Genomic DNA, 144179 nt, shown 5'->3' on the forward strand with positions numbered 1-144179 from the left:
GGGTGACTGTCTGCAAGTAGTTTTGCCTCTTTAATCTTACATAAATAAATATAAATGCTTCGTGTGTGAATAGTTATAGATTGCACTGGCTGCAGCCATACATTGATCATCGAAACCGAATAGAATTTGGCTATGCCAGTACTTGACTTTTACAGCTTGACAATATTTAAGGGATGAGGTGCCAATCCGATCTGCATCATGATATCCTATGCTACATGATACTTGGCATCTCCTCTTAGGTTCTAGCTCAAAGTGTAGTCGGTCATCTATGTCCCGAAATGAATTCATTACTATATTTTAATTGTAATGAATGATGCAGACACTATGATACCTGGAGGCTTTCTAATATGTTTCTTTTCTTTTCTTTCTTTCTTTTCTTTGCTCTCTTTCCTTTCTTTGCTCTCTTTGCTTTCAGATTCCTATTAGAAAAGGAAGTAAAATGTCAAAAACAAAAGTGGCTCTCAAGAACATGTGGTGGTTCTAGCACAATACGTATTCACGAATATATTTGGAAAGGGAGCACTACTCACACTTCTCTGGTGCTAGATTTGAGTCATTTTGAGGGACAGAGTCATGCTGACAGATAGAACCAAGTTGAGGGATAGAGTCATATTGAGGGACAGAGTCATGCTGAGGGTTAGAGTTAGGTTAAGGGAAAGAGACATGTTGAGGTATCGAGCCTTGTTGAGGCATGGATTCAAGTTGAGGGATAAAGTCATGCTGAGGATAGAGTCAATTTGAGGGAAAGAGACATGTTGAGGGATAGAGCCTTGTTGAGGCATGGATTCAAGTTGAGGGATAGAGTCATGCTGATGGATAGAGTCGAGTTGAGGGATATAGTCAAGTTGAGGGATAGAGTCATGTTGAGGGATAGAGTCAAGTTGAGGGATAGAGTCATTCTGAGGGATAGAGTCATTCTGAGGGATAGAGTCAAGTTGAGGGAAAGAGCCATGTTGAGGGAAAGAGCCATGTTGAGAGATAAAGTCATGTTGAGGGACAGAGTCATGCTGAGGGATGGAGTCAAAGTCATATTGAGGGATAGAGTCAAGTTGAGGGATAGAATCAAGTTGAGGGATAAAGTCATGTTGAGGGATATAGTCAAGTTGAGGGATAGAGTCATGTTGAAGGATAGAGTCAAGTTGAGGGACAGAGTAATTCTGAGGGATAGAGTCATTCTGAGGGATATAGTCATTCTGAGGGATAGAGACATGTTGAGGGATAGAGCCTTGTTGAGACATGGAGTTAGGTTGAGGGATAGAGTCATGCTGAGGGATAGAGTCAAGTTGAGGGATAGAGTCATGTTGAGATAGAGTCAAGTTGAGGGATAAAGTCATGTTGAGGGACAGAGTCATGCTGAGGGATGGAGTCAAAGTCATATTGAGGGATAGAGTCAAGTTGAGGGATAGAATCAAGTTGAGGGATAAAGTCATGTTGAGGGATATAGTCAAGTTGAGGGATAGAGTCATGTTGAGGGATAGAGTCAAGTTGAGGGATAGAGTCATTCTGAGGGATAGAGTCATTCTGAGGGATAGAGTCAAGTTGAGGGAAAGAGCCATGTTGAGGGAAAGAGCCATGTTGAGGGATAAAGTCATGTTGAAGGACAGAGTCATGCTGAGAGATGGAGTCAAAATCATATTGAGGGATAGAGTCATGTTGAGGGATTGAGTCAAGTTGAGGGATAGAGTCATGCTGAGGGATAGAGTCGAGTTGAGGGATATAGTCAAGTTGAGGGATAGAGTCATGTTGAGATAGATTCAAGTTGAGGGATAGAGTCATTCTGAGGGATAGAGTCATTCTGACGGACAAGTTGAGGGAAAGAGCCATGTTGAGGGATAAAGTCATGTATAGGGACAGAGTCATGCTGAGGGATGGAGTCAAAGTCATATTGAGGGATAGAGTCAAGTTGAGGGACAGTGTTATGCTGAGGGATACAGACAAGTTGCGGAATATAGTCAAGTTGAGGGATAGAGCAGAGGTTGAGGAATAAAGTCAAGTTAAGGGATAGAGTCATGTTGAGGGATAGAGTCAAGTTGAGGGATAAAGTCAAGTTGAGGGATAGAGAAAAGCTGAGGAATAGAGCCATGTTGAGAGACAGAGTCAAGTTGAGGGATAGAGTTGTATTGAGGGACAAAGTCATGCTGAGGGTTAGAAAGAAGTTGAGCGATAGAGCCATGCTGAGGCATGGAGTCAAGTTGAGGGATATAGTCAAACATATACGTATGATATCATATATATATACAGTATATTACCCCAGGACAAATTGCAGGATGAAGGTAGGGCATCATTTATTTATTCCACTAAAGTTCCCACTGGAGTTTTATGTTATTGCAGATCCCCAAGGCACCCGTATTAAATACATCACAAATTGCTAAAGCCAGTAAAGGAAAAATAAAATTTTTAGACACAAAAATACAGGAAATGTCTCAGAAAACACAACTTACCTTGCTCTTTCCCTTTTCTGTAACACAAATAAAACCATAGAACAGTGAGTTATGTTATTATTGGAATCATTAAATAGATGTTCCAGGCACCGAATTTGCTTTAATTCCCTGGAAAGCATGCTGTATACATTTATATATAAATTCCTTTATATGAGCTGAAGGACAAGGCCAGAGATGGATAAAAGGAAAGTCTAATTCAATGGGGTCAGAACTGGAGGTAGGCGGGATGGAGGGCTGCAACAGAAGGGGAGTGATTGTCAGGGATGGAGACAGACAGAAAGCAGTAAGTGGAATTTGGGGGTCTGGTGGGCCGAAAGGCAAGGGTTCGTCTAGCCACCAACGGGGGTTGTTTTGGTGGTTGAGTTCAGCTCCATGGTAAAAACCTCTCATCTGAATTCACCCCCCGGGAAAGACTTTCCCTGTAAACAAAAATGGTGCTGTAGGCATGGTATTTATTTGGGCCACTGTCAAAATATACCTTACTAGAGACAATAGCTGAAGAGCAATAAGTTGATATTGTCTCCAGGCCACCAATAAATGCAACCTTACTCTTATTCTGCTGTGTGATTCCCCCCCTGGTGGGGTCCCTAGGAACTTATGGGGCCCTACGCAAGGGTCTAGAAACGTTTGTGCCTTATTTAGCTCCAGAAGAATAATACAAGGCCCCACTGTATACTGTGTTACACCTGCTTGACTGACTGTAATGAGGAGAGAGAGAGAGAGAGAGAGAGAGAGAGAGAGAGAGAGAGAGAGAGAGAGAGAGAGAGAGAGAGAGAGAGAGAGAGAGCATATTGTTTAAAGATGTACATTTTTGACAACTTGCTGAAAAACAAATCCTGGCGGATTTGTAAGAAAAATTAGATTTTGATTTAAATGTGAAATAAAATGCACCTGAAAAATGATTAATATGATCATGTTCCTTTTTCTTTTCTTTAGATTCCTGTGAAGGAAAGTAAAATAAATGTACATCATGTACAAGTAGTATGAGATTAGTTCTTCTAGTTAAATCTGAAAGCCCAGACTTAAAGTGATACTGACACTAAAATTTTTATTTTCAAAATATTAATCTACATTAAAAGTTGCCTATGAGTCATGCTGATTGTTTTTCGGCTGATTGTTCTGATTTTGTAAGTAATTGCTAATTGAAGTTCCTAAACCTGACTATTTTGCCAACCTGACTGGCTCTTCTCAGCCTGTCAGTTGCACAAATATGAGAGCCCCCTCCTAGAGGAACACGGGGGTAAGAAAGGTAACATAAAAGCATTACACAAATACTTTTATGGCAAAATTATGAATAGCATTCAAAAATAAAATGAGAAATACAAGAAAAGAGTATTTTCTGGTGTCAGTAGCTCTTTAAGATTAGTTAGTATGAGATTTGCTTTTCTACATACCCCTGAAAGCCCAGGTAGAAGGTCAATTAGTATGACAAAAAAACCCTCCTTAAAGGTTAATTATTATGAAATCTGTTGCCCTTGTTCCTGAGCAATAGTTGAAGTATAATCCACTCAAGGCTGAGACATGCCAAGAGGTCAGAGACTACTCACCCTAGAATTTAAGTTGTCTCTGTTTTACCAAACTGCCAATTTTCATGAATTATGTTTCAATAATTTCATTTTATGGAAAGAAAAATGAGATTTAATTACAGTAATAGGCTGCTCAATCATGCACAGCAAATATGAATATGGGTCTACTACATACACAAATAGGTCCATAGCCCTAAAATATAAATTTTTCCCAACCAATAACCCCTCCTGGTTTGTAGAGGAGTCCCTGGTGGGACCAAGCCTAAAATCCATTACTTGGTTTTACTGAGACCTTATCGTCAGAGTGAATGTGCCTCAAACCCTGTACAGAACAGGTTTCATTGATTTGTTTGATGACACGCCATCAAGGACACTGTAAGTACTAGTTAAGTGGTAGGAGTCGGCAGTCCATAGCATATTTAGCTAACCTATCTACTCAGTCAGCAAAAGGGTCTACAACAGCGATCCCCAACCAGTGGCTCTTGGCCGCATTGGATCGTGCTCCCAGTGGTCTCAAAGTAGGTGCTTATTTTTGAATTCCTGGCTTGGTGGCAAGTTTTGGTTGCATAAAAAACAAGTTTATGGCCAAACAGAGACCCCTGTATGCTGCCAACCCTCATAGAGCAACTAAATAGCCAATCATATCCTTTATTTGGTACCCCTGAGGAACTTTTTTTCATGCCTGTGTTGCTCCCCAACTGTTTTTGAATGTGGCTCGTGGGTAAAAAAAGTTTGGGGACCTCTGGTCTACAGGGTGAGGCCTGAAGTATCTCCATACTTTATCCCTACCCAAATGTATACTAGGTAGGAAAAGGATAGGGCAATGGTTTTCTCCACGTATGACTCACTGGCATGTGCAGAAGTCAAGGCTTTATCATTCCCTATCTTTCCACCACCACTGACTGAGAAAATGTGAGCCTGGACAGCTTATTGGATAAACTAAGATAAGATAAGGAAAACCTTATTCATTGGCAGTAGCTCCGAGAATATAACCTACCTTGCTGTGTGCATGTTCTGTAACAAAGATAATACACAGATTATGATGAGGTTGTATCCAATACTTGCATCATTACTTAGTACAGTCATTTCAGGGTTTACATATCATAAAAAGGAAGAGGGATTTTGTCCATTGGGGATGAGGAATTGAAACTCAGCTTCTCACTTATGCAGATGGGCAGAATGAAATATAATGTGAATAATAAGGTTCCCATAAATGATCAATGAACCGGTTAAGTGCACAATAAAAGATATACTTTTGTGGGTCTGTATTAACTATATTAAATATGCAGCTCCATCCTACAGCCTCTTCACGACACCTTAATTGCTACAGATCAGTTCAGATTCCAAACCACTCTACAGGTCAAATAATAAAGAATTTAGGAAATCTTACCCTTGCCTTCCACACTTTTCTCACTTTTCTAAAAGGGAAGGAAGAAAAACTAGGTTGTATGTATACAAACAAATTCCACATTTGATTAGAAGGGATGAAATAGGCACCTCCCATGGGATTTTTATTTCATGAATTTAAAAAGAGTTGCTTTAATCGATATCGTGAAACGTACCTTACCCCAATGAAATACTGTAACAAAAACAAACAGAAACATAATAGTGAGACGAGGAATGATCTCCATTACAGGGTGACTGTCTGCAAGTAGTTTTGCCTTTTTAATCTTACATAAATAAATATAAATGCTTCATGTGTGACTAGTTATAGATTGCACTGGCTGCCGCCATACATCGATCATCAAAACCGAATAGAATTTGGCTATGCCAGTACTTGACTTTTATAGCTTGACAACATTTAAGGGATGAGTTGCCAATCCGATCTGCATCATGATATCCTATGCTACATGATACTTGGCATCTCCTCTTCTAGCTCAAAGTGTAGTCACCTATGTCCCGAAATGAATTCATTACTATATTCTAATTGGCTTGATGCAGACACTATGATACCTGGAGGCTTTTTACCATGTTTCTTTTCTTTGCTCTCTTTCCTTTTTTTGTTCTCTTTGCTTTCAGATTCCTATTAGAAAAGGAAGTAAAATGTCAAAAACAGAAGTGTTTCTCAAGAACATGTGGTGGTTCTAGCACAATAAGTATTCACTTGGAAAGGGAACACTACTCACTCTTCTCTGGTGCTGGTTTTCACGGTGGTGCTATTCCTAGACGCACGGCCATGTCATCGCATAGCAGAATCACAAATGGATAAAGCACTCTACCATTTCTTGCTGTGCAATGAATCCTTTATTGAGCCAGGTTTACCACACAGTTGCAGAACAATGTTTCGAAGGGGTCTACACCTCCCTTTGTAAGGTTAGCCAAAACAACCCTTAAATTTACCCCATAACCCCACCTTCATCATCATCATGAGTGTGTGAGTGTGGTGATTATCCAAATATTTATGACAAAGTCCAATCATAGTCCATTTTCCTTATATAGTGTTATAGTACAACAATTTAGTGTACTCAATATTTAATTATCAATTACAAAATTACGTGTATCTATTCCCCATCCGATTATCATTGAATAAAATACAAAACTTCAGTTAATTATAAAAAAAGCATAGGTTAATTTTAAGAATCAGTTAATTTTAAGAAAACGCACTACCATTACAAAAAGAAACTTGCATTGTTCATTAAGGCCTCTTGGATACACTGTTTCCAGCCTCCATATCCAGAAGCTTTCCCTTTGTAGCAATAGTTTTTGTTTCATATTTTCATTTTTTGCCACCACTAATTCCAAAATGTGCCAGCTAATTTGACTAACCGTGGGTCTCAATTCAAAAAAATATTTCATCAATATTGTCTCTTTTTTATACCTTTTACTTCCTTCTGTTTCCTTCACACTTTTTTGTTCTTGTTGGTTTATAACTTTTGATTGTGCTCAAATTTTTATTTAGTCTAGTTTGTCCCACATATGCTAGCGCACAAGGGCATTTAAGGCAGAAAATGACATTATCCGTGTTACAAGTAGGAAAATCATGTAGTGGGATTTTAGTTCCTTGATGTGGGTATATGCAATAATCGCTTGGTGTTATACCCGTACAATGGCCACAGTTCATACATCCTTTTGCTGATTATTTTTCTTACATTCTCTTTGGTGTCTGCTCCCATTACTTTCCCCCCTATGTTTTTCCCTTTTCTAGAACAGAACCAGGGTCGATTTTTAAACGTTTTACCATACACCTTATCTTTTTGTAACAATGGCCAGTACTTTTTGATTATTTTCTTCAAGAAATATGTATGTTGTCTGAATGTTGTGACACAAGGGATACTTTGTTCCACCATATCTTTTGGTTTTGATTGGCATACCTCCTTTCTATCTTTCTGTGCTACTTCACTTTTGTGTTTCAACAGATCTTTTCTCTGGTCCCCTTCTTCTATAAATTTGTCAATTATGATGTTGGCCTGTTCACTATATAATTCATTACTAGATGTTATGCGTCTCCCCCCTGTTAGTTGACTTTTATGGAGGCCTTTGGTGACACCTTGTAAATGATGTATCAAATGTATCAAAAATGACAGTGTTTATACAATCCTAATGTCTCAATTGTACCCTAACCTTTTAGTTTGTAAACCCTATTGTACTCTGTAATCCTTGTCTGTTATCCACCATTTATTCCCTGTTTGCTATAACTGCAGTAAAGCACTGCGTATCTTGACAGCGCTATATAAATAAATGATGATGATGATGATGATGATGATGATGAAATGATGAAAGGCTGGCACATACTGGGCCGCACTCCAAAAGTCCATGTGCTCAAGCCCCAGAAAGTTAGATGTAGTAAAAAACTCGTTTATTATAGCAAGAACATCACAGCAAGAGGCCTTACACGTTTCGTGCCTTAGGGGCCTTAGCCTTCTTAGCCTATGACTAAGTGCCCCTAAGGCACGAAACACGTAAGGTCTCTTGCTGTGATGTTTTTGCTATAATAAGCAAACTCCAGGTAGTTCACAGGCACCATCTTCTTCCACTCTATTTTCTTCCTGCTTTGACCGGCGTTTTGGCGCATGCGCAGTAGGAGCATTTCGCCGGTACAGATATACTGCGCATGCGCCAAAAGTCACAAAGTTTTCGTGACTTTTGGCGCATGCGCAGTAGATCGTACCGGCGAAATACTCCTACTGCACATGCACCGGTCAAAGCAGGAAGAAGATCGCGTGGAAGAAGATGGCGTTGGTGAACTCCGTAGACTGGACCTGCGCAGAGGGGTAAGTAACAAGTTAGGGGCATTTGCCCAGCGGGACGGGTAGGCCAGGGAGGAGGAGGGAGGGTGGGCAACACACGGAGGGGGGGAGGGTTTTTGCGCCGACTAGGTTTCCTCTCCCATAGACTTCATTTTATCCAAATAATCCAAATTTTTAAAAATGATTTCCTTTTTCTCTGTAATAATAAAACAGTAGCTTGTACTTGATCCCAACTAAGATATAGTTAATCCTTATTGGAAACAACACCAGCCTATTGGGTTTATTTAATGTTTAAATTAATTTCTAGTAGACTTAAGGCATGAAGACCCAAATTACAGAAAGATCCGTTATCCGGAAAACCCCAGGTCCCGAGCATTCTGGATAACAGGTCCCATACCTGTACTACCTGAATTACAAGAAATACCCCAAAACGCTTCCTATTGGGAGACAAGGAAAGGTCATGTAACAGTAGAAAAAAAGGGCCTTGCACATGCACAATGTATCCCTCTTTAAAGGGGTGGTTCATCTTTAAGTTAACTTTGAGGGGCCGATTCACTAACTTCGAGTGAAGGATTCGAAGTAAAAAAAACTTCGAATTTTTGTGCTCCTCGACTATCGAATTGGCGTAAATTCGCCTGAGTAGAATGATTGGAATAGATCGAGCGCAAAAACGCTGCGACTATTCGCCATTCGATAGTCTAAGTACTGGATCGAGCGCAAAAACGCTGCGACTATTCGCCCATTCCATAGTCGAAGTACTGTCTCTTTTAAAAATACTTTGACTACCTACTTCGCCACCTAAAACCTACCGAATTGCTTTAAAAGCCTATGGGAAAGTCCCATAGACTTGTTTTCCAAGTTTTTGATCGAATAAAAAGGCATTCGATCGAATGAAAATCCTTCGAGCGAATATTCGATCGAGCGCCTTTTCGCCTGGCGAATAGTAGCCAATTCGACTATTTGCCAGCGCGTAAATTCGCCCGAATTGCCTATTCGATTCTATTCCCCAGTCGAATTTCGAGGGATTTAACCCCTCGAAATTCGACCCTTGATGAATTTGCCCCTTAGTATGTTATAGAATGGACAATTGTAAGCAACTTTTCAGTTGGTCTTCATTGTTTATATTTTATAGTGCTTGAATTATTTGCCCTTTTCATCTGAGCTTTCAAATGGGGGTCAATGACCCCCTTCCAAAAATAAATGCTCTGTAAGGCTACAAATGTATTGTTAGTGCTACTTTCTATTCAGTCCCTCTTCTGTTCATATTCCAGTCTCTTATCCAAATCAATGCATGGTTGCTAGGGTAATTTGGACCCTAGAAACCAGATTGCTGAAACTGCAAACTGGAGAGCTGCTGAATAAAAAGCTAAATAACTCAAAACCCACAAATAATAAAAAATGAAGCAATTGCAATGATCTCAGAATATTACTGTCTACATCATACTAAAAGTTAACTCAAAGGTGAACAACCCCTTTAAGGGTAAGGACACATGAGGAGATTCGGGGAGATTTTGTCGCCTGGTGACTAATCGCCTTGTCTTCTGAGCGACTATCTCCCCGAACTGCCTCAGCGTGTTTTCCCATAGGCTATAATGAAAAGTCGCCTGCGCTAAAGCACAGGCGGCGATGCGTTTTACATAGTTGCCCCAAGTTGCCAAGTTGCCTGCCCTAAGAGAGTAAGCAATTCTATAGTGAGAGGAGTTGATGCCTGGTGTCAGTAGGAATGTGGCCAGGACTAGGTATAGATACAATTAAAGGAGAACTAAAGCCTAAAAATGAGCATGGCTAAAATTGCTTTCATTTATATACTGAACTTACTTTAGGCTCAGCAGCTCTATAACTAGAATGATCCAGGCCTTCAAAAGTTGCCCCCAGCAGCTCCCCATCTTGGATCTTGTTAGGCATCTTCTGTGTGCCAGTGGCACTGCACATGCTCAGTGGGCTCTGGGCTGCTGTTGGGAAGCTGAGCTTAGGGAGCATATGAAAGTGAGGTTCATCTGCCATAGAAGCTGATGCTACAGGGCTGATTATTATAGCTGATTATTACATTCTGCAGACAGCACTAGTTTCTGAGCTGTCATGTACAGGGCCATGAGGCAAGGTGAGAATCTTGCCTCAGGCGGCACAGAGTGGCCAGTTACCAGGGGCAGCAAAAAGCCTGGTCATGTAATGTTTTTATGTGTTTTATTTTATACAGTATAGTGTGAGTGGGTCCCTAAGCTCAGTAAATGACAGCTGCACAGAGCATGTGCAGTGAATCAGCAGAAAAGAAGATGGGGAGCTACAGGGGCATCTTTGGAGACACAGATTTTCCCTGCTGAAGGGCTGTGGGGGTCTTGGAATTAGTACAAAGAGGGTGTGACCTGCTTAAAATGGGTGCCATCAATAAAGATATGGGGTGGGAACAGGGAGTGACCTGGGTTGTTATGATGGGGCCAGGATTTTTCATGGTGGCAAACAGGCCCTCGATATGCTGAAGACTCATGGGAAATATCAGATAAAATGCAAGATTATTCCCAACGAAGCGCTATAAATAAACAGCAATTATAAGGATAGCAGAAACATTACAGACCAGCTTTACATATCTCACTTGTCAGTACTGCATAATCTCACATGAATAAATATAATTCCTGAATTATGAATAATAACCCTCTGCTATTTATATCTCTGATAAAGGTCTCTCAGCTCTGGCTGTGTTATACGGCGCGTTATTTCTGCCAGCAGGTTCTGTTATAAAGACATCTTTTTCAGTTTTCACATTCGAATCTTATTTTTATCAATGGGAAATGTGATTTCATTGTTTTTCAAAGGCTGAGGTGAGATACTAATGAAATGGGATACTCACCTATGAAGGCTTAATTGTAATAAGCTTGACATATTTTTCACATAAATCCACATTTATATGATCGCAGAAGGTAGGTAGGTAGAAGTGTATCTGAATTTTTTTGCAAAAATGATTTCCCTGTACTAAGCACAACTCAGCCCCCTAAGTTTGCTCACAGTAATATAACAACCCATCTCTGGGCCCGGGTGCAGGCCATACAGCCAGACCCCCAACCCCAAACTCCTCCTGACATGCTCTCCATGGCCTGGGTGCAATTACACCCCCACTCCCCATAGCCTGTAATGAGAGATCCCATAAAACTAAGGCAGCATAGGTATTCCATTATACTAAGCACAATTCAGCAGGAACAGCCCCTAAATTTGCTCATAGACTGTACAGAGAAATCCCATAAAACTATGACAGCATAGGTGTTTCCCTGTACTAAGCAGAATTCAGCAGGAACAGCCCCCTAAGTTTGCTCATAGTCTGTACAGAGAGATCCCATAAAACTATGGCAGCATAGGTATTCTTCTGTACTAAGTACAATTCAGCAGGAACAACCCCTTAAGTTTGCTCATAGTCTGTACAGAGAGATACCATAAAACTACGGCAGCATAGGCATGGGCGTCCACAGAGGGGGGCAAGAGGGGGCAGTGCCCCCCCCTGGGACTGTGCACAAGTTTCCACCTGTTCATGCATTGGCCCCAGCTTACTGTGGTTTCTGTCGCGATCCCTCGAAGATTTTTCTTCTGTGCAGCAGAGTTTTCTTTTAGCTCCTTCCCTAGCTGCTCGCTCCCCCCTCCCTTGTCACGGTGCTGCCGGATGGTATTACTTCAGCTGTGACAGAGAGAGCAGCCAGGGAGCATCTGATTGGCCAGTAGCACAGATTGCAGCGCGGGAGAAAACGAAGGAAGGAAAGCCCTATCTATTGCAGTCTGCAGCCTTGTACTTGTAAGTTCTGGGGGTATTTATACAATTACTTGCCCCTGTGCCATCTGTTTGTGTGTTCTGCTGGTATTTATGTATGTACTTGCCCCTGTACCATCTGTTTGTGAGTTCTGGGGGTATTTATACATGTACTTGCCCCTGTACCATCTGTTTGTGAGTTCTGGGGGTATTTATGCATGTACTTGCCCCTGTGCCATCTGTTTGTGAGTTCTGGGGGTATTTATACATGTACTTGCCCCTGTGCCATCTGTTTGTGAGTTCTGGGGGTATTTATACATGTACGTGCCCCTGTGCCATCTGTTTGTGAGTTCTGGGGGTATTTATACATGTACTTGCCCCTGTGCCATCTGTTTGTAAGTTCTGGGGGTATTTATACATGTACGTGCCCCTGTGCCATCTGTTTGTGAGTTCTGGGGGTATTTATACATGTACTTGCCCCTGTGCCATCTGTTTGTAAGTTCTGGGGGTATTTATACATGTACGTGCCCCTGTGCCATCTGTTTGTGAGTTCTGGGAGTATTTATACATGAACTTGCCACTTTGCCATCTTTGTGTGAACTAGGGTTGCCACTTGTCAGACAACCGGTATTTTGAAGGGTTGCCCGGGTCAAAACTTCCTGGATGGTTTTTCAAATTAGGGAAACTGCTTGATTGACCCGGCGATCGGCTGATCGCCGTTGCATAGCTCCACCCCCTGATGGCAGTGACACACCCACCTATCTCACAGGCCCGCCCACAGATGCCTCCTTGCCCCACCCTGGAAAATTTTCTGCGGACACCCATGAGCATAGGTATTCCCTGTACTAAGCACAATTCAGCAGGAACAGCCCCTAAGTTTGCTCATAGCCTATACAGAAAGATCCCATAGAGCTATTATGATAAGCATGATTTAGCAGTATGACTGAAAGACTTACCTTGGTATTTACCTTTCCTGTAAAAAACAAATGAACAAATATGTGAAACAGCGAGATGGTTGCTGTGAGTTGCTAATCCAGGGCAAAAGTTGCCTCTTTCAAATCATAACCCTGATAATCACATTGAAAGAACCATGAGGTTGCAACCTACCGGTAATATATATTTATATAGATAAATAGATAGATAGTTAGTGCTTCTTTGCCAATATCAAGCAATCTTGGAAATGGCTAATTATAAATTTCCATCAGAGTCAGGATTGTCAGAGTAATAAATGATATCCCATTATATCTTAATTTGACCCTGTTATATATATATATATATATATATATATACATACATATCCCATTATATGCCATTATATGTCATTATGGCCTCTACTCTAATTTTTCCTGTCATAACCAGCAGGGCACTGATTTTCAGTAGAGACCTAGGGGGGAAGTCGACCTGAGAAACAGACGGGTGTTTGGAAACCAGAATGAAGCTTTGTTGCAACACGAAAAAGAAAGGCAGGCACTGGCATAGGAAGAGTTAACTGAAGTAAGGACTTGTACTGAAGCACAAGCAGGTAACAAGGCAAGGCTGAGGAGGATAACTACTGGCACAAGCGGGTTAATAGCAGTGGGGTAACTAGATGTTATTGGGCCCCACAGCAAATTACCTGCCAGCTTTCCTTTCTTCTCCTCGCTTCTGTCTTTGTTTTTCTGGTGTTTAGATTCCTATAAGAAAGGAAATAAATATATGAATCATATACAAAAAGGAGCCCTGTCAATAAAGAGAAATAGCTGCTTTATATGAGGGTGGTGGGGCTACAGTTACAGTGACACCCATATAACCCACAATGCTTGGCCTGGTAATGGGTGCAAGAGACGTGAATCCTGCAACATGGGAACCTGACTTCATACATGACGCACACACAGGTTTATGGGGGGCATGTGTCTACAGGCAATGAACATACAAGCAGAGGGAGAAGAATGCGTGTTACTTCACTGTTAGAATAGGAGGTTTTGCTCAATTGTATTAGTTCCACTTGGATATTCACTGGATAAGTGAAGTCAAGCTGCTCCATCCAGATAGAGAACCTTGACTGTTTATGTGCCCTGTTCCTATGCATGGTCAATCATGGTCAGATTCCCTCTAAGTCTTGGTCATTGTGTGCCATTCCAAAAAAAACCCTCAATACTTGAAAGACTAAGTACAACACTTATTAGGGGGAACAGTGGTCACGGGGAGATGAACTTGGTCACAAGTGGCAATCTAGTTCCTATCATTGATCTCCATGGACTAAGGAACCTCATGGAACAAAGTTTGATGGGGCTCAGACCACTGGAGAGAGCTGGGAAATTCCTGCCAGTCCTGTTCCAGGCAGTCTCCAACCCAACCATGAGAAGAGAGCTCAGCACCCTTTAGTGGAAAGAAACACAATGGTGCCCCTACCTTGTTTTTCTTGTCTCCTGTTAAAACACAAGAAAGAGAGAAAAGAGAGAGCAATAGAGTGATATAATCATTGCTGCAGGGGTCACAATCTGAAACCAGGGCAATTATTTCCTTTATGTAACTGGCTGCCTTATAGTGTGAGACAGAGAGAGCTGATAATGGGCTCAAAGTGAATCTGTCACTAGAATAAGATAAATCCATTACTGCTTCCCTCTAAATACTGTCCCAGGTTGCTAATAGCCGTCTGATGCTGCTGCATGGTTCTGTGACTGCCCCAGGCCAGGGCGTTGCGGAACTTTCATTTAAAGTAGCTGAATGGAGAGAAGCTGGAGGGGCCTGACAGCATCCAGCAAAGGGACTTTACAATGATTAAAGGGTAAGTATAACCTGTTGGGGTAGGGGGAGACAGCATCAGTGGGGGGGGGGGCTTTTGGCAGGGGACATAAAATACACATAATAAATTCTATTGTGGAGAAGTATTTAGATATCATTACTATACACAACACCAGGAATGCCCCAGGAAAGCTATAGGAAGGCAACCTGTTTATGGCAACCCTTGCACTTATCTATAAAAGCAGTTCTTTTTTCATGCCCCTGATTTATCTTAGTCATGCCCAGTGACATCCCTTATCCACCTGAGGCCCCCTCCCTCTGTCTGGTAAGACCCATCCCTTTTGCCATCCCTTAATCCTAATAAATGGGAGGTGTTTGTGTAGATACTGACAGTTTTTGTAGAGGAACACAAAGTTGAGCCAAGGGCAGTGTAATAAAATGCAATCAACCCCCTAGATGGGGCTAGACTATATGGAAGAGACAAATCAAGACCTAAAGGGGCCCTAGGCGAGGTAGTGATTTAAACTGCCCTTATTTCTAGGGGGGTTCTTTTGCACCCCTTAGAGCTCTTGAAATTCCCTCCAGGGTTTCTGTCCAAGGATCTTAGGACATATTATAGTCTTGCTTAGGGTTACCACCTTGTTCTAGGGGTGGGGGCAATTGACATTGGGGAGAGATGTTGACATTTAGGAATGGGTGATGCTGTCAGGCCGCTGGGCTATGACATAGTATGCAGCGATTGGCTGGATTCTACTTCAATCAGGGCAGGGCAGAGTCCAGATTTCAAACTTTGGAAACCCGGATATGCAGTTTTGAACTTGGCAATCCATGTAAAAACCAAACTGTGGTTCAAACCAGGACAGGTGGCAACCCTTGTCTTGTTACGGCACCACCAGCCCTGAAGCCCAGGGTATACTCTCCCCTCGGCCTCTACTGCTGCTGTGACTGTCCTTGCTGCACCCATGGGGCCCCAGGAATGAGTTTAGGGATCCTGATGTATAATCTGGCATGGACGGATGGTATATTTAGCTACCAGGAGTGAGGAGGTGCTGGGGACTTCAATATAGGGTAACTTGTGTGTGAGAAGAACCTGGAAGGAGCTACAGTATGTGAGAAGCACCTGGTGACCAGTTCCTCCTGGGCTGGGAGAGTGTAACATTTCTGCAAATTCAATGCCAGGCCATAACCCTCTTGGTAACACAGCTATATAACATTTATGGCTAAAAAGCATTTTTAGTGACATTTTTAAGTTGCCTTGTAATATACAATATAGCTAAACTACATCTCCACTGCAGCCTCGGAGCCTCTATTGTTGGAAACCGGTGACACCTTGTGGCGAGTTCATCACCTGTGAAATAGATTTGCACTCAAGGAATGGAATTCAGCAGATTCCAAAAGCAGCAAAAAACCCCTGTTAGTCATTTTCTATTCCCTGCATTATAATTGTATCCAAGTTATATCCCACACCAATCATGATAGGAGAAAGAGTATAGATGAATGCCATCAGTAAATGGTGGGAGCAGGCCCTTCCTCTAAATACAGAGTAGAGTTGATGGTCCTCCAAAGGAAATTCATGGCCGTCCAGACTGCTCATGGGCTCCAAACTGGCCAAACATGGCAAATTCTCTCTTTATGCAATAGGCGGCCATTCTGAAAAGCTATTGTAGATACCATCTCTGCTCAGTTACTCACCATTTTTGTCATTATCTTTGCGACCCTGTAGATCAGACATGAGAAATAACTTAAAAGTAGGAAATATTTGATATTTTTGCATCTACCTACTTATAATAAGTGATGTGAGGGTCGGTCTATAACTAATGGGACACTCAAGATGGGTCGGGTAGGTTGGCACTGTTCCCGCCACTGGGTGATGGGTGGGTAGTGGGCCTGACTCTCCGCCAGTCTTGCTTTTTAATCTTCCCCGCTCTATTCCAACCCCTTTTCCTGACATCCACAACTTTGTGCTGCTGTTATTGAAAAAGTCACAGGCACCCTGCCCCATACGGTGACATTTGAGATGGGCAGGTGGCAGGTTGGTCTGTGGTTGGTGAGGGCTGGTTGGGGTATTTTTGACTTTAGAATGAAGCATTTTTCAGGATCAAGAGAAACACTGGCAATAGTAGTAATGTCAGTATAATATCCCTTTAAAACACTTCTCCAGCCCTTAGCAACCTGTTCCCTGGCCTTAGATTCAGTACATCAATTTAGAGATCAGTTTAAGGAGTAAAACATGCAAACATGCAGATAGATAAGGCTCTCTAATTCATTGTAAAAAAATTATTCAACTTAAAATTTACAATATATATATATATATATATATATATATATATATATATATATATATATATATATATATATATATATATATATATATATATATATATATATATATATAAAGCCCCATTGAGAAAGAAAGAAAGAAAGATATATATATATATATGTATGTATATATATATATGTATATATATGTGTATATATATATATATATATATATATATATATATATATATATATATATATATATATATACACAAGAACTTTGGGGGACGTAAAAATTAGATAATGTTTTATTAACAAAAGACTAACGTTTCGGCCTCAAAGAGAATATATATATATATATATATATATATATATATATATATATTTATTTATTGTAAATTTTAAGTTGAATAATTTTTTTTACAATGAATTTTAGGGAGCCTTATCTATCTGCATGTTTGCATTTACTTCTATTTGTGGGAGCTGCCATACTAGTATCTCTAATAAATAAAATCTCATCCAGACACACAACAGTGTAAGAGCAACTTTCAATGTATTAAGGCCCCTGATAAATGGTCAAATTTCCATAAAGCATTAATAGGATGAGGATCTGTATAATAATAATGATAATAAGTCAATGTCCTTTAAAGATACAGTACCAAACCAAATTTTCCAAAGTTGGTTCCTGGGGAAAGAACACATCATAGATAAAAATCATTCTTTGTTGCAAACACAACAACCCTGGTAAATGCTGCCAATAAAAGCTTTCAACTCGACCCCTCTGGACCTTGTATGGGGCCCTCAAGTCCCCCCAATATCTGTGTGAATATGGGGCAGATATCTATCAGGCGAGTTTAAAGGATCCCATCAAGGGAAGAACCAGCTTAGAACTTGCATATGATCTTCACCCAGTGGGTCTACCAAGGACCCCAATGAAAATGATTTACTGATAAGCGGCCAATAACTTTTATCACATGGCCACATATTTGATCTTTACCACCCCCCCCCCCATAATGGGAACTACTGGAGATTCCTTCTGTATATTGATTCTCACCTGTTCCAATGTTGCGGTTTCCACTTTTGAAAGGCTGAAATTAAAAGGGAAATATTTCACTTTTTTTAAATATAAATTTTAGACATGCTATGCAATAGAAAGGCCTGTTATACAGAAGAACTAAGATACCAAGCACATATTTCATATCAATATAAACATTTTAGTACTGTACCGATTCTTGTGCAGGAAGTTCTTCACTCTCTGGGGGATAAAAAATTCCAAATTAGACTTTATGCTGCACATAATAATAACTGTGTGTGATCCAGAGTATGATAACAATATGATATTGTTAATGTTTCCTTTAGTAGGATAGCAGGTATAGTAGGGAGAGATGGTGCCTATAGTAGCTGTGGGTATAATAGTCTCTGGGAAGGGAGTGTGACTGTGGGATAGGAGGTATAGTAGGGAGAGATGGTGCCTATAGTAACAGTAGGATAATAGTCTCTGGGAAGGGAGTGTGACTGTGGGATAGCAGGTATAGTAGGGAGAGATGGTGTCTATAGTAACAGTGGGATAATAGTCTCAGGGAAGGGAGTGTGACTGTGGGATAGCAGATATAGTAGGGAGAGATGGTGCCTATAGTAACAGTGGGATAATAGTCTCTGGGAAGGGAGTGTGACTGTGGGATAGCAGGTATAGTAGGGAGAGATTGTGCCTATAGTAACAGTGGGATAATAGTCTCTGGGAAGGGAGTGTGACGGAGGGATAGCAGGTATAGTAGGGAGAGATGGTGCCTATAGTAGCTGTGGGTATAATAGTCTCTGGTAAGGGACTATGGCTGTGGGATAGCAGGTAGAGTAGGGAGAGATGGTGCCTATAGTAACAGTGGGGTAATAGTCTCTGGGAAGGGAGTGTGACTGAGGGATAGCAAGTATAGTAGGGAGAGATGGCGCCTATAGTAACAGTGGATAATAGTCTCTGGGAAGGGAGTGTGACTGTGGGATAGCAGGTATAGTAGGGAGAGATGGTGCCTATAGTAACAGTGGGATAATAGTCTCTGGGAAGGGAGTGTGACTGAGGGATAGCAGGTATAGTAGGGAGAGATGGTGCCTATAGTAACAGTGGGATAATAGTCTCTGGGAAGGGAGTGTGACTGAGGGATAGCAGGTATAGTAGGGAGAGATGGTGCCTATAGTAGCAGTGGGTAAATAGGATAGCAGGTATAGTAGGGAAAGATGGTGCCTATAGTAACAGTGGGATAATAGTCTCTGGGAAGGGAGTGTGACTGTGGGATAGCAGGTATAGCAGGGAGAGATGGTGCCTATAGTAACTGTTGGATAATAGTCTCTGGGAAAGGAGTGTCACTGTGGGATAGCAGGTATAGTAGGGAGAGATGGTGCCTATAGTAACAGTGGATAATAGTCTCTGGGAAGGGAGTGTGACTGTGGGAGAGCAGGTATAGTAGGGAGAGATGGTGCCTATAGTAACAGTGGGATAATAGTCTCTGGGAAGGGAGTGTGACTGTGGGATAGCAGGTATAGTAGGGAGAGATTGTGCCTATAGTAACAGTGGGATAATAGTCTCTGGGAAGGGAGTGTGACGGAGGGATAGCAGGTATAGTAGGGAGAGATGGTGCCTATAGTAGCTGTGGGTATAATAGTCTCTGGTAAGGGACTATGGCTGTGGGATAGCAGGTAGAGTAGGGAGAGATGGTGCCTATAGTAACAGTGGGGTAATAGTCTCTGGGAAGGGAGTGTGACTGAGGGATAGCAAGTATAGTAGGGAGAGATGGCGCCTATAGTAACAGTGGATAATAGTCTCTGGGAAGGGAGTGTGACTGTGGGATAGCAGGTATAGTAGGGAGAGATGGTGCCTATAGTAACAGTGGGATAATAGTCTCTGGGAAGGGAGTGTGACTGAGGGATAGCAGGTATAGTAGGGAGAGATGGTGCCTATAGTAACAGTGGGATAATAGTCTCTGGGAAGGGAGTGTGACTGAGGGATAGTAGGTATAGTAGGGAGAGATGGTGCCTATAGTAGCAGTGGGTAAATAGGATAGCAGGTATAGTAGGGAAAGATGGTGCCTATAGTAACAGTGGGATAATAGTCTCTGGGAAGGGAGTGTGACTGTGGGATAGCAGGTATAGCAGGGAGAGATGGTGCCTATAGTAACTGTTGGATAATAGTCTCTGGGAAAGGAGTGTCACTGTGGGATAGCAGGTATAGTAGGGAGAGATGGTGCCTATAGTAACAGTGGATAATAGTCTCTGGGAAGGGAGTGTGACTGTGGGAGAGCAGGTATAGTAGGGAGAGATGGTGCCTATAGTAACAGTGGGATAATAGTCTCTGGGAAGGGAGTGTGACTGTGGGATAGCAGGTATAGTAGGGAGAGATGGTGCCTATAGTAACAGTGGATAATAGTCTCTGGGAAGGGAGTGTGACTGTGGGAGAGCAGGTATAGTAGGGAGAGATGGTGCCTATAGTAACAGTGGGATAATAGTCTCTGGGAAGGGAGTGTGACTGTGGGATAGCAGGTATAGTAGGGAGAGATGGTGCCTATAGTAACAGTGGGATAATAGTCTCTGGGAAGGGAGTGTGACTATGGGATAGCAGATATAGTAGGGAGAGATGGTGCCTATAGTAGCAGTGGGATAAAATTCTCTGGGAAAGACCTGCAGCTATCAGAGAGTGCATATAGTTTGGTGTTAGGGTACCAGTAGTAGTTTATCCAAGTACTATGGTTGTAATAGTAATATATACGGTACTATACTGTGTGTGTGTATATATATATATATATATATATATATATATATATATATATATATTTATTAATAGGAAATATGGTGAAATTAGGGCATTAGAGTAAGCTGGACATGTTGCCCCTCAGTCAAGATTTGGGGTACTGGGAGTTTTAGAAGGGTAGATGAAAGTCCGTACACATCTTAACATCCCATCATACCACTTCACATGGCCCTATAAGCCAAAAGATGATGGCTAACTGTGTTATATTAGCTGTTTTATTTGGAGCGTACCAAACTGCCCAACCATGAGTATAAACCAGACTTATTCCTAATCAACAGCCTCTCATACTGGATGATAAATTCCATCTCACCTTCTTCGCTTTCTTCTGAGGCCTGTAGATAGATAGAATGGAAATGTATTTTAAAAATACATTTCTGCAATTCCTAGTGGCCTGAGGCTGTCCTTTTTAGAACAGACTAAATGGGAGCAGCTATGTGGTCCTTCTTTCCACTTTCCACCCATTCCAACTTTATCTGGCAAGAAACAATAGATGGAAATTGGATAATGAAGGTATACATCATAGAGAATGTTTTTCCTATCACCAACATACTTCAGTTTAAGTTACAAGTTCTGTAACCATAGTGCCGTTATCATCTGTTTTCCCCAATATGGAGAAGTTTCTGTTTTCTCATTGACAACATTAATCATCCAAAAGTATATGGATGTTTGATTATATTCCATATTAAATTCCAATGCATAAAGATAACCAGTGTGACCTTGGAAATTCTTGAAATTCCTCCACACTATAAAGATGTCATCGACATAGCACTAACAGGTGGAACCACATTGAGACATCTAGGAGGAACTGGTGCACATTTCCTCCAAATAAGTTGTCATATGATGGGGCTGTGGGTCTAATGATGATATCCCAGCTCTAATAAAAATTCAACAGGTGTTTAAAGCCTATCAGATCTTGGAAAGTGTTCAACTGGAGCTGTCAAAAGAAGACATTCCAATAAACAATGGTATTCCAGTGGAGCAAATTGCCAAACCAATGTAAAAATATAGCTAGTATCCTCCACAAATATCAGTAATATTATGTTTACCAAGGCAACGTGCCATGTAGACAAAATTGGCCAACGAAGAAATGGACTTCTACCAAACAGTAGACCAAAATAGCTCCTGTGAGTTTACTACACATGCAATGAATCAAGGTCTTCCTTGGGTTCAAGACAAACAGGGTGAGTTCTTTGTCGATGATTTGAAACCGTGCCCAAATCTTAACGAGGAGCCTATCACTTGTTTTAATGTATACTGCTAATGACGGGCATTTGAACATTAAATTGAATGGAAGGCTCCTTCGTCATGTTTTGGACGCTTCACCATTGGCCCCATGTGCCACAAGCCTTAGTATCCCACTCATTCAAATCCTAATGACACATGACTTTCAAGCATTAACATTAGATTATGCAAATATGTAGATATTGTGCTGAATGTGCAAATTAGTGTTTAGAACCGTATTATTATATCCAGGTATTAGCTACAAATTGAGAACAAAATTCAGTACCAGTTTAGATGGTGCTTTAGCCACTGGAGAAAGAAAACAAAATAAAACCCCAAATCAGACATTTCCTGATGAGTAAAATGTGTAACAAGTTGACAAAGAACAATAAGCAGTATATAAGCATCATGGGAGTCATAGTTCCTCAACTTCTCAGGGTAGTTCTAACTCATATACCTGTGAGCCACATTCAATTGTAAAAAGAGTTAGGGAGCAACAAGCATGAAAAATAATCATCGGCAGTGCAAAGTAAGGGCTGTGATTGGCCATTTGGTAGCTCTTATATGGACTGGCAGTCTACAGGAGGCTCTGCCTCCAAGCCAAGAATTCAAAAATAAGCACCTGCTTTGAGGCCACTGGGAGAAACATCCAAGGGGTTGGTGAGCAACATGTTGCTCATGGGCCACTGGTGGGGATCAGTGCTCTAGATCATCAATAAGGGACAAGGCTTCCTACACATGGTTTAACTGCTCTACTAGGTTAGCTCTCTCTACGTAGATCTGAATACCAGTGGCCCATATAGTCTACCCAACCAATCAAGTCTTCCATAGATTACTCTAAACTGCATAAAGGCTTTCAAAGCTTGGCATCCAATGTAACATATTGACCCCTAGAAACACAATTAACTCTCCAAGCCAGTTTATGCATTCTAAACATTGCAGTTTCTGCGGATTTTAATGAAGGCATGAGAGGGCCAACATGAATTAATTCCCCTGGGGGTATTATACATGAAGTTGGCACTACATTTACCCTGCTGTGTGTTCTGGGGCATTAAACATGGAATTTGGACTGTATTTATCCTGCTATGTGTCCTGGGGAATTATACATGGAATTCACACTATAATTATCCTGCCATGTGTTCTGGGGTATTATTATACATGATATTGGCACTGTATCTATCCTGCCATGTGTTCTGGGGGTATTATACATGGAATCGGCAAGGTATTTATTCTTCTTCCTGTTCTGGGGTATTATACATAGAAATTGGCACTGTATTTATCCTGCCATGTGTTCTGGGGTATTATACATGAAATTCGCACTGAATTTATCAGGCCATATTTTCTGGGGTATTATACATGGAATTGGCACTGTATTTATCCTGCCATGTGTTCTGAGGTTTTATACATAGAAATTGGCACTGAATTTTAGGGATGTAGCGAACGTCGGAAAAAAAGTTCGCGAACATATTCGCGAACTTGCGCAAAAACGCGAGCGGTTCGCGAACGGTTCGCGAACCCCATAGACTTCAATGGGAAGGCGAACTTTAACATCTAAAAAAAAAATTTCTGGCCAGAAAAATGATTTTAAAGTTGTTTAAAGGGTGCAACGACCTGGACAGTGGCATGCCAGAGGGGGATCAAGGGCAAAAATGTATCTGAAAAATCTGCCTGTGTGTGCTTGGAAGAGATAGTGTAGGGGGAGAGCTGTTAGTGATTTCAGGGACAGATGATAGTAAGTTTGCTGGCTAGTAATCTGCTTGATACTGCTCTGTATTGGAGGGACAGAAGTCTGCAGGGATTTGAGGGACATTTTAGCTTAGGTAGCTTTGCTGGCTAGTAATCTACTGTTCTCTTTAAACAACTGCCATACGTTGACCTTGTAGGCATTGTTTGCCCAGTTTTTTTGGACGCAGCCACTGAAGCACAGTTGCCAGAAAAAATATGCCATATAAATGCTGAAAATAGTCATTTTTCGCCATACGTTGACCTTGTAGACATTGTTTGCCCAGTTTTTTTGGTTGCAGCCACTGAAGCACAGTTGCCAGAAAAAATATGCCATATAAATGCTGAAAATAGTCATTTTTCGCCATAACGTTGACCTTGTAGACATTGTTTGCCCAGTTTTTTTGGTTGCAGCCACTGAAGCACAGTTGCCAGAAAAAATATGCCATATAAATGCTGAAAATAGTCATTTTTTGCCATATACGTTGAGTCAACGTATGGCAAAAAATGACTATTTTCAGCATTTATATGGCATATTTTTTCTGGCCTCTGTGCTTCAGTGGCTGCGGCCAAAAAAACTGGGCAAACAATGCCTACAAGGTCAACGTCGTTGACCTTGTAGGCATTGTTTGCCCAGTTTTTTTGGCCGCAGCCACTGAAGCACAGAGGCCAGAAAAAATATGCCATATAAATGCTGAAAATAGTCATTTTTTGCCAGTTCAAGAAACTCATGGGAAAATAACTCCTCTGACCCCAGTGAAGAAGGGGCACCGGTGGTGGAGGAAGTGTTACGTGGGGTGGCCATAGCAGTGGAGGATGAGGAGGATGTTGTGGTAAAGTTAGAAACGGTAGAGGATGGGGTGTGCTGTGTAAGCCAGTCAACTACCTCTTCAGCATTTTGGGAGTTCAGGGTCATTGGCTTTTTAAAACTGGGCAATTTGCTAGGGCCACAGGATTGCATAGCAGCACGGCCCCTAGCACGGCCTCTGCGTGGCGGCCTGCCTTTGCCTGGCATTATTTTTTAAAAAACAACAACAACAACAAAAACTCAGTTGGTTTTTCTGGAAACGATAATACACACAGCTAGATGGCGGGTTGAAGAAAACAGTGTGCAAATAATGCCTACAAGGTCAACGTATACACTACTACAGCGGTGGATACGGATTACGTAAAATATATTATGGCTGCTTGAAAAAAGTCACTCCGGTGTTTTTTCTGGAGACGGTAATATTATGGATATTTAGACAGAATGTGAACAAGGTCACACAGCTAGATGGCGGGTTGAAGAAAACAGTGTGCAAATAATGCCTACAAGGTCAATGTATACACTACTACAGCGGTGGATACGGATTACGTAAAATATATTATGGCTGCTTGAAAAAAGTCACTCCGGTGTTTTTTCTGGAGACGGTAATATTATGGATATTTAGACAGAATGTGAACAAGGTCACACAGCTAGATGGCGGGTTGAAGAAAACACTGTGCAAATAATGCCTACAAGGTCAACGTATACACTACTACAGCGGTGGATACGGATTACGTAAAATATATTATGGCTGCTTGAAAAAAGTCACTCCGGTGTTTTTTCTGGAGACGGTAATATTATGGATATTTAGACAGAATGTGAACAAGGTCACACAGCTAGATGGCGGGTTGAAGAAAACACTGTGCAAATAATGCCTACAAGGTCAACGTATACACTACTACAGCGGTGGATACGGATTACGTAAAATATATGAATGCTGCTTGAAAAAAGTCACTCCGGTGTTTTTTCTGGAGACGGTAATATTATGGATATTTAGACAGAATGTGAACAAGGTCACACAGCTAGATGGCGGGTTGAAGAAAACAGTGTGCAAATAATGCCTACAGGGCAAATAATGCCTAAAAGGTCAACTTATACACTACTACAGCGGTAGTAAAATAAAAAAAAGTAAAATAAAAAAAAAATGAATATTAAAAAAAAAAATTAAAGTTGGTGCTGCTGAACTACTAGGAGCAGCAGATTAGCACACCAGTCCCACTCCCCAACACTGCTAGACTAATAGCACTGGGCTCTTATAGTAGTAGTAGTAGTAAAACAACAAAAAAATAAATAAAAGCAGTCCTTACAAGGACTACTGTTATTGCAGCAGTCAGCAGATGAGATCAGAAGCAGGACAGCTGCCCACTGCAGCTACATACAGAGCACTGCAGTAGAAGGTAGATTACTAGCCAGCAAAGCTACCTAAGCTAAAATGTCCCTCAAACCCCTGCAGACTTCTGTCCCTCCAATAACAGAGCAGTATCAAAACGATTACTAGCCAGCAAACTTTCAACTGTCCCTGAAATCACTAACAGGCAGCAGCTCTCTCCCTACACTATCTCTTCAGCACACACAGGCAGAGTGAAAAAACGCTGCAGGGCTTCGGTTTTTATAGGGAAGGGGAGTGGTCCAGGGGAGAGCTTCCTGATTGGCTGCCATGTACCTGCTGGTCTGGGGTGAGAGGGCAAAAAAAAGCGCCAACAATGGCGAACCCAAAATGGCGAACGTCGCGCGACGTTCGCGAACTTCCGGCGAGCGCGAACACCCGATGTTCGCGCGAACAAGTTCGCCGGCGAACAGTTCGCGACATCTCTACTGAATTTATCCTGTTGTGTGTTCTTTGGTATTATACATGGAATTTACACTGCATTTATACTGCCATGTGTTCTGTGGTATTATACATGGAATTTACACTGCATTTATTCTGCCATGTGTTCTGGGGTATTATACATGGAATTGGCACTGTATTTATCCTGCCATGTGTTCTATGGTTATTATAGAAAAAATTGACACTGCAGTTATACTACTAGAGTTGAGGGCTCCAGGAATGACGGGACCATATATAATAGTACCCCCAGAAATTACTTAGTGCTAACAGGCTGTGTGTATATAGAGGTACTGTATATTAAAATGGGCAGCATACAATAATTAACTTCATTGTACAGCTTCTCACCTTTCTTCTTCGCCTTTTTAAGGGCAGCAGCGGCAATATCCTAAAAATTGAAGAAGGTGCAGATATTTTCATGAAACAAGTATTTAAAAAATATATTCTGTTGTAACACTGGGGAAATCAATGAGAAAACATAGCAACTCGTATTCCCGTGATCTTTAGCGTTTGGCCCTCGTTCCATGTTTTGAAGGGGCAATCTCATCCAGTTATCTCATCTCTGTGTGGCTTCCTATGGCCTGATATAGTAGTTCCAACATCATTTGGACCCAATTAAAAAGAATTTAATTGAGATTTATCGCAGTAGTTTTATTATAATCAATATACTTCTACCTTTGGAGTATCTCCTGAAAGAAAATAACAAAGCACAGCATTAGCAATCATGTGTGCTACCTCATTACAGCAATAACAAAAATGTATTTGTAGAAGAACCTATTTCACTTTATAAAGTAGATGTCTGAGTACATGGAAGAAAGACTCAGTTCCTACCTGGCCTCTAACCCACTCTGCTTCTTTGTTTCCTACCTGTGTCATTGCTGTTGATGGGTAGTTGCCATTTAATGGCAGGCAGCCTAAGTAGGGGCAGGCTTTTATTCAGATGGCAGAAACATACCAGTAGAACAAATGCCATGGGTCTACAAGGAAGCAATGAATGGAGCATTGTACATTTCTTAAAAGGCAAATGAAGATGTAATTTGCTCTTAAAGATAGTGTACCTGTCACAATAAGGTCTTCCTTTAATTGCTTGATTAGATACTATTGGTCAAGTTCGGACTAGGCTGCCAAGGAACCAGGAGAAATCCCAGTAGGCCCCACCAAGCCTGGCTTGTTGCCCGCCCAAGATCCAAGGGAAGGTAGAGCAGTATGTCAGATGTCTATGCCAGAGGGATGCCATGGTGGTGGTGGGGGGCTTGGGTGGTGGGGACTGCTATTGGTGAATACAGACACTATGGTGGCCCTGGCACACAAACATAAATTAAAGGAAGTATGTTGAATTTCAATGTGTTCTTGTGTTTTGGTTCTGTATGTTATTTTAGAGAAAAGACTTTGTGGGCTATGGCAAATGGAATACATTTTACTCCAGAGAGCCCTACTGACCCCAGGATGTACTTTAGGTTACTGTTCCTTTAAGACACCCTGCTCTTTCATAAATTAACAATTTAAAATTTCCTCTTGCTTGCCTTGAGTTGGATGAATATTTTATCAGTATTTGTCACAGTAGAAACACATTGTACCGAAATGTTGGCCCATACTCAACATCTTCATTGTTTTTCTGCCACAATCAAATAGTAGAGTAGAATATAGAAAATACAGTATATTTGTCTTTGAGGGACTTACCATCCTTTTCCAAGCGCTGAAAAAATATTGAGAAACAGTCATCACTAAATCATGACCTCAGAAACATTCTCAAATAGTAACCAGTGTATCAAATGAAGGGAACCTTACCCTTGCAGGTGCACAATAGGACAAATCCAAGGCAAGCATGCAGAAAAGGCAAAAAATTAGAGCCCACTTCATTTCTAAGGGAAAGGGAGCAGAGACACAGAGAGGAAAATCCAGGTTGAAAAGTGAGATAGTCACCTGAACTAAAGCTTTTTATATAGTCCTATGCTGGATCCAGGGTGCCTGGTGTCATAATTGGAGGAGCTCTTGGAGGTGGTTCTCTTCTTACAGTTCTGTGCCAGATCACTGGATTACAAATTTATAGTCACTTAGCCAAGGTTCTCCTCTTGTCTTCTGTCTTTTAGAAAGTGCTTCCTGGTGTTTCTGCAAACGTCATCTGGTTTCTAAGAGAGATGGATAGTCAGACACAAGAAGGTGAAGTCCAGTTTCACCAATGATTTCAGCATCACCGGTTTTCATCCATAATTTCCTCAACTAAAGGAATAGACGTCAACCCAGCTTTGCCAAACTAGAGGGCCACCACCATCTGACAAGATCTCCATAGACATCTTTGAATTAAGTCATCATTATTATTTTACTATAATACGGCTACCCAAATTACATCTAACCTATCATATGCATTGATTTCCGAAGATATGAATTCACACAAAGGAGAAGCCTTCTTGCATGATTCTGCTCAGCCATTCTCCATAGATAACTCCAAAACGGGCCACTGATGTCCACTAGAAGTGGTGTTTCATTGAAACCTACAGGGACTGCATGCCAGCAACATTTCTGAATACAGATAAGCAGAAGCTTTAGGCCAAATCCAATCCAGTAAGATGGTTTACCACCTCAAGACTCCATGGAAGTTTAAAGGATATCTGAAATTTAATTAGGAAATACATATTTCTTATCTAATAAAAATAGCTTGGAATTTTTCTAGATTGATCCTTGGCTTGGGATTGCTCTGTGTACCATAGTCATAAAAATGTAGACATTCTCTGGCTCTGTATTTGAACTAGCATATCGCTGGCCAGGTCTTCCATAAAATTACCTATGGACATTGACAGCAGCAACCCCAATATGTGACCAATAGGGGGGTTCTGCAGTTATGGCAAATACTTCAGTTATGGAATGCAATATGGTAGCTCACTTATATGCATTCTTGGGGCCCCCATAAGCCACATAAACCCCTTTACTACAAAATGATCTTTCTCCATGTTACATGTACAGTGCCTAAACAGACAAACACAGGTTAGTCTGACACTTTCATTAAATCACTTCTACAAATACAAAGTATTCCAAAGACAAATTGTTCTAGATTGAGACATTGTGTTCCACCAGCGCTTGTGTCACGGTAACCTAAAGAAAAAGCGTCAGCTTCTCTTAACAATAACTTAACCAGACTTGTCTTGTTCTTTCCATCGCATGAGCAGGAGAGCTTATAGCGAGCAAATGGCAGCAATTAATGTGATAGCATCTACACAACAATAAGGCAGCCTCGGCAATGCCAAATTTATTTTTCTTTGAATAAAAATTGGGATCCATCAAAAGCATATTTGCGAACTTGCATCCAACCAAGAAAGCAACGTTAGAATTGGGCATGGGACAGGCTGATGACCCTTGCATTAAGCTCATTTCACATGTCTAGAGTTCAGCATTACACTCATTATATGTTTGTGTTCATCCCCCTCTGGCTTCAAGCTCTCTGCATCATTACCCAGCATTCTCATTATAAGCAAATATACACTCATTAAACGGCGCCACATGCTCATTATAGGCAAGCGTTCGTCATTATAAAAGCAGCATGTTCGCTTTACATAGAACTGTATAGATCAAAGCAAGGTGCTGGGCTGCTGTTTTGATATAGTTTGACCAATGTTAGGGGCTGCCCATACCCCACAACCCCCCCCCCCCACCATGAACCTTGTCAGTGGAGTAACTAGAGATTACTGGGTCCCACAGAAAATTAATTTTAAGATTACCAACATATCAAGAGGTTGTCCTGTTTTGCCAATAAATGTTGAAATTGCTCATTATTTGGGCCTCATGGGCCCCCCTATGCCTTCTGTGCACCCCTGCAGCCACAAGGTCTGCTTCTTCTATAGTTACTCCCCTGTACCTTGTATTTTACCCTAGGGGCTGCAATCTAGGGGAAGTTCAGGGGAAGTGCCCAAGGTTTTAGGCAGGGAGAAGGTTGGCGGGCCCGACGTGGGTCAGGGCCAAGGTCTATTCCCTGTGTCCTGCTGTCTCCTGACACTGCACTCAGAGAGAAACTCATCTTTCTATTCAGGCCTCTTCTGCTCATATTCCAGTCTTTTATTCATATCAGTAAATGGTTGGTAGGGTAATTTGGACCCTAGCAACCCAGTTGCTGAAATTGCAGATTGGAGAGCTCCTGAATAAAAAGCTAAAAACTCTAAACCAGAAATAATAAAAAATGAACCCCTCACTCTCTACGTCAATGGTCCCCAACCAGTAGCTCACAAGCAACATGTTGCTCACCAACCCCTTGGATGTTGCTCCCAGTGGCCACAAAGCAGGTGATTATTTTTGAATTACTGGCTTGGAGACAAGTTTTAGTAGCATAAAATCCAGCTATACTTCCAAGCAGAGTCTCCTGTAGGCTACCAGTACATATAGAGGCTACCAAACAGCCAATCACAGCCCTTATTTGACTTTTTCATGCTTGTGTTGCTCTCCAACTCTTTTTACATTTAAATGTGGCTCAAGAGTAAAAAAGGTTGGGGACCCCTGCTCTACGTCATGCTAAAAGTTGACTCATAGGTGAATAACTCCCTAGGCAGACATATAAAGCTGGGACCTGTAGTTTAGCAAAACTTTAGCAACAGAACAGAGAAGCAACAGCGTTTAGCTCCCCATAAACTTCTGAAGCACTAAAACCAGACGTTATCTCCATTGGCAGTGCAGTGGATGTTGTTGCTTAGTTACATCTTGTTCACACAAAAAAACACACAAAACAGCAGGTTTTTAATGTCTGGGAACATGATATTTTTAGATCGCTGGATCCCATCATCAGTTACATTCTGTAACATGGAAGTGGCATTATTTAGCCAACTGTTCTTTGCATCTTTTTCGTTAACAAAATATGCTCCACTTATCGTTTAAAGTCACACACACGTTTCCAGGGGTGCAAAGGAACAGCATTTATTTCTCCCAAGGAACAGGTTAATAAAGTTTGGGAGAGGATTCAGGATCAGAGCATGGCACAACTCGCACTTCCTGGTTTATGTTCCATCTTAATATTTATAGCTCTGTTGATTGTGATGACAGCAGTAAAGAGTGACTGAAGTTTATCAGAGCACAAGTCACATGACTGGGGGCAGCTGGGAAACTGGCAATATGTCTAGCCCCATGTCAGATTTCAAAATTAAACTTAAAAAAATCGGTTTACTCTCGGTGTGGGATTTCGGTGCAGAATTCTGCTGGAGCAGCACTATTAACTGATGCGTTTCGGGAAAAAAAACATTTTTCCCATGAGAGTATCCCTTTAAACATTGCTCCTCCTAAGATTGGGCATTCTCTGCTGCATACGGTTCAAAGTACAGGGCAACAACGTTGGATGCACCCAGCAACATGCAAACTCCACCATGATAAAGCAATGCTGCCTATATTTTTGCATTGCTCAGCACATGCTATTTTGCAGACACCTGGTGTCATACTGGAATTGTAGCAAACAATGCAGCACTGTGGGGTTTCGAACCCTGTGCTGATTTCCTGATGATTTGATTTAAAAAAAAAAAAAAAAAAAAAAGAGATATAGTATATATATTGCTCTTATGCGTGATCCTTTCTTCTCTTTAGGGTTACATTGACTCGCTTTGTTTGCCCGGTACATTAATGCCATTTAGGAGACATGCCTACTGTTCTTCATTCGCACACATTGCAACGTTCACATATATTCAGAGATATTAAATCATTTGCAGGCTCATGAAGCCCTGTGATCCCTGCTGAGTGGCTCGGTGATCAACATAAATAATTCTTATTGTCTGGGCAGCACTGGCAAAGAAAGGTTAAATCTGGGATGAAGTTACACTATACTTCCAGTTTCTTGTGTATTAGCAGAAAGCTATTTTTGTTCGAATTTATTTCCTGAGTCTCTGCCCCCTGTCCAGTCATTCTTTACTGCAGCCGGGAGATATTTTAGCTAAATAATCGAGTGGAGTAGAGATATATAGTGAATAAAGTACCCCCTCTTTAAATTATAAGGATATATTATAAGTTACCAGTTTCATGACCATATAAAAACACGAGGCCGGAGGTCATGGAACTCCAAGGTAACTTCTAATATCCTCATATTTTGCAACTGGAGGTACTTTATTTATTATACTACACAAGTTTCAGTGAGTCATGTGACAGTTATAAACTCACCGTTTATAACTGATGACATCAGAACTCACCATTTATAAAGATATAATTTATAAGATATTCATGGCTTTTGTGTATTATATAGATATATATGTGCAGTTTGGCCCTTGGTGATGTCAGAGGGTGTCAAATACCGAACCGAATTTGCATATGCAAATTAGGAATGGGAAGTGGAAAACATTTACTTCCTTGTTTTGTGACAAAGTCATGCAATTTCTCTCCCGCCCATAATTTGCATATACAAATTAGGATTCAGTGCGGCCGGACAGAAGGATTCGGCCGAATCCTGCTGAAAAAGTCCGAATCCTGAATTCGGTGCATCCCTAATTCAAATCAATGCACGGTTACTAGGATAATTTAGACTCCAGCAACCAGATGGCTGAAATTGCAAACTGGCGAGCTGCTGAATAAAAAACGAAGTAAATCATAAAAAATGAAACCCAATAACAAATGGTCTCAGGATATCCCTCTTTGCATCATACTAAGTGTAAAGGTAACTCCTTTAATCATGATGAGGGTATGGCCTCACTAAATGATTCCCCTGGGTGCCAGTTCTTTGCCTTATATGGAGCAACTTTACCTTCCCACCAGCAGTGTAGGAGTTAACAGTCAGTGACAGGGAACATACCAGCACTGAATGGGTTACCAGGGACAGTCAGTAAGGGCCACTCCATAACCAGCCAGCACTGAGAGGGTTACTGGGGCTGCTGGGAAAGTTGCCCCGGGAGCAGACGCCCTAAAAGCAGCTCTGGGCACGTCCTTCTCCTGACCGGCAGCGCAAGGGTTATTAGCGCCAGGGGCAGCCGGCAGTGCAAGAGTTAAGAGTCACTCCCCGGCCGGTGCTCGGGGGTCCGGCTCTGCCCCGCACTCCGGTCGTTCCGTCATTTCCTGTGGAAGAAGATGGAGCTCGGAGCTGCCAGGAGGAGCAGCAGCGGCGGCGGGGAAAGGAGTCGGAGGAGTCGGTGGCCCTAAGCGCGACCCCTCGCCCCCCGCAACCGGACCCCCTACATGTTCTCCGCCAGCCAAAGGAGGTAAGTCCGGCACGGCGAGCCCAGGGGCAGTGTCCTGCAGGGCGGCTGCGTGGCAAGGGGTGGGGGGGGGAGAAGGAAGCTCCGAAAGGGGACGCCGATGTATTTAGGGGGACCCGGGGTATTTGGGGGTTCCCTCTGACTGACAGTGTATACAGGGACGCCCAGGAGCGCGCACTAGATCCTTCATAGCTGCGCGCACCCGCTACAACTCTTATTTCTCTCCGGGGCTAGCCAGTTTAGCGGCAAAACTACAAGTTCCAGCATTCATCCGTCCCTTCTGCTGGGCAGGATCTGCCAAAGCGCTACCGGCAGCGGCACGCCGGGACTTGTAGTCTTTTAACAGCTGGAGCGCGTCAGGATGCCTAGTTCCTGCTTTACTTCATAACCACGCCTCATTCTAAAGACTGTCAGGCTTTCGGGCCAATAGGATGCCCGGGTGCTGCCAAAAGTCCTCTTACTGCGAGGGTGGGATTTAAAGTAGAGGAAGGGGCGTGACTTGTATGACCAGGTGATTTTATGAGGGTGCAACAAGAGGAAGCTGATTAGTGAGAGGTTCTGTGGGGTCAGGGGGACTCTACAGCAACAACAGTTAGACACATATACATTTCTGCTGGCTAGGCTGCGCAGGGACAATTGCTTTAGTTAGCTCTCTCTGACTTGTGGTAATAGGGGATTCTGGGAAATGTAGGCAAGTTGTATTTTGGAAAGGTTTAATCTGTAAATCATAGACATGCTAAATAAGTGGTTGGAGGCTGTTGGCAGGGGTGTAGCTGTAGACCCAGCGACTGCCGCCTTATCCAGGAGCTGCAGGGGGTCAGCGACCCTCAAGTTTCAGTATAAGTTTGTGAAAAATATGTTACATGAGAAGGGCCCTGAACAGATGTTGCAGTGAGGATATGGTTGCCACCTGGCCAGTATTTCACCGGCCTGGCTGGTAAAAATGATGGTTGATCCCAATGTTATTAATAGGGAAAAAAGATAAATATGTAGGAAGGCCGGAATTTTTTTTTCCAGAAAAGGTGGCAACCCTAAGTGAGGGCCAATACTTTATAATTAGGCTACTAGAGCCTGGCTATTGGATGCCTAACACCCCATCATTCAGGCATCATGTGATTGGGGGTACTAGGGGTGGCAGTGGGGGGAGTAGTTCCATTGGATATTCAGGGGTACCGCTTTTAAAGGGGTTGTTCATCTTTGAGTTAACTTTGAGTTAACTGTTAGTATGATGTAGAGAGTGATATTCCGAGACAATTTGCAATTGGTTTTAATTTTTTTATTATCTGTGGTTTTTGAGTTATTTATCTATTTATCCAGCAGTTCTCCAGTTTGTACTTTCTGGAATCTGGTTGCCTCGGTCCTAATTACCCTAGCAACAACACACTGATTTGGCTAAGAGACTGGAATAGGAGAGGCCTGAATAGAACGATGATTAATACAAAGTAGTAATAATACTTTTGTAGGCTTACAAAGCATTTTTATTTATTAGATAGGGTAAGTGAAAACTGAAGAGTCAGAAGAAGAAGGCACATCATTCAAATACGATAAAAAATGAAGTCCAATTGGATTTGGCCATTCTATAACGTAAAAATCATTAGCTTAAAGGTGACCCACCCACTGGGAGAAAAGGAACCCCCCAAATGCAGGGGTGCCAAGCTGAGCATAAATGAGATGATTGGCTGTTGCAGTAGGCATTGCAGCATATGGTGAAGGAAGGGTGGAAAGACGAGTAATAAAAATTAGCAATAATAATAAACGTGTAGCCTTACAGGGCTTTTTATTTATTTATTTATTTTTTTATTAGATGGGGGTTGGTGACACCCATTTGAAAGCCGAAGAAAGAGTTGAAAGAAAAGAGGCAAATAATTCAAAAAATATTTTGAAAAAATAAAGACCAATTGAAAAGTTGCTTAGAATTATCCATAACTCCTAAAAGGTGATGGCTCGCCCCTTTAAGTTAGCAGGGCCCCAATTATGATCCTACTAGGAGCATGTGGGAGTTTTTACAGGAGTAACCTGCTGGGATGGAATGCAGACATGGGAGAAAAAATAACAAGTTGTCTGTATAGACTATTTTCCTAAAGCTATACAGTACTGTATGGCAGCTCCCAACCATATAATTGTGTATACAGGAGGTCATAGCCTTTTGCACAGTCTTTAGAAACCAGTATGGTAGCTCCCACCTATATGGATGTGTATACAGGAGGTTATAGCCTTCTGCGTGGTCGATAGGAAACAGTGTGGCAGCTCCCAGCCATATGGATGAATATAATATGGCAAAGGGAAACATTGCCGCTAGTGATGGGTGAATCTGATCCGTTTCACCGAAAATTCATCAAACAGCGAAAAATATGCCAAATGCGTTAAAGTCTATTGGTGACTAATTTCTTTTTTGACACACAACAATTATTTTCACCCTTTGGAGTCTATGGGCGTCTTTTTTGCAGCGAAACCTGGAGAAGAATTTTGCTTGTCACTAATTCGCTACTGCTACTATACAACCCTCCTAATCGGAGAAGCTCACCCTTAGATTGAAATTTAAAGGAGAATTAAACCCTAAATAGACCCCCCTCCCCCCCAGCCTAGCTTCTACCCCTAGCGCTTTACTTACCCCTCCGTGCAGATTCTGTCCAGTGGAGTTCATTGCGGCCATCTTCTTCTCTTCGGTAATCTTCAGAATGAGACTGGTGTAGCGGCGCATGCGCAGTTGGAGCAATTTTCTGTATTCCGACAACTGCGCATGCGCTGAAACTCCCGAAAATTGCTGAAGCGCTGGTCTCATTCCGAAGATTACCAAAGCAGCTGAAGATGGGGCCCGTGAACTCTGCTGGACAAAATCTGCACGGAGGGGTAAGCAAAGACTTGGGGACATTTGTCCGGGGTAGCAGCTAGGCTCGGGGGGGGGGGGGCGAGGGGGATCTATGTAGAGTAGGGTTTTTTTTAACTGTAGGGTTTAGTTCTCCTTTAAGTCCTGTTTATCTTACAAAACAACTGCCTGTTGCCAGGGAGTCTAGCTTCGCAACAAGGCATAGTTAAATTCCACGTTCTGGAATCAAGTCCTAAAAAGTGATTTTGAGTGTCTCTTTGCCTTTTATTTCAGGAGGTACTTTATGCAGGCAGTCGTAGCACCCAAGCAGAGGATTAACTGTATTCAATAAATAAACTACGTGGGGCCCACAGGGGTTCATGAGTCACCAATTATGAACAGAAACAAATCCTCTTACAGATTTTGCAAGGCGTTGGACTACTAAGTGTTTTCCTGTGACTAGTTAAACCCCCTTGAGAGATTCCCCCCCCCAGCTTTGCTGATATATATATATATATATATATATATATATATATATATATATATATATATAGATATATATATATAGATATATAGATATATAGATATATATATATATATATATGGCAAAAAAGAACCGCACTCACAGGACTTTAGAAGGTGCAAAATCAAAAGATGATGTTTATTTCAACGTTTCGGCTAATCACTTAACGGCTTAAGTAATTAGCCGAAACGTTGAAATAAACATCATCTTTTTATTTTGCACCTTCTAAAGTCCTGTGAGTGAGGTTCTTTTTTGCCTTATCTATGATTTACTATAACCAGCACCTAGGCAGAAACATTTGTCATGTGTGCACCAGGGTTTGGACTTGTTTGAAAAATAAAGACATTTTTGGTTCACTAACCAAGGTGTGCGGGTCCTCTTGAACTATATATATATATATATATATATATATATATATATATATATATATATATATATATATATATATATATCTCTATATATATATCTATCTCTATATATCTCTATATATCTCTATATATATATATATATATATCTCTATATATATATATATATATATATATATATCTCTCTCTCTCTCTCTCTCTCTCTCTCTCTCTCTCTCTCTCTCTCTATATATATATATATATATATATATATATATATATATATATATATATATATATAAACAGGAACTGATGCTTGGTGTGACAGTGCCCGGAAGTTGAGTGTTTAATACACAAAACTCTTGCTGTAGTTACATGTGATGCATCCTGTGTTGGTGGGCTCCTCCCAATATATATATATATATATACGGGGCCCCACAGTATTTCCTCATGGTACGTGGGACCCGGCTGGTGGAGAGGCTGATGAGAGGAGAGCACAGAAGCTCTGGCAGACGTAGGTTTAGTGAGTATATGGAATAAGGTAGAGGTATGTTGTCATTTGAGCATCATAGGAGAGAAAGAAAAACTTCCCTGCAGTGAGCACCAAACATTTGTTTTTTTGGTGTGCTATTAATGTGGACATGGTTTTCAAGTCAAGTCAATCAAGTCAAGTGACAGTGTAACATGTAGTGTTAAATAAACACTTATTTTGCAGCAACCCACTGGGTGTGGTTTAAAGTGGGTGTGGTCTAAATAGGGAGTGGCTAATACTGGATTCCATTATTGGCCCTCCACCATGTAGACCAGAAAAATTCCAGGCCCTCGGTAGCACAGAAGTTGGACAGCACTGGTCTAAGGGAATCAGTATGGCACCTCCTCCCATATGTATAAATACAAATATACAGAAAAGGGATTATGATTATGTGAGCATACAAAGAAGCACAATTTCTTAATGGTTTCAGTAAAGTGAAGATTTCATTACACAGTGGCCCAGGCATTGAGTAAAAGATTGACACAAGCTTGCAGAGTGACCCCAGCAATAGGAGCCAATATGGCAACTCCCTTTGATATGTGTAAATAGTAGGCAGAGATGAAATGCTCTGATACACTCGGCTCCCTCACTATATCCTCCCTGTGGGAAGCAGTACAGCAGCTCCCGCTCGTGTCTTTAAATGCAGATATGCTGAGGAGAGCTTTCTCCATGCAATAATTTGTTTTCTCATTCTTACTGGGCAGCCAGAAACACAGTACATTGGTATAGCAAAGTGTATTTAGATTTTGTTTGATGCAGGGTGCACCAGATTTGTGTTTTTATTTTTAGGTCAAAGAATATAAATTGCAAAAAAAACTGTGACACTTTCTCAGTAGCTGCAAAGCTAAACAAATAGGGTTTTTTGCCTTCCTCTGGATCAACTAGCAGTTCGGCAGGTTTTATATAGACTTAAAAGGTTAAATTTGATGGATGCGGGTCTTTTTTTTTTTTTTAACCTAACGTACTATGTAAGTGCCTTTTTTTCAACCAAACTTACTATGTAAACATTGTGTGCAGGGGCAATGGCATTCTAGGTCTCAGCATGAAGACACAGTCTCTGATTGGCTGATTCTGAAAATAGCTGAGCTGCAAAGGCTGCTGGGAAAAGCAATACATCAAGGTTCGCAGGCCTTGTGTATTATAAGAGATAATGTACCCCCTACTGTAAATGATAAGGATATTCGAAGTCACCGAGGGGTTCTGTGACCATATAAAGGCACAAGGCTGCAGGCTGAGTTATACAGGGAACTCTGAGTATCACTCATGTATTATAAGGGATAATGTACCCCCTACTGTAAATGATAAGGATATTGGAAGTCGCTGAGGGTTCTGTGACCATATAAAGGCACAAGGCTGCAGGCTGAGTTATACAGGGAACACTGAGTATCACTTATGTATTATAAGGGATAATGTACCCCCTACTGTAAATGATAAGGATATTAGAAGTCACAGAGGGGTTCTGTGACCATATAAAGGCACAAGGCTGCAGGCTGAGTTATACAGGGAACTCTGAGTATCACTCATGTATTATAAGGGATAATGTACCCCCTACTGTAAATGATAAGGATATTGGAAGTCGCTGAGGGTTCTGTGGCCATATAAAGGCACACGACTTGCAGAAGAGTTGCATGACCACAAAACTTTTCTACAGGGTATTGAACATATGTTTCTATGTGAAACATGTGACAAGTGCAGAGTATGACTTATGGCACAGTTGCACCCTGTTCATAAGGATATTTATGGCTTTTATGTGTTTTATGAAAATAACTGCTTCCATTATTATTGCCAAAGTTGCTATCAGCATATTTGATTGAATATTCTGACCCTTTGCGATAAGAATGTATCCACTTACTGATTCAGCCCTTGAAAGGACTAAGTGTAAGTGGATACATAGCAGATCCTTGGGTAGGCCTTTGGTATTACCCTATAATTTAATAGGGTTGGCACCTAAAATCCGCCTGTATATATCCAGCGGCAGTCATAGTGGAGAGGATGAGTGTGCCTATCATTCAGTCTCCACTTTAAAGCCATGAGTTTTCACCTACAAATAATTGACTACCAATGATTTCCTGAAAGATGGGAAGTTATTGTTAGGTGGTGGCAGAGAGCCTCTTCCTCTAGGTATATTTATTCCCAGTGCAGCCCTTAGAAAGATGACACAACTAGGGACGTTCACTATATAGGAAGGCAATACAACTCTAAGGGTCCAACACTATGAGCCTTTATTAATTTTGTTTACAGTGAAACACAAAAGAGATGGGGTTTGGAAAGGTAATTCCATGCACAAATCCTGAAAATGCACTGGGCATAATCAGTGGCACCTTTAAGAACTTAAAAAGACAATATTTGGATTATAATCAGGTGATTCTCACCTGTGATGGGTTGCAGGTAGCTGCCATGGAAGGAGGCCACATTTGACCTGAATTAGTTGTCTGTGTGTACCACCATGGAGCATCAAGAGAAAAGCAAAGAAATAAGGAGGTGGACCGAAATGATGGACAATGTCATGGCTTCAAGTCTCCAGAGACCTTAACTGTCATACTTCTGTCCTCTGCAATGTTCTCAAGAAGTTTGAGGCTCATGGCGCAGTACCTAATCGCCTTGAATGTGGAGGCTAGAGAAAACTTGATGAAGGATTGCTGAGAAGGATTTGTGGTGAAGCCAAGCCGATTCCAGCTGCTCTTCTTTTCACAGAAAAAAAAGAAACAGCATCCCTACAGTCGACCATATAGGAGGTTCATTGATGTTTAAGGGTTTCCTTGTAGCTGGGCGCTTAAGTCTTCATGAAATCAGAATATTACTGAGGTATTCTGGAGCATTGAAGCTGGGACTCTATCATAGATCATGGGTCTCCCAACGGGCAATGACCCAAGGCACCCAGGACTGGTTAAAGACAAAACACAAGACCGTTCTGGTGACCAACAATGAGCCACGATCTAAATCCCATTGGACACTTGGGGAGAGCTGTGGAAACTACAGTGGGGAGAAGACATCGCTCAAAACTGAGAGTTTGTCGAGGAAGAGTCCAAAGTGTCAGTAGAAAGCTCATTCATGGGGCCCTTGGTGTCCCTCCTTCTTTCCAAAGGATGTGCTGACGATTATTAACTGTAGGGTGCCAATAATTGTGTCATTTGTAAGAGATCTGAAAGGATATGTTATGTTCTAGATGGAATAACAAAGTTCTGTGCTGTAACAAGGAACTAGGGAAACTTCATTTTGTCAACTTCAATTTACGCAACTGTAGAGTAGATTGGTTGCGTAAGTGGCACAGCTGTATATTATAGGCCACCGTAGGGCTCGCAGGGAGTTGTATCTTAAGAAACAATAAACATCCACCGATTTAAATCCCTTTCTCTAGATTAAATCCTGAAGATGCACCGGTTTTAAGTTTGTTTGTCACTTAGCCTAAGATGGCACTAAGCTAAGAGAGCTCCCGGCCATGGGAAGGCAAGTCTGAATCTGTTAGTGAGACGACGAGACAGTGAAACATTCGCATTCCTGCGCTTTGAGAAAACCAGAAACAGGCCGAGCCACTACTTGTCACATTCCAAAACTTAGCTGTAACCCCCTCCACGTTACCTTGTCTTCTGTCTCCAAACCTGTGCCTGTAGAATGTTGTATATGGGATACTTATGCTTTAATAAGTGCATAGCTTATGACAACCTACAGAACTACAGCTCCCAGAATCCCTTCCATACCTCATGGGAAACTCTGGGTTTCCACCTCTGACAGAGAGTGTTTTATGGCAGACCCCATCCGCAAATAAGTACTCACATGCACGATGTGAAACATTATTGAAATGTTTTTTTGTCAAGATAGTAAAAATAAATCACAAAAAATGAATATTGCAATTTGCATTTATCTGATCTTTTCTTTTGCCTTGTCAGGGCACCATGAGTGAAATTAGCAAGGAATGTCGGGTGGCCTTCAGCCCCAGCCTTGGGGATATTGTGAGGGTGAAGAGAGAAGTGGGCTCTCCAGTTGAGGAGCAGGGGTACGGCCATTTCCGGTAAGTCCCCTTTTGGAGAATTGGTGGATATTTGGATATTTGTAAGTAGAACAAGGGCTGGGACATGGCATTTACATGAACTGGGGCCCACCAGGAACTCTGACACTCTGGCCCACACTCCCAGTAATTAGATCTAGATAATTCCTGACAGTATAGGTTTTATATAGGGAAATATGGATGGGTGGGTGTCCTAGGCTGGGGCCCACTGGGCCCTCTGCTCTACCCCTTTAAAGGGGTTGTTCATGTTTAAATTAACTGTTTGTATGATGTAGAGAGTGATATTCGGAGACAATTTGCAATTGGTTTTCATTTTTTACTTTTTGTGGGTTTTGAGTTATTTAGCTTTTTATTCAGCAGCTCTACATTTTGCAGTTTCAGCCATCTGCTTGTTAGGGTTCAAATGCCCCTAGCAACTATACATTTATTTGAATTGGAGACTGGAATTTGAATAGGCGAGTCCTGAATAGAAAAATGAGTAATAAAAGTAGCACTAACAATACATTTGTAGCCTTACAGAGCATTTGTTTTTAGATGGGGTCAGTGACCCACATTTGAAAGCTGGAAAGAGTCAGAAGAAGAAGGCAAATCATTAAAAAAAATAAAAAAATTTTTAGACCACTTGAAAAGTTGCTTAGAATTGGCCATTCTGTAACATTCTAAAAGTTAACTTAAAGATGAACCACTCCTTTAACACATAACAACAAATCTGATGTTAGATCTTACTGGTCTGTGGTGCAGTTGAATTAAAATGGAACATTTGATTGGCTGCTGAGTTTCAGGGCCCCTACTGTGATATGATGAGTTGAGTGTCTTTGTGTTCTTAGCTCTGCGGGGCCCAACTCTCGATGCATGGACATGGAACCCAAGAGGCCGAAGGAGAAGAGAGAGAGCGCCATGTCCAAAAGTCTCCACCAGGTGGATTTTTGGTGTAAGCATCTCTCTAATGCTTTATGTAACAGCTGACACCCATTCTGATTAGTAGAAAGGAGGTTCCATCTAAATATTGGGAAGGGGTTTTTCACAGTGAGTGCTGTGAAGAAGTGGAATTCTCTCCCTGTATCAGTGGTACAGGCTGATACATTAGATAACTTTAAGAAGGGGTTGGATGGCTTTTTAGCAAGTGAGGGAATACAGGGTTATGGACGATAGCTCATAGCTCAAGTTGATCCGATTGTCATCTTGCAGTCATAAAGGAATTTTTTTCCCCCTCTGAGGCAAATTGGAGAGAGGTTTTTGCCTTCCTCTGGATCAACTAGTTAGGCAGGTTAAATATAGACTTGAAAGGTTGAACTTGATGGATGTGTCTTTTTTTTTTTTAACCTAACATACTATGTAAGTGCCTCCATTGTCCAGAAGCTGCCCCTGAGACGGGCCTTATTGCCCCTCTATGCCCTGTATAATTGTGGATTCAACCATGGTAACTACTTGTTCTCTCCCCCTTCCTCAGTCTGTGAGTCCTGCCAGGAATACTTTGTGGACGAATGCCCGAGTCACGGACCTCCCATCTTGGTCCCGGATACGCTAGTCCCCATAGGGATGCCGGAGCGAGCAGCGATGACGGTGCCCTGTGGGATAGAAGTGGTGAAGGACAGCAGAGGGGAGAGCGAAGTGCGATGCGTGAATGAGCTCATTCCCAAGGGGCACATGTTTGGCCCCTACCAAGGGCAGATCTGCTCCCAGGACAAATCGTCAGGCTTCTTTTCATGGTTGGTGGGTATCTAATTTAAAAAAATGGACAATGTCTCAGTCTTGTCCTGCTTGTACCCAGACATCCCCTATGCCACTTTAGACTTGTCACATGCATGGGTACAGAAGTGTTCTGACTTTGGCACAAGGGACACCTAGGTAGCGGAACATGATGGGGACCTAACCTGTTAAAAACTACAATGGGCTGGTGCATTTTTCGTGATGGAATACCTGTGTTGCAGATCCAGAATTATCTCCAGCATTTAGTTATGGAATCAAGATATGCAATATTCTACATCTGTTTAAAGTGACTTAATGGGCACCGGTGGCCTCCTGTGTTCCTGCTGAATTGTGCTTCGTACAGGGGAATACCCATGCTGCCATATTTTTATGGTATCTCTCTGTACAGACTATGAGCAAACTTAGGCGCTGTTCCTGCTGAATTGTGCTTAGTACGGGGGGAATACCTATGCTGCCATATTTTTATGGTATCTCTCTGTACAGACTATGAGCAAACTTAGGCGCTGTTCCTGCTGAATTGTGCTTAGTACGGGGGGAATACCTATGCTGCCATAGTTTTATGGTATCTCTCTGTATAGGCTATGAGCAAACTTAGGGGCTGTTCCTGCTAAATTGTGCTTGTACAGAGGAATACCTATGCTGCCATAGTTTTATGTGATCTTTCTGTATAGGCTATGAGCCAACTTAGGGGACGGTTCCTGCTGAATTTGGCTTAGTACAGGGGAATACCTATGCTGCTATAGTTTTATGTCATCTCTCTGTACAGGCTATGAGCAGACTCAGGAGGCTGTTCCTGATGAATTGTGTTTAGTACAGGGGAATACCTATGCTGCCATAGTTTTATGGCATCTCTCTGTACCGACTCTGAGCAAACTTAGGGGCTGCTGAATTGTGCTTAGTACAGGGGAATACCTATGCTGCCTTAGATTTATGGTATATCTCTGTACAGGCTATGAGCAAACTTAGGGGGCTTGATGGTATTTTTAGTAGTCCCATTTTGATCTTGTGTAAGACAAAACTCGGTAAAGGAAAACCTTTAGTAATAGTCAGGCAATTTATTCACACAGAATACAACATAACAGTTTTTGTCTGGGTAAGCTGTTGGAGTAACACACAGAATGTCACCCAAGGCCTTACCAAAGACCCACCTCTTTGTCCAAGCGTTCTATAGCTTTCAGAAGGCATTTACGGTAATTGTGACAAGGGGTACACGGAAATACCATACATGGTCTGGTGAGGAGACTTACTGGCATATACATTTATACATTCCTGTAAGATGTGCAGTTTTGCAACATAAGAGTTTTCTGGTTCCAACTGTCCACAGCCTCGTAAACATCTGTTGGCTAAACATAGCCATTGTGGTAAAGCCAGCTATTGAGCAACACTTCTGCAAAAGGGCATAAGAGACATGCTGACACTCTGGAATCTAAATAACAGAGTGGAGATCATTTTTTGTATGGCTTCTATAAGTTAAATGAGAGACCATTGTCCACAGTTGACCATTTGCCCTTATAGTCCATCCCTGTCTTGGGCCTGGCGTTCGTAACAGAGGATTGGGGGTTTCAAATAATAGATATAGACCCTCTGACACTAGCCATTCGTCCATCATAGGAAATAGACCGTTCCAGATATAAAAGATATAAAAAATAGAAACAGTCTGTTCCTGCTGAAGTCTGCTTAGTACAGGGGAATACCTATGCGGCCATAGTTTTATGGGATCTCTCTGTACAGGCTATGAGCAAACTTAGTGGGCTGTTCCTGCTGAATTGTTCTTAGTACAGGGGAATACCTATGCTGCCATAGTTTTATGGCATCTCCCTGTACAGGCTATGAGCAAACATAGGGGCTGTTCCTGCTTTATACAGGGGAATACCTAATCTTAGAATTTACAACAGGTGGGAGCTAAATAAAAACAGAAACATGGCACTCATGATTCTTTGGTCTCTCCACAGATCGTGGATAACAACAACAGATATAAATCCATCGATGGCACGGATGAAGCCTATGCAAACTGGATGAGGTGAGCAATGTTTATATGTTACTAGGCACCAGACCACTTTCAGATGAGCACATGCACCCAGTTCAAGCCCCTCTGCAAGGACTAATTGGGGCAAAAAAGGGGGCATGCCACTCCCCAATGAATTAGCCAAGGCCTGTGCATTTTTTAATAGAGGATTTTGCACTGGCAATGGGATATAAAATCTGCATAAAAAATTGTCATTACCAGTGGGTTAACTTTTCCTTGTCGTTTATTCTGTGCAAAATCTTGTGAAAAATATTTGCCATATGCATCATGGTCTTTTCCAGACATTGTTCTGGGAATTAAATGAGAAAACTAAGCAAATATCATGAATTATCTGCTAGCAACTACTTGTACTACTGCATAATAACTTGCCCATATATGGAAACCAGGGATCCTTCCCCAGTGAACCATATTAAGCTTATCTGATAGTCCAGGCAAGTAGCCAATGGTCGGATCACAAGGATTGGGGGGGGGGGAGTAATAATATCAGCCCTTGTATGGTCAGCTGTCATCTATTTGGGAATAGGTACATACAGTAAAATTATACTTCCATTTGATCAAAAATGAAGTTATCCTGCCTAGACGAGAAATCACAAATAAAATTATATGGATAACAGGCTTTCTGGACAACAGATCGCATACCAGTGTTATGATTCCAAATATTTTGACTTTGGTTGACTTGTTATTTTCACTACACTGGCGTCAATAGCGTTCATGCCATTCTACCAGTCACTGCCCACATGGGGCAGATTTCACCCCAAAGATGCTCAGTTGTACCCCCTTGATCAAGGGCTTGAACTAAATTACACCCCAATTTTTCTTCCCCCATGTTTTCAATGATGACTTATGATTGGTGCCTCAAAATGAACTCTTGTCCTGGGTCATTGTGGTATCTCAGTTGCATCATGGTTAGCACTAGGTTCAGTCCCAGCCAGGGCACCATCTGCAAGGAGTCTTATTTTCTCCCTATATCTGCGTGGGGTTCCTTCAGGAACCCCAGTTTCCTCCCACACTTCACACATACTGGCTGGGTCATTGGCCCCTGATAAAACTGCCCCTCCTGTGTGTGTGCTCGGACTATTAGATTTTAAGCTTCACTGTGAGCGATGTATGATCAGGTCCAGACTGAGAATTAAAATAGGCCCTGGCATTTCAGGTACATAGAGGCCCAATCAGCCCACACAGAGGCCCAAACAGCCCTCACCAGCCCAGTAAATAATGACTTTCTATAGGACCTTATAGCAGCCCCTCTGGCATTTGCCAGAACTCACAGATTGCCAGTCCAGGCCTGAGCTCTGTAAAGTGCTACAGACTATTTCGGTGGCATATAAATAAACGACTGTTATTTATCTGCTGATTGTGTGTGTGCTGCACAGGTATGTAGTCATTTCCAGAGAGGAGCGAGAGCAGAATCTAATGGCTTTCCAACACAGCGAGAAGATCTACTTCCGTGCCTGTCGGGACATCCAGCCTGGGGAGAAGCTCCGAGTGTGGTACAGCGAGGATTATATGAAAAGACTTCATAGCATGTCTCAGGAGACCATTAACCGCAGCCTCACCCAAGGTAACAACCATCGTGCTTTCTGCACCTGCACTACTCATCTTCCTCATCTGTCCTTTCCCTATAGCATTTTATAGGGAGGATATTGAAACAGTGAAATGCACATTATGCACCATGTGTACCCAACATCGTTGGTTTTGATACAGTGCGTTCATAGAAATATTTATATGCGGGTTGTGTTATTATCAGGGATAAAATAGCAGCCAATCACGTGTTAGCTTTCAGTGTTCTAAGTGCTTGGTAACTGCTGATTGGTTGCTAGGGGTTGCCTGGCTAGGGAAAACTTTGCCTTTTTTTTTTTTATTACCCATAGCTTCCATTCAGAAGTTTGTGTTCACTATTCACTATGGATCACAGCTAATAGCTGATAAAAGCCTGGGAAAAAAAAGATTTGCGGTTACAGACAGATGCTCCTTCCTTGGTTAAAAGTGATTAAAGTGGGGGAAATAGCATCTGGATGGAATTTATTGGAACAAACTGGATAATGTGGATCTATAATGAAAATAATGCATTGGAAAATATAACCTGATTTTAATGGGAACCTACCTGTTATAGAGAGGTGGAAACAAACAAGTGAACTTGCCAAATACACACGGCACCAGTTTTATGCATAACAACCAAGTGCATGTGTAGAGCTCTTAAAGGGCACTGGGCTATTCTGATAGCGAACATGAAGCTGCTCCCACTAGGAGGGAGTTCCTGGTGCGGGCGGCCATGTTTCACAGACTAGTAGTAACCATGTAGATACTTAGCCAGCTTCCCCGGTGCTACTTTGCACAGTCACATTTTGAACTTTTTACTGTATAGAGAAAAATACCCATTAAATAAACTTTTAATGCTCCTCAGAACAGGCAGGTGTCGCTGATTGTGCATTTAGAACTGTATTTATGTGCTTATTTTCTCTATTAGGTGGAAGCAACCATGATTATAAGAAAGTAACCTCTTTTATACAGAAAAGATTGGCCACGTTTGTAGGAAATAAGCATTACTTCATTCTAGCATATATTTGCTTAGCCGGAGGAGCCATTATCAAGCTTTTTACACCAATGTCTCCCATGACATGGCATAGTCAACACCCAGATCTGGATTGAAATAGTCCCTGAAATTTCAATTAGACAAAGGACAGCCCCATAGATCGTGACTGCCTATGGCATCTTGCAATAACTCCTCTGGCATTTGCCAGAATTTAGATTGCTGGTCAGGGCCAACTGACCTTGCCAAATACTTGCCAGGCCCCTGCCTAATCCATACATTACTATGAAGTTTGACACTCCATTCATGCATACAGACTTGAAAGAGAAACTGTTTAAGAGCAGAAAAAGAAGATGGTCCTTATGAGAAAGAAACCACCATAAATGGTTAGAATATTGTCCACCTTAAACTCCTTAGCCGGGGTTACACATAAAGAGCATAGTTATGACTAATAACTTGCTTGCCAGTGCTAGTTACAGGCATGTACAGCATGAACGGAAGCAGTAGCTGGACCTGCCCAGGAAACCTCTGGGACATTATAGTTACTTTTCACCACACTACCCACGGTTGTCTAAACTACATGGTTTGCATAGAATAGGAGGAATCTATGAAGCAACAATTGAGATCCACTGTGAAGGTCTGGCCAGTAGCCTTCAGGACTGTGTCTCTTTTGACTCTCCCTTTATGTCACATGCCACCGAGTTTAGTCTTGTGAGAGATAAGTGTATCTTTAATCCCCTTCAGGAGTATGTACAGAGGGAAAAAAGTTGTTTGAGGAGGCTACCAATAGAAGGATTTCCTTTGGAGAATTTGGTCTGAAAAACTCCCTATATGTTGATTATTCTCCATCTATGTTCAAGAGGGAACATTAGCACTGATTGCCCAGTGTTGCAGGCATTCTTTAATTCTATGCTCATCAAGGGATATTCTTCATGACTCCACCCATAATTCCTTAAATTAGGGTGATTTTATTTTCCTATAGCAATATAACGTCTATAGCATGAGATGTTTAGAAGGCTTTCATTTTGTTTGGACACAATCTATTTCAAGGTGTTTTGCTCATACCTCTACACAGGTCAGGGATTTTGCTTTAAAAACTGCCCTTCCTTTAGATTTAAATCAATAGAATTTTAGTCTCTTTTGTTTGACATTCTACTGATCAGGCCATATTTTGGTCTGTGAAATCTAGACAAGTTTATTGCAGCCTTGAAATGTTGATTGTTCCTGATGCGAGGAGCATGTAGCATCCTGGTAACACACCTAATTTTCCTTGCAGGAGATAAGAGGTTGCTAAGGAAAAATAATGAAAGAAATTTGGAAAACCAAGAGGATATGAAAGGCACTTTCCCACTAGCTACCTTAAAGCAGGGAAAGAGCCTGTACAAGAGGAGCTGTGAGGAGGCGGACTTGCATCCTCACACAAAGAAGAAAAAAATAGACCTCATCTTCAAAGATGTCCTTGAAGCTTCTTTGGAATCTGCCAGGATAGATTTGTTTACCAGTAGCCCTGTGTCAGGGCAAAAAAATACTAAGTATCCTTATGAGAACCATGGAGATAGGTGCAGAATGAATCGGCAGTGCTCTTCTCCTCAGAACCAAACGAGAAACATGAGGGACTGGAAAACAAAGCATGTCTCTGCTTTGGGGTTGAACAGGCAAGGCAGCTTTCCAGAGGATGAGGGAGAGGACCACTCATCAGTAAAAGCAGAGAGCCCCACGGAGTCTTCTGCGATAGGTGACATAGATGAAGTCCCGACCACTTCTTTTTGCCCCAACTGCATACGGTTGAAGAAGAAAATAAGAGAACTCCAGGCCGAGTTGGAAATGTTGAGGTGCGGCAAGATGGCTGAAACCGGCCAGATGACCAATCAGATCAATGAGATTCCAGAGTTTGCAGATGCTTCAGGTAAGAGGACCAAAACAGCCAAGGGTGGCATTTATTTTCAGGAAACATTTCACAGTGTGAGGGTGTGAACCGTAAAAATCACATCAGAAAATTTTAGAAAATCTAAAATAAAAATCTAAAATATGACTTCTGATGTGTTTGGAAAAGGAAATTGTTTGAATGAGTTTGTGCAGATTGGTGTCCATTGGGTAACTTTATATTCATCGAGCTTACAAGTGGCTTTGTGAGATATTTTTTTATATTAATTGGAAATTATACGTTTAAAAGGACAAACTGATTCTGCAAAAATTATGAATTCATTGTATTATACAAAACCAAAATCCTCCTTTGTTGTGTGTCACATGGTGCATAATAAATGTATCCATTCAAGCTTCTTCCTTTTTCCATGTCATTTCCTTTTGTTTTTCTAATGGTTGTTTTGACTAGAGATGCTCGTCAATCCTAACTTGTTTTCTTCTGGTTTCTCAGCCCCTGAAGGCATGGCCATTGCTACCACCATGATCGATGACGATGAACAAGAAGTGGACTCAGCGGACGAATCAGTCTCCAATGATATGATAGCAGCTGCTGACGAACCTTCAAAAATGTCTGCTGGGAGCGGCAGAAGGATTCGGCGTTTTAAGCAAGAATGGCTCAAAAAGTTCTGGTTTTTGAGGTACTCCTCCACCTTAAATGAGATGTGGTGCCACGTCTGCAGGCAGTACACCGTGCAGTCTTCGCGGACGTCTGCCTTTATCATTGGTTCCAAACAGTTCAAGATTCATACCATCAAACTCCACAGCCAAAGCAACCTCCATAAAAAGTGCTTGCAACTCTACAAGCTCAGGATGCATCCAGAAAAGACGGAGGAAATGTGCCGAAACATGACTCTTCTTTTCAATACCGCATACCACTTGGCGATGGAAGGCAGGCCTTATTATGACTTCCGACCTTTAGCAGAACTACTGAGAAAGTGTGAACTCAGAGTGGTCGACCAGTACATGAACGAGGGCGATTGTCAGATCTTGATCCACCACATCGCCAGAGCACTTCGAGAAGACTTGGTCGAGCGTATCAGACAATCCCCTTTCCTCAGCATTATTTTGGATGGACAAAGTGAAGACTTGCTGGCCGACACGGTGGCAGTTTATGTCCAGTACACTAGTAGCGATGGGCCACCTGCTACTGAGTTTCTCTCTCTTCAAGAGTTAGGTTTGCCCACGACAGAGAGTTATCTTCAGGGAATCGACAAGACTTTCTCAGCATTAGGAATCAGGTTGCAAGAGGAGAGGCCAACCGTAGGCTTGGGAGTGGATGGAGCCAACATCACCGCAGGACTTAGAGCAAATTTGTATATGACAATCAGGAAAACTTTGCCTTGGCTACTATGCTTACCATTCATGGTACATCGGCCCCATTTAGAAATATTGGATGCAATTAGCGGTAAAGAACTTCCTTGCCTAGAAGAATTAGAGAATAATCTGAAACAGCTGCTTAGTTTCTATCGGTACTCTCCTCGACTGATGTGTGAGCTGAGGCTTACCGCTGCAACCCTGTGTGAAGAGACTGAGTTCTTAGGTGACATTCGAGCTGTGAAATGGATCATAGGAGAGCAGAATGTTCTCAACGCCTTGATTAAGGACTATCTAGAAGTGGTGGCGCATCTCAAAGATGTCAGCGGCCAAACGCAAAGAGCGGATACGTCTGCAATAGCACTGGCCCTCCTGCAATTTCTCATGGATTATCAGTCAATTAAGCTTATCTACTTCCTGCTTGATGTGATCGCAGTCTTGTCGAGGCTAGCCTATGTCTTCCAAGGTGAGTACCTTCTGGTTTCCCAAGTGGACGAAAAAGTGGAAGAGGCCATACAAGAGATCAGCCGGTTGACCGATTCCCCCGGCGAATACCTCCAGGAGTTTGAAGAAAATTTCCGGGAAAGCTTTAACGGTATCGCCTTGAAAAATTTACGAGTGGCTGAAGCCAAATTTCAGTCGATTCGGGAGAAGATCTGCCAGAAGACCCAGGTTACGTTGGCTCAGCGGTTTGATTCCCGCAGTCGGATGTTTGTAAAAGCGTGCCAGGTTTTCGATCTGTCCATGTGGCCCAGGACCACCGAAGAGCTCATCAATTACGGTGAAGAAGATATGCTACAGATTTATGAACTTCTGGAGACCATTCCTAACTTCCTAAATGACCTGGGTAGGGAAGGTGCTGACACTAGGGGCAACCTACTAATGGAATGGCGGGAGCTCAAAGCCGATTACTGCACCAAAAGTGGCTTCAAGGATCTCATCGGCCACATCTGCAAATGCAAGCAACGGTTTCTGTTTCTCAATAAGATTGTCCAGATTCTGAAGGTCCTTCCCACTTCAACTGCCTGCTGCGAGAAAGGCCGCAACGCCCTGCAGCGGTTACGGAAAAACAACCGCTCCAGGCTGACACTGGATCAAATGAGCGATCTGCTCACCATAGCAGTGAATGGTGCCCCCATCATCAATTTCGATGCCAAGAGAGCTCTGGACAGTTGGTTCGAGGAGAAATCAGGAAACAGCTACTCCTTGTCGGCGGAAATGCTTAGCAAGATGTCTTCGCTCGACCAGAAGCCAGTACGTCAATCCATGGAGCACGGCGCAGAGTTTTATCAAGACATTTGAGGTGCTACAGCCCTGGAACTGTAGGATATTTTTTTTTCTATCTATACTCTAAGTTTTTGGTATATTATAAAAAAAAATTAAAATATATATATAAATATATATTATATATAAATAGAAAAAGAATCCCACTAAAATTACCAATGACTGAGCCTTTTCCTGGGAATCTCACAACAGGTAAAACATATTTCTCACTTCACGTACGGCAGCTGGGATTTAGAGTGCGGTCTCCATGTGGCCAGAGAGGGGGCGCTCTCCTGACGCCCAAGCATGTGTTTATCAAAACAAGGTACTTTAATTGTCTTTTTTTTTTAATTCTACAAGCTTTTGGGTTCCTGTTCCTAAGCTAAAACAGGATCTACTTCTGTTGTCCTTCTGCATTTGCAACTTCCCGGGAATCCGTGAGAATTTTTATTATTTAATCAATAATTGTTTTGTTTTGTTAAATATGTATTATATATCTTTATACTTTAAACTAGAGGGGAGGGGGAAAAGGAATGAGGTGAAACAGCGATTTAAAGGGGACAGCTGCCATAAAATGAACTTAGAAGAAGGGAGTAGAAGGTAATTGGCTAGTGAGGGGTTCATTATTAAATACAACCGGTATTTTCAATTATAATTGGAAAAACATATTTTAAAGGGCAACTAAAGCTTGTTAGAAAGTATATATTTTCCAGCCCTTGAAAAGAGCCCTTCAGTGTCCTTTCAGTGTGGCCCTTCTCCCAATCCCTGCAAGTCTGGACTAAATGGGCCCTGGCATTTCAAGTAGAACCCTGCTCTACAGAGATGAATGCACTGTGCCCATAAAACACAACCCCAGTTGGGGCAGATTAGGGAACAGCAGTCCTATAGCATAAGAAGACCTAAAGGTATGAGAACGTAAAACAGCTGAAGCTTTAGTTGCCCTTAAAAAGACTTAAAAAAACAAATGACCATCTGAAAAGTTTGTTTTTTCAGGTCTGTCTATAACTAAAAGCTAATTTATAAGGAGATGTAAACATTTGAAACATATTAATGCAAAAGAGCACTTCTGCAATTTAGATTTTTTTTTAAGACGTTGTCGGTTTTTACCCTTTTAATTTGATGAACGTGAGCAGCAGCGCCACCTGCTGTTCGATTCATCCAACTGGACACAGCCGATAGAAAATGAAGTTAGCGAGGACAAAAGAGTCCTTAGTTAGTGAGCAAGGAAAAGTCATCGGACGTTTCTCTGGGCAGTTTTAAACAAAACAATATCGCAGACTTTCCTTTTCTCACTAACTTAATTTGTGTCCAAGTGGGAAAGAACGAGCAGCAGGTTAAAGCTATATCAATGACAGTTCCCCTTTAAATTGTGACGTCACTGACTGGGGTCATCAGTTCACTGCCTCTTTTCCCATCGGTTAGTCCCTTGAGCTTCAAAGAGCCCCTGAATGTAACATTTGAGAGCCTTCTTGGCTACCAGAGATGGCCAAGGGATATCCACCTAGCACTGCCTTTCGATGGGAGAGGTGACACAAAGGAGCATTTAACCTAAAATATGTATCATATAATGCAGTTCCCTGTAACATTTGCAGATGAAGCGGAAGAATTTAAAGGGCCGGTAACACCGTAAAAGTGAAAGGCTTAAGCATAATATACCGTTTCCTTACACTGGTTTATATATTGTATATATATGGTGCTGCCACACAAGTTTTCGAATACAATGGTTTTAGTACTTAAAGGGGTTGTTCACCTTTGAGATAATTTTTAGTTTGATGTAGATTGTGATATTCTGAGACAATTTGCGATTTGTTTTCATTTTTTATTATTTGTGGTTTTTGAGTTATTTAGCAGCTCTTCAATTTGCATCTTAAGCAATCTGGTAACTAGGGTCCAAATTACCGTAGTAACCATGCATTGATTTGAATAAGAGACTGAAAGAAGAATAGGAGAGGCCTGATTAGAAGGATCAGTTATAAAATGTAACAATAACGATACATTTGTAGCCTTACAGAGCTTTTGTTTTTAAGGGAGTCAGCGACACCCATTCGAAAGCTGCAAATAGCTATAAAAACGAAATAATGAAGTCCAATTGAAAAGTTGCTTTCAATTGGCCATTCTATAACATAATAAAAGTTAACTTAAAGGTGAACCGCCCCTTTAAATGGAGATTTAAAAAAAAAAAAGTGTTTCTACGTAGCTATAAGGTTAAAGCTTTCTTATTCACTTTGATGCTGTTACTGGCCCTTTAAGACCTTTGCTATTGAATTGGCATTATTTTCTCCACTGGGAAGCCTTGTGATACAAAAGAGCCACGCCCTAGTGCAGTAATCACCAATCAGCATTTAGCTCTGACGTTTCCAGTGCAGTTAGAATTATGAAAGCTAAATTGTTATTGGGTGCAGAGGGCTTAGGACACTGGGGCTGATCTGTATCATGTCTTCACATCAGCTTAATGGCTGAAATACAGATAATACACTGTAGATGGGTTTTATATGGTAACAGAATGACATTTCATTTGCTCTCATCAGGGGTTTTATGCTAAATGTCACTTTTTGTATGCGCTTTTTATTTTTTCATTGACCAGATTTAAAGGTGACTTTCACCTGAAGCTAATGTTCATTATGCTATGATATTATTATTATTATTATGATATTAACAGTGAGGCTTTTTAAAAATAATTTACCATTCTCACCTCTCCCTACTCCAGCCTGGCATTTAAACTGTTAACCCAAGACCTTTTAATGCTAAATTGGCCTTGAATCATTTTTTAAAGGGACACTAAACGAAAAATGCCCAGTAGCGGCTATTAACTGTCTAGTTCCCTTGCCACACCCTAAAAAGACATTATCCCCACCTTTATAAATTTGCATATGCAGGAATTTTTGCTTTTGAGTGTCAGTGGCACTGCTCATACTCAGTGGGCTGCTTTTGGGAAGTTGAGCTTAGGGAGCGTGGGAAATTATCAAGCAGAAAATGAAGTTCAGCCATAGAAGCTGATGCTACAGGGCTGATTATTAATTTCTGATGCAGACTGCACTGGTTTCTGAGCTGCCATGTAATGTGAGTTCATGACTAATCAGCCTTGTACTGTGACTGTTATATTGTGTATATACCTTGAGTGGGTCCCTAAGCTCAGGTAAGTAACATCAGTCCAGAGCATGTGCTGAAAAGAAGATGGGGAGCTACTGAGGCATCTTCAGGGCACAGATATTCTCTGTAAAGGGCTGTGTTGGAAACCCAAAACATAAGGTGTATCATGTCTAGTCTAATTGGGTTTAGTTTTCCTTTAATGTTTCCATTCTGCAAAAGAAGAAGTTAAGTGTCCCTTTAATTTTTTTTTCTTAATTTTTATTCTATTGCCCAAAACCATCGTCTAGACCAGTGATCCCCAACCAGTAGCTCGCGAGCAACATGTTGCTCTCCAACCCCTTGGATGTTGCTCTCAGTGTCCTCAAAGCAGGTGCTAACTTTTGAATTCCAGGCTTGGGAGCAAATTTTAATTGCATAAAAACCAATTATAGTGCCAAGTAGAGCCTCCTGTAGGCTGCCAGTCCACACAGGCGCTACCAAATAGCCAATCATAGCACTTATTTGGCACCACAATGGACTTTTCCATCCTTGTGTTGCTCTCCAACTCTTTTTATATTTGAATGTGGCTCACGGGTTAAAAAAGGTTGGGGACCCCTGGTCTAGACATTCATTTATAATAAGCTAAATAAGAATCCATAGGAATATAGACATCGTAACATTTCATTTTACGATCAACTTCCCCTTTAAAACCAGGATGCCCCCCCTAACTCAAGCACTTTGGTTGTTGCTGTACCTCCCCCAATCACTGGTCGCACAGCATGATGGGAGATGTGGCATTTGGGCTCCATGGTTTGATGTAACAGTGAGACGTACTTTTGAAGCCTGAAGTAGTTGTAGTCCAGTTAGCAACTGCAATAAGCTACAAGCTCTTGGGTCCGACTGAACTGTAATGTCCGGGACTCCCCCCCCCCCCAAACTGGGCAGGTAGTGCACAATAACTCCTGCTTCCCCAAAACAGATTGGAAAAAAAATGGCACTTTAAATATTTTAAGGGGAAGTAAATCCCAAATTCCTGTCTTTGATATTCATTGTATCATTTGATTTGCTCTAGACCCATTGGTTTAGATCACATGGCCTTTGAACAGTTGGCAGCATTGGGATGGGACCAGTGAGTCTTGATTTTTTAGAGGGTCATACTAGAACACAGGGGGATGGGCTGGGAGTCTCCCACTCAAGCAGTGGGCGGGACTAGAATGCTGATGCTTCCAGGAGGAATGGGCTGGGAGTCGGTCACTCAAGCAGTGGGCGGGACTCGAACACTGATGTATGCTTATAAGGGGAGGGGGCCAGGGGAGGGGGCCAGGAGACACTTAAGTAATAAGGATAAAAAGACACATGCACTTTAAGGACAAAAGCACAATAGCAAGGATCATTTCAGCTGCTTTTGTTGCCCAAGGATTTTTACTAGCTCAGGGGATGGCCCTTAAAGGGGTGGTTCACCTTTAAGTTAACTATTAGTATTAGGGATGCAATGAATACACTATTTTGGATTCGGCCGAACCACCGAAAGATTCGGTCGAATACTGAATCCTAATTAGCATATGCAAATTAGGGATGGGAAGGGGAAAACATTTTTTACTACCTTGTGACAAAAAGTCACACAATTTACCCCCGCCCCTAATTTGCATATGCAAATTAGTATTCGGTTCGGCTGGGCAGAATCCTTTTCAAAAAATCGAATCCCGAACCGAATGCTGGATTCGCTGCATCCCTAATTAGTATGTTATAGAATGGCTAATTTTAAGCAACTTTTTAATTGGTCTTCATTGTTTATTTTTCATAGTGTTAGAATTATTTGCCTTCTTCTTCTGGCTCTTTCCAGCTTGCAAAGGTGCGTCACTGACCCCTAAATATTGTTTTTGCTACTTTTTATTCCTCATCTTTCTATTCAGTCCCTCTCCTATTCATATTCAAATCCGTGCATGGTTACTAGGGTAATTTGAACTCTAGCAACCAGATTGCAAACTAGTGAACTGCTGAATAAAAAGCTAAATAACTCAAAAACCACAAATAATAAAAAAATAAAAACCTGGGAATATCACTCTCTACATCATACTAAACGTTAATTTAAAGGTGAAAGATCCATTTAATCACTGGGGGGTAAAAAGCTGCTAATAATCAGCCTGTACATCGTTGCAAATAGATTGGATACATGAAGAAGAGTCCAGGGTGTGAGATTGAAAAGAGCCAGTAGATGGAGCAGTAGCATTGGCAGTATCACAGAGCAAATACAAAACAGTACAGAATAACAGTGATGGGAGGGAGGGGGGACATGTGGACCTCAAACTGGTTTAAATGTAATTATTTACCTTAGTTTTATTGCTATTGTTGCAACTGCTTTACTGTATTAAAGAGGATCACAGAGATGTAACACGAGGGCCCATAGTGTAAGAACCTATTCTTAGCAACTTCCTTCATATAAACCACTGCCTGGTTGCTATGGTAAACTGGACCCTAGCAACCAGATAGCTGCTGAAATTCCAAGCTGGAGAGCCTCTGAACAAAACAAAGCTAAATGATTAAGACAAAAAATGAAGACTGATTGCGAGTTGTCACAGTCTGCATCATACTAAAAGTGAGTTTAAAGGGGAACTAACCCACTGCAATCCATAGGCACTGTCTGACGCCCTAGCAGTGCCTCCTTCCATTACACAGTTTAGCAGACCGTGCCCTAGAATTTTTAAACCTTGTTTGTATTGGGAATGTATCAAAGAAAGGTAACCGGTAACGGCAGGGTTCCGGTTCCGACCTAGAGCACAAGCACTGAATATAGCGGTTGCTATGTATCACTGTCACGCTCGTTGCTTCTGGCTTCATGGTATAATAAGACTCGCAGACAACGCTTTATAGGTCCCGTGTGATATCACTAGTACACTGGATGCGCATGAAGCTGTTTTGGTAATATCGTATGTACCCCCCCAAATCTCTCTCGCTCTCCTTTTTTTATGTTATAATAATTACCCTGTAATGGAAAAATCCTTGTTAATAAAAAAAAAATAATATTTCATTTTAACTGCTGAGTCTCGTGTCTCCCTATATTACACATTGTGGGATGGAAGGTGACGATATACCCCCATAGCTGGGGCAAGCAGTCTCTGCAGTGCTGGTTGTGACTCCTGAAACAATATACACTACATGGATTCAGGAGTCGGAAGCACAGAGATAAACCAATGCTGCTTCCAATTGCAACGACATAAGTGTAAAAACCAATGGAAATGGAGAACGACTGTATAGTTTCCTATATTGGGACAAAAAGGGTTTGGGTGTAGTTTCCCTTTAACTTAGCTGCTGTAGAGAGCCGACACTCCAGGCAAGTGATAAAGCAGCATAAAAGTAAATATTTATATAAGGAAGGATCCGTGTACACAGTATTCCCATCGTGATATGGCACCATCTGGGCACACAATGAGCTGAGTCCTTGCAGGGTATCAGGGCAACCGGCTCAGCATTACCAGCGTGACGTGATCAGGAACCCCCTGATTCTTTTTCCACTGCAGGAAATGAAAGTCTATTTTGTGTCTGTGTTTTGTCACTTTGTTTCAACTGCTTTAAATTGCCCTAACCAGGTCTTTTGTGCAAGCGTGCGGGTTTGTGCGCCTCCCTAATGAGCCAATATTGCTGCCTGAGTCACTGTTGCCAAGGAAACGCATCGTGGTCCTTAAACAGCAATCTTGTGTTGCTTTGCAGGGCAGGGGTAGGCTAGCCGTTCTCTGATAGAGGTCACGTTGTCCCTGCAAACATACTCAAATGCCTCTTCTGTAGCTGGGTTACTGGGATTTAAGGGCCATGTCAACTTCAAATAAAAGCTAGTGTCGTGTCGACTTTCTAAGGCAAATTTGCAGTTGGTCTTTTCCGAGGTTCAGTCCCAAAGGTGGCACGTTAGGACATTAGAAATGCTTGCCTCCTGTATTACCTGAAATAACAATGAATAGGTTTAAAGGAGAACTAAAGGCTACACATTGGAGCTCATTTATCAACACCTGCCCCTGGGCAGTAACCCATAGCAACCAATAAAAATATTACTTTCATTGTTCTGCCTGCAAATGACCAGCAAACGTCTCATTGGTTGCTAGGGGTTACTTCCGAGATGAAACAATTTCACCTTCATCTTGTCTGACCAACATCCTCAATAGAAAAACTGCCCACTATGCAGTTGAAGGCAGTGCAATGATTGGTTGCCTCTGGAAACGCTTATACCACACTTTCCTTCCAGTATGGAGAATCCCAGCACATTAATAGAAACCCAAATAATGTCCAACTTAATGTCTAGTACCACCATGTGTCCCACATTGGTGAACATTTTACATTTCAGGACAAACTTTGGTCAGACTGAAGCACCCAGACAACCTGACCTCAAGGGTTTCATATAACTGACCGTCAGGCTGGATTTCCAGAAGATTATAAATGGTACCCTAACTGACCTTCTGGCTTGGTTTCTTGGAAAATCAGGAGAGCAAAATTTACATTGTCCTCAAATCTGACCACAAATGACCTTCAGCCTGCGCATCTCCAGCCACCGCTGTGGGCCCTACCTAAGGGAACTAATGGGGAACCAATTCCTTAGAGAGACAATACAGAGTCAAAGTTGCCCCTTTCCATTGCACCCTACATGGTTTAAAGGAGATATGAGTTGAAGGCATGCAGTAAATTAAGCCATCCTTTGACCTACCCTCAAGTCTTCTAAAGGGTGACTGGACTATAATGAATGATAAATAATTACGCTTCACAAATAGATTCAGGTTGTATGATGTTTTATTAGTGAGCACCATATACCTAATGTTTTGTCTTACTTCAAACAACTCATGCTGTGAGTCGTAGGCTAATAGCAGAAGCAATTGGCATAGTTCTCTGCTAAAGACCTAGGAGATGTGTAGGGGCCAATGAGCAAAGATGGCCACATAATGATGACAGTTTGCTCAAGGTCTGGTCCCCCGTAGCAACCTTCTGTGGAAATACAAAATATCCATGAGTGGAAACATATTTTCCATGAGATGATGTTTTCTCATTAAGGATGGAATTTAAATATCTTTTTCATGGGAGTCCATGGGACACACTAATACTGTACGATGCTATTCCTTTAAATCAGCGCTTTTTGTAAAACTTTGGTCAAGGCACCCCCTTTTTTCAAAACATGTTGATTATGTTGCTAGACCATACGTGTGGTTGCCCATCTACAGGTTCCTTCATGCTTTAACCTTTGGTGGATGGCTGCATTATGCTAGAAGTTGTAACCTAGCAACATTTGGTTGGAGCAACACCGGTAGTAAAGGTTTATGTTCCCTGACAAATTGTTAGTTTATGGGCAGAGATCCACCACTAGTGGCACTGTCAGGCATTTCCCAATCAAATCAAGGGGTAAATATTGGCTATAACATCTGCTTTAACCTACTTGACCATGCAGATAATCCCCTTCCGATACTTTGGGTCTCCATATGAAGGCAACCCTCTAGTGTGGAAATCTCTACCAGAACCAAAATTAGAACTTCCCTGATCCTCCTCTGCAGTTGCCAACATCTGTATAAAACGAGAAAGCCCTGGAAGAGCAGTTACGTGCAAGAAGGACAGTGGTACGGACATCAGGAAAGGCAGAACATCGGTGAAAGAGGAGAAAAGATAAAACGGAAGAAGGTGAACAAGAGGGATGCAACATTTGTGTCCTTGATTTACAGTATATTGTGGGGTTACTCTTTAGTACTGTGTTCCAGAATTCCTATGCCCTTGAGTCTCCATGGCTCATCGATCTTTGTGGTGGGCGCCTGCTTGATGGCCGTGTTATTGATGAAGATCATGTATACATTTATTTACATGCATATGGGCGTAAGCTAATAGAAAGTCTTCTGAATAGTCCAAGAGATCATTGAAATGAGGGGCTATGGGTGTAAACAACATATTTGGTAAATGCAGGTAGAGCAAGCAAGGAAACTGTTGACCGGGTGGGGAACACTGTATCATGCTCCGTACTTGTGGTTGGACAATTTGGTCATGTGTTCAAGCGGTGCCAAAAGGCTATTTGTCTTCTAGGGTTATTCATCATTTCTAGCCAATGGTTTTTGCCAGTACCAGTCCATTCCACGCCTAAATTGCATGTGGCCAAGATGTGGTTCCCACTCCTATCAGACTCCACACAGACCATCTGCAGCTCCACATAAACATCTCCAAGCAATTCTTGGGGAACCTCAAACATCACCATCTCGTTCCAAACTGGGTTAATCATGTGCTTTGTACGCTTGGTCTGTTTCTTCTTCAGCTTCTGCGACTGGTGCTTGAGAATGACCTTGATGGATAGATCTGTGAAGAGGAAAAGCAAGGGTTGAACCAACAAAATAGTCCAAAGACCAGTAACTTTGGAGTCATAAACCCAAGAAGAAAATTAACTTGTGCTGAGTGCTCTTCTGAACATTTTTGCAGTTTACTGAGATTTAAAAATATTGTAGCCGTTTTTTGCCTCAGCACGTGTATCTGAGGGTGCTTCTCCCAAGGTGATTAAGAACGTCTGGTCCATGTAAGTGACCAGACAAGGACCCAACTGCAAGTAAAAGTCTGATGTGCTTGATGAAAGCTGCTCTCTTCTTCCAGCTCTAAATCAGAGCAGGACCGAGCAATATGCAGAGTGGTGTCTCATTGGAGATGCCATCTCTATATTAAATGAACCTTCAGGCCACCAATCCAGGACCATCATAGGAAGTCCCACTTAGTTTATCAAAAAATGTAGTTCCCTCACCTTTAACCAGTAGATTATTATGCCGGTCACAATGTATATTTCTGGCTTTTATCACCACAACAATGAGACGGCTGGCTGCAGGGAGGTAACTCAGAGAGAGGAGGACCTCGCCAGAATCTTCTTGTTCCTATAGAATAAAAAAAAATATTTTGGACAAATCTATCTCATTTTAACTGTCAAGTTTAAGTGTTAGTTTTGGGGGATATATTTTGGAACCTAGGGAGACACTGTTTTATTATTGTTAGGGATGTACATATATATGAAAAACAAAAACCCTTTCTTGTAGACCAACACATTTTTCCAAGGCAAGTTTTCTAGAGGCCTTGTCTCCAAGTCAAGGGAACATGTCTTTCAATGTCTTGAAAGGGAAAGCTAAGGGGCACAATGCTTCCCTATAACTGATTTGGGTCTGACTTGACCCATAGGTCAGTTGTCAGACCTTAAGCCAAGCCAAAGGTGCGACAGAAGGGGGTTGTTTATACAGAGGAAATCATCTCTACTTATACTGACTCTGCAGAGGGGTGATGTGTTTGGAACAAAAACAATACTCCCTTTACTGCTTCATTATGAAAAAAATATTATGAAAATACCAATTTTTTTAGAAATTAAAATAACAGGCAGAATTAACTGCCCCTTTAACCTTTCTCTAAATATAATTTGATTAATGTTCATGACACCTTTACGCAGGAGGTAAGCCATGATCTCCCTGCTGATTTCCAATTGACTAATCTCTTATACCAGGTTATTAGATTGGGAGCTGGGCCTGGCAGCCCGGAGCTATAAATAACTGAAGAACGCCTCGTTTCCTCTCCTGCTGTACAAGTGAATCAGACAAGATCTGCAGATCCTTCTGTTCTCGGGGGGCATCTCCATGACGCAAATTGAGGTTCCTGTTCCCTAAAATAAGGGGAAGGTGGCTGCCAATAAAAGCCTTATGCTGCTCTCCTGCTGCCTGATCTTGGTTCAGTAACAATTTAACATTCTTATCTTATAGGAGATACGATCATCCCATTAAAGGGAACTTAAGCTGAACAAAGAGGCTACCTATTATGTTTGAGCCCCTGTACCAGCCCTTTAGTGGGAAAGATCATTGCTCCCCAAATATTCCCCCAGTAGTAGCTGATATTTAGAAGCATTTACTTCCCGTTTATCCTTTCTTATCTCTTCAACTCTACTGTTTAATTCCATGACTCGTCATGTTGCATCGATATAAACAACATAAACCCTGTCTTTAATCCAGTTACAAATAGCAGAACCCAGTCTCAATGCAAAAGTAACCCTCAATAGCAAGTCCAATAATCCAGTGGTTCATTATAAGGGAGGATAAAAAATAATGTACTCACCTTCTCAGGAGGCTTGAGATCCACCCATTGTGCTGCCCCAAAAGCAAAACCTAGATTAGCCAGACTCAGCGTGATTTCTCCTGCTACCTTGTGCCGGGAGTAACGGTCACAGTGCCTCAAGGTGAGAGTTAGCTCAGCGTCCGCTCTTTCCTCATCCTGTAAGGGGAACAGCAGAGCCTCGTCCCATACCGTATGTGGGGCCCTATTCATCAGCGATGTCTGGGCTTCCGTTTGGCCATCTTTGCTGGTGAGGGTGGCCACAACGTAGCTGTGACTAATAGGGTCCTCCTCCTTGGAGAGTGCACAACAAACAGCTGAAGAACAACACAAACAGTTAGGGAGACTGAACATAGCTGCTGTATCTGTCATCTAGAAAAGGGCAACCTGGGCTTTGGAGAATGAGGAGAAGCTGGTTGAGGAACTTGGATCTGCTGTACCTCCTGACTCATAGGGCAGCCCTACACCATGCAGCATCATGCCTATTGAGGCTTCGTATGGATGTCTCACCAACCTACCTTCTAAAAAAGACACACACAGTTCTCTTGTCTGGTGGTCGTATCCCAGGGAGTAGCGCAGCTTTGGCATGGGGTTCAATCTTTGGTTGAGCTTTTCCAGATATTCATTCTCAGGGACCAGAGATTCCTGGTGCTTCTCTACTAGAGATGAACAGAGATAAACAGCCTTGTGAAATGGCCGCCCAAGCCTACCCCCTTTATAGTCACGCCACTGCCTTTAAATGAAATGTCAGCCCTGGAGGCCTCAGATATAGGGATGGTTTGGGAAATGTCTTATTATGGGATACCTGGATTTATCTTTTCTGAAATGGTTTCCATCTTTTTCTGTGGTTCCATCTCCCCCGACTCTTCATCCTCTTTTGGCTTCAGTGTGTTTTCCTTATCAATCACCATCCAGGGCTCTTTGCTTCTGTAGATGTAGGGAAAGCGCAGTTTGGCTTGAGGATGGACCAGCTCAGTGCACTTGTATATACTCATCTGTCAGGGAGAGAAGAGCACACGAGAGATTTTCAGAACCTGTAAAAGATATTGATTTATCCATGTCAGATATGAGATTGGAAGCAGCAGTCCTGCCCTGCTTTATGGCCGAGATTCTAGATATCTGTATAACAGAGCATTCTGTCCCAGTGGCTGCACAGATTCTATCTAATCCCCATTGGAAGCAGCAGTCCTGTCCTGCTTTATGGCTGAGATTCTAGTTATCTGTATAACAGAACATTCTGTCCCAGTGGCTTCACAGATCCTATCTGATCCCCATTGGAAGTTGCAGTCCTGTCCTGCTTTATGGCAGCTGAGATTCTAGCAATCCGTATAACAGAGAGTGTATCTGTATGGAATAAGGAAAACAGCAGAGCAGTTCTGGAAAACAATATTTACTTATAATAATGAGAAACAGTAAAGTCACTGCATTGAACAGGAATTGATATTTACAAGACGTCATGCGACTGCCTTGATCCTGGAAATGAAACAGACAGGGATGAAAATAACATACAGTATCTGTTTCCACAAACAGGAGGGATTTCTGTGCAATAAGTGGCCCTTGAAGATACCCTGAGGGTCTCCTATAATGAATTTCTGATGTGATTCATCCTGGTGACGGTGGAGGAGAGACCCTTCCAGATGTAACTCCCATATCAATGAGCTTTGATTCCTGATATGCAACATAAGAGTAAACTAGGATCTTGCTGGTATAATGGAGGGGGTATATGACCTTATCTTACCTGTGACATGACAACATTGTAATGGATACAATGAGTGATATTTACCCATTAATTACATGAGATACCCACTCCAACTTGGAGATGATTTTAGGGTACCTGCCCCCTTCGCTTTTAAATGAGGTCCAGTATAAAGGAGCAAACACCATTGCTTAACTGCAAACTCAAGCCAAATTTGAATAGAACTTTACAACCCTCACCCCATCCCCATTGTGCCTGCAGGGAAAATTTCAATTATCAGAACCATTTACCCTCTGTTTGCGCTTGGAAATCAAGAGCTAACAGCACAAACCTTTTTTAGCAGCCTGAGCTTTATTATTCAAAACTAGGGATGCACCGAATCCACTATTTGGGATCTGGCAAAATCATTGAATCCTTCGTGAAAGATTCTGCCGAATACCGAATGGAATCCGAATCTTAATTTGCATATGCAAATTAGGGGTTGGAAAGGGACAGGAAAAAGCTGGGAACATTTTTTTACTTCCTTGTTTTGTGATGAAAAATCACGTGATTTTCCTTCCTGACCCTAATTCACATATACAAATTAGGATTCGTATTGGGTTCCACCAGGCACAAAGAATCTGAATCCTGCTGGAAAATGCCGAATCCCAAACTGAATCCTGGATTCGGTGCATCGCTGTTCTAAACCCATGGCAAGGAGTTGGGGTGCATTCAGAGAAGGAATCAGTTTCCTTAGGTATCTTGTCTAATCCTTTAAAATAACCCTCCAATAAAACTAAAGGTCCCCATAGACGCGACGATTCTTCTTGCCGAACGACCGATTTTAGGGAAGCCCGACCAATCCTTCGAAATTATCGTGCGGTTAGTGGTATTCGAATGATCGTACATCTTACGATTTTTCGGCCGACATCTGTCGGGAAATTGATCGGCCAGGTAAAAAAATCTTTGTCGGTCCCAGTGCAATCTCTCTATGTTTGCAGGGCCAAGCAGGCAGCTCCCCTTTATTTTCCTGGCAAATTGGTCTTTTTAGTTGATGGTAGATTCGTACGATCGTACGAACGTTCTGAGAAGATCGTGGTCTCACGATCAGGATCTGATCTTTTAAAAATCTCAACATCTATGGCCAGCTTTAGCTGTTGCACCCCCCAAACTCTCTAGTATTGGTTTCCCAAGCTAAAATGGGTTAATTCTGTTGAACGTGAAGAGCTACATGTTCATTTCAACTATTCTGAACCAAGTTCCACTGTGTAGAATCCTCACGGAAAGCGTTGCTTGGAAACTGTTCTGTCTGAAGGGCCCAGCAGCCCTTTGAAGTGATGTTCTGGGACTCCCTGATTGCTGGTAGACGTTTCACTGGGGCCCTTGAGCGCCCGATGTCTGTGGGAAACTGGCTTTCCGTAATTCTAAGCTTTCCGGATAACGGGTTTCTGAATATTGGATCCCATACCTGTATTGTATATTTTTTTTATAGTTATTTGCGCTACTTTCCAATCTCTTATTCAAAGCAATTTAGTAATTTGGACCCTAGCAACCAGATGGCTGAAATTGCAAACTGCAGAACTGCTGAATATAAAGCTAAATAACTCAAAAACCACAAATAATAAGAAAATGGAAACCAATTACAAATTGTTTCAGAATATCCCTCTCTACATCCCACTAACAGTTAATTTAAAGGTGAACAATGTCCTGATTTTCCAGACCTTTATTAAAGGGGAAATTGCCGCCTTTCAATAATTTCTGGTGTCGAATAAAATGAAAAATCGTTTCTTCCGGCAACAGAATCAGTAAATACAGATACGGTTTCTTGTGCGGCTCCCGTGGAAAAGCAAATGTGAGTTATAACTCATGGCTCTTCTTTTTCTGATTCATTGCTGTCCTCCAGGGCCCCGACCCACATTTGCTTTTCCACGGGAGCCGCACAAGAAACCGTATCTGTATTTACTGATTCTGTTGCCGGAAGAAACGATTTTTCATTTTATTCGACACCAGAAATTATTGAAAGGCGGCAATTTCCCCTTTAATAAAGGTCTGGAAAATCAGGACATTGTTCACCTTTAAATTAACTGTTAGTGGGATGTAGAGAGGGATATTCTGAAACAATTTGTAATTGGTTTCCATTTTCTTATTATTTGTGGTTTTTGAGTTATTTAGCTTTATATTCAGCAGTTCTGCAGTTTGCAATTTCAGCCATCTGGTTGCTAGGGTCCAAATTACTAAATTGCTTTGAATAAGAGATTGGAAAGTAGCGCAAATAACTATAAAAAAAATATACAATACAGGTATGGGATCCAATATTCAGAAACCCGTTATCCGGAAAGCTTAGAATTACGGAAAGCCAGTTTCCCATAGATTTAATTTTATCCAAACAATCCAAAATTTTAAAAATGATTTCCTTTATTCTCTGTAATAATAAAACAGTACCTTGTACTTGATCCCAACTAAGATATAATTAATCCTTATTGGAGGCAAAGGCCACCTGGGCAATGGGCCGAATTGGGAGGGGGTCTGATCATGTTGCTCCCGTGCCAACAGTTGACTCGTATTAGGGGCCAATATCACATGTACCAGTCGTTAACCAGTGGCCTCTCAGATCTGCCTCATAGATATGTCCCTGGGCAGATATGGGTGGGTGGCGTGTCCTTGGATTCATGAATGTAGTGTGGCAGTTATCACTAATACCACCAAGGAACCACTCCTTCTGCCTCTATCTGGAAGTCAGGGGGTCAATGACCCCAGTAACCAAAATGTTACCAGGGTCAATCATTTTTATTTGTGTTCTGTTGTTGTTAATATTTGTATTCAGGTCCTCTACTAGATTGCATGGTTGGTAGCGTAATTAAACCATAGAACCAGAAAGCATTAAATAAAATCTAAACAACGCTTAACTTCCCCTTTAAAGCAAAGCCAGACTGGGCACTGGTTGGTCAGCGGCTAAAGGCATTGTGAGGTGGGAGGCATGGGATATGCAGGAGGACAAGCAAGAGACACACACAGTCATACAAATATACAGAGAAGGAATATTCTGGCCATACAATAAGCTATACCCTCATACTGGACTGTCTAAGGGAATCAATATGGCACCTCCTACCCATATGTATAAATAAAAATATACAGAGAAGGAATGTTCTGGGCACACAATAAGCTATACCCTAATACTGTACTGACTAAGGGAATCAATATGGCACCTCCCTCCTCCCATATGTATAAATACAAATATACAGAGAAGGAATGTTCTGGGCACACAATAAGCTATACCCTCATACTGTACTGACTAAGGGAATCAATATGGCACCTCCCTCCTCCCATATGTATAAATACAAATATACAGAGAAGGAATGTTCTGGGCACACAATAAGCTATACCCTCATACTGGACTGTCTAAGGGAATCAATATGGCACCTCCTACCCATATGTATAAATACAAATATACAGAGAAGGAATGTTCTGGGCACACAATAAGCTATACCCTCATACTGTAATGACTAAGGGAATCAATATGGCACCTCCCTCCTCCCATATGTATAAATACAAATATACAGAGAAGGAATGTTCTGGGCACACAATAAGCTATACCCTCATGCTGGACTGTCTAAGGGAATCAATATGGCACCTCCTACCCATATGTATAAATACAAATATACAGAGAAGGAATGTTCTGGGCACACAATAAGCTATACCCTCATACTGGACTGTCTAAGGAAATCAATATGGCACCTCCTACCCATATGTATAAATACAAATATACAGAGAAGGAATGTTCTGGGCACACAATAACCTATACCCTCATACTGTACTGTCTAAGGGAATCAATATGGCACCTCCCTCCTCCCATATGTATAAATACAAAAATACAGAGAAGGAATGTTCTGGGCACACAATAAGCTATACCCTCATACTGGACTGTCTAAGGTAATCAATATGGCACCTCCTACCCATATGTATAAATACAAATATACAGAGAAGGAATGTTCTGGGCACACAATAACCTATACCCTCATACTGTACTGTCTAAGGGAATCAATATGGCACCTCCCTCCTCCCATATGTATAAATACAAAAATACAGAGAAGGAATGTTCTGGGCACACAATAACCTATACCCTCATACTGTAATGTCTAAGGGAATCAATATGGCAGCTCGTTTCTACATGTATAACTACTGAAATAGAATGTATATTGCACATACAATATGCCAGAAGCAGTATGGCATGAATAAGATGCACCCTTGTACTGTAGCTAACTATACTTATCCATATGGGAGGGAGTTGCCGTAGCAGTTCACTGAGACAGTACAGTATGAGGGTATAGCTTATTGTGTGATTCAATGTTTTTTCTATGTATGTAAGTGGGTGCTGTATTATAAGACAGATTGCCTTTAAAGGTCCATAACAATATAAGTTTCTAATGAACATTGACTGAAGCGGGTGAATAGGCAGCAGGTAATAAAAGACATACAGTTGAGGGTAATTACAGGACAAAGATTTTAGTGATTTTAGTGACACAAGCTGCACATACCGGTTGTCCTGGTTGGAAGAGATTTGCCATTGTCACCGGAGTGCCATCCCCACCTGCCCAGGTGCATTTCTTCCTCCTCAGGCAGGTGAACAAACTGCACAGAGCCAAGAAAATCCCAAGAACGGCCCCTACTGTGGCCCCCGCTGCTATAATGGGGATGGGAAGCATTGTGGGGGGCAACCAAGTGCCAGGAGCAATGTGCAACTTTATATGATTGCCCTGGAGTCCATGCCAAGGCTCCAGGTGAGGTGCCCTATGCCCATTGCTGCACCTGCTCAGGTATCTTGTATGTGCCAATGGGAGATGCTGGAATACCAAGGCAGCCAGGCACAGATGGGCAGAGAGAGCTGGCGGATGTCTCTTCTGTACAGCAGCTCTGAATGAATTGGGCTCATGATCTCTCTCTGACTGTCTCTCCAGGAGAAAGGGGAGGGCTCTATAGACGTCAGGTAACCTGCTCTGTGTCTTCTATAGCTTCCAGCCTCAGGCTCCCTTTCTCCTTATCATATACCACCGAGACTGGAAATTCTGCTTCATTAGTGGCATCTGGAATGTCAGAGATGAGAGAATGATCTTTTATCCTATGGGATCTGCCAGCTCGTCCCACTGTGGGGGACACATACATATCTGTTGTGTCAGAGATTCTGCTGGTCAGAACTGAAATGTAAAGGGGAACTCAAAAAAATTTTTTGTTTTGGTTTCACATAATAGAAGAAAGTGTCATTTTAAGCAACTTCTAAGCTTTTTTGTACCTGTCTGTTCTGGTTCTGACTCCAGAAACAATGTAGCAGAAGTCGGTCAGCCCATTTCCGCACCCATTTCCGCTTCTTCGCGGCAAAAACTTTGCGTGCGTATTGGGCGCCACGCGCATGAGCAGTTACCCCAAGTGGACCCCGGGCCACCCAGTCCGACCCTGGTTCTCTTCCAGGTTCTAATCGGCTCACTTATGCTACATTGTTTCTGGAGTCAGAACCAGCAGCGCAGAGAATATAACCAACTCTTTTAAAAGGGACGTAAACCTTTCATAACAGTATTGTTCCGTCTGTGTGCTGGTGCTACAACTCGCAGCAAACCCCTATATGTTCAGGGGGGGGGCATTAGTAATCATGCTATTAAGTTAAATGGGCCCTACCCCTCAGTAGGTCCCCCTGGACAATGGATCCTGCCAACAAGTGGAATGATGAAAAAAATGGCTGCAAACTGATCTCACCCCCCCCCCTAGTCATCCCCCTGCCCCCATTTTTGTGCCTCCTTTGGCTGCTCCTCTGTCATTGGGCCCCTGGCTAGAGAACCCACTTCATGGTGTCCTATGCATGCTGGGAACTGAAGTCTAGGAATATCAGGGGTAGAGAGAACATTTTAAAGGGCTTGTTCAACTTTGGAGTTAACTTTTAGTATGACACAGAGAGGGATATTCTGAGACAATTTGCAATTGGTTTTCATTTTATTATATGTGGTTGAGTTATTTAGCTTTTTCAGCAATCTGGTTGCTAGGGCTCAAACTACCCTCGCAACCATGCATTGAATTGAACAAGAGGCTGGAATATGAATAGTAGAGGACCTGAATAGCAAGATGAGTAATAGCAATGAATATGTAGCTTTTTTTTTAATGGGGTCAGTGAACCCCCATTCGAAAGCTGGAAGAAGTCAGAAGAAGATGGCAAATATTTTTAAAACTCTAGAACATAAACAATGAAGACCAATTGAAACGTTGCTTAGAATTAGCCATTCTACAACACACTAAAAGTTAACTCAAAGGTGAACTTCCCCTTTAAAGCAATATTTCTTAACTACAATATTTTCGCCCCGGCCATCAAGGTATATTTAAGCTTGGAAAACCAGTTGGGTGCACGTGGGAGAGTATCAGGAAGGGTTTACATCCCCTTTTGTAATGCTATATATATATCCACAATATACTAACTGCCAGTACTGAGTGTAGCAAATGATAGAAGCTATGCATCGCCATCATGTGGCTGACAGGGGTATTGCCTCAGAGGCAACTTTAAAGAGCGTGCAGGCCCTGATGATATTCTGTATAAACTCATGCATTTAGATGAACCCTAATATATTATTTTCCCTGCCATAAGTGCCCTATCTGGAACTGGGAGATGGGGCTCATTTATCAACACTGGGCAAATTTGCCCGTGGGCAGTTACCTATAGCAACCAATCAGTGCTTAGTTTTTTTGAAGCCAGCTGCAAGTAGAACAATGAATTCAGCAATCTGATTGGTTGCCATGGGTTACTGCCCATGGGCAAATTTGCCCAGTGTTGATAAATGACCCCCACTGAGTGATGCCTTTCAACACAGGGCTTTACAAGGAAATATTAACCAAAATGTGACCTGTCTCAGTACGATGGGTGCCACTTATTCTCCCCATGATTAAATAACAAATAAGGGACACATTTGTATAGAAGGCTAAAGTCTAATGGGGCTGCAGGGAGTTCTTCTTGAAGATTTGCTGGATGGAGGGGCGGGCAGGTTTTATGGAGTCGTAGTAACTGGGTCTGATAAAAGACACATAATGTCCATCACCAGCAATAGAGAGAAATAAATGATAGAAGAGGCAGAAGATTACTCTCTGAGTTTATTAATTTCATTTCCCAGGGACATAAGAAACATGGACTTCAATTAGAACATTAGAAAGTGGAACGCATCACACTGATTTTGTAAACGTTTGTGGTCCCCAATCTGAACAACATTTAAATACTTGGATAACCCACAGTTGATTTGTGGTGGTCTCTTATTCAGTGTTCCATCCGTCATCCCTTCAGAAAGCTGGAACTAAAGAAGCAGGAGAATAAAGTTACATTATTACACATAGCATAATTATTATCTGCTCAAAGCCAGGCAATTCTGTAACCAATTGACACAGTTTACACTAGGGGCGCTTGTCCTAGTCCCCCCTTGGGCTCTTCATTGATAATGAAGAAAAACAGTCGTTGTAGGTTTCCCTTTACACTCAGCACCAGCCTGACATTGTGCAACAGAAGCTCCATTGCCTTAAACATCCCTTTCTTTCCTCCCATAAGGCCCCTAAACTAAATATAAAACAATCAGACCCTGTAGATCCCCTGAGCAGAGGGTGCTCAGTTAAAAGTGCAATAAAACTTTTCTCCTACTGTCAGCTTCAAACCACTTCCATAAACAGCAATGGGCCAGTCCCAGCACTGATGTGGATATTTTTAAAGGAGAACTAAGCTCTAAACATAAATATGGTCAAAAATGCCATATTTTATATACTGTACTTATTGCACCAGCCTAAAGTTTCAGCTTGTCAATAGCAGCAATGATCCAGGACTTCAAACTTGTCACAGGGGGTCACCATCTTGGAAAGTGTCTGTGACACTCACATGCTCAGTGGGCTCTGAGCAGCTGTTGAGAAGCTAAGCTTAGGGCTCGTCACTAATTATCCAGCAGAAAATGAGGTTGGTCTGTAAAATAAGCTGATGCTACAGGGCTGATTATTAAATTTTGATGCTAATTGCACTGGTTTCTGTTCTGCTGTGTAGTAATTATCTGTATTAATTACTAATCAGCCTTATATTGTGACATTTCTATTCTATGTGTACTGTATATTGTGAGTGGGTCCCTAAGCTCAGTAAGTGACAGCAGCACAGAGCATGTGCAGTGAATCAGCAGAAAAGAAGATGGGGAGCTACTGGGGCATCTTTGGAGACACAGATCTTTACTGCTAACGGACTATGGTTGCCTTGGGCTGGTACAGAAGCACAAAACATAATGTACAACATTTCTAGCTACTCTTTTAGTTATGCTTTTAGTTCTCCTTTAAATGAAACAATGTATTTCATTCTCTAGGGCTGTTCTCTTTCCACTGGTTACTGGACAGGACTCCACCCCTTGCTTGACAATGGGAAAGAGAGCAGCACGGGAGCAGGAAATAACGAGAATCATAGCCTATCCACACTAGATATACAATATGCCTTACCCAAAACCCCTTGGATGCTGGGGGTTACAGTTTTACAACGAGTTGCCCTGCTGTAGGGTGAGAGATTGCACCTTACCGAATGAGTACTCCGCCTGGAATCCCGTAGACTCATTGGAGCTGTCGCTGTAGAAGTGCAGGAGCAGGGCATTCTGGGAGGAGGTTACGGTGGGGATGTCTCCGGTGCCGCATTTTGTCTCCAGCAGTGGGGACGTGGGCATCATGCCATCTCTGATCTCTATGAAATCGTACTGACATGGGCTGCTGTACTCCACAACCACATTAAACACATTGAGCTGCACCTACATATTATAGAGAGGCACATTAGGCTTTATAGACTTGACTCCCCAACCCAGGACTAGAGCCTATTGCTCCAAATCGTGTTATTACCCTTGGCACATCTCTGTGTGTGATGCCCAGTGTATACAATACTGTATGTGCCCATCTATTAGTCTTGGTACTAAGGGCTGGGTGTCTATTACTGGGGGGCTCGTACATACAGCTTGAATAAAACCCTTCCCATCCAGTAAGCTCCCCCACCTTGAACCCCACAGGGGCAATCATAGTCCAGGTACAGTCACTGAAAGGAGGGTAGTTCTCATGTGTTGTATATCCAGGACTAGAGAAATTCCCACTGCGCATGGTCATTGTTCCGCCACAAGTCACTGATGGCAAAGAGGCATTATATGGAAAGATATAAAGATTAATATTGGCATCAAAATCAAAACTCAACTTAATGGAACTAAATATAGACACAATGCTGCAGGCTGTATTATAAGGGGTAATGTACCCCCTACTGTAAATGATGAGGATATTAGAAGTCACTGAGGGGTTTTGTGACCATATAACGGCACAAGGCTGCAGGCTGAGTTATACAGGGAACTCTGAGTATCACTCATGTATTATAAGGGATAATGTACCCCCTACTGTAAATGATAAGGATATTAGAAGTCACTGAGGGGTTCTGTGACCATATAAAGGCACAAGGCTGCAGGCTGAGTTATACAGGGAACTCTGAGTATCACTCATGTATTATAAGGGATAATGTACCCCCTACTGTAAATGATAAGGATATTAGAAGTCACTGAGGGGTTCTGTGACCATATAAAGGCACAAGGCTGCAGGCTGAGTTATACAGGGAACTCTGAGTATCACTCATGTATTATAAGGGATAATGTACGCCCTACTATAAATATTAAGAATAATAGAAGCCACTGAAGGGTTCTGTGCTCATACAAAGGCTCGGGTATGTCATAACATTCACTATAACTGTATCTCTGTCTATCAGAGAAGCCTGTTTTAAGCTACTTTTCATGCAGTTTTTTAAGTTAAGGACCCTCTAGGTGACACCTGTGTTGTATGATGCTTTGAAGCCGGAAGCACTGACAGCTGCATCTGTGACAAATTCTACCAGCATCACGTTGCTAGATGCCACTAAAGATGGCAACTGTTTGCTGCCACATGCCCGGTCCAATAGCAAAGGTGAAGACCTGCTGGCCCCATCATATACACGTATGTAGTCAGCAGTGCAGCCTGTGGTGGACTGGACAGCAAATGCACTGAACTTCAGCAGAACCTGCAAAGATATAACAGTTATTCTGACCCTTTCCATCCAGGTTATAAGACTTGTCAGGTTACCAAGCCAAACTCAGCCCACATTTAAATAAACCCCGCCCCATCAGGTAATTAAGCCCCACCCCATAAGGTATGGTCTTTGGGACTGTCCCAGCTTGAAATGTCTGGTTCCATGCCATGCTTCATCTGTTCCGTGTTACCTGGTTAAATGGAATGCGGATCAGCCAGGAGCAGTTATGGTGGTTTGGGTAATAGGAAGGGTTGGAGGCTGAAGAAAAGGTCCCAGAGAAACCCGACAAAACAGAACTGCACATGCCTACAACAGAGAAAAGCAAAGAATTGGTCACATTCCCATTCATGTATTGGTTATTTCTAAGGGAAGGAGCACTTTATTGGACCTTAAGGTTGTGTTGATCCCCAAAGAACACACTAGTGTTGAAAGCTGGCTGCAGAACTCACCAATATCCAGCTCTTCCTTTTAGGAAATCTCCTGTCTATGTTCTGTTCAAGTTTTCAGTGATTTATTGAAGCGGAGTGCACTCCGCTTCAATAAATCACTGAAAACTTCATGCAGACCTGTGTGCCATGAGGTTCTTTCTACACTACTGCTTTGGGGGTTTGCCGAGCCTCCACCCACGTGCACCAGGCATATCTTTGCTTATCTATAAGGTGGGTGTGCTAATCCACACTACATTGCTTGGTATGTTCTGTTCAGCCATGGAGTGTGAGACTGAAACCCCATGACTGATCCTTTAACCAATATACTGTAACATCAGATCAAGTCAGATCCTAAGAGGAACCATTGGAGACCCCACAGATGAGGATCATCAGGCCAATCATCAGGCCAATGTGGTCTCCACCCAACAGTATTTTTCTGCTGTCTTCTTCTGCATCTCACCCCTTTCCCTTTCTCCTCCCTTCCACAACCTCTGTTCCCCCCTTTCACCCCGCCCCATGCCTACATAACATTCTCAATAGCCGAGCAGTAAGTGGTTACTACTCTGAAAGACCCTAAAAATAAATGTATACTTTATGGTTCCCCAATACCATATTATAAAAGTCCTAACGATTGTGCCTGGCCTGCTATCCAACTGCAGCCAATCAACAGGTACCATTTTTGCCACCTTTTGTAAAGAGCATAACATCTGCTTGGTTACCATGGGTTACTAGACCTGGTGGAGACTTTGTGATTCTTTACTCCCACAGAAGAGGTTAAGGGAAGAGAGTCTACTCAACTTGCTCAGTAGACTAGAGGGTTACATACAAAAAATCCAACTGGGCCAATCTCATATCCATTCTCTAAATATCTCTAGTACTTACTGCAGTTATAGAGCCTGTTAATCTTGGCCACATCCAGGCTGCTCAGTCCGTTTTTCTGTCCGATTGGGATGAGCCCATTGGGAATGGGCTGAATTGTGGGAAGCTGGCTATCAATGCTGTAGGAGTATCTACACACAAAGATCACAAACAGATGATGGAGGCTGGTTCTATGTGACTCATTGGTGGAGGGTGTACATAACTGTATTCTCAGTATATTTATGAGTAATGTGCCCCAGCAGGAATTGCTACTCACCTCCCATAATGCATCACAGAGTCATAGTCATAATCTAAACCTTGATTATCGGTATCCATCTTGATGAAGCTGTCCTTGTATTCTGAGTAAGAGAAGAAAGAACAATCTATGTATAGGATGGAAAACAGGATAGTGAGCTGTCAGTATTTAGGCTGTTTCAGAACTACAACTCCCAGCAGGTCCTCGGGGGGTCCATTGTGGGGGATGCTGGGAGTTAATAATCAGAAAAGGGCAGCCTTGATATGATTTTCCACATAGCTCCCAACAGTAGGCAGCATGTCCAATCCCAGTCCTCCTTAAACCCAGCCCACTTTCTCAAAAGTCCCTCCCCTTAGGGAGTAATGTGATTGGTTTCGGACCCATCCATGTTGTAAATCAGAACTGCTCCATCCAAGTTATAGTAATCCAGGTCTACTCCTAGGTTTCTTCCTTAGTGTCAACCCCACTCCTGCCCAACTTCTTTTCTACCGCTCTCGGGAAATGTTATTGGCCAATGCCAGATGAGAGGAAGTCGTGATGTCACTGGGTAGGGTGGTGGCATCCTGGGTGGGAATGGTTGGATTGGAGGTAGGGAATACTTGGATCAGGCACAGCTCCTGGGAGATGGATGTGGTTGGAGCTGGGATTGAGGTTTAACTGGGCAGGTGCATGGGTGTGAGATATGGAAAGGAAGGGGAATTACAAATTTACCAATAAGTACCATGTCAGTAGCTTTGCAATAGGGGGCCCGGCCCTAGCTGGTTAGGCTGGTGAAATACTGGCCAGGTGGTGACCCTACATAGAGGCAGACAATGAAGTACATACCTGGTTGGATGTTGTTCCAAAAGATCTTCACGTAGGAATCACGGTCACTCCGGGTATGCTCATGGACAAATCCCAGAGCATGATTCAGTTCATGCTGTATGATCCCATGGGACAAACAACCATCTCTCTGCAAGGACAAGTCCTGCCCACCACCTCCTCTGCGTCCTTGAAATGACCAGCAGCTGTCAAACCCCAAAATATATGTTATAAATTGAATGCAAACTGTTCCCTTTTTATATGAACGATTCATTTTCTACTTATCTTAGTATTACTTTTAGTATTACACTATAGAGTTTGGTCATGTAAACAGCAGACTCAATGCCTGGGATGAGCTTGGTGGACAGCCATGTTGATAGTTAATGTAATCCGCCCACTACATATGTATCTAGTTGGTTTGTTGGCCGCACAGTGACTACGTTCCATACAATCTCCCCATTTACTCACCCACTGTCCGATATGATATTGAGGAAGTCTCTCTCATGAGTATGTGGAACAAAACGGACGCAGGTCAGGGTAGAAAATTCCAACATGGCTGCTTCTAAAGCGGCTCTGTCCTGTATGGCTGGGGCCAAAAATATACATTTAGTATCACTTAATATCATCCAGCCATAACAGTAGCCTCAGGCTTTCAGACCCATGAGCCACATACCCTTGCAAATTCCCTTGTGTTAAAGTTGTTGACCCAGATTAACAGTCATGGTGACACAAAATACGGCAAAGTATTACAGTGACCCTACCACTCCCTCAGTTACTACTCACTGTATTCTGAAGGCAGAGTATAGGGAACATTGACCAGTCCATCAGCAGACTTAAGCCAATAGCAGTTTTGGCCAGCGCAGCGAATGGCACTGCGCCTCATTCGGTTAGCAACGTCTCCGTGCTGTAGCAACCTGGTTCTTCCTGGGCAGTCGAGAAAATCAATCATTGGAACTGACTTGATATTGTCATTAATTCATCAATTTGATATTTGCATACCATTACCCACAAATCAGATCGAAATCTTGATGTAATAGTCAGTTTTATCTACTAGATGTATATTATTTCTTACCTTTATTCATCTTCATAATGGATCCAATGATGTCATCTCCAGGGAGGCCTTCAGGGGTTTAAATCAAAGAGATAATTAGTGGGCAGTCCCTGCAGTAAAGGGAAAGGTTTGAAAGGCAAGGCTCAAATAGCAGTGCTTTGACAGGTGGCTAGGGCCTCAACAGTTTTAGGAGGCCCCACCATGACCAGGAGACCTGAATAGTTGTCTTTAGCTTTGGCAAAAGCAAACAGGCTACACATTCCTGGATCCTCTGTCCACAATTGGCAGTCAGTGAGTTTAGGGAGCTTTAGCAAAGTTTGGGCAACACTGATGTAAAATGTTCCTATCTCCATCTGGACTTACTTTATCTGTCTTGTCCACTTTTCTTACTGAACCCGGCACACATAATCTGACTTACTGTTTAGAGTTCTGGTTGGAATGGAGCAAATTCTGCTCAGATAAATTAATATTCATCCAGATGATGATTGCTTTGGGACTTGTATCATCAGCTGAAGAACCTACATGACCTCCCAACATAATCTGGCCACTTAGAAGAACATTGAAAAACAATTGATTTGGATCAGTCACTTACTTACTCCAGCTGGGGCAAGCCACTCCTGAAATGTCACTACCTTCTCCATGGATGGATTGGCTTGGTTTCAATTGACTCATAACACTACAAAAGCCTGCTCAGGTTTTTAAGGAGACCGGGGGCCCAGAGAAGCAATGCCATTAAGCCTAAGACTTTTAGTTAATGCATATTGGTTCTTCTCTATAACCCTGAAAGTCCACTTAGAAGATCAGTGAGGATTTTTCTTGGAACTATGGCAACTATGTATATATATATATATATATATATATATATATATATATATATACGTATATATATATATATATATATATATATATATATATATATATATATATAATGTTGAAATACATAACATCTCTCAATGGTCTCACCTCCAGATGGGGAATCAAAGAACTGCTGGAGCTGGGAAAACAAGAAAGGTTATTAGAAACTCAATAGAAACTCACTACAGAGGTCTCACCCCGTGGGGTGGAGATACTTAAGGGCAATGCTGTTATGCCTGGACATAACATTCAGACATTCAGACTTACCTCTAGAGGCCTGCTGAGAGCGGATCCACATAGGCAGAGCAGCAGAGCAATACATATTCCCCAACCCATTGTTTCACTCCTCTATGGAGCCGTTCAGAAGGGAAGTCACACTCCCTGGTATTTATATCAACCACACGGGTGGAGTCCTATAGGAGAGTAGGTTTGTCACTTCAGTAGAACTAATGTTTCCCTTTATGCCTTTTATGCAATTATTAACGCAGAGACATCTAATTTCCTTTGGGCAAGTCATGGATATAAGCCATGGAGGTTCCCATCAATATCGCACTGGATGTTTGTTTTTGCTGCTCACCTGAAGGGGGCGCTTCTGCAGGTGGAGCACAATGCTAGGCACAAAATTTTGTGCCGGAAATTTTGAGAATAGCTAATGGATAGGTAGGGAGATAGGGAGAAGGGACAAGAGGACTTTGCCAACTAACATGGTATGTCTTGAATCAGAACCGGGTTCCAGATCCCATCATCCTCCTTCACTCCACTGCTAACCAGTTATGCTAACCTGTGATCTTGCAAATGAGCGCCCCTGTGAATGATTTACAACCCAACATTGCTCATGCACCCCCATAGTCTGAACAAGCTTGCAGAAATAGAGAGACATTGCCTTAAGCAGGTTGTTCACCTTTAAATTAAGTTTTAGTATGATGTAGAGAGTAATATTCTGAGACAATTTGCAATTGGTCTCCATTTTTTATTATTGGAGTTATTTAGCTTTTTATTCAGCAGCTCTTCAGTTTGCAGTTTCAGCAATCTGGTTGCTAGGGGCTCAATCACCCTTGCAACCATGCACTGATATAAATCGAAGAGGGGTCTGAATAGAAAGATCAGTAGTACAAAGTAGCAAGAACAATAAATGGGTAGCCTTACAGAGCATTGGTTTTTTTTAGATGGAAAGCTGGAAAGAGTCGGACGAAAAGGCAAATAATTAAGAACTATAATAAATAAACAATAAAGACCAATTGAAAAGATGCTTATACATTCTATAACGTACTAAAATTAACTTAACGGTGAGCCATTCCTTTAATGGACAAATAAATAAAAAATCAGTGGGGGGTGGCTAATTCTAAGCAACTTTCCAACTGGTCATTATTATTTATTTTGTATCATTTTTAAACTATTTTCCTTCTTCTTCTGACCCTTTCCACCTGGCTGGGGGGGGGGGCGCAGGGCCTACCGGCACTGCTGCCTCTATCTAGTATAAAAAAATTCAGTTTATTTTAGATCTGCCCCATCACCACATTCAGCCCCAAGGCAGTTTCCACTGGAGATTATGCTTCGTGGGTCTCATTCACTATTAACAGGTGTCGTGCCAACTTGTGCTGTGTATATTACATTTTTATGCTGGAAGTGCTTGTATCTACATTTCCTTACACGAACGCATAGACTTTAATGATCAGTTACAGCCTTGAGCAGCCGGAAATAAAGTCTGTAAATGGGTAATTATATCTTATATGTCACAGCCCAAACACACAATTAGCAATTTCTCAGCATTAACATAAGGCCGTGCAACAGAGACATGTTTCTGTCATTGACATGGGTTCAAGCAGGTGGAACCTTGTAGCCATGAACAGAAATGCACCTGCATCACAGCAAAGAGAATTAAAGAAGAAATCACACAAGGGACTCTATCAACTTTGCTTTGTATTGGTGGGTGGAAATTATTGACCACTCCTATAAAGAAAGATACGGAAATCTGTAAAATTGCCAAATATAAACAATTTCATATTAATTTATTTGCACAAATGATTCCAGTTGTATTATGGGATCCCCATTTCTTCCAATTTTGTGTAGGGAACAAGTTGGTATAAAAGGTCTGCCGTCTACTCTGGGGTAATATGCTAAGAGCTCACTGAGTAGGATAATACACCTGAAGCCCATGTATTGTACTCTAGTAGTAGTGGGATAATAGTCTCTGGGAAGGGAGTGTGACTGTGGGATAGCAGGTATAGTAGGGAGAGATGGTGCCTATAGTAACAGTGGGGTAATAGTCTCTGGGAAGGGAGTGTGACTGTGGGATAGCAGGTATTGTAGAGAGAGATGGTGCCTATAGTAACAGTGGGGTAATAGTCTCTTGGAAGGGAGTGTGACTGTGGGATAACAGGTATAGTAGGGAGAGATGGTGCCTATAGTAACAGTGGGATAATAGTCTCTGGGAAGGGAGTGTGGCTGTGGGATAGCAGGTATAGTAGGGAGAGATGGTGCCTATAGTAACAGTGGATAATAGCCTCTGGGAAGGGAGTGTGACTGTGGGATAGTAGGTGTAGTAAGGAGAGATAGTGCCTATAGTAACAGTGGGATAATAGTCTCTGGGAAGGGAGTGTGACTGTGGGATAGCAGGTATAGTAGGGAGAGATGGTGCCTAAAGTAGCAGTGGGATAAATAGTAACAGTGAGATAATAGTCTCTAGGAAGGGAGTGTGGCTGTAGGATCGCAGGTATAGTAGGGAGAGATGGGACCTATAGTAACAGTGGGACAATAGTCTCTGGGAAGGGAGTGTGACTGTGGGATAGCAGGTATAGTAGGGAGAGATGGTGCCTATAGTAACAGTGGGATAATAGTCTCTGGGAAGGCAGTGTGACTGTGGGATAGCAGGTATAGTAGGGAGAGATGGTGCCTATAGTAACAGTGGGATAATAGTCTCTGGGAAGGCAGTGTGACTGTGGGATAGTAGGTATAGTAGGGAGAGAGGGTGCCTATAGTAGCAGTGGGATAATAGTCTCTGGGAAGGGAGTGTGACTGTGGGATAGCAGGTATAGTAGGGAGAGATGGTGCCTATAGTAACAGTGGGATAATAGTCTCAGGTAAGCACCTGATGTATCTGTATTAGTAAATATCAATAGTGAGGCGCATAAAGAATAAAGAATCTGGGCTCTACGGTCTCTGCAGAACTGTACATTTATGATGCTGGTAGTGAAATAGATAAAACACAATGTTAGGGACTTTGTTGTATGAGAGAGAGACACAGTATTTATGATCTGGCCAATTGTGGATAATACTGGCCAACTAGATATGGGAGCAGAAGGGAATGAGGGGGACATATTCATTCCAATTCCCATTGGCATTGGAAAGAGTGGGTAGGATTATCAGGGTGACAGTCAGGCCCTCACTCAATTGATAGTTGGCTCTGTAGCCCAAATCATTCATCTAGTCGTCGCTGTGGAACTGCAGGAGGAGGACGTTGCCTGTGGACACAATGGTGGGGATTTTCACATCTGAGCAGAACCTGCCCAGTACGGGGGAGCTGGGACGACTGCCGTCATGGATTAGGAGATAATCATAGGAGCAGGAGTATTCTACTGTGAAGACCATGAAGTTCAGAACAATCCGAATAACCCAGGGAGGTCACTGTCCTGTTATCCATGTAATAACCACATAAGCTAATGGTAGTCACACTTATAGCCCCCGAGAGAATCTGATTACTATGTAAAAAATTCCTCAAAAAATGTATTGGCATTTCCCCCCCCCCCTTCTCTCCTCCTTTTTCCTCCTCCCCCCCGTTCCCCCTCCACATATGCATAGACGAGTGCACACATCCACCTTTATATCGAAGTACAAATATAATACATAGATAAATTGAAAAAGGAAATACCAGAATAATAAGATATAAAATAAATAAGAGTTGATGGGTCCTGGGATAATTTCAATAGTAAGTATCCAAGATATTACTACAAGGCTATACCTCAACCCTAATTGATATCTGTACGCAATTTCCAAGGCAAGAAATCCCCTTCCCCTCCGTTTGTTTTATATATTTTAGCAGAGTGTTGTTGGTTTTATTTATTATAAAGCATAAGAAAGTATAAGAAAAAATATACATGTATTTTTTAGCTGTAATATTTTTGATAACCAATAGAGGTCTCTAGAGATCTATTGTATATAATGCATGTGTTCGATTCATTTTGTAAGCCTATGATTAAGGGAAGGAGTTCCCGAAAGGCGTAAGGCATATGTTTTTCTACGGTAACCAGCAATAAAATCCTGTTCTTTACCGGAGTGCCGTCCTTCTGTTCGTGCATTTACTGTTGGCAGTGGGGTTGCTGCGGACTGAGCACCGGGCACTACAGGGGAGCAGCTAAGTGGTGGTGCGTTGAAGCGGTCCTAACTGGTTTTGTGGAAATTACTGTTATCATTTATATAGGTTCCACTTAAAGCAATAAAATATATAGCATATAAATATATATATATATGATGTTGCACAGATGCATTCAATATAATGTATGTATAAAATCTCAGTTTACTATTAAAAATAGCTACTATAGACACCTGCTTGGGCTGTACCCAGGAGCCAAGAGTTCATGGAGGAGACTGTAGGGATAGTAGGTATATGGAAGATATAGACATTAGGTTAAGACGGAGACTGTAGGGATAGTAGGTATAGGGAAGATGTAGAAATTAGGATAAGATTGCGACTGTAGGGATAGTAGGTATAGGGAAGATGTAGAAATTAGGATAAGATGGAGACTGTATGGATAGCCGATATAGGGAAGATATAGACATTGGGATAAAAAGGAGACTGTAGGGATGGTAGGTATATGGAAGATGTAGACATTAGGATAAGACGAAGACTGTAGGGATAGTAGGAATAGGGAAGATGAAGAAATTAGGATAAGATGGAGACTGTAGGGATAGTAGGTATAAGGAAGATATAGAAATTAGGATAAGATGATGATTAAAGGATGAGGTAAACTAGGTATAGTAGGAAAAGATGAAGAGCAGATTTCTGGGGATCTAGTGGAAGTAGGCACATAAAGCTTAGCATGATAACATATCACACCTAGAACTCTTTGATGTATCTGCCATCACAGAAGTTGCAGCAGGCCCAAGCCCACCCCTGATGGAGACAATTGGACAAGATGGAAACTGTAGGATAATTTAGAGAAAGTAGCATAAATTTATCAACAGTAGAGGATGAAGATGCAGGAGATGAAAGCAGGATACAATGTACACAATATGACACGATAAATCTCGAATTTCTAATTCTAAATTGAATTCGGTTTGGATTACTCCCAATTCGAATTTGTGAGTTTTGACCAAAAATCCAATAAGAAAATTCAAATTTGAAAGTGAAAGCCAACATGTGTTTTTAGATATACTGTAGGTTGTTCAAACTGCTTTGGTTGCCAATAACTCTGACCTTAGCAACCAAGCAGTTTCTATGGTGATTGGAAGATACAGAGCAATACATACATTCCTGGATATACTGCCACAGGACATCAATGTAGTGTTGCTGTCACTGCGGCTTTGCTCATGGTAAAACCCCAAAGCGTTATCCACCTCGTGCTGAATGACCCCCCTAGCCAGGCAGCCGCTGCTCATCAGCGATAGGGACTGAGCCCCTCCAACCCTCCTGATGTGAGACCAGCACCTGAGATGGGAGAGCGAGAGAGAGAGAGAGAGAGAGAGAGAGAGAGAGAGAGAGAGAGAGAGAGGTGGTGCATGTGGGGAATTAATTCCTAGCATCTTATCAAGGGATATTGTCATCACAATAAAGTATTCACTTGTATTTATGGTTTCCAAATGTCTGGTTTTGAACAGTATCGTAAATGATTGCTAATGGATGAGATGGTTCTCCAAAGACTAACCAGAAGCTAAAATATTACTGAGTTGAATTTTGATGAACGTCTGTGTAATACTTGACAAAGAAGTTCTGTGAAGGTTTCAAGAGAATGGGACTCATTAGGCCTGACTTACAATGTCTTGGCCCAGTATTTAAGGCAACTGCTCTTATCTACCATATGTATTTATCAGAAGTGAATGGCTGCCACAGTGATACTCAGTACTGTGCCTCTGCCAACCCTCTGACTGTGCCTGTCACTGGTTCCACACTTACTGTAAGTAGAGGAGAACCTGTAGGGGACCCTGATGGTACCATCAGCTAATTTGGACCAAAGGCAGCTCTTGGTGGCAATTTCTCCTTGCCACAGCTTCTTTGTGTTGCCTTTAGGGGGAGACACAACGTAAAACAGAGCATTGGTTCTTCGCCCTCAGAATTTGCTCAGTTAGTTTAAGGGCAAAGCTAGACTAAACTGTGGTGGCTTATTTTACCATTATTGGACTTAAAGGATAAGTAAACCTTTAAAATAAGTGAATGTAAAATGAATGAGGGGGCTATTCTAAGAAATGCTGCGATGTATATTCTTTATTTATTTCGTTTATATTTGTTTTATATTAAGATATTAAGGGATATGTGTACTGTTAATATGAATGAATTCTGTTCCAACAGCGCCCCCTGCTGATCAGTTTCTGAACATTCTGACCACCAAGTAGTCAAGGAAGTTGTCAGGAGAAAGAAAAAAGCTGCTCTGGTGTTCTTCTGCTTAGTAAAGGTTTGAGAAAGGTTTTTTCTAAGCAGAAGAACATCAGAGCAGCCTCTTTCTTTCTCCTGACAACTTCCTTGACTACTTGGTGGTCAGACTGGTGGAAAACTGACCAGCAGGTGGCGCTGGTTGTAACAAAATTCATTCATATTAACAGTACATGTATCCCTTAATATCTTGGAATAAAAACTAAATAAATAATGAATATTCATTGCAAAATATTATATTATTTATTATATATTTTATAGGGATGAACTGAATCTGAATCCTAATTTGCATATGCAAATTAGGGGCAGGGAGGGAAATCGTGTGACTTTTGTCACAAAACAAGGAAGTAAAAAATGTTTTCCCATTCCCACCCCTAATTAGCATATGCAAATTAGGGTTCATATTCGGTTCGGTATTCGGCCGAATCTTTCACGAAGGATTCGGGGGTTCGGCCAAATCCAAAATAGTGGATTCGGTGCATCCCTAATATTTTAATAGCATCCTCATCAATTTTACATTCACTTATTAAAGGTTTACTTTTCTTTTAAGTATTTGGGAGAACACATCCTCATGTCTTTATCTCCATACTTGTTAGAGGCTAACTGCTCCAAGGCCACTAGAAAACAAATAAGTGCCATGAAGGAGGGAAAGAATCATTATAGAATGCTGAATCAGCTATTTTAAGGGGGCATTGTATGAGTGCCACCCTAGGGGGGGGCCTAGTCACCAGTCAGTATTATATTTCACAATATCTTTGGACAAAAAAAAAAAATAATTAATAATATATATATATAAATAGTGCTTAGTGTAAGGGGGGGTGTCCTCTCCTTTTTACCACTCCTTTAAAACTGGGCACATATAAAAAAAAACCCAGATGGTTAAATAGCAGGAGATTTAGATGAAAGCTGTCAACTGCACTGCTGCCATGTAAAACGCATCTAAATTGATTTCTAATAAGGCTTTTGGCATTTGAATTTGTCACCAGTAAGATTCAATGGGGAGAGGCAGCAGCTCTATGTGCATTCCCTGCTGGACCCATAGAAAGAAAGTGTAGACAAGCCACCATGCACCTTCTTGGCACAATTAAATAAAGTTTAAATAAGGGGTCAGTGGCCCTAGTAATAAAAAGACTATGGGTGAACTTCATTAGATCGCATCCATGTACCCCAGAAAAGTAAAGGTGGCCATACACGGGCAGATTAAAGATGCCGATATGGGTCCTTTAGACCGATTCGGCATCTTATCTGCCCATATGTGGGGGCTCCCTACTGGTCCTCCCAGTCAATATCAGGCAAAAAATCAGGCAGATATCGATTGGTCAAGTTTGATTCTTTTGTACGGTCCAGGACCACATCGCCTAGTTGATGCGGTCCTGTGACCCGTCGGAGCCCATTCGTAGTATTCCAATCCAATCGTTCGGCCCCAGGGCCAAACGTTTAGCTTTATATGATATTGCCCAGCCGTGGGCATATCAGGTTAAGTGCCGCTCGTTTGGCGACCTTGCCTAACGAGTGGCTCTTATAGTGTATGGCCACCTTAAGGGAAACATGACCTGCCGGGTTGAGAGAAGCGCAAGTCACCGGGAGGCTGAACCACAGGAACCAATTGATACAGCGCTGACCATTGTTATTGACTGACCCAGAAGCTGCCATATGCCTCTCCCCCACCCCCAGATCTGACTTATTTATACCAGTCCCTGGCATACATGTAAGTTCCAATCAGCTGGCAGTTTCCAAGGATACGCAACATTTTTTTATTTGCATTGACAAATGCAGCCAAATTCTTGTTCTTTTTTGTTATAGGCTTCGGCAACCCACAAACAAGCGAGTATTGGGCAGTGAGCTTCAAAGTGGTGGTTTACCTGTAAGTTACTTTAGTACAACCAATTCCAGTCTCTTATTCCGATCAAGGCATGGTTGCTAGGGTAATTTGGACCCAAGCAACCAGATGGCTGAAATTTCAAACTGGAGAGCTGCTAACTCAAAAAAACACAAATAATAAAAAATCAAAGAAAACCAATTGCAAATTGTCTCCGAATATCACTCTCTATATCATACTAAAAGTCAATTTAAAGGTGAACAATAAAGGAGTAATTTAAGGAATGTATTTATCTTGAGCTGTGTGGTGGGTGCTGAGACTGTGGGTGCTGAGAACCTTCTCACTAACCCAACCTGGGGGAGACACACACACCGGCTTATTTCTAAAAGCAAAGCGTAGCAAGTGTTTTATATTCTGCTTTCTGTGTGATTTTTTGATGATTTATATATTTCTATATTAAAGCAAGCGGAAGCGAGTGTATAACTGAGCATTTCCTGTTTTATTCTGCCTGCGTGAGACAGAGGGAGAGAGTGAAGACCAAAAAAGGAATATATTATCCTTAGAGCCCCGCTCGGTGCAAAGCAGGACAGATCAGGAATCCAAACATCCCAATGGCACTGCACTGACTCCAGGATAAACACTCGTTTGCTGGGAATTGAATATTCATCATCATTATCATCATTATTGTTATTACTTTGCTGGGTTTGATATCAGGCTCGAGATTTCCAAGCCCATCACAATCACGGTGTTTTCGTTTCTCTTTCATTCCGGCTCAGGTCCCTGTAGGACCATGTTGCACTAAGAGAGGGGGGGTTCACGATGTCCAGGGTTCCGGAAAGGCTATCTGGTGCCCAAAAGCTGCAAGCCATCGTGGGGTTGTTGGGGACACTGCATCTCATGGCTTCCGCCGTCACCTCCAACTGGTACAACAGGAAAGGGCTTTGGCAAAGTGACCCACCACCAAATCCCACCGACGTTAGCCGGCTGACCATTCCCATGACCAACAGGCAGGGTGAGTTCTGCTGCACCTTTTCCATTTAAAATGGGGGAGTATAAACACATTTCTGTTCTATGCACTGCTGCTTCTGACTTGAAACAATGTGGCAGCAGCCGACAGACCTCGTGTACTACATTGTAGTAAGAGTCAGAACCAATAGTCCAGAAAGGGACAGGTAGTAGTGATGTGCGGGTCAGGGTTTCGCTGACCCGCACCCGACCCTAACCCGTCCTGCTATGACCCGCGCCTGCCCGCATTCGCTTCCGGGGGTCCTTTTATAGACCCGCGCCGCACCGCCGATGACTTCACAAAAGGGGCGGGCGAGCAGACATGAGACTATAAAACCGGAACCCGGAAGTCGGATGCCGGCATTTGATGGTGGCGAGGAGCATTGCAAGGTCGACCCAAACCCGCCCGACCCGCGGGTATCGAGTGGGCCCGCACATCACTAACAAGCAGATACTGCTTTCAGCAGCAATGACATTTACAAATATCTATAAAAAATAAAAATCCCATTTAATAACATTGACCATCTTCTAGTTCTAGAAACAGACAGCCCTTTACCATTGTAACAGCATTGACCCTTTAATGGGGTGGTTTGCCTTTAAGTTAACTTTTCATATGCTATAGAATGGGCAGTTCTAAATAGGGATGCACCGAATCCAGGATTTGTTTCGGGGTTCGTCCAGGATTCGGCCTTTTTCAGCAGGATTCGGCCGACTCCTTCTGCCCGGCCGAACCGAATCCTAATTTGCATATGCAAATTAGGGGGCATGGAGGGAAATTGTCACAAAACAAGGAAGTAAAAAATTTTCCCTTTCCCACCCCTAATTTGCATATGCAAATTAGGATTCCGATTCGGTATTCGGCTGAATCTTTCACGAAGGATTCCGGGGTTCGTCCGAATCCAAAATAGTGGATTCGGTGCATCCCTAGTTCTAAGCAATTTTTCAGTTGGTCTTTATTTTTTTATATAGTTTTTTTCGTTTTCAAATTGGGGGGTCACTGACCCCGTCTATGGCTGACATTGCAAACTGGAGAGCTGCTGAATAAAAATCTAAATAACTCAAAAACCATAAATTATAAGAAAATGAAAAACAATTGCAAATTGTCTCAGAATATCACTCTACACATCATACTAACAATTAATTTAAAGGTGTACAGCCCCTTTAAGTGCCACCTATTGGCATCTGCATAAAAGTACCATTGTGGCAACACCATTCCTGCTACCTTTGGATCTGTGCAGCTTTGTCCAGTAGAGGGAGCTGCTGCTTCATCACATTGCCCTCAATAACAATCTGCAGAAAGCCTGTCTCTACATCAGCTGTAGATGGGGTTCAGCCCACAAGCAGCAAACAAAGCAGTGGGGAGAAAAGGACGTCAGCAAACAGAGTAGGGGAAAAAATTACCGGAATATGATACAAAAAATGATTTTTATTATATTATTGTTCAGAACTTTCCAGTTTGTAATTTTCAAGTGCAATCAGGTTGCTAGGCTCACAGTCCATAACAACCAGGCTATTGTATGATGGGTCCCTGGGGTTTATAAAACTAATAGCAACCTGGAATCCAGACCGCAGAAGATATTAAAGGTTTCATTTTATGAAAACGCATAATAGAAAGGCATAAAAGACCAACTGCAAAGCTGTGCTGATTGATTGGCTTCATTTAGGATGAACTTTCCTTTTAACACCAAGAGTGAATTAAAAATGTTTAGGGTCTGACCTCCCTCCTGACCATGGAGAGTGAAACCTCATTTCAAACAGAATAATTTTTGGCCCCTCCAGCAAGGAGCTCACATAAATATTATTATTCTAATATTCCTAAAATACCGGGGGTCATTACGAACAGTGGGCAATGACTCATGACACCTAAAGAAATTTTTGCTGTTATGGTTCTATGAGCCAATTGCTGATTAGTCCATTATCTCAGTGTTATTGATGAACCTGGTAGAGTTTACATGTTTGGGAGTATTGACGTTCTGTAACATTTTTCTCTCCACCAGTAAGAGGCGCTCAACTGTTCTTCATTGGACTGTCCACTGTCATGGCTGCCGCTGGTTTCTGCCTTTGTCTGGTTCTGCTGGTCTCTTGGAAGCCACCAAGACGTTCCCAAGATGCTCGGCCGACCCCAAGCCCTGGGACCTTACTCCTGGCTGTTCTCCTACCCACAGGTCAGCCCAGAGACCATTACTATATATGATGACTCCCCCCCCCCATTGCTCTCTCCACTGTCAATGGAAAGTAGCATGTCTGTCAGGAGAGCCTGAGAACATATTTGTGACAGAGCTTGTTAGCTTTACAATGCTGCTTTCCATTCATAATATTAGGGTGGGGCTAGGCCAATGGGACACTGCGAAAAAAAACACTGTGGGTCTAGGATGCCCCTGGATAAAACTCCCCAAACACTGGCTTTGGAGGTCATCATTGAAGGTCCTCTTAATCTTTGCAGTAGAAGAAGGCAATGTAATAAGAGCCACTAAATTTGTACCAGGTCTAGTAGCCCATAGCAACCAATATGCAAACCAGGCTGGACAACAGGACACTGGGAAAAAAACCTGGTGGGCCTAGGACGCCCCAGTTTGACTCTGGATAAAACTTCACAGACACTGGCTTAGGAGGTCATCATTGAACTCATTACATTAGAAGGAGGCAATGTAATAAGAGCCACTAAACTTTCCTCAAGTCTAGTAACCCATAGCAACCAATCAGCAAACCAGGCTGCACAACAGGACACTGGGAAAAAACCCGGTGGGCCTAGGACGCCCCAGTCTGACCCTAGATAAAACTCACCAGACCCTGGCATTGGAGGTCCTCATTGAAGGTCCTCATACTAACTACAGTAGAAGGAGGAAATGTAAAGAGAGCCACTAAATTAGCCTCAAGTTTAGTAACCCGTAGCAACCAATCAGCAAACCAGGCTGGACAACAGGACACTTGAAAAACCCCGGTGGGCCTAGGACACCCTAGTCTGACCCTGGATAAAACGTCCCAAACACTGCCTTTGGAGGTCCTCATTGAAAATGGTGAGGTCTCTTTTACCAATTGCAGTACAAGGAGACAATGAAATAAGAGTCACTAAATTTGCACCAGGTCTAGTAACCCATAGCAACCAATCAGCAAACCAGGCTAAAAGTATACATTTGATTGGTTGTTATGGGTTACTAAGCACCAGGGCCCAGAAGACTTAAAGCCCCACATCTACTATATTTTAAGACCCTTCCATGGTCCATCAACAGGGTAGGTCCCCCAACTGTTACACCATTGATCCAATATACTACACAACAGTTAATACCGTTTTAACAAACATATATTATGAATATCGGAATATTATTGACTAATGTTCCTCCATTTTTTTTTTACCCAGGCTTGTTTTTTTTCTTAGGGTGGGCAGCTTTCACGTGGCAACGGTGGGAAGAAATCCAAAGCCAACGAATATCCTTGGGTTACTCCTACTGGCTGGGGGCCCCGGCCTTAACCATGCTGCTTTTCATCTTGCCCATAATTTATATTATAGACAAATGCACAGTGAGGGATGGTTCCAAATTAGTCCGGGTTTAACTCCCCACCCCACTTATTGGTCAATGTAGAAGAGATGACTACTAAGCAATATGGCGGTTCTGAACAGAGAAGCAGAGCTCTACAGGCTCCAGAAAAAGTAAAACACCTTTATTTGATTTCTGATATTGTGGCAATCGGGCAGAGAAAAGAGCAACCGGTAAACAATGTTAACACAGAAATTCCCATCAGTCGGAATTACCAGGGCTTGGAGAAGGTGCTTTGCACAAGTCCCTATAGGAAGGGAGTGGGGGTGGGGGAATTGCACTCTTTTGTACATAATAAAATGAAAAGAAAAAAATCTGTACAGCTTTTTTTGATATGAGGTTCTACTAGAGAATAGTAACGCCATTAGGAAGCATAGGAAGAAGATCATGAAGATGATATGGATTTGGGGAAGGTGGTTCAGTTTACTATAACATTTGGCAGACTGGTTAAAATGAATTGCTAAAAGTTGGAGAACTGCCCTTGTAACTGTCCTGAACCGGGTCGGTACCTGCAGAATGATGGGAATTCCAAAGCCAAATTCAGTAAATAATGATGGGATTTGGCACATTCCCAATACCTGGATGAGCGGCCTCCCAGAGTGATGTCACTTCTGTTTCACAGTGATGTCACTCCCAGGTTATACAGTCTGCAGGGGGTAGTGCCTCACCCCCTTGATATCCACTGTAGCTGGTCAAGGAATTTTAGGCTCGTATTTTAGGCTCAGGGGATAGAGAATAAAAGCAAATGCAAAGTTAAATAAATCAAAATCCGGTAGCTGGCTTATGGTCAAACTGACCAAAGTCTGGCATGTATGGACAAGCTTAAAGGGATCCTGTCATCAGAAAACATGTTTTTTTCAAAACGCATCAGTTAATAGTGCTACTCCAGCAGAATTCTGCACTGAAATCCATTTCTCAAAAGAGCAAACAGATTTTTTTATATTCAATTTTGAAATCTGAAATGGGGCTAGACATTTTGTCAATTTCCCAGCTGCCCCCAGTCATGTGACTTGTGCCTGCACTTTAGGAGAGTAATGCTTTCTGGCAGGCTGCTGTTTTTCCTTCTCAATGTAACTGAATGTGTCTCAGTGGGACATGGGTTTTACTATTGAGTGCTGTTCTTAGATCTACCAGGCAGCTGTTATCTTGTGTTAGGGAGCTGTTATCTGGTTAACTTCCCATTGTTCTTTTGTTTGGCTGCTGGGGGGGAAAGGGAGGGGGGTGATATCACTCCAACTTGTAGTACAGCAGTAAAGAGTGATTGAAGTTTAGCAGAGCACAAGTCACATGACTTGGGGCAGCTGGGAAATTGACAATATGTCTAGCCCCATGTCAGATTCCAAAATTGAATATTAAAAAATCTGTTTGCCCTTTTGAGAAATGGATTTAACAGCAGAATTCTGCTGGAGCAGCACTATTAGCTGATTCATTTTGAATTTTTTTTTTTTTAACCATGACAGTATCCCTTTAAGGAAATTTGCTTTGCAACCAAGCTCTATGGGGTTTATGGCACCAAAGTGAAGAAAGGCAGTTTAGAAGTTTGACCCACGACCCAGCCTGTTTTTTGGGTTACAGGCCAACTATAGCATTAGGCACCAATGCACTTACATCATACAGGGTCTCCGTGATGGCAAAATTACTCCACCTTGTCTTTGCCCACATGATGGCACTGAGGCTAGTCTGGATTATGCAGGAGGTACATCACTGATGCCTAACAGTTAACTACTCCACAGCAAAACCGACAGGTAACCTCTGACTCACAAACGGAGTAGTCCTGTCCAATGGGTGCCGAGCCACACTCATATCCTGATCAAAAGGCATGGCCGAGGGACAACTTACATTACATTGGTGATATCATAAAAAAGTCTATTGAGAATGGAAGGCTGTGAAAATGCCTCTAGCAGTGGGCGGGGCTAACTCTCCAACACTGCCCCCTGGGTGGAGCTAAGCTCCTTGGATGGCGTATTCCATTGTTTCATGCCTTTTCATCATTGAAGCTAAAATTTGTAAAAAGCAGTAATACCTTCCTAAATGTACATTTCTTTACTCAGTTGGGGGGGCACTAATTGTTCTATAAACTGATTGAAATAGCGCAGAGCAGTAAATCTGGAGCTTGTTCTTTAGGAAGACACATTACCATCCCACCCCACCACACAGGATCGAGTTCATCTGGATGTTCCTCCTAGTCTGCCGAACAAGTGACTTTATATCTCAACAGCCAAAATCATTAAGTTGGTCTCTTAAGTGTAAACAGGAGAGCTGCCATTGAACTAAGTCCCTCCTTCAATTTCCAGTTCCACTTTTTTTTTTCTTAGAGAATTGTCCCTCCAGAGGCCCCCAAGGATGTCACATTCAGCCTCTGCTCACTGCTTGCCCATGAACTTGCTGTAGACCTGGTAGACCTCTGGATTTTGCTGAGCGAAGCTCTCGACCGTGTTCCTTTGGAGCCAATCGGATGAGCGCAGCTGACTCTGAAGTTGGCTGATCAGGTCTCCTAGGCCGGAGCTTGAGGAGATTTCATGGTGACTAGATATGTAAATGACTTCATCAGTACTGTCAGCTTTGCCTTCCTCGTCCCCTTGGGTATGGGTCTCCAACTGCAGATCCCGCTCTCTTGCCTCTAGAACCTTGCAGATCCGCTGCATTCCTGCACAAATGGGATTTGTGTTATTTATGCTCATTCTGCATGTCCCATTTACTTTTTGTTGGGGTGGTAGCTTATTCTGATGGCACTTACCTAGCTGCAGGCGATGGGTCTTGTCGGAGAATATGACTCTGAACCAGCCCGGCTCGCTACATTCAAACGCCTTGCCACAAGACAGTAGCACTTTATTATCCAAAAAGCTTCTCCATAAAATCACCTCTTCCTCAAAGGTGGGTGCCCGCAGGTACTGTAAAAAATACAGGGGGGTTACATTGTAACAAAGTTGGCTAAACAAGGCTGTTTAGAACCAAATATGTCCTCCAGCACTTGACATGGACTACAGATTTCTAGAGCACAGGTCTCTAGTGCCAAAAATTGTCCGTCCTTGGCTTTGAAAAATACAAAATCATTATCTATGCATTCATGCCATGTTTCCCTTGGAAAGTATGGCTGATCATAATCATAAAGACCCCCCACACTACACACATGCGCACAATATATCATGGTTTTCCATCAGCAACTCACCTTGCGGAAATCAATCCAAATGAAAAACCCGGCTCTGCGGTTAAGGAAGGGGACGCCCATGGAGCGGAGCTCCTCGGCTACATAGGACTGGGCAGCCTGCAGGCGCGTGTGATTCACCCTTAGGTAAACCTGATTAATCCAGTCTGGCAAGGCAAAAGAACAGGGGATACATAGTGTTAAAAACGACCAATACAATTGCCACATGAAGGGCCTTTATTATTCATAATTTTACGTTTCATTTGTCCAATAGACCTGAAAATATTGACTATATGACACAAACAAAGCTTAGAGAGTAACACAGAAAATAAGGTGTCATGGCACTCCTGTACAATCCCACAAGTACAGCAGTCCTGTGACACTACAAATGCCCCTGTAGGAGATCAACTTGTTTTGACGGAATGTCATCTCACCTCGATCCCGGAGCAGCTGAGCCATCTTAAACTGGATGGGTCCACACACTCCATGGAAGTAGCAGAGTGAGGCCACCCCATTGCAGACGTCCTGATTCTGAGAGTAGAGCATTCCAAAGCGAATTCCAGAGACGGCAAAGTCCTAGCAGAAAAGAGACAACATACACGATACCTACATGTCTTATCCAGAAACATTTCACAGCCCTGCTCAGAACCAGTGTTTGGGCCAGACTTGGCTAAGACACTGGGCTCATATGAGTCCTCAATGCTTGATGTTTCCCCTTGCTGAAAATTAGCTTTATACATTGTTCTTGTTGTACAGGCTCACCTTGCTGATCCCCCACATTACATGTGTCCTCTGAGGATCTGGGAGCCTAAAAGGTAACAGAGACAGAGTTAGCAGAGGTACATGGCCTTTGTATCTTGTATAGGGGCTTATAACCAAAAGCAGGAAGTCATGAAAGCAAAAACCACCCCAAGGTGAATCCCGGTGGGTCAGAAGGGGGTTGAAATGGGCTCTTACTTGTCCAAACTCAGGACACTGTGGAATGATGTGGCTTCGTCAAAAACTGAAAGCATATAGATCTCATCCACTATGACGTGCAGAGAGTGCCTGGAGCAAGAGAAGAATCATTACTACACACAGAGAGATGTAGCTACTAAATCCATTTACTGTAAATCTTTACTAGCGATTCTGACGACTGGTGTTTAACAGTTTTAATAAATGATGCATTACAAATCATTCTGATACCTGTGGGGGTTAGAGTTTAGTGCTGCTGCTGATGTCCACAGAGTTCTAACACCCAATAGCAAAAAAAATAAAAAATAACGAATGTGTTCAAAGGTACCTTTTGGCAAACTCCAAGAACTCCAGCATTTCCGCCGCGGAGTACACGTCGCCCAGAGGATTGTGGGGGTTTATCAGGATGAGAGCCTTTACACTGCTGCCCTGTAACAAATACAATAATGAGCTAGAGTCAAATGGAATCCCAAGATGATGCATGCCTCCATAGCACTGTCTCCGGTGTTGTACTGGCATTGGATTCATAAAGCCTAAAGGTAAACCTCTGTGTATATTACATATAACGCAAAGGTGCTGTATGCTTTCCGTTGTACATCAGAACCACGAAAATAAGAAACACAAATGTGGGAGTGCCTTCTGGCAGCAGTGCTGGGTGCCTCTGATACAGGATGACAACACAATGGGCTAACGTTGAAGTCAACACTCAAGTCTTTATGTGAGTCTAACCTCCTCTCTTGCGGATTGCAGGGTGGTCTCCAGTTTCTGCACTGTTAGCTGGAAAGGACGGGTTGCCGGAGACGCCACCTGGCAGAACAAAGAATTCCCTCAGTCAAGAGCGTTACCCCTCCCCCCCGTAAAAAATCTGGTACCCACTGCAGCTCAGCTTAGTACTAGACCAGTAACATTACACAGGGCTCAGCCTGGTGTACCCTTTATTCTCTGCAATTATTGGCTGAAGCAGAGAATTTTATCTTAAATATCTTGGTATTGATCAAGGGGTGGGTTGGACTAGACAGGGGGGAGGGGGCACAGAGTCTGTGACTCAGGCAGTGGGAGGGACTGGAAGACTCATGGAATCTTAAAGGCTACTAAAACACTGTGCCTTATGGAGGAGTAAGAGGTTTTCCTTTAACGGCTGCCCTATATGGATGCCGGACTCAATGAACACAGAGAAGGGGCTCCTCACCTTACTCTCCAAGTGCACATAAACCAGCTTAATGCCGCTGTACAGAAATATGCTCTGGGTGATCCCTCCATAGAACGGAGTTGCAATCAAAATTGAGTCTGGAAAAAATTAGAAGAGAAACAAGCCATTACAATTAGCACGGCAAGTAGACTGGCACTCAGTTGTAAAGTCCAAACACCATACTTAGAGGTTGTTCACCTTTAATGTGATGCAGAAAGGGATATTCTGAGACTATTTGCAATTGGTTTTCATTTTTTATTATTTGTGGCTTTTGAGTGCTTTTTATTCAGCAGCTCTCCAGTTTGCAGTTTGGTTGCTAGGGTCCAAATGACCCTATGACATCAGAGACAGAACCGCTGCATGACTTACCTCCCGGATCACACAGCACCGCAGCCAGAGAGGAGAAGAGCGAGCCACAGCCATTTAATATTACCACCTACCATGGAAAAAGCATATATGATTACATAGCAGATGAGGTTGAAAAAAGGACACATCTCCATCAAGTTGCAGCTTTGCAAGTCATTAGGAAGCTTGTCCTCCCGCAGTAACGGGGAAAGCACCAAATCTTGCGACTGAGAGCACAGGCAGCACAGGGGCCGGGGCAAGTTCTCTCGTGTTGACGGTTAGCCTTTCGCTTCGCCCAAGAACAATACACAGTCGCCAGTATCGATACTCACGTTCTCTGTGCTGAGAGGGGACGGGGCCTTGCAGTAATAGGTTAGGAAACGAGCGACCTCCTCCCTTAAACTAACGAACAGCAAGTGTTAACAAATAGGAAAATACTGGAAATATTGGAAATATTACTGGGAAGAAATAAAAAGTTACTCACAAAGTGTGGCCCTTCCAGTCAGGGTATTGCAGTAGCGGGGGCTCCATAACGTTCATGTCACTCTGCGTCAGCTGCAAAGATACAACAGAGAATAGGATTCATATGGCTGTCCTCATTGGAAGCAGCAGTCCTGCCCTGCTTTATGGCAGCTGAGATTCTAGCTGTATGTATAACAGAAAATTCTTTCCAAGTGGCTGCACAGATCCTATCTGATTCCTTTTGGAAGCAACAGTCCTGCCCTGCTTTATGGCTGAGATTCTAGTTATCTGTATAAAAGAGCATTCTGTCCCAGTGGCTGCACAGATACTATCTGATCCCTACTGGAAGCAACAGCCCTGCCCTGCTTTATGGCAGCTGAGATTCTAGCTATCTATAGAACAGAGAATTCTTTCCAAGTGGCTGCACAGATCCTATCTGATCCCCATTGGAAGCACCAGTCCTGCCCTGCTTTATGGCTGAGAGTCTACACAAATACAGAAATGGGAGATTCTTCCTCCATGATGCAGGAGACAGAATGCATCACTTTGCAAAACGTATATTAAAGGCCAATAGTTGCATAGGAAATTGCCCTTAAATAACAAAGCTTAGCTTCACAACTGACTATAAATATCCCGTCTATTAGACGGACCGGACAGACAATATGGCCGTTGCCTACCCGTTTGGACATCAGGTCAAAGCAGAGTTTATTCTCACTGGTGCCGAAGTTGATAATTCCCTGCAAGTGAAAGAGGAACAGAAAGATGGAAAATCCATTGAAAACTCTTGTTTATGGATCTCTCTGGAAACACCAGGCAAATCATCAACCAATCAGCATTCGTGCAATGAGAATATAGTGCATTGGGATCATAATGTATGTTATAAGGGGTTACACCCCGACTGTTCCTCTTATTTCTTTACTAACAGAGTGACTTACGTTGGGGTTCTTGTCCTCGTCGTACTTATCCTCATGGTAGGCTCTGTAACCCTCTTCGGATGAGCCGCGGAAGCTGCTGAGGATATTTCCACGAGTTGACAGATAGGGGCTGCTGAACTGGTTGCAGTTGTACACCTCGGCGAGTTCTGACTCCTGGACATTCCCTGTTCCCGACCTGCTCATAGGCTCCGCCTCATGGGAGTAAACAGATTCTGTACTTGGGTGCTGACTGCTGTCGCCGCCCTGTGGGCGTAACATTCCCAACATCTGAGAGAAAAGGCTAAACATTCGCAGCTCGTGCTGTCGGTCCAACTGCAGCCTCCGCTCCTCCAGACGCAACCGGCGCTCCTCTGCTTCCTGCTCCTGCTCCATCCGGCGCTCCTCCAGCTGCAGAAACCGATCCTCCGATGCCCGCTGAGCCGCCAGCATCTGTGCAACAAGTTCATCCAGTGACTCCTGTACTTTCCTCTTCCTCCAGAACCTCTGCTGACCCGCCGACCCAGCCATGTTGGACTCACTGAAACCTAAGGGGGAAGAGGAGATTATAACTGATATTAATTAAGGAGTCTCAGATAACAAAAATTATTTCAGTTTATTTTGCAGAATCAAACCAATTACACGTCTATCTATCTATCTATCTATCTATCTATCTATCTATCTATCTATCTATCACAGTGGGTATCAGACAGGATCTATGTAGCTAGAATCTCAGCCATAAAGCAGGGTAGGACTGCTGCTTACAATGGGGATCAGACAGGATCTGTGCAGCCACTGGGAAAGAATGCTCTGTTATACAGATAGCTAGAATCTCAGCCATAAAGCAGGGCAGGACTGCTGAAAGCAAAGAGAACATTGATTGCACTTCCATATGATTGTTCTAAAGATGCATTTATTTATTTATTTGTGGTTGCAGTGATTTGGGCCAGTTGTACTAGCACAGAATAATCCTCAAAAGCAAGAGTCACGGATGTGCACATTCTTTCTCTCCTTGCAAATAGGACTGAATAAATAATATGAATCTTTAGATTCTTGGCATTTACTGAATGGGCCGCTCTGTAATTCCACTGTAAAGCACAATCCACAAAGAGGCAGTCAGTGTGAGCTGGCGGCATGGAATGGGGGTAAAATGCCATATTCTAGAGCCAAACGCAGTCGGCCCAGGCCAGACACACACATATATATAAGTAGCCGTGAAAATTTTTACAGCACTCCTGTCCTGCTTCATGGTATTGTAGCTTTATTACAGCTTAAGGAAACAGGCGCCTGAGTTAGATGTTTGGCAAGGAGACATTTACCAAAGGAAGTTCTATAGATACAGGAATATAGATTATACTTACAGATAACCCCACGTGAGAAAGATTCCCATTCAGTGATGGAAGCGCAGGGCAGAAGAATTAAACGCTCAGCAAGGGCTGGGGGCCCTAACTGAAAAACGTTCCAGCAGAAAGAGGACGTCCTCTGTGATTCCCAGGGGGCCCAAAGGAATATTTACTCTCCCTTTCAGGAATGTTTCCTAGATATTATTTACTTCTTACGTAGGAGTAAAACAGAGCAACCAATGTCCTCCATGTAAACAGAGTAGTGCAAGCGGGGGTGGGGGTACAGGACCCCCATAGTCCCAATATAGCAGCCAATAAACACAAGGGGTTATGAGCTTAATAGTGTCAAACAGAGTTATCATTTATATTAAAAGTCTGTAATAGTGAGGTTTTCTTTTGCTGCCTATAGTAACAGTGGATAATAGTCTCTGGGAAGGGAGTGTGGCTGTGGGATAGCAGGTATAGTAGGGAGAGATTGTGCCTATAGTAACAGTGGGATAATAGTCTCTGGGAAGGGAGTGTGACTGTGGGGTAGCAGGTATAGTAGGGAGAGATGGTGCCTATAGTAACAGTGGGATAATAGTCTCTGGGAAGGGAGTGTGACTGTGGGATAGCAGGTATAGTAGGGAGAGATGGTGCCTATAGTAACAGTGGATAATAGTCTCTGGGGAGGCAGTGCGACTGTGGGATAGCAGATATAGTAGGGAAAGATGGTGCCTATAGTAACAGTGGGATAATAGTCTCTGGGAAGGGAGTGGGGCTGTAGGATAGCAGGAATAGTAGGGAGAGATGGTGCTTATAGTAACAGTGGGATAATAGTCTCTGGGAAAGGAGTGTGACTGTGGGATAGTAGGTATATTAGGGAGAGATGGTGCCTAGAGTGATATTGTAGAGGTTGCATAAGAGGCTTTGAGAAGAGACTTGGATATGAGGTGTAACAAGGAAATATAGTAACAGTAATCTTTATATTAGTAATAACCAACCTGAAGCCCTTTACTTGTTGATGTTCACCAAGTGCTGAGGGGCTACAGACAAAATACCTATTTTATGAAACTAAAGGAGCCCCCGAAAGAAATGTTTTTCCCCAGGTGCCCCACATTCTGCTATTGACTTCAAATGACAATTTTAATTATCACGTTGGAAAATATGCCACTATATATGGTTACCTCCATCAGAGCCATACTGAACATTACTCTCTCCTTACCTGAGGGGGATACGCTCACTTCAGCTGGAATTTCCACCCTTGATATAGGAGAATCAGGGGGCCCTCTGTCCAACATAACCCTGTCTTCCTCCTCTTGCTCCCCCCCTGAGTCTTGTATGTAAGTCATGGAAGGGGGAGGCTCTGGGGTCAAACACTGCACATCTGACTGGACTTCCTCACACTTGACCTCCATAAGTTCTGGGTGCTGTGTGTGTCCATACTGAGCGAAGGGGTGGTGGAACCCTTCAGACATGGTTCCCTGTAGCAGAGGCTGAGACAAAACTCCTGTTCCCAAGGATCCATATGAGAGGGTCCGGCGATGTGTTAGCACCCTGTCCATAACTTCGTAGAACTTCCAAGCTCTCCCACTGCGTAGGGTCTTGTTGTTATCCTTTAGCCTCCGATATTCCAACTTCATCTTCTTAATCTTCTCCCGGCACTGGTCTCCAGTGCGGTGTATCCCTTTCTCCCGCAGCACGTCAGCAATGCGGTTAAAGACATGCTGGTTCCTAAGGCAGCTCTCCAGCTCCATCTGAACAGACTCATTGCCCCAAAGCTGGAGAAGCTCCACCACCTCAGGGTCTGACCAGTTACTACCCCGCTCATACTTTTTACCCCGGATATCCATAACTGGATGTGAGGAATTCTATTCAATAAAAATTATTTTTAAGGCTGTCAAAATAATACCCACCAAATACAAAAGAGTGGTGGATTCTGTCTTAGAACAGGAGAATAACAGTCCCATTGCTGATCATCTGAAGAAGGTTCCTCAAGTTTCATCCCAAAAGGTTTCCTTGTGTTAAGTCCTAATACGTTTATTAAAATTTCATTTCAGGAAGGTTCCTCATGTTTGACCTTGGGAAGGTTGCTCAAATTTTATCTCAAGAAGGTTCATAAATTTTTTATCTCAGGAGAGTTTCTAAAATTTCATCTCAGGAAGGTTCCTCACATGTTATCTCAAGAAGGTTCCTAAAATGTTATCTCAGGAAGGTTCCTAAAATTTAATCTCAGGAAGGTTCCTAAGATTTAATCTCAGGAAGGTTCCTCAAATGTTATCTCAAGAAGGTTCCTCAAGCCTAATGATAAGATGGTTCCTCAAGCCTACTGTCTAGAAGGTTCTGCAAGACTAATGTCAAGAGGGTTCTTCAAGCCTAATTTCAAGAGGGTTCTTCAAGCCTAATTTCAAGAAGGTTCCTCAAGCCTAATGTCAAGAAGGTTCTTCAAGTCTAATGTCAAGAAGGTTCCTCAAGCTTAATGTCAAGAAGGCTCCTCAAGCCTAATGTCAAGAAGGTTCCTCAAGCCTAATGCCAAGAAGGTTCCTCAAACCTATTGTCAAGAAGGTTCTTCAAGCCTAATATCAGGAAGGTTCCTCAAGCCTGTCAAGAAGGTTCTTCAAGCCTAATGTTAAGAAGGTTCCTCAAGCCTAATATCAAGAAGGTTCTTCAAGCCTAATGTCAAGAAGGTTCTTCAAGCCTAATGTTAAGAAGGTTCCTCAAGCCTAATGTCAAGAAGTGTTCTCAAGCTTCATCTCAGGAAGGCTTTTCAAGTTGCTGGCAAGTTTATAAATGTTTGTCTTTCCTCTTTTTTAATGTCTCAAAAGCTGGGATACTGGTGGTAGAAACTTACTTGTATCTTCTTTATCCACCATAACCTATGCAGAGAACCTGCTGGGGGAAATAGGTCCCATATAGTTGCAGCTGTCAGGCGGGTTCTAGCATTCTGCTGAGTTCTTGGAGGCGGTTCTAGATCATCTGAACGTAGAAAGTGAATTTCTCTTCCCTTGCGGCTCCAGTTCTGATCTGGAATTGGGGTCGGTTTAGAAGATCCGGGGGGATTTCTCAGCCTCCCTCCACCCGCCGGCTTCCGGTCTGGCTCCAGTTCTGGCCCGTTTGTACCCAGCACGGCTCGGCCTGGATCGGCTCGGTCCAGAATGAGCGAGGTCGGGCGCAGCAAGTTTCACATCCGGGTCCGTGCACATGCGTGCTGTCTGTATTCCGGGATAACTTTGGACCGTGTCAGTCATTGAATAGAGGGATAGAGCCCCCTCCCCCCGTGTTTGGCCGCGGGAGACACCTGCTGGTGAGAGGCGGGAGTTGCAGGGAGAGAAGAGCGATGACGCATCAGCGGATAGAACTGTGTCAGTAGGGAAGATCCAAAGTGTCAGTAGGGAAGAACCAAAGTGTCAGCAGGGAGACAAGCTCTATTGATGTACTATCCCTGCTGGATTGTCTGCTGTCTACTAGTCAGTCTGGCTTTTCTCTTTAATAACCCCACCTGCAGGGGGCAGTAGGCACTCTAGTTGCAACACTACAGCTCCCAGAATCCTCAGCTTTACAGCCTCTCAATGTGTCTGTCTGTCGCTGGGCATTGCGCTATATCTACATTTTCTGGCAAATGCCAAATGAATCTCTGTAAACTGTCAGTTTCCCTTGACCTGCATTTTTAAGGGCCATCCCTAAAGCTTCCAGCCCAGGTAAGCACCCTCAGTTACAGATAGTTAGATAGAGATAGATAGAGAGAGAGAGAGAGAGAGAGAGAGAGAGAGATGATAGACAGACAGACAGACAGACAGACAGACAGACAGACAGACAGATAGATAGATAGATAGATGAGAGAGAGAGAGAAAGAGAGAGAGAGAGAGAGATGATAGATACATAGATGATAGAGAGAGAGAGAGAGAGATGATAGACAGATAGACAGATAGACAGACAGACAGACAGACAGACAGACAGACAGATAGATAGATAGATAGATAGATAGATAGATAGATAGATAGATAGATAGTGAGAGAGATAATAGATAGAAACGAATGCCCCCATAACCATGGTGTACTAAATATAAATTGAATCTAAGTCCAGGCATGGGGCTCTAAAGCCAAAGCTGTTCCTCTTTGCATTAATAATATTAAAGAGGTGGTTCACCTTTAGGTTAACTTTATTTTTTTGTATTGTTTTATAATTATTTGCCGCCTTCTTCTGACTCTTTCCAGCTTTCAAATGGGGGTCACTGACCCCATCTAAAAACAAATGCTTTGTAAGGCTACAAATGTACTGTTTTTATTACTCATCTTTCGATTCTGTCCCTCTCCTATTCATATTCCAGTCTCTTATTCAAATCTGTGCACAGTTGCTAGGATCATTAGGAACCTAGCAACCAGATAGCTGAAATTGTCAGGGGGAAGCTGCTGAATAAAAAGCTAAATAACTCAAAAAACCCCAAGTAATGAAAAGTGAAAACCAATTACAAATTGTCGCTGAATATCACTCTCCACATTATACTAAAAGTTAGCTCAAAGGTGAAAAGCCCCTTTAAAAGAAAGAGCGAGGCATTGCAACTGAATGCATTCTATATGTGACAGCTTTCTCCTATCAATAGTCCAGCTGCACATTTAGAATAATGATGGAGAGAGCAACATTGGGGGGAGCAGTGATTAGAGATTATTATAAGGGAGCAGGATTTTTGAGTGGGGTTGAGTAGAGATGATAATGGGGGTATGATGCTGCGGAAGAGGTGAGTATAGATATTATAATGAGGTAGTAGGGTATACTGGGGAGGAATGAGTAGATATGATCATGAGAATGTAGGCTGGGGTGGAAGGAGTGAGTACAAATTATAATGGAGGAGTAGGGTGTTTGAGTAGACATTATAATAATGTGACAAATGCATATGGTGTTTATTACATTATATATGTCCCTCTGAGCAGTAACAAAACACACAGCCATGTTTGTGTAACACAATATACATTTCTGTGTGCTACACATGTGCACATCTTTGTGTAACACACTACAGGGAAACCTCAATATTACATGCCCTGGTTTTAAGTTTTTCCTCCCCATTTAACACCTTTTTGTGGTCCCGCCAATTATAGTGCATTGCAGTGGGTGCTTTTCCCTGGTTTTACATCACGTTCTCCCGGTTTTGACACCAACATTTTATTCTGATGTTCCAAAAAATGTCCGTTTGTCCGGTGTGAATGTTATTATTTTGTTAAAATAATATATAGTATTTCATAAATTGACTTACACTTCCTACATTATTCCTGCAGAGGGGGCAGTTGTGCATTAAATGCACAGTCTGGGTTCTGTCAGTCCACTCGGGTTTATAGACAGGAATCGTGACCCCTATCTTAGCCTTGTTAAGGATGAAACTGCAAGGGAGCAAATCTTAGCCCTTCTCAATCGCTGTTGTAGGGCAGTACTGATTGTAATATTGGGTCCTACTATATTCCAAATTGTCCTGCCCCTAATTCAAGCAACGCCACCATGATCTGCCCAAACCCTGCCCTTTTGATTGAAAAAAAAAAGCTTAGATGACACCCCCCCCGGGTAGTGTAGTGTCAGTTGGATTAGCCTACAATAAGTATTGGGGTGCCACAAAGGTTGTTTTGCTCTGGGCAACAACCCAAGGCAGGGGGAGACAGCGCAGAGACCAGGGTTGCTGTTTTCTATCAGAGGCGGCAGATTATTGCTTATGGGCCAAGGCTCCGGGACTGTCTCTTCTTGGGATTCAGAACAATAAATCTGTTGTTACGCACATCACTAGCACAGATTTTAATCTTTAACCGGCCAAGAAACCCAGCAAAGCGCAGCCAAAATTATTTCTATTGCAGGTTTATTTGTTCTCCTTAATTGGGTAGAAAGGACATTTATCTGTGCACCCTGAGCATCCCGTCTCCAGGTCGTGTCGGACTGGGACACCAGGGGCCCACCAAAAATATTAGACCGGGGTCCACCAAAAGACCTTAGATCAAGGGCCCACTCTCAGTACTATTATAATTCCTCTCCTCACGTAACCTCTATTCTGCTAGTCTCTTTTCTTTACATTCTATAATCTATTATTCAGTCTATTTAGTCTCTTTGTTCTCATAGAAATAGGAATGGTCATGAAATAGTTTTGAAGCAGGAGGGTCACTGACACCTGGGCCCACCGGGAGTTTTCCTGGTATCCCTGTGGGCCAGTCCAAAACTGTCTCCAGGTATTGCACCCAGAGCCGGGTCAACCAGGCTAGGCGCCCTAGGCAACCTGGCCGGCCACGGCGCTGGCTGAGTGCAAACTGCAAGTGCGCAAAGCTCTGTTCCAGCGCGCATGCGCAAAGCTACATTCCAATGCGCATGCGCAGAAACACATTTACACAAAGAATATAAGCGGCCCTAGACATGTGCCTACTCTGCCTACCCCTAGTTCCGGCCCTGATTGCACCTTATAGATACTGGTACAAAGTGCAGGTCAGGGTGCAAAGTGCAAAATACTGGCGCAAAGCAACCTGTTTCCTGCACTTTTCTGACTTGCCTCATGAATACTGTGCAGCCTGCATCTGTCAGCTCTGTATTCATGTGGGTCAGGTAGTGGCATGTAGGCACTCAGGCAGGATCGGAGAGGGCTGGTAGAATCAGGAGAAAACACAGTGGGCTCCAGCTCTCATGAGCACCATTGACCCGGGTTCGCTCCCTGCCAGGAAGGTACAGGTTGGAGGTGCATTGGGTGGATGGTTAGAGATGTTGGGTGGATGGCACTGCATTTAGGTCCATTGGGTGGTTGGGTGCAAAGGCTTTCAGAGGGGGAGTTTGCAATGAAGGTAGAAGAACTGGGCACTTATGGGTGGGCAGGGTCGTACTGGGCCATTTGGACACCAGGAAAAAACCTGATGGGCCCCTGGCTCTTGTGGGCCCTGCCGTCCTAGAACCGTTCCCTGCTCTATTTCTTTGGGCCGGTCGTGGCAAAAATGGGGCAGCACAGTGGGGGCCTTGAGACGGCAGCCTCAGTGGGCCTGGGCCTCCCAATCCGACCCTGAGAGTGGGCGCCTGGACCCCCTCAGTCCAACCCTGCACTCGAGCTCAGATCAGACCCCCACAATGTCTCTTTAAGCATATTGGACACAAATCTTAGGCTAAAGAACAGGGAGGGCTGCAGGAATCCCGTCCACTCCGGTTGAGTGATATTAATAGCAGACTTGACATCAGTCTACTTGTGGCATCTGTGGGACAGTTTTTATTACTGGTTCTCACAGTGTCTGGGGTATGTGTGATACATGGTGCAATTCCTCTCAGCACCACTGGGGGAGACGTAACGGGACTGATAAATAAGGGCACCCAGGCAGTCAGGCTCTACCTGTTTCCAATATAAAGATCCAGGTTGGGTCATGAACAGGTAGATCCCTAAAGACAGTTCTGTAAAAAGGGTGAGAATGCGTGTGGTTTACCAAAATAGGTGTGGTTTGATGGGATAGGGCGTGGCCTAGAACTTTACCGAAAGGCCCAGGTACTGGGGCTGAATTACAGGTCACAATCAGAGGGTTGGGGCTTAGAAATTTTTTTTCATGGACAGCTCAGAGGGTTTACATCACCCCCTGGAGAGGACATTTAAAGAGGTGTTCACCTTCAAGTTAACTTTTAATATGTTTTAGAATGTCCAATTCTAAGCAATTTTAATTATTTATTTTGTATAGTTTTTTTTTTTTAATTATTTGCCTTTTCCTTCTGACTCTTTACAGCTTTCAAATGGGGGGTCACTGACCCCATATAAAAACAAATGCTCTGTAAGGCTACACATGTATTGTTATTGCTACTTTTTTTATTCCTCATCTTTCTATTCAGTCCCTCTACTATTCATAGTCCAGTCTCGTATTCAAATCAGAGCATGGTTGCTAGGGTAGTTTGGACCCTAGCAACCAGATGGCTGAAATTGCAAACTAGTATAAAAAGCTAAATAATTCAAAAGCCACAAATAATAAAAAATGAAAAACAATTATACATCAAATCCTACATCATACTAAGAGTTAATTTAAAGGTGAACAACCCCTTTAACCTGTGGGTCCTGGCCTCAAACAGGCTTTTAATAAAGACATAATATTATGTGTAATGAATAGGAGATATTTTATCAGCTGAAACCCCTGCAGTAGGTTGGGGTGGGCAGATAGGAAGGGTTTGGGGTTGGGCCCCTGTATGAAGCCCCCTTGGCATACAGAAGGCCTGACTGTTGGGTTTTACAAGATGGATTTCTGCGCGAGTGGAGCAGCCAAGGGGAGAGACAAGAGAAATGTTGGGACTGCCAAGAGCTTGTTTACACATCCCTGCAAGCACTTAGTGTGCCTCTCGCCCCATTCCCTCCGCTTAACCCCTTAACTCTGCGTAATCTGATCACCCACCCCCCCTACACCCTCAGCTTGGGGGGCACAGCCAAACCTGCCACTGGGGAGGGGGGTAAACAAGCTGCTCTGCTTCTGATTACTCATTAGTAACTCTCGTTAGGAAACCCTTCTCCTGCTGCTGTAGTTGGTGCTGGAGGAAGAAAAGGTCTCATCTCATCAGCTGCTGCATAACCTCTTGCATGGCCCTCTGTCAATTGCTCTTTTTATCACTCTGATAAATTATTTCAAAGCTATTTGCAAATGAAACGGCTGTTGAAAGTAGTCTTTGGACTGCTGGTTCTGATACCTGAAACCATGGAAGCTAACGTGTATGGCAACTCCCAGCTTGCCTTGCTGCGCGCTGACCTGTAGGGGGAGTCTGTGGACATGATACCGCTTATAGGTAACATGGAGGAAGGGAATCGTAGTGGGTCAGTACTGGAGGCAATGTTTTTAGCCATTGGAACACTGTCAGGCTTGCCATGAGGTTCCCATAGGCCTCCTGTTGTGTTATAATCTCATTGCTTGTCTGAAATTCCCTGGACTACATCCAGGCCCGGACTGGCAATCTGTGGGTTCTGGCAAATGCCAGAGGGGCTGCTATAATGTCCTATAGAAAGTCACTATTTAGTGGGCTGTGGGAGCTGTTTGGGCCTCTATTTGGGCTGATGGGCCTCTGTGTACCTGAAATTCCAGGGCCTATTTTAATTCTCAGTCCGGACCTGACTACATCTGTAACTTATCAGCCACCTCTCCTTGCTCTACCGCCCTGCCCTTTTACTGTACATGCCCCTCAGCATCCGGATAACGGGCAGTTGGCACCTCAGTGAATTGGCAGTGAGTGATTATTGTCATCATTTGTCCTACTGTGTTGCAATGCTGTCTGAGATTAGAGCTCATTTCCCAGCAATGGCTGCATTTTCCAGTCTCCTTTTGGACTGCAGCTCCGTGTCCCTTCCAAGTGGAATAATATCCCTTTGACCCAAGTAACTGAGAGAACAGGACGTGCGTTTCTTCCCAAAATCTGCCTCCCCCCTCCACAAACATCTGGAACCAAATCGATCCCAGGCTTCCGTCGGCCCTTCATTTTCCACCCCCTGCTGGATTCATTAACCCAGAACCAGTTTTTCAGCTGTTGCTGTACTATAACTCCCAGCACCCACTGCAATCCAAAGGTGTAGGAAACCCACAGCAGCCAATCCAATGACTGAAACATATGACTGGTAAATACCCCTTATTGGTTTCTGTGGGTTCATAGATCTGGTGCAAGATAATGAATTTTACCTTCAATAAGGAAACGGTATGGCAGCTCCCACTTCTCTTTTGTCTATTCCCCTGAACTGCTGGTTCTGGCTGCACATGCTTGAAGGTTATTCTCCAGTAATTCAGTCGGTCCAAACATGGGTAAAAAAAGGTTGGAAGTGGAGGGGAGGTGACTCCAGCTACATTGTTTGAATGGTACACGTAGTCAGAACTACTAGGAATAGATTTGCATTTACAAATAACATTAAAGGGGTGGTTCCAGTTTATTATGTTACAGAATGGCCAATTCTAAGCAACTTGTCAATTGGTTTTCATTATTTATTTTATAGTTTTTGAATGATTTGCCTTCTTCTTCTGACTCTTTCCAGCTTCAAATGGGGGTCACCGACCCCTTCCAAAAACAAATGCTCTGTATAACTACAGACTTTTTGTTATTGCTACTTTTTATTACTAATCCTTCTACTCTCCTATTTATATTCCAGTCTCTTATTCAAGTCAATGCATGGTTGCTAGGGTAATTTGGACCCTAGCAACACAATGGCTGACACTGCAAACTGGAAAGCTGCTGAATAAAAAGCTAAATCACTGAAAATCCACAAATAATAAAAAACAATTCAGATACTAACAGTGGGGCTACTTATTATAGGGGCACATATGTTTCCCAAATTTTGCTTTCTGTACAGTAAGAATTCCCTCACTAAGTTTTAGCATGCATGGAAGGGGTTAAACCAGCAGCAACAAACATAAACAAAAACATGCATTTCCATGGCAACCGCTTGAATTTCTCCGGGCGAAAAGGCACGAGCTTTCATCAAAATATTTCCCTGCAGGGAGTCTCTGTTCTATGAATCTGATTGGCTCCCGGGGGGCTTAGAGTAAATTGTTTGTATCACCCCCCCCCCCCATCTCACAACAACCTCAACAGATTTGCCTTTGGCCATCAATGGGTGCTGGAAGTTGTACTTGGGCACCTGATGTACTTTAGTTATTGCCAACCAGCAGCAGCATCTAAGCACAATTTGCAATTGGTTTTATTATTTTTTTTACTTTTTATTCAGCAGCTCTCCAATTTCAGCCATCTGGTTGCTATGGGTCAGATTACCCTAGCAACCATGTACTGATTTGAATATGAGACTGGAATATGAATAGGAGAGGCCTGAATAGAAAGACGAGTAATAAACAGCAGCAATAACAATACATGTTGTAGCCTTAAAGAGCAGTTGTTTTTTGTGTATGGGGTCAGTGACCCCTATTTGAAAGCTGGAAAGAGTCAGAAGAAGAAGGCAAATAATTAAAAAAACAAAAAAAACCTATAGAAATAAATAATGAAGACCAGCTGAAAAGTTGCTTAGAATCAGCCATTCTATAACATACTAGAAGTTAACTTAAAGGTGAACCACGCCCTTTAAAGGGACGTTTGTTCCTGTTGGATTTGCACAGAACTAACAACCAAGAATAAAATATAGTTAAAACCTAAGAAGCGAAACTCCAAATGCAAATGGGATATTATCTTTAATTGGACCACAATTCCCAGCATGCTCAGCAGTAATGGAAACAAAACCCATAATGTAAAATACTAGGATTGGACTCCATCTCCCAGCATGCTTAGCAACCATGGGCTCTGCAGATGAGTATAAGCCTGTATAAAATACTAAGTATGCCTCCCGAGTCTTTAAACCCCAGGGAACTATTTGATAAAGCATTAACTCAAGAGTGCAGTCTCAATGGTACCCTGTCAATTCCACATTTACTGGCGCATACGGGGTTAAGGTCTAGAATCCCCAACTGTTTGTAGAAATAGAAAATTGTTTATAAACATTTTTCTGATGAATTTCTGCAGAATAATCAGCGCAGACGGAGTTGTTTCCCTGGGGCATGTAAAAGCCACATTTTCCCAACAAGTCTTTGTGACTGAATGAGAAAATCTCGTTTATCCATTCGTAGGGTTACTTTCCCTTGATTTTGATAACAAGGTTACAGATATATAGAAACATTGGGGTAACAGTAACCCTGCTATTGTTCCAGGGGTACCCAGGACACAAATAAGCACTCACCCCAAATCTCCCCCTAACTGGCCTTCAGGCTGGGCCCCCTTAGCTCATAACAAGGTTACAGATATATAGAAACATTGGGGTAACAGTCACCCTGCTATAGTTCCAGGGGTACCCAGGGTACAAATAAGTACTCACCCCAAATCTCCCCCTAACTGACCTTCAGGCTGGGCCTGCTTAGCTCATAACAAGGTTACAGATATATAGAAACATCGGGGTAACAGTCACCCTGCTATAGTTCCAGGGGTACCCAGGGTACAAATAAGCACTCACCCCAAATCTCCCCCTAACTGACCTTCGGCCTGGGCCCCCTTAGCTCATAAGAAGATTACAGATATATCGAAACATTGGGGTAACAGTCACCCTGCTATAGTTCCAGGGGTTGTTCAGAGAAACATATGATGAGATTACAGGGGAAGGATTAATTAATTTGATTATATATTCCTCTGTACTTCTCATATATATAGTTCTGAGAGAAGAACACGGAGAGCTAAGCCTTCTGTACTACTACAGTATGAGCCCCCAGGCACTGTGTGTATTGAAGATACTGTGGAAAATAATTTATTAAAGGGTTTGTTCGCCTTTAAAATATACCCTATTCTTAGCAACTTTTCAGTTGGTCATCATGTTTTAGTTTTTTTTTAAATTACTTCTTCTTCTCCTTTTTCTAGCTGTCTGTCTATATGGGGTCACTGACCCCAGCAGCCAAAAAGCTATTGCTCTATAAAGCTAGAATTATGTTGTTAATGCTACGTTTTAATACTTATCTTTCTATTCAGGCCCTCTACTATTCATCCTCCAGTGCCTCCTTGAAACTGCTGCCTGGTTACTAGTGTAAACTGGACCCTAGCAACCAGACAGCTGCTGAAATTCCACACTGGAAAGCAGCTACATAATGCAAAAACCCCAAAAAATGAAAACCAATTGCAAATAGCCTTAGACTATGAATGTGTACATTGGTATAGGGAGTAAAATTCTTGGCTTGAAAACAGCTGACATCTGATATATTGTTTCAAGTGTCAGAACCAACAGTACATGAAGGGGAAAGATTTGCCTTCTTATTTGCTGTTTTTCAACACTTTCGGGCTCCACATGATGGCAGACCTGTGAATCATGCATAACATTAATGTAAATTGAATTCTTGACTGGAGGACAGCTAACAGCTGTAACATTGTTTTAAGAGTCAGAACCAGCAGTGCAGAAAGGCACATATTATACCGTAAATTGCAGTTATCTTTACGAATCACTTTTTTTTTTGTAACAGAAGCCCAACTGAATGAGCTTATGTCAAAATGTGTGGGGCTGGGTATTTATTTTTTTGTTTTTATTAGATATGGATGCCACCCTGTGTAGACTGTCAGCTCTTATTGACGCAGTCATCCTTCAGCTTAAGTCTGTAAGAGCTGAATGGCAGCAGAAATTCCCCTTTATCTATCTCCACGGCAGACTTGCTGCTACTAATTGTCCTGCTGAAGGTAAACTGTAATGAGTCAGAACTGACTCATAGAACCTGCCCGGCTGCAGAACAATTCAAAGGCCTCTCAACACTGTGGGTCTCGGTGCCGGAATTCTGTCCGTAATGCTTATGGAAGCCAATGCAAATATTCAAGACAAGGAGCACAATAGTTCCCCTTTAATGAGAGACCCATATCCTGTCACTTGTGATTTTTGGCTGAGATTCGCTCCCTTCCCTCCTCTGCGCTCTCGGCTGTGACTGCCATTGCCTGAGATGTTGGTGCTACTAACTGGCGGGTAATTAGGCTCACTGTGGGCAAAACGCGTGGGCTCTGATTAGATTTGTTCTCTGGGCTGGTAACGTCACAGGCACTTGTCTTTTCGCAGAGCTTCCCATTTGGGATGGATAATCTGTGGGCACAAAGTACCCTTTGTGGGTAGAGGATTTATAGAAGGAACATTTTCTCTAAATAAACAGCCTTGTGCTGCTGCCGGATCCCCAAGCAGTGCCAGTCCCAGGGGCTGGGAAACAGATCGCTCATTGACTGGCTATATGCTCTGCAGGAAACACAATGCTCTGCGCTGAGCACAAGACATGGCTTGTACTTCATACATGCACTTTATAATGCCCAAACACACTGCTTGTATAGAATGTATGGTGCAACACGCACATGTGCACAGCATGGTGGACCTAACAGCGGACTGCTGTTGGCTACTCATATCTCACTGCGCTACTTACGGAACCTTTAGGACACGGCCACTCATGGGCGGATTTTCATAGCGGACACCCCTAAGCCTGATTCCCTTCATTGCCCCCTCCCCATCATTTGTGCACATGCACAAATTTTCATCATCAGATCCAGAGCACTGGGGATTGGGCATGGTTGGGCATGACTTACCCCAACAAGATATTTTTTCTTCCCTTCCCACCCACCAGTGGCATAACGAGATGATACTGGGCCCCACAGCAAATTCATTTTAGAACCCCCAAAAATCCAGAGATTGTCATGTTTTACCAATATACTGTATATTGAAATTGCTCATTAATTAGAGCCTCATGGGGCCCCCTATACCTCCTGGGCCCCTCTGCAGCTGCAGGGTCCACTTCCTCTGTAGTTACACCCCTGCCACCGATGATTTATTCAAACACATGACCTTACCAGGACCCCTGTCCCCGCCTACCTGCAGTCACATGATCTGCCCCCCCACAGGAACATGCCATATATATATATATATATATATATATATATATATATATATATATATATATATATATATAATTTAAAATACCCAACATGAAGAGCATGATATTTTTTCCAGCCTGCCCCCTACCCCCGGACATGGGCTGCACATGCTCTCCTACCTGTCAGCCTTCAGGTCACATGCATGGTGTCCCTGGTGGGCCCTATTAAACCATTCCCCTTTATAGGGCATTCACCACTGCCATATTTACAGGGTTTAGTGGGTGAGAAAAGCATTCCGCCAATGGGAGTTAAAATCAATAAATAGACTTTATTTTGTGCTATTAAAATAACAAACAGGCATCAGTTACAGATGTATTTCCTGCTTAATGACATGTGTAGTCACCTGACGCGTTTCATGCCTCTCTCTGGCACTTCATCAGAGGTGAGGTCACAGGATATCCTATGCCTTACATCCCTGTGTCCATTGAAATTGTCAATCATTTAAAATATTAGCAAAACTAAAATTTGCATATCACATGTCATATCAGTTACAACAGTTCTTAAAATAAATTATCTAACACTTTCAGAACAAATCAAACATGGTTTAAGTACGATGTAACATACATATATTAAAAGAAGCAGGTTACTTCCCAATCATTGTTAAGACATGTGGGTGCCGTGTTTTCAAAGTAAATATCCAAAATACTGGTCTATGATTCTTTTAATATCTCCTCCCCGTGGTCCTAGTTTAATACTCTCTATGCCTTGAAATTTAACTTGACTGAAATCACCCCCATGTTCATGCATAATGTGCTTAGCTATGGCTGAGATTATTTTATTAGTAGGATTTGTTTCCTCTAATTTAACCAAGTCTATGGGTGTAAGGTGCTCCCTAGCTCTTTCTTTGAGGGATCTATATGTTCTACCCACGTATTGTTTACCACAATTACAGGTGGTTAAATAAATGATGCCTCTTGAATCACAATTAATATAATTATTTCTGGGAAATGTTTCTCCTGTTGTATTCCTCTGTACCCAATATGTGTTTGCACACCTTGCACCTATTTTTCCCACATCTGTAAGATCCTTTCTTTTCTAACCAATATTTTTCAACTCCTTCTATTTGTCTAGTTTTAGGTCGATATAAGCTAGGAGATACATCACTAGAGATGGTCCTACCACGTTTGAACGCATATTTCAGTTTGTCTTTATTCGATCATTCACCACTGGCATCCGTAATGAGGCAAATATATTGATACAGGTATGGGATCCGTTATCCGGAAACCCGTTATCCAGAAAGCGCCAAATTACGGAACAGCTGTCTCCCATAGACTCCATTATAATTAAATAATCCAGATTTTACAAAATTATTTCCTTTTTCTCTGTAATAAAACAGTAGCTTGTTCTTGATCCCAACGAACATAAAATTATTTTTTATTGGAAGCTGAACCAGCCTATTCGGTTTATTTAATGTTTATATGATTTTCTAGTAGACTTAAGATATAAAGATCCAAATTACAGGAATATCTGTTATCCGGAAACCCCCAGATCCCAAGCATTCTGGTAAAAGGTTCCATGCCTGTATTTACTTGTGTACCAGGCCATATTGCCCTGACCACTGAACTTCCATCAGCAGAAAAGCCTCATATGTGCCAGTCCTAGATTTCCTAGATGTTCCTCACACTGTCTGCTCCTCACTCCTTGAGCCCAGAGCTTCTCCTTCTTTCTGCCTAGGTACAATCTTTCATTTCTTGCCTTTGGGTTAGCAACAAAATGCATAGCTATGTGATGTCACTTGGCCCAAAGCAAACACTCTTGGTACTGGGTCTCCATAACTCAAGCATCTTTTCTACCAAACCCCGGGGGGGGGGGGGGTCAAAAGCTTCTAACAGTGTACACAACCCATCACTGGAACTTGGATATTGGAAATGTCAATGTCACGTTCGGTATCCCACAACCCAGAGTTAACCCCAATGTCCCGGGCTCGGCTCACGCTTCAGCCTCAAACCGCCGCCTTTCACTTCGGGATGAGCCCTCCGCTACTCGGATGCCGCCAGGTCTTAAAGTGAGGGGACTAAGAGGACTACAACTCTGAGCGAGCAAGGGAACCTTACGTAAATGTATATCAAAGTCCAGAAACAGGCCAAGTCAAAACCAATCGGAAACAAGGTACGGAATCGGTAAGAAGTAGAGTAGTCGAGGTCACAGGCCGGGTCAGTAACAGTCTTGGGCGAAGTACAAAATCGGGATCCAGAAAGCGTAGTCAGAGGAAAGCCAAAGGGTCAGGGCAGGCAGAGATCAATTACAGGAGTCAGGACTATCCGGAAGGTCAGGAGAAATCAAACAGAATCGCACCCAGGAACTGAAAAACTAGAACCTACGTTGGGCAATGCAGACACTGTGCATTGCCTTTTTATTTTAAATTTTGGCGCCATTGCATGCGTCGCAATGACGCCAGCGCGTCTGCGCCATGACGTCAGCGCGCCTGCGCGAACGCGCCTGCGCCTTTAAGACCGGCGCATGCGCGCCGCGCACTCCCTAAGGAGCCGGCGCCTGAGGCCTAGAAGCGGCGGCTGCCGCTCGGCGTGACGGGCGTCCCCGCCGTGGGGGCGGCAGGCGTCCCTGCCGTCCCACAGGTAAGTTTGTTACATTACCCCCCCCTCCAGAGGGGGCCACTGGACCCCTAGACTTGTTGGGAAACCTAGAGTGGAACTGCCTCACCAAGCGATCAGCCCTTACATCCGAGGCAGGAACCCAAGACCTTTCCTCGGGACCATAACCCTTCCAGTGAACCAGATATTGAAGTTTACCTCTAGAGATACGAGAATCAACCAACTTGTGAACTAAATATTCAGATTGCCCCTCAACAGAAACAGGAGGAGGAGGAGAAGTCTGACGTACCACTCTAGCAGGTTTTAAAAGGGAGACATGAAAGGAATTAAAAATCTTGAGTTCGGGAGGAAGATTTAACCTGAAGGTACAAGGGTTAATAATCTTAGATACAGAAAATGGACCAACAAATTTGGGACCCAGTTTGGCCGAAGGGACTTTCAAAGAAATATTCTTAGAGGACAGCCAAACTTGATCACCAACCTGATATTCGGGAGACTCTCTTCGCTGTTTATCAGAAGCCCTCTTCTGAGCAGCTACTGCAGAAGATAAAGACTTCTGAACCTCCTGCCAAACCTTAGAAAAGTCCTGAGTAATAGAATTGACGGCAGGAAGGTCACAAGAATCAGAAAACGAAAAAACCCTGGGATGGAGACCAAAAACAGTGAAAAAAGGAGACCTGCCAGTGGAGGAGTGAATGGCATTATTATAGGCAAATTCGGCCCACGGAAGAAAATTAACCCAAAGTGACTGATTGCAGGAGACGTAACATCTCAGATACTGTTCCAGGGTCTGATTTGTCCTCTCAGTCTGACCGTTAGTCTGAGGATGGTATGCGGAAGAGAAAGACAAATCAGTACCCATTAATGAACAAAAGGCCCGCCAGAATTTGGACACAAATTGAACCCCCCTATCAGACACAATATTAAGAGGAGCCCCGTGAAACTTGAAAATATGGACAATGAAAAGTTCAGCAAGGGTCTTGGCAGATGGAAGGGTAGGGAGAGGGATAAAATGGGACATTTTACTAAAACGATCCACTACTACCCAGATGACCGTATGACCCTTAGATGGAGGTAATTCCACAATGAAATCCATGGATATATGAGTCCAAGGTTTCTCGGGAATAGGAAGTGACTGCAGCAAACCCTGAGGTAAAGATCTAGAAGGCTTAGAACGTTGGCAAATTGGACATGAATCAATATATTTGGCAACGTCTTGTCTTAGAGTCGGCCACCAGAGAGTACGAGACAATAATTCACAAGTCTTCGCACAACCCAGATGACCAGCCACTTTGGAATCATGGGATTCGTGAAGGACAGCTTCACGTAAATTACTCGGAACAAATAACTTGCCCACAGGAATATTAGGAGGAGAATCTACCTGAGCATTTGACAAAGAAGTAAAGAGATCCGGACTCAGGGCTGCCACAATCACCTCCTTCGGAACAATAGGGACTGGCCCCAAATCCTCCCTAGGTTTGGAGACAAAACTTCTAGAAAGGGCATCTGCTTTTACATTCTTATCTGCTGGCCTGTAGGAGATGAGAAAATTAAACCGTGAGAAAAATAATGACCACCTGGCTTGCCGAGGATTTAACCGTCTAGCAGATTCAATGTATAATAGGTTTTTATGGTCAGTGAACACAGAAACAGTATGTTTGGCACCCTCAAGGAGATGTCTCCATTCCTCGAATGCTAATTTAATGGCCAATAATTCCCTGTTGCCAATATCATAATTGACCTCCGCTGAAGAGAATTTCTTTGAAAAAAAAGCACAAGGATGCATCTTACCGGAGACAGGATGTCGCTGAGACAACACAGCACCAGCACCAATCTCGGACGCATCTACCTCAACAATAAAAGGTAAGGAAGAGTCAGGGTGCCGGAGAACTGGGGCAGAAATAAAGGCTTCTTTCAAAAGATGAAAAGCCTCAACCGCCTCAGCAGGCCAAATACTCGGGTCAACCCCCTTCTTAGTTAAGGCAGTAATCGGAGCCACCAACTTAGAAAAATTTAAAATAAATTGTCTGTAGTAATTAGCGAATCCTAAAAACCTCTGGACTGCTTTCAATGAAAGAGGTTGTGCCCACTGCTGAATTGCTTGGACCTTAGCGGGCTCCATCTCAAGACCTGTTTGAGAAATAATGTATCCAAGGAAAGGTACAGCAGAAACCTCAAATAAACATTTTTCAAGTTTTGCATACAAATGATTTTGCCTTAGCCTAGATAAAACCTCACGAACATGGGCCCGATGAGAAAATAAATTTGAAGAAAAAATGAGAATGTCGTCTAGATATACCACGACAAAACGGCCCAAAAGATCACGGAAGATATCATTGACTAGTTCTTGAAAGACAGCGGGGGCATTGCATAAACCAAAGGGCATAACCAGGTATTCATAATGCCCATCCCGGGTATTAAAAGCTGTCTTCCACTCATCCCCCTCCCTTATCCTGATTAGATTATAGGCGCCCCTTAAATCTAACTTGGAAAAAATAACAGCTCCCTTTACTCGATCAAACAGTTCGGAGATTAAAGGGAGGGGGTAACGATTCTTGACCGTGATCTTGTTTAACCCTCTATAATCGATACAGGGTCTAAGGCTCCCATCTTTCTTTTTGACAAAGAAAAAACCCGCCCCCGCAGGAGAGGAAGAAGGTCTAATGAACCCCCGCTCCAAATTCTCTTTAATATATTCTTCCATGGCCAAGGACTCGGGAAGAGAAAGTGGATATGTCCTACCCTTGGGGGGAGAAGACCCAGACAATAATTCAATGGCACAGTCGTAAGGTCTATGGGGGGGTAGAGACTCAGCTGCTTTTTTACAAAAAACATCAGAAAAGGCAGCATAACAGGGAGGGAGACCTTTTAAAGAAGTTGCAGCCAGAGTTTGACCAACCTTAATACAGGAATGTTCACAAGCAGGGCTCCAATTCAAAATCTTACCAGAAGGCCAATCAACCTGGGGATTGTGACTCTGTAACCAGGGAAGGCCTAAAATGATTGGAGTCTGAGGGCACTCGGTAACGAAAAAAGAAAGAGACTCGAAATGATCAGACATGGACATACAGATGACTTTAGATTTGGTAGAAACTAACCCAGAACCCAAAGATCTACCATCAATGGCAGACAACCTGAATGATGGAACCTGTGGTTCGCAAGGGACACCATGTTCCTTAATAAACCCAAGATCCAAAAAATTACCCGCAGCCCCCGAATCCAAAAAAGCAGAGCTCTGCACACAACCACTGTCCCAATTCAAACGGACCGGAATTAAAATTTGAGAAGACTGGGGAGTAGAAACGACATCACCCAAGCAAGACTCCCCAGACCTGCTTAGGCTCTGTCGTTTCCCGGCCTTTTGGGACAGGTGTTGCGAAAATGCCCTTTATCCCCACAATACAGACATAACCCATTACTCCTCCTACGGACCCTCTCAGCAGAAGAAAGACGAGTAGAACCAATCTGCATAGGTTCTTCAAAGGGTTGAGGAAAAACTTGCGGGATATTGGAAACATTTACAGAAGGAGGTGAGATATTGGCAACCTGTTCCTCCTGAAGTCTCTCTCTATGCCTACGATCAATCTGAACAGCCAAATGCATAAGAGAATCCAGGGAGGACTGTGTAGGAAAATTAACAAGACTATCTTTGATAGCTGCGGCCAGACCAACCCTAAATTGGCTCATGAGAGCAGTATCATTCCAGCCCGTCTCTACAGCCCACCGCCGAAACTCAGTACAATAATCCTCTGCCCGCCTCTTGCCTTGTTTAAGAGCACGTATGGCTGCGTCAGCAGAGGCGGCACGATCAGGATCATCGTAAATTACGGCCATGGCTTTAAAGAAAGCTTCGAGAGAGAGACGGGCTGGATCCCTCTGGGACAGACTAAATGCCCAAAGCTGAGCATCGCCCTGTAACAAGGTAACTACGAAATTTACCCTAGATTCCTCGGTGGGGAAAGAATAAGGTAAAAAACTGAAATGTAGCTTACAGGCTTCTTGAAACGTAAAAAACTTACTACGATCCCCAGTAAACTTCTCAGGAAAAGGAACCTTGGGCTCATGGAAGGAGCTACCTGTAGGTGGAGGTAGAGAAGAGCTTGCCAGAGGAGTTGCAGTACTCGGACCAGGAACAGGCTGTTGCTGCATCATATCAAGCCTGGAAGAAAGACCGTGAAGACATTGGACAATATAATCTTGCTTGTCTTCTTGTTCTCCAAGCCTCTGCAGAAGATTTGCCAGGATTGCGTCCGAAGGAGTGGTGGAAGCAGTAACGTCAGCTGGCTCCATCTTCTTAGTTTTTCTTTCTTTTTTTTTAATTTGGCCCAACGTAATGTCACGTTCGGTATCCCACAACCCAGAGTTAACCCCAATGTCCCGGGCTCGGCTCACGCTTCAGCCTCAAACCGCCGCCTTTCACTTCGGGATGAGCCCTCCGCTACTCGGATGCCGCCAGGTCTTAAAGTGAGGGGACTAAGAGGACTACAACTCTGAGCGAGCAAGGGAACCTTACGTAAATGTATATCAAAGTCCAGAAACAGGCCAAGTCAAAACCAATCGGAAACAAGGTACGGAATCGGTAAGAAGTAGAGTAGTCGAGGTCACAGGCCGGGTCAGTAACAGTCTTGGGCGAAGTACAAAATCGGGATCCAGAAAGCGTAGTCAGAGGAAAGCCAAAGGGTCAGGGCAGGCAGAGATCAATTACAGGAGTCAGGACTATCCGGAAGGTCAGGAGAAATCAAACAGAATCGCACCCAGGAACTGAAAAACTAGAACCTACGTTGGGCAATGCAGACACTGTGCATTGCCTTTTTATTTTAAATTTTGGCGCCATTGCATGCGTCGCAATGACGCCAGCGCGTCTGCGCCATGACGTCAGCGCGCCTGCGCGAACGCGCCTGCGCCTTTAAGACCGGCGCATGCGCGCCGCGCACTCCCTAAGGAGCCGGCGCCTGAGGCCTAGAAGCGGCGGCTGCCGCTCGGCGTGACGGGCGTCCCCGCCGTGGGGGCGGCAGGCGTCCCTGCCGTCCCACAGGTAAGTTTGTTACAGTCAAGTATTTTTCTCCAAAATATAGCTGCTATATGTAGGGTGCCGTGCTGTGGGATTTGGAACCATAGGAGACCACACAAGCTTTAGGGAGAAGTCATCATTACAACAAAAGTTGGACCATAGATGACATAGAAGGTTACACATCCAGTTGACAGCACCACCAAGCGAATATCTTCTTAAAAGCGTTTACTCAATTATGGGTTTTGACCGGGGCACTGGTTGTTGTGTGACACAGAAGGTTAACCCAATTATGGTTGTCGCCATTCAGTTGGAAGATCCAGTGTTGGATCTGTATTATTGCATTTGAGCCTGTTGACTTCAGTTGAGTCGCATCCTGGTGGACCTTAGGAGACCCAGAAGCACATTTTTAGCATTATGCAACTTTGGTGGAGCCTCCACATTAGACTGAGATCATGATTAGTATCTAACTTAAGGAAAAGTCAATAGTTGCTTTAGTTCTGATTATAGAATTTTCATTGGTAATAGAAAAAGACACATTGAAGGCCAGTTAGGGGGAGATTTGGGGTGAGTGTTTATTTGTTTCCTGGGTACCCCTGGAACTATAGCAGGATGACTGTTACCCCAATGTTTCTATATATCTGTAACCTTGTTATGAGCTAAGGGGGGCCAGCATGAAGGCCAGTTAGGGAGAGATTTGGTATCGCTCTACCTTGTTAGAGAAGCACCCCCTGATGCCTATGGCACCCCTCTTCAACCCAGTGACTGGGTCTGGGACTTTCCTACAGATAGGCATCTGGTCAGAAAGACATGAACAGAAAGCAGACTTTGGCTGTATTGCTAAAAAGATTAAATCTGTCTGTTTGGGTCCAGCGAGTGTCTGTACATTCCCGGACAGACTGGAGAAATCTGTGGAAAATACAAATCCCTAAGGATTATTGAGCAAAGTGATCCAGCTAACGGCAGACCCAGGGGACATGATGTAGGAGCTAGTCTTTAAATGTCCAAGGTCCTATAATTCATTGTACAGGGAAGCTACACTTCCCTTAAAGGAGAACGCTACAAAAAATTCGGACTTCTGTACCAGCCCAAGGTCCCCACAGCCATTTAGCAGGGAAAATCTGAGAATCTGAAAATCCCACCAGTAGCTCCTGATCTTCTTTTCTGTAGGGATCCAATTGAGAGTCACATTACATGGCAGTTCAGAAATCAGTGCAGTCTGCATCAGAATTTAACAATCAACCCTGTAGCATCAGCTTATATTGCAGATGCACCTCACTTTCTGCTGATTTCCCAAGCTCCCTAAACTCAGCTTCCCAGCAACAGCCCAGAGCCCACTGAGCATGTGCAGTGCCACTGACACTCAAAAGATGCCTAACAAGATCCAAGATGGGGAGCTGCTGGGGGAACGTTGAAGGCCTGGATCAGAACTGTTATGGGGCTGCTGAACCTTTGGGCTGGTACAAGGAGATCAGAATATATAATATACAGCATTTCTACCCCTAATAATGATTAGGTTTAAGTTCTCCTTTAATGGCTCCTTTTTACTGACTATTAATATCCTGCACTTTTCCAAGTTCCCTTAGGTCAGACGTAAGTATGACGTGACTGTTGCTGCTGTTTTTTTTTTGTTTCATGTGGCAATTTTCCCCTAATGTTTTCTTTGGGTCCAGCTACAAGGAAGCAATTTGTTTGTACTCAATACTTCCTGTTGTTCCTCTCTGTAGTAGATTACAGTAACCTAACCGGGCATTGAGTAGTAGGTGGTGTTACGCATAGACTGGCACAATGTCAGCTTTCATTTCAGTACAGCCAGCGTCACTGTTTCTTAAACCACCAAAATATACTTAGGGTCCAGACAGACAGACTGCTACACGGATGTAGCATAACGCCAACATATGTCCCCCCCAAACCCCAGGTAGGAGCGAGATGCCAACAAACCCTGCAGCAACCGGTTCTGTTGCCCAATACGGAATGGCGTTGATCATTTGAGTGGTATTTGTTTACATTCACATCTTGTCATTTCAATGAATCATTCATCTCGACGTTGCAGGCCGTCGCCAGCTGGAGCAGGTCACAGAGCATAAATACGGAGCTGGCAGAAAATAACAGGTGGCAGTTGTCTCAGCGAGGCGGGCGCTAAATCAGATGCAGAATTCACTTGTCCAAGGAACCACATTTTATTCTCCGGGGCTTCTGTTCCTTGCATTGCTGTAGAACTTATCCACAGTCGCTCAAGCCACCCTGCATTAAAAAAAATAATTGCAAAAGTGCTCAGGGGAGCACATCGTTTTTTCCGACCATTCAGTTGACAGCATTAAAATTGTATTTTTAGATAATTCAGCCGACCCATTCCCGGAACCTAATATTTGTTCAAAGTGGTATATTTTGGGGCCCAAGGAGCACTGGATGCCTGCTCATTATTCCCTATGGGAGAAGGCACCAACCTGTCTCCTGGGGGCAGTAAAGGCTGTATAAGAGCAGGCTGCTTCTCCCAAAATCATCAAGTGCTTTCAGCTAAGTGTGTTAGAACTTGGTTAAAACAAACAAAACTGTCATTGGATCCCCCCCAAGGATTTTGGCTGTGGACGGGGTTGCAAACATTTTAATAATAAACAAACATTGGATGTGCTGACTATGTTGCTTAGCAGGGCTGTGGGCGCTGGGATTGGATTTGTGCTCAAAAAAGGATCGGGAGGATCTTTAGCAATAGGAAGTGCACAGGACGGGACAATAAACTGCACCGCCATGTAGTTCTACAGAGAGATCTGCTTTCTGGAGCCTGAAAGATAGATCCCCCCCATTGAAGTGAAATGGTAAATTGATCTTCTAGAATTTTGTTTCATTTTATGTAGAGAAAAGGAAATATAACTTGATATGTCGAACCAGGTAGGTATGTTATCTGCTCTTCATCTTCCATAGTATAGGATGGAGACATAAAGGAAAAGATGGTGACAGTAGGACAAGATGGAGTCAGTAGATCACAGTGAAGGCATTAAGGCAAGATGGAGACAGTAGGGAAATGTGGAGACTGTAGAATAAACTGGTGACAGGGCAAGATGGAGACAATAAGGAAAGTTGGTGTCAGTAGGACAAGAAGGATGCAGAAGGACAAGGTTGAGTCAGTAGGACACCATGAAGATGTAAACAGGGTAAAATTGAGGCTTATGGACAAGAATTTATGGCAAGATGGAGACAGTGGGACACATTGAAGGCATTAAGTCAATAGGATACAATGAAGGCATTTAAGCAAAGTACAAGAGGCAGTAGGGCAAGATGAAGCCATTAAGGCATGCTGTAGACAGTAGGGAAATGTGAAGACTGTAGAACAAGTTGGTGGCAGTAGGGCAAGAAGGAGTTGGTTGGACACGATAAAGACAAAACTATATGTGACAGTAAAGTAAGAAGGCAGTATCACAAGATGGAGTCAGTAGGCCAAGAAGGAGACAGTAAGGTAAAGAGGAGTCAGTAGAACAAGCTGGTGAAACTAAAGCTAGATGGAGTCAGTAGGAAAAGATGAAGACATTAAAACAATATGAAACACTATAGCAAGAAGGAGGCAGTAGGAGAAGATGGAGGCAGTAGGACACCATGGAGATGGAAACCGAAGGTAAAATAGAGGCTGTAAGACAAGATGTAGAATTTAAGGCACGATCGAAACAGAAAATAAAGATGGATTCACTAGAACAAAATGGAATGATGAAGGCAGAATGAAGGCAAAAAGCAAGCCCTAAAACAGGGCTATCCAACTTCTGTGGCCCCCCACCTACCTGCTGTGTTTGCTTACCATGTGTAAGATTTAATAGGTAAACAAGGGAAAGTTGTGCTCACCACTAATTTTTAAAACCATTAGGTGAGGGTGCAATGAGGGTGTGATCACAAAATAGACACATATAGAAAAATACAAGAGGTCCCCTGCACTCAACCCATTATCAATATATTTAAGACAGAGACATTTTGTGCATACTGCTACTGAAAAATGCCTTACCCTTTAAACAACACAGGGATTGTTTGTCCATATATTGCAATATATTTAAGCTGGCCAACTACGTCACAGTCATCCCATATCTGGCCAGTCCTACACTCAATTTTATCTGATTCATTAAGAATTCTATTGCTTAATTATACATTTTACAAAGGGACTAAGTTTTACCTGCAACTTACAAGCTGCTTTCAAAGTAAAACTCCCAAACTTGGCTGCCCTTTTTTTAGACACCAGTGGGATCTAGAGATGTCGCGAACTGTTCGCCGGCGAACTTGTTCGCGCGAACATCGGGTGTTCGCGCTCGCCGGAAGTTCGCGAACGTCGCGCGACGTTCGCCATTTTGGGTTCGCCATTGTTGGCGCTTTTTTTTGCCCTCTCACCCCAGACCAGCAGGTACATGGCAGCCAATCAGGAAGCTCTCCCCTGGACCACTCCCCTTCCCTATAAAAACCGAAGCCCTGCAGCGTTTTTTCACTCTGCCTGTGTGTGCTGAAGAGATAGTGTAGGGAGAGAGCTGCTGCCTGTTAGTGATTTCAGGGACAGTTGAAAGTTTGCTGGCTAGTAATCGTTTTGATACTGCTCTGTTATTGGAGGGACAGAAGTCTGCAGGGGTTTGAGGGACATTTAAGCTTAGGTAGCTTTGCTGGCTAGTAATCTACCTTCTACTGCAGTGCTCTGTATGTAGCTGCAGTGGGCAGCTGTCCTGCTTCTGATCTCATCTGCTGACTGCTGCAATAACAGTAGTCCTTGTAAGGACTGCTTTTATTTATTTTTTTGTTGTTTTACTACTACTACTACTACTACTACTATAAGAGCCCAGTGCTATTAGTCTAGCAGTGTTGGGGAGTGGGACTGGTGTGCTAATCTGCTGCTCCTAGTAGTTCAGCAGCACCAACTTTAATTTTTTTTTTTTAATATTCATTTTTTTTTTATTTTACTTTTTTTTATTTTACTACCGCTGTAGTAGTGTATAAGTTGACCTTTTAGGCATTATTTGCCCTGTAGGCATTATTTGCACACTGTTTTCTTCAACCCGCCATCGAGCTGTGTGACCTTGTTCACATTCTGTCTAAATATCCATAATATTACCGTCTCCAGAAAAAACACCGGAGTCACTTTTTTCAAGCAGCCATAATATATTTTACGTAATCCGTATCCACCGCTGTAGTAGTGTATACGTTGGCCTTGTAGGCATTATTTGCACACTGTTTTCTTCAACCCGCCATCGAGCTGTGTGACCTTGTTCCCATTCTGTCTAAATATCCATAATATTACCGTCTCCAGAAAAAACACCGGAGTCACTTTTTTCAAGCAGCATTCATATATTTTACGTAATCCGTATCCACCGCTGTAGTAGTGTATACGTTGGCCTTGTAGGCATTATTTGCACACTGTTTTCTTCAACCCGCCATCGAGCTGTGTGACCTTGTTCCCATTCTGTCTAAATATCCATAATATTACCGTCTCCAGAAAAAACACCGGAGTCACTTTTTTCAAGCAGCATTCATATATTTTACGTAATCCGTATCCACCGCTGTAGTAGTGTATACGTTGGCCTTGTAGGCATTATTTGCACACTGTTTTCTTCAACCCGCCATCGAGCTGTGTGACCTTGTTCCCATTCTGTCTAAATATCCATAATATTACCGTCTCCAGAAAAAACACCGGAGTCACTTTTTTCAAGCAGCATTCATATATTTTACGTAATCCGTATCCACCGCTGTAGTAGTGTATACGTTGGCCTTGTAGGCATTATTTGCACAGTGTTTTCTTCAACCCGCCATCGAGCTGTGTGAGCTTGTTCACATTTTGTCTAAATATTGATAATATTATCGTCTCTAGAAAAACCACTTGAGTTACTTTTTTTCAAGCAGCATTCATATATTTTACGTAATCCGTATCCACCGCTGTAGTAGTGTATACGTTGACCTTGTAGGCATTATTTGCACACTGTTTTCTTCAACCCGCCATCGAGCTGTGTGAGCTTGTTCACATTTTGTCTAAATATTGATAATATTATCGTCTCTAGAAAAACCACTTGAGTTACTTTTTTTCAAGCAGCATTCATATATTTTACGTAATCCGTATCCACCGCTGTAGTAGTGTATACGTTGACCTTGTAGGCATTATTTGCACACTGTTTTCTTCAACCCGCCATCGAGCTGTGTGAGCTTGTTCACATTTTGTCTAAATATTGATAATATTATCGTCTCTAGAAAAACCACTTGAGTTACTTTTTTTCAAGCAGCATTCATATATTTTACGTAATCCGTATCCACCGCTGTAGTAGTGTATACGTTGACCTTGTAGGCATTATTTGCACACTGTTTTCTTCAACCCGCCATCGAGCTGTGTGACCTTGTTCACATTTTGTCTAAATATTGATAATATTATCGTCTCTAGAAAAACCACTTGAGTTACTTTTTTTCAAGCAGCATTCATATATTTTACGTAATCCGTATCCACCGCTGTAGTAGTGTATACGTTGACTTTGTAGGCATTATTTGCACAGTGTTTTCTTCAACCCGCCATCTAGCTGTGTGTATTATCGTTTCCAGAAAAACCAACTGAGTTTTTGTTGTTGTTGTTGTTTTTTTAAAAATAATGCCAGGCAAAGGCAGGCCGCCACGCAGAGGCCGTGCTAGGGGCCGTGCTGCTATGCAATCCTGTGGCCCTAGCAAATTTCCCAGTTTTAAAAAGCCAATGACCCTGAACTCCCAAAATGCTGAAGAGGTAGTTGACTGGCTTACACAGCACACCCCATCCTCTACCGTTTCTAACTTTACCACAACATCCTCCTCATCCTCCACTGCTATGGCCACCCCACGTAACACTTCCTCCACCACCGGTGCCCCTTCTTCACTGGGGTCAGAGGAGTTATTTTCCAATGAGTTTCTTGAACTGAGTAATGCGCAACCATTATTGCCAGAAGAAGATGAAGGAGATGAGGACCTTACACCAGATTTAATTCTGGCAGAGAACACGATAGAGATGGACATAATGAGTGATGAGGAGGAGGTCCCCGCTGCTGCTTCCTTCTGTGATGTGTCAGAAGAAATTGATGCATCTGAGGAGAATGATGATGAGGAGATTGATGTTTTGTGGGTGCCTAGTAGAAGAGAGCAAGAGGAGGGTAGTTCAGATGGAGAGACGGAGAGTCAGAGAGGCAGTAGGAGAATAAGACTTAGAAGAAGCAGGGAGGACAGCCCGCAGGGATCAGCAGGGCAACAACATGTATCGGCACCTGTGTTCAGCCGGCCAACGCACCCGCCATTGCCGCCAATACCGCCAACTCCGCCAACTTCTACTGTTACCGCCAGATCGCACACTTCCAAAAAGTCAGCAGTGTGGGATTTTTTTAATGTGTGTGCCTCTGACAAAAGCATTGTAATTTGCAATGAGTGCAGTCAGAAACTGAGCCTTGGTAAGCCCAACAGCCACATAGGTACAACTTCTATGCGAAGGCACATGAGCGGCAAGCACAAAGCACTTTGGGAGCAACACCTCAAAGGCAACAGGCAAACTAAAAGCCACACTCCTTCTGGTCCAGCATCTTACTGCTCTACCTCTGCTCTCCTTGACCCGTCTGAACCACCCTCCACTCCGCCTTCCACCTTGACCACCTGTTCCCATTCCCAGTCATCTGCCACCAGCCAAGTTTCTGTGAAGGCCATGTTTGAGCGTAAGAAGCCAATGTCTGACTGTCACCCCCTTGCCCGGCGTCTGACAGCTGGCTTGTCTGCACTCTTAGCCCGCCAGCTTTTACCATACCAGCTGGTGGACTCTGAGGCCTTCCGCAAATTTGTAGCAATTGGGACACCGCAGTGGAAGGTACCCAGCCGCAATTTTTTTTCTAAAAAGGGAATACCACACCTGTACCAACATGTGCAGAGCCAAGTTACCGCATCTCTGTCACTTAGTGTTGGGCCAAAGGTCCATATGACTACTGACGCATGGTCCTCCAAGCATGGTCAGGGCAGGTATGTCACCTACACTGCCCACTGGGTGAACTTGGTAATGGCTGGGAAGCAGGGAATGGGTAGCTCAACAACAACAGTGGAGTTGGTGTCACCGCCACGGATTGCACGCGGTTCTGCCACCACCTCTACTCCTCCATCGCTCTCTACCTCGTCTTCTTCTTCTTCTTACTCTGCTGCTGGGTCCTCCTTCTCCTCCTCCACACCTGTGCACCCCCAGCTCCCCCTAGGCTATTCGACGTGCCAGGTACGCCGTTGTCACGCTGTCTTGGGGATGACGTGCCTGGAAAGCAAAAACCATACCGGATCTGTACTCCTGTCATCTCTGCAGTCACAGGCCGATCGGTGGCTGACCCCACACCAACTGCAGATCGCAAAAGTGGTGTGTGACAATGGAAGCAATCTGTTGGCAGCGTTGAGACTAGGCAATTTAACACATGTGCCCTGCATGGCACATGTGTTAAATTTAATAGTCCAACGTTTTGTCTCCAAGTACCCAGGATTCCAGGACGTTCTCACCCAGTCCAGAAAGGTGTCGGCCCATTTCAGACGTTCCTACACAGCCATGGCACGCCTTGCTGACATTCAGCAGCGCTACAACATGCCAGTCAGGCGTTTGATTTCTGACAGCCAGACTCGCTGGAATTCAACGCTCCTTATGTTGGAACGTCTGCTGCAACAACAAAGGGCCGTCAACGAGTACCTTTTTGAACTGGGTGGTAGGACTGGATCTGCACAGCTGGGGATTTTTTTCCCCCGTTACTGGGTGCTTATGCGCGATGCCTGCAGGCTCATGCGACCTTTTGAAGAGGTGACAAATATGGTCAGTCGCACCGAAGGCACCATCAGCGACCTAATACCCTTCGCTTTCTTCCTGGAGCGTGCCGTGCGACGAGTGACAGATGAGGCTGTAGACCAGCGTGACGAGGAGCTGGAAGCGCACGATTTCTGGTCGGAATCACCAGAACGAACCCAGGCACCTGCTGCAACGCAGGGAGAGGTGCCAGAAGTGGAGTCAGAGGAGGAAGGTGGCTTTGTGGAGGAGGAGGAGGAGGACCAACAGGAGCAGGCTTCCCAGGGGGCTAGTGGTGACCTTTTGGGGACCCCTGGTCTTGTACGTGGCTGGGGGGAGGAGACCGTGGATGATGCAGTCCTTGATAATGAGGAAGCGGAGATGGATAGCTCTGCATCCAACCTTGTGAGAATGGGGTCTTTCATGCTGTCATGCCTGTTGAAGGACCCCCGTATCAAGAGGCTTAAGGAGAAGGACCTGTACTGGGTCGCAACGCTACTAGACCCTCGGTACAAGCATAAAGTGTCAGAAATGTTACCAACATACCACAAGTCCGAAAAGATGCGGCATTTACAAACCAGCCTGCAAAACATGTTGTACAATGCTTTTAAGGGTGATGTCACTTCAGGAACTCATCAACATTCCAGGGGCAGAGGTGCCAGTAATCCTGCCACGAGCACACCTGCAAGGACAAAGCCCTTTGGCCAGTCTGTAACGTCAGACATGCAAATGTTTTTCTGTCCAAGGCAGCGCCACAACCCTTCTGGATCCACCCTCAAAGAACGCCTCGACCGGCAGGTAGCGGACTACCTGGCATTAACTGCAGATATCGACACTCTGAGGAGCGATGAACCCCTGGACTACTGGGTGCGCAGGCTTGATCTGTGGCCAGAGCTGTCACAATTTGCCATGAACCTCTTGTCTTGCCCAGCCTCAAGTGTGCTCTCAGAAAGGACCTTCAGTGCAGCAGGAGGGATTGTAACTGAGAAGAGAACTCGCCTAGGTCACAAAAGTGTCGATTACCTGACCTTTATTAAAATGAATGAGGGGTGGATCTCGGAGGGTTACTGCACGCCGGAAGACTTGTTCTGACTTCTATGCAGCTGTCCTTCTCTTCAAGCCTCATGACTCCACACACAGCTGTCCTTTAGCGTCCTCCTCCTCCCTCCGCCACCGTTACAAACTAGGGTGCAAACCCTACTGGTTTAATTTTTTCTGGCCTCTGTGCTTCAGTGGCTGCAACCAAAAAAACTGGGCAAACAATGTCTACAAGGTCAACGTATGGCAAAAAATGACTATTTTCAGCATTTATATGGCATATTTTTTCTGGCAACTGTGCTTCAGTGGCTGCGTCCAAAAAAATGCATATTTTCTGCATTTATATGGCATAATTTTTCTGGCAACTGTGCTTCAGTGGCTGCGACCAAAAAAATGCATATTTTCTGCATTTATATGGCATAATTTTTCTGGCCTCTGTGCTTCAGTGGCTGCAACCAAAAAAATTTATATTTTCAGCATTTATATGGCATAATTTTTCTGGCCTCTGTGCTTCAGTGGCTGCAACCAAAAAAATTTATATTTTCAGCATTTATATGGCATAATTTTTCTGGCAACTGTGCTTCAGTGGCTGCGACCAAAAAAATTACTATTTTCAGCATTTATATGGCATATTTTTTCTGGCAACTGTGCTTCAGTGGCTGCGTCCAAAAAAACTGGGCAAACAATGCCTACAAGGTCAACGTATGGCAGTTGTTTAAAGAGAACAGTAGATTACTAGCCAGCAAAGCTACCTAAGCTAAAATGTCCCTCAAATCCCTGCAGACTTCTGTCCCTCCAATACAGAGCAGTATCAAGCAGATTACTAGCCAGCAAGCTTACTATCATCTGTCCCTGAAATCACTAACAGCTCTCCCCCTACACTATCTCTTCCAAGCACACACAGGCAGATTTTTCAGATACATTTTTGCCCTTGATCCCCCTCTGGCATGCCACTGTCCAGGTCGTTGCACCCTTTAAACAACTTTAAAATCATTTTTCTGGCCAGAAATGTCTTTTCTAGATGTTAAAGTTCGCCTTCCCATTGAAGTCTATGGGGTTCGCGAACCGTTCGCGAACCGCTCGCATTTTTGCGCAAGTTCGCGAATATGTTCGCAAACTTTTTTTCCGACGTTCGCTACATCCCTAGTGGGATCACCTGACTATAGTTGGGAAGGGTGGGAGCTACAACATGGAGCTGGTCACTGCTCCTGTATAACTATAACAAACAAGGGAAAGTTGTGGCCAACTACGTCAAAGTCATCCCATATCTGGCCAGTCCTACGCTTAATTTTCATCTGATTCATTAAGAATTCAATTTGCTTCATTATACATTTTACAAAGGGACTAAGTTTTACCTGCAACTTACTTGCTGCTTTCAAAGTAAAACTCCCAAACTTGGCTGCCAAAACCTCAAATTCAGACTAATCCCCTTTACTGTTCACACCTGAGACCCAGACTGAAACTGCCCACATTGTTCTCCTGTTTACACTTTATACAAAATGCTAATGGAGCACCAGCACTGTGTCACTGTATGTAGTGGTACTGATGGATTTCCCTGTCTCTTGCTCTGTTCTGCCTTCCATATGCTCCCTGTTTGTGCCCTGCTCTGACTGTGATACATAAGCCTGGTATTTGTTCTGGGAGTTTGTTAGCTTTTGAAAATTAATTATTTTTAGGGGCCCCTAAGGTGTTTAATCATGTGCTGGGGGTGCTGTATTATCTAAGGGGAAGAGGAGGCATATGGATTTAAGGGTATATCTTAATATGACAACTTTTTTCACATATGAGTGATAAGTGATATCCCTGCAGTGAGCACCAACCATTTGGTTTTTTGGTGTGTTAGCACAATTAATGTGGACATGATCTTGTGGTAACATGGGTGTGGTTTAAAGTGGGTGTGGTTTAAAAAACAGGGAGTGGTCAACACTGGCTTCCATTATCGGCCCTCCACTATGTAGGCCGGAAAAATTTCGGCCCTCAGGACCACGAAAGTTGGACAGCACTGCCCTAAGACAAACTGGTGGCAGTAGGGTAAGATGGAGGATAGTCACATCAAAGGATGTGCAAACTCAGTTCCCCTCTACCGGCAGTCAACAGCCAATCAGCAATTAGGTTTAAGTGCTCTGGAGAATCAGTTAACCTAATAAACTGGTGTGGTTGCAATATGTGACTTTACTGGTGTATAGTTGAACTGTGTGTTCATAGGCAGGACCGACATCAGAAATCGCAGGGCCCAAAAAAAATATTGGTGGCTAGGGTTCCCACATATTAATAAAAAATAAAAAGATATTGGTGGTCAGGGCCCACCCATTAAAAAATATTGGTGGCTAGGACCCCACATGAGAAAAAAATTGTTGGCAAGGCCCCTCCCCCCACATTATAAGAAAATTGGTGGCCAGGGCCCCTTAAACGTCCATGCCTTCCTGAAGTCAGCAGCTCTCAGCAGCATACCCTCGGGCCCCCTACAACTCTCCCCCCTGTCCCCCTCTGATGGCTGCCCTGTTCATAGGTCACCAACTTGGGGGGGTTACAAAGCTCACCCCACAGCAGCAATTAAAAGGTTATACAGCAATAGTCCATTAAGTATCAGAGATGACAGCCACAGTTCTGACGTACTGTATTACTTCTCACCCCAGAATGCAACATGACTTCATAGTAATTGACAGCTCAGCTTCCCAAGAGGCATTGCAGCAGCTGCCCTTATGACAGACATGGGTATCATGATTTAATTAAGATTACACGGGGTAGAATGGAATATTTCCCCCCACCCACCCAACGCATGGTTAGGCCCAGTATGCAGGCTGCACCTGATGAGTAGGATATATTTAGTAGTCAGAGGAATGTAGAGGAAATGAGCGAGGAGTTGCTGCTGTTTATAGATAGAGTATGGGCCCATACCAGGGCATCAGCAGGTAATCACTGCCCATACTGTGCCCCCAGGAGCAACCCCCGGTGAATCCCAGAGAGGGATGAGCTAATTGTACCCTAAATATCTACAGCAGCTCAGCCTGCACTGTGCCTACCTCCATGCCCATAACTGGCAGATGTTATGCCAGACTCAGCCACTTCATTCCTTTATTTCATAGACCTATGAAAGCAGATTCAGAGCCCAACAGAACAAAAGCACCCATAGAAACACATACAGTATATACATTTATGAGGGGTATTCAGCTTTTGACCTAACTTTTTCTCTCCAGTCTGTGAGTAAATGAAAGAGCTATAGAGAAAGGAGAAAGAAAGCCTTATTGTATGTGTGTTTGTGTGTGATTTCTGGGGAGAGGTGTGTAGTGAGGTGTGTGGAGAGGCACCAATCACAGCCAGTCGTGGAGAACTGTATATACAGTGACAGTGCCATAGTTTTATGGTATCTCTCTTTACAGGCTATGAGCAAAGTTAGGGGGCTGTTCCTGCTGAATTGTGCTTAGTACAGAAGAATACCTATGCTGCCATAGTTTTAAGGTATCTCTCTGTACAGACTATGAGCAAACTTAGGGGGCTGTTCCTGCTGAATTGTGCTTAGTTCAGGGGAATACCTATGCAGCCATAGTTTAAAGGTATCCCTCTGTACAGACTATGAGCAAACTTAGGGGGCTTTTCGTGCTGAATTGTGCTTAGTACAGAAGAATACCTATGCTGCCATAGTTTTATGGTATCTCTATGTAGGGGCTATGAGCAAACTGCTTAATTGTGCTTAGCACAAAGGAAAACACCAACACTGGCATGCTATTACATTGTGCAGCCTGAAGGCAAACTTGTGCAATATAGAAATGACTATATTATACATATATTTATATAACTGTTCCTGCTGACATAAGAACACACTGGTGTCTTGTGATAAGTAGCAGCAGACTGACATCACTGCTGGAAAAGTCTGGCGAAATGGAAAAAAGTGCCCTTTCAGAACTGCGAGTGGTTAGGTAATGAATAGATGAAAAGAACTGGCAGCCAATCAAGAGAGTTCATTGGCCTCTGTGCCAGCGCAAGGCTGACAGCCACAATCAAACTGGAAATGGGAAGAGAAATAAATGAGAGCCATATGGTTTAATGCAATAACAAGTACCAAGTTTGCTACAGGGTCTAGTAACCCATAGCAACCTATAAGCAGGTCAGCTGCTTTAAAACAAACACGTGATTGGCTGTTATGGCATCCCTTTTTTATGCTGTTTCCCCTTTAATTAACATTAGGGCACAAAGTCTTGTGGCTGAATGGGAGCAACTCCCAGCAACAACTCCCAGCAGCAATGTTCCTACATCTAGTGGGATTCTTCCCAGAAGCACCGGGGCAGTTATAGCAGCAAAGGGAGGGGCAACTTGGTTTGGGAAAGAGACTCTGAACAGGCAGGTGACGATATATCCCACCCTGAGCGAGACTTTCCCATAGAGAGAACCATTATATCAACATACGGATGGTGGGTGGTACATTGGGTAGGTGAACAGACATGCACAGGGAGTTTGTAACAGGGGTAGGAGGAGTGGCCCTTAAAGTTGGGGTCCATTTGGTCCTGGACCCCCAAGCCTGACCCTGGACAACTGAGCACAGAATATAATCCCGGCCCTCTGCCCAGTTGGTTGTGACGAGGCCAACAGGGGGTCTCAGTAAGTGACAGACACGCCAACACGATGCAGTCACACTCTAATTGTAGGCACAGGGATTGGTCGGGGATTTCACTTGTTTCAGCAGAGGCGTATGTACGGGAGCTGACGCTCTGTTACTCATACACTGACCTTACTCTGCTCCTGCTGCACTCGCACTGTCCCAGCTGCAGGGGTCCGTTGCTTATACCCACATGAAGCATTATCATTAACATGTATTTATGAGGCACCAACATATTCCTCAGCACTGTACAATAAATGGGTAAGATCACTAAACATAGAGAATGATATAAAAACCAACCTATAACTGATGCATGAGGGGAAGAGGGCCTTGCCCTAAGAGCTTACAGTCATTTAGCTCAATGCAGTGCATCTACATAGCAAACACCTCTGTGATTGCTTCACCCCCATGTCGCATAGGGTGGGATATCTTGCCCCCAGTACCATTTTAAGCAATGGGTTTGATATGTTTAACACTGCGCTGAACCCCCATATACAATTGCCATTAAACACCCCCTTTACTGTTGTGGTTGTTCCTATGCACCCAGGTGCTTTCTATGTGTGGTGCCATGGACCTGACAAAGGCAAGTTGGGGGGGGGGGAATTTAGCATTTTAAAAATATACCACTCAGCTTTTCTATTTATATAGGACTGACATATTCTGCAGTGCTTTACAGAGATTATACATCATTGTCATCAGTGGTGCTTGCCCCAGTGGAGCTTACAATCTAATCCATGACATTCTTGCACTTTCTACGCACGCCCCATGCGAAAATGTTTAAAATACCTTAGAAATACCTTAGAAATTACAGGATTGCCCCAAACTCACCTTGGCACCTTCATTGGCACCATCATTTGTTTTGCCATTGCTCCTTGTCCAATCAGAGTTTTAAGCCTGTGCTCACGTTGATCTTGGCACCCAATCAGCTTCCCTGTCCCTTTAAGGAGAAAGAATTCCATTTGGCGCAAGGTAAAGTTTGGGAACAGCCAAATACGTCACCGGCTGACATTGCAGCATTTTGGCACAAAGCGAGGGGAAGGAATTATGTTGATCATTAATAAGGGGGGGGCTACAGTTTGCCCTTTTGACAGTTACTTTATAGATATATATAATTTGCTTGGCATTCTATAGACTCGGCTACACACACACATGTATTGATCTGCTCATACAGTTGCACAACTTCCAGCTGAATTGTGTTAATGTCTTGGGCTTCCAATATAGAGCATTTTGGATGACTGAGTGTGTGTTTAATGTGCACACAGGATCTGCCACTCAGGGACCTGCATGCATTCTGCACTATAGGCTGTCTGGGAATGTGGGTGACGGGCTCAACCCAGTAGGAGTTCAATGCTCACCGTCAGCTCTGTGCAGAAATCTAGAGGCTTTCCACTTCTCCCTCCCCAGGTGTCTCTCCAGCTGCTGCTCCCTCTGTATTGTGCTCCTTCTGTATTGAGATTAAAGGGTAAATAATTAAATGTATGAGTTCTATAGAATCACAGGATGCCAGTGTGGGTTCCCCTGATAAATAATTCAAAAACTAAAGAATATAAATAATGAAGACCAATTGAAAAGTTGCTTAGAATTGGCCACACTAAAAGGATGAACCACCCCTTTAAAGAGTTGTGTGTTATACAGAGAGAAATGTGTGTATTGTACAGAGAGCTGTGTAATTCTACAGAGATAAAGAGTTGTGTATTATGCAGAGAGAAGGGGATAATTGGGCATCATTATGCAGAGAGAGAGACAGGTACAGAGACTTGAGAGAGGTACAGAAAGTTGATTTTTATACCCATAGGGGACATAAGAATGTTTATTATACAGAGACTTGTGTTATACAGATGGGTGAAGTGAGTGTGTGTTATATAGGGAGAGAGGTAACATAACAGGGGGTTGTGGAGCACAGTGACTACATTATAACTATAGAGGAAGCAGACTCTGTGGCTTCAGGGGGGCCCAGGAGGTATAGGGGCCCCATGAAGCCGTAATTAATATACAGTTTCAATAAATATTGGTAAAACTACTAAATATTTTGGGAGCATGAAAAATAATTTGCTGTGGGGCCCAGTGATATGTAGTTACGCCTCTGCACTGGGCTGTGTATTATAGATAGATTTGTGTTATACAGAGGGAGCAGTAATGGCGGGTGACTATGACTTTAGCAAAGAGAATTGCGTTGGAGGGGGAAGCAGTGTTACATTTATTCTTTCAGGGGACATTTACAGACCCCCCCCCCCAACTCTGTGTCTGAAATAATATCTGCTTTTTCATCTTTCAACTGCAGGAACAATGGATCCAATCTGTTTAGGATGGGCACAGTTGGGCCAGAACAGTTGGGGGAGGGGTTCTGTTGAATACCCCCCCTGTACCCCTCCACCCACCACTCCTGCAACCCTTCACCCCTGGACCCCACCACACCTGCACCCCTCCACTCCTGCACCCCTATCAGCATATCCCTTCCAGTTCCACCACTTGCATGTGTCTTAAAATCAATCCACTGATTAACCCAGCCCGGGTTGATAATACCTGAAAAATTTGCCTTAAGTCTCTCCAACCAAAGTCCCTAACGTGTTTATGTGCTGCAGACTGCACTGTTCCCATGTAGCCATGCACCTGGCATCTCAATTACTTGTAATTAACCAATCAGCTTGTGGATTTTCTGTGTGTCCAGCAGTAAACGGGTGGGATGTCGACTGGCAATCTGTGGCTTGTGGCAAATGCCAGAGGAGTAGGTGTAAGAGGCCACAGTCATTTATTGGGTCTCTGTGTAGCAGAAATGCCAGGGCCTATTTGGAATCCCAGTCCAGACCTTCCACTTCTCAGGTGTAAGAAAGCGCTTTATTTAGATGAATGAAGTAGAATGGAGCACCTGGCTGATATAAAGCAGCCCTAGGTGGAGTTTAACACTGAACTACAACTCCCCAAATCCTCTATTAATATTTCCATACAGCAGGTAAATTCATGGATATTGACAAGGCACATCTTCTCTAACTCTCAAAGACAAGATAACAACAACAAACAAACAAAAAAAACGCTGGGGGCCTTTAAATGAGTTTTGGTGGGTGCTGGGAGTTGTAGTTAAAGGGCAGCCGTGCCTATTCCCTATACAACACGTGTTACCTTTTGTGCAATATTTGCTTCTTGTAATGATTAAGACATTTGATACCCCCATGGGTATTTTCTTTGGCACTGAAAGGGTTTATGAAATTCGTCCAGGGAAGCGTCTGCAAACTCCCAGCCTTTCCATGGAGTGTGTGCTGATGAGAGCAGCTGGGAGTGCGGGAGGGGGCGGCTGGAAGTATGAGAGGGGGTGGCTGGGATATAAAGCAGAGAAGAGGCATCAGTTCACAGACAGAAGCACATTGAGAGCTGCACCATAGAGCTCCAGGGCTTGGGGGGCCACATCTGGGGAGAGAGGAAGGTTGGCCACTATATAAAAAGACTTGGACATTGCTAATTCTCCCTGAACCCCTCTGTTATTTGCTACTGCTCCCTCTCTGCACCACTTTCTGGATTCTCCGCCAGGAGCAGGATCTGTGCTTCCTTATATGATTAAATCCCTGGGGCAGCGTTGGTGCCAAAGATCCACTGCCAACCCTCGGCTGGTGCCTCCACCTTGGCAGCAGAGGGATCATTGGGGTGTTACCTGGGCACCGGTCACCATGTCGGCCAAACAGGCAGAGTCGTTGCCCATCTGCTCCACTTACCAGGCAGTGATGCCGCACTTCAGCGGGGTGACAGAGGAATACCCACAGCCCATCCAAGCCAGGACTCTGAAGGGCAAGGGGAAGCTCAGGAGACCAAGGCAGAGCAGGTTCAAGACCCAGCCGGTGACCTTCGATGAGATCCAGGAGGTAGAGGAGGAAGGGGTGTCCCCCACAGAAGAGGAGAAAGCCAGAAAGTCCTTCCTGCAGTCCCTGGAATCTCTGCGGAGAAGCTCCCACAACATGCAGATCCAGAGGGAGAAGCTCGGCAGATCCAAACTGAGGCACAGCCTGGACTCCAGCGATTCCGACTCCACACTCTAATCCAAGCCCGGGGCCCCTTCCTAGGACTTTGGGTCACTGTCATGGCAGGAGGTGTCTCCTTCCTCTGGTGGGACCATTTTGGGGTGCAGCAGTTTGGGGAACCACATGGCCCCTGAATGATCAGGTCGCTGGGACATGACAATGCTGTATATTTGTTTTTGGCATAAGCCCTCTGTTCCCGGCTGTTGCACTATATTTTGCCCTGAAGAGCTTGCAATTTCAATTCCTGAAAATTGGGGGGGGGGGGAGGGCATTGTAATATTAAACTTGCTGCTTTCAATCTGTTGTACTCCTGGAACCCTCAGCCATCCATTGGCTAGCAGAGGATTCTGGGAGTAGTAGTTTGAAACGGTCATGGAGTTAAAGGAACGGCACACTTGTTTAAAATATGGCACAAATTGGGGATAGAACATCTTGTGGGACTACAACTCCCAGCTTGCCCTGGGCTGTGGCTCTTAAGAGCTAGCGCTTTCCTGTCCCCCACCTCACTGGTTTACATGCTGTGCTGGCCGAGGATCCTGGGTAGCAGTCACCCTGCTATATCTCTGCTAGCTAATTGCATTTGTGCAAAGTCTTCTTTGTGTTGGGTCAGGCTCAGACTTACTGTACTAATACTGAGGGGCCAACCCTCCCTGAGTAGGGGGCAATAGTCGATAGGAATTGAAGCTGCCAAAGAGAACTACAACTCCCAGCATCCCACCTAAAATTTGTACTAGGTGTTGTATTGGTTACCAACCACTCCCAGCAGTACCTAGCAGTTTAGACCGTACACAGTAGGCTGAATATCTTGCTAAGAAGCAAGTGCCGGTCCTCCAGGCTATGTTGTGCAACTCCCAAGTGGCTGGCAGAGGATACTGGGAGTTGTAGTGCTATAAGCATACTACGGAGCCTTTGTATATAAGCTAGGGTGATATAACCTGAAACCAATCATCTGAGATTGCATTTAAAGTGACAGGCAATTCCCCTGTTGGAATGTGTCTTATACCCTGGGGATGGGGGCAGCCATGTTTTCCTAAACTCAAGGGGGGGGGGGAGGCTCCTGCACAGTGAGGCTTATTTTTGTAACACAAGATATAAAAAAAAATGTGGTGAAATGGGGGTCATAAATATTTATTTTTGCACTTGCACTGCTCTCTGCATTTCCCTCCCAGGAATCTATATATTTGTATAAAGAGGTTACTGTTATTTTAAATAAACACCTTTTTTCTTTTTTTTTTTTTTTTTCTTTTTTTTTTTTTTTGCAACGTCTCTCTGGGAGTCTGTGTTTGTGGCAGGGTTTTATCCTTCTGAGCTCAAAGGGCATTTGATACTGTATAAATACTGTAAGGAGAGGCAAACTGCAACATTCTGTCTATTTCTGAACTGCAACTCCCAGACCATGAAGTGAGAACGTTGTCCCTATATGTTTTTGGCTCCTTGCTGCCCTCTGGTGGAAAAGGGGGAAAGTCAAAATGCTCCTATAGTTAAGGGCACACACCCTGGCTGACGCAAGGACCGGTGGGCCGACTCGTAAAAAGGCGAAGCCACAGGTGCTGCCATTATAAGTAGGGGCGGTGACCGATGGATAATTGTTTCCCAGATGTTGCTGAACTGCAACCCTCAGCATGCTTTAACACACCCCTGATATTTCTAAAACTACACCCACGTTATATAATTCCCACCTCTTTCCAGGTCTACATAACAGGGCTGGGTTACTTTAACAACAATAACAGCCAAATCAGTGCTAACTGTTCGGTTACTGTCATACCAGCTAACTGCCATATCATTTAGTTTTTAGGTGCACTTGTCCTTTAATTGCCCTTCAATTTCCTGTACTTATATTGCCTTGTACCAGGGAAATTTGCACCAGTGCAGTAACCCATAGCAACCAGTTAGCACTGACCTGTGTGCCACTGTGGGGCATCACTATATAAAGGGATCTCTGAGTACCACTCATGTATTATTAGGGATTAAGTAACCGCCACTGTAAATTATAAGGATATTAGAAGTCACTGAGGAGTTCTGTAACCATATAAAGGCACAAGGCTGCAGACTGAGTTATACAGGGAACTCTGAGTATCACTCGTGTATTATAAGGGATAATGTACCCCCTACTGTAAATGATAAGGATATTAGAAGTCACTGAGGGGTTCTGTGGCCATATAAAGGCACAAGGCTGCAGGCTGAGTTATACAGGGAACTCTGAGTATCACTCGTGTATTATAAGGGATAATGTACCCCCCTACTGAAAATTATAAAGATATTAGAAGTCACTGAGGGGTTCTGTGACCAAATAAAGGCACAAGGCTGCAGGCTGAGTGATACAGTTCCTATCAGACAGACTCAGCAGCGGTTTGGATTAAACAAGTTCAACAAGTCTTTGGTTCTGTTTACACTCTCATATTGCTAGGAGCCTATAGGGGGTGCAATACAGAGTAGGGTGCAAAGCAAAAAATAGAGCAATATCATTGCCCTTTACACAGTGACATACTGTATTTCATACTGCCTTACACAGATTGTCTGGTATCCTATTTTGCAGTCAGAGAGGAACCCCACTGTAAATAAAGGGTTAATTCTGTTCAATGATATTGGCTTGTCAGTAGGGGGTTGTCCAAAGAAAGACCATTCCTCCAGCTGTAAGGAAAATTGTGATACAGCCCTTTGGGTACAGGACAAGCAGATTCCCAGGACTATTAGCAGAATCCAACGTCTATTTATTGAGCACAGAGCACCCCCTGCAGTACGACACCGGGAGTAAGACTTATAATTGATACATAGACAGTCACCGAGCATGGGGGGCACTCACTACTTCAACAACACAGTAACATAGTAAGTCAGGCTAAAAAAAGACACACATCCACAACCTTTTAACTTTTTTAACCTGCCTAACTGCCAGTTGATCCAGAGGAAGGTGAACACCCCATCTAAAGCCTCTCCAATTTTTCCTCAAGGGGGAAGAATTCCTTCCTGACTCCAATATGTAATGGGACCAGTCCCTGGTTCAACTTGTACTATGAGTTATCTCCCATAACCCTGTATTCCCTCACTTGCTAAACACCATCCAACCTCTTCTTAAAGCTATCTAATGTATCAG

The 144179-nt window shown here is 43.1% G+C and overlaps 6 protein-coding genes and 1 long non-coding RNA gene across 11 annotated transcripts; 2 read left to right on the forward strand and 5 right to left on the reverse strand.

Annotated features, from left to right (window-relative positions):
- Positions 1-5855: 5855 nt before the first annotated feature.
- Positions 5856-28834, reverse strand: fosp1b.S (Frog oviduct specific protein-1B S homeolog). The gene is made up of 14 exons (XM_018259818.2): positions 28025-28834; positions 27917-27932; positions 26912-26925; positions 26585-26624; positions 22171-22193; positions 20974-20995; positions 18094-18122; positions 17922-17955; positions 17527-17552; positions 16301-16325; positions 14276-14292; positions 13500-13557; positions 12841-12857; positions 5856-5990 (listed from the first exon to the last, which is right to left on the reverse strand). Exons 1-14 carry the CDS (start codon positions 28094-28096, stop codon positions 5856-5858), a joined length of 528 nt encoding a protein of 175 aa, XP_018115307.2. The 5' UTR covers positions 28097-28834.
- Positions 28835-32762: 3928 nt separating this feature from the next.
- prdm11.S (PR/SET domain 11 S homeolog) lies at positions 32763-54177 on the forward strand. 4 transcript variants are annotated; one of them, XM_018260278.2, is made up of 9 exons: positions 32763-33384; positions 41474-41595; positions 42420-42523; positions 43043-43305; positions 45255-45322; positions 46702-46889; positions 49135-49764; positions 50233-52417; positions 52572-54176. In XM_018260278.2, the coding sequence occupies exons 2-8, from the start codon at positions 41480-41482 to the stop codon at positions 52395-52397; spliced, it is 3534 nt and encodes a 1177-aa protein (XP_018115767.1). In that variant the 5' UTR covers positions 32763-33384; positions 41474-41479; the 3' UTR covers positions 52398-52417; positions 52572-54176. The 4 variants fall into 4 exon arrangements, with proteins under 4 accessions (XP_018115767.1, XP_018115766.1, XP_018115769.1 ...); XM_018260277.2 differs by having other exon boundaries at positions 50233-54176; XM_018260280.2 differs by lacking the exon at positions 49135-49764 and having other exon boundaries at positions 32764-33384; positions 50233-54176.
- A 6005-nt stretch (positions 54178-60182) lies between these two features.
- Positions 60183-70271, reverse strand: LOC108715267 (synaptotagmin-13). The gene is given in 10 exon segments (XM_041560986.1): positions 60183-61736; positions 62170-62296; positions 63513-63826; positions 64028-64165; positions 64315-64504; positions 69991-70027; positions 70029-70069; positions 70071-70130; positions 70133-70216; positions 70218-70271. Coding segments are annotated over 10 exon segments (1347 nt in total). The 5' UTR covers positions 70266-70271; the 3' UTR covers positions 60183-61428.
- Positions 70272-72207: 1936 nt separating this feature from the next.
- On the reverse strand, positions 72208-79918 carry syt13.S (synaptotagmin 13 S homeolog). Its single transcript, XM_041560987.1, has 13 exons — positions 79767-79918; positions 79587-79638; positions 78666-78722; positions 78377-78517; positions 78062-78179; positions 77618-77799; positions 76814-76895; positions 76561-76688; positions 75441-75556; positions 75016-75241; positions 74206-74330; positions 73745-73967; positions 72208-72503 (listed from the first exon to the last, which is right to left on the reverse strand). The coding sequence occupies exons 1-13, from the start codon at positions 79833-79835 to the stop codon at positions 72490-72492; spliced, it is 1533 nt and encodes a 510-aa protein (XP_041416921.1). The 5' UTR covers positions 79836-79918; the 3' UTR covers positions 72208-72489.
- Positions 79919-94436: 14518 nt separating this feature from the next.
- On the reverse strand, positions 94437-110500 carry accs.S (1-aminocyclopropane-1-carboxylate synthase homolog (inactive) S homeolog). 2 transcript variants are annotated; one of them, XM_018260285.2, is made up of 15 exons: positions 110406-110500; positions 99473-99996; positions 99215-99274; positions 98560-98630; positions 98408-98477; positions 98100-98166; positions 97731-97828; positions 97271-97348; positions 96870-96970; positions 96545-96634; positions 96350-96395; positions 96022-96163; positions 95612-95754; positions 95180-95333; positions 94437-95089 (listed from the first exon to the last, which is right to left on the reverse strand). In XM_018260285.2, exons 2-15 carry the CDS (start codon positions 99977-99979, stop codon positions 94806-94808), a joined length of 1911 nt encoding a protein of 636 aa, XP_018115774.1. In that variant the 5' UTR covers positions 99980-99996; positions 110406-110500; the 3' UTR covers positions 94437-94805. The 2 variants fall into 2 exon arrangements, with proteins under 2 accessions (XP_018115774.1, XP_018115773.1); XM_018260284.2 differs by lacking the exon at positions 110406-110500 and adding an exon at positions 101996-104012.
- A 12241-nt stretch (positions 110501-122741) lies between these two features.
- Positions 122742-138577, reverse strand: LOC108715271. Its single transcript, XR_001935479.2, has 3 exons — positions 138437-138577; positions 137910-138018; positions 122742-124938 (listed from the first exon to the last, which is right to left on the reverse strand). It is a non-coding gene; the product is annotated as an uncharacterized LOC108715271 (long non-coding RNA).
- Positions 138578-140414: 1837 nt separating this feature from the next.
- On the forward strand, positions 140415-142317 carry c11orf96.S (chromosome 11 open reading frame 96 S homeolog). Its single transcript, XM_018260286.2, has one exon. It carries the CDS (start codon positions 140627-140629, stop codon positions 141104-141106), a length of 480 nt encoding a protein of 159 aa, XP_018115775.1. The 5' UTR covers positions 140415-140626; the 3' UTR covers positions 141107-142317.
- Positions 142318-144179: the final 1862 nt, after the last annotated feature.

This window comes from Xenopus laevis, chromosome 4S, assembly GCF_017654675.1.
Source record: "Xenopus laevis strain J_2021 chromosome 4S, Xenopus_laevis_v10.1, whole genome shotgun sequence".
Lineage (NCBI taxonomy): Eukaryota > Metazoa > Chordata > Amphibia > Anura > Pipidae > Xenopus > Xenopus laevis.

Bases quoted from the DNA above. Each gene is read 5' to 3' on its own strand.
- fosp1b.S (XM_018259818.2), bottom strand. From the start codon at position 28,096: ATGAAGTGGGCTCTAATTTTTTGCCTTTTCTGCATGCTTGCCTTGGAT. The intron at 22,194-26,584 runs GTGAGAAGCTGT...TTCTTTCTCCAG, and splicing joins TAAAAAGGCGAAGAAGAAAG to TGGCTAAAGCACCATCTAAA. The intron at 18,123-20,973 runs GTGAGATGGAAT...TTTATCCCCCAG, and splicing joins CTCAGAAGAAAGCGAAGAAG to AGAGTGAAGAACTTCCTGCA.
- prdm11.S (XM_018260277.2), top strand. From the start codon at position 41,480: ATGAGTGAAATTAGCAAGGAATGTCGGGTGGCCTTCAGCCCCAGCCTT. The intron at 46,890-49,134 runs GTAACAACCATC...TTTTCCTTGCAG, and splicing joins TAACCGCAGCCTCACCCAAG to GAGATAAGAGGTTGCTAAGG. The intron at 49,765-50,232 runs GTAAGAGGACCA...CTGGTTTCTCAG, and splicing joins AGAGTTTGCAGATGCTTCAG to CCCCTGAAGGCATGGCCATT.
- syt13.S (XM_041560987.1), bottom strand. From the start codon at position 79,835: ATGGGTTGGGGAATATGTATTGCTCTGCTGCTCTGCCTATGTGGATCC. The intron at 78,518-78,665 runs GTAAGAAATAAT...TCGACTGCCCAG, and splicing joins CATTATGAAGATGAATAAAG to GAAGAACCAGGTTGCTACAG. The intron at 76,689-76,813 runs GTGAGTAGCAAT...CTTTGTGTGTAG, and splicing joins TCTGTGATGCATTATGGGAG to ATACTCCTACAGCATTGATA.
- accs.S (XM_018260284.2), bottom strand. From the start codon at position 102,623: ATGGATATCCGGGGTAAAAAGTATGAGCGGGGTAGTAACTGGTCAGAC. The intron at 98,167-98,407 runs GTGAGTATCGAT...TTTCCATGGTAG, and splicing joins CCCCTCTCAGCACAGAGAAC to GTGGTAATATTAAATGGCTG. The intron at 95,090-95,179 runs GTAAGTGCCATC...CCATTTGTGCAG, and splicing joins GACCCATCGCCTGCAGCTAG to GAATGCAGCGGATCTGCAAG.
- c11orf96.S (XM_018260286.2), top strand. From the start codon at position 140,627: ATGATTAAATCCCTGGGGCAGCGTTGGTGCCAAAGATCCACTGCCAAC.